This window comes from Peromyscus eremicus, chromosome 6 (genome assembly GCF_949786415.1).
Source record: "Peromyscus eremicus chromosome 6, PerEre_H2_v1, whole genome shotgun sequence".
Classification (NCBI taxonomy): Eukaryota; Metazoa; Chordata; class Mammalia; order Rodentia; family Cricetidae; genus Peromyscus; species Peromyscus eremicus.
Genome location: NC_081421.1, coordinates 35,552,309 through 35,659,898, shown reverse-complemented (window position 1 = coordinate 35,659,898; position 107,590 = coordinate 35,552,309). Strand labels below are relative to the sequence as shown.

The 107,590-nt window shown below is 43.3% G+C and overlaps 1 protein-coding gene across 1 annotated transcript; it reads left to right on the top strand.

The window, feature by feature from the left end:
• Positions 1-24,426: 24,426 nt before the first annotated feature.
• Positions 24,427-68,369, top strand: Mindy4b (MINDY family member 4B). The gene is made up of 12 exons (XM_059264696.1): positions 24,427-24,533; positions 24,759-24,792; positions 26,485-26,652; positions 34,922-35,041; positions 36,080-36,171; positions 38,118-38,283; positions 38,899-38,964; positions 42,154-42,224; positions 44,242-44,314; positions 44,985-45,146; positions 66,461-66,641; positions 68,227-68,369. Exons 1-12 carry the CDS (start codon positions 24,427-24,429, stop codon positions 68,367-68,369), a joined length of 1,383 nt encoding a protein of 460 aa, XP_059120679.1.
• Positions 68,370-107,590: the final 39,221 nt, after the last annotated feature.

The following is a 107,590-nucleotide window of genomic DNA, read 5'->3' as shown; positions in this document are numbered from 1 at the left end:
GTTGTCACGGATCCCAGGAAGCAGAGGTGAAACTGATGTCCTAAAGTGACAATGCACTGGATCTTTGAAAGGACTCTCTGTCAGTTTGGTTAAGGCATGGCATAGTTACTATGATAGTTAAAACTAGAAAAACTTTATAAGCGATCAAGAGAGAGAAAGAGAGAAGGGGGGGGATCAAAGTTTTTCCCCCTTCTGCATCTGAGTGCTTACAGTGGATAGCATTGCTGCAGCCACACAGGCATGGTCGAAAATGATCCCTACTAGACAACTTGGTGAAAGCGCCCCGCAGAGACTCTTTCCAGCCTACTTGTCTTCAGCACTAATGAAGTCCAAATTATGAAAAGCATATAACCCCAGAATTGAGGTGGTTTTGCACTGTTTCAGGGCCATCATGAAGTATGATCCAAGTGAATTCTTTCCCCTTAATTACCCACCAAATTAATCTGTTGGTGACCAAAGGCTACAAGTGAACTTGAAACTGACCGTTCTTAACTCTCAGTGGGTTATCCCGAGGAAAGCACTCAGCAATGAGCCAAGACCAGAGAAATGTCTGTGTCCTGGCCACAAACCCTAGAGCCCATAAAGGGTTTGGCAATGCTCAGCAAAACAAACCTGCGAACTAGGAAGACAGCTCAGTTGATAGCTTACTGGCCTCAGAAGCATGGGTACCTGAGTTCAGATCCCCAGCACCCGCACAAAAAGCCTCGTGGCACATGCCTGTAATCCCAACACTGGGAAGGTAGAGATCTTGGAACTCACTGGCTAGCCAGTCAAACCTACTCAGTGAGCTTCAAGGTCAGTGAGAGACCCCAAAATAAGGTGGGAGTGATTGAGAAAGACACCCAAGTCCACCTCCAGCCTCCACGAACCTCTCCATACACACGCAGGCACACACACACACACACACACACACACACACACACACACTTTCCTTTTTAAATAATTTACAAGGAAGGAGCTACTGTACACCTGAAATAATTAGCTTTGGTAGTGGAGTCCTGTTTATACCCAGACATCAGGACACACTCTACATTTTCAGGATGGAGTCCTTGCACCTTAAATCACGATACTTGAAAGTTTCTAGAAGCCCACCAGCTAGACTGTCAAGGAGCAGACACTTGCTTTGGTGATGGGCTAGTAATGCCCAGGCATGGAAGTCATCAGCTGAAATCCTCAAGCACAAAGCTGTGTTAGGAGGGGAAGGGAGGGGACCTGAGGGCCAGAGGATGGAGTGAATCCCCTCCTCCACCCCCACCCCAGGGCTCTCTTTCCACCTCTTTCCTCTGCTCAGGCCTGGAAAACTTCCTGTAGCACCAAGCTCCTTTCTTTCTTTCTTTCTTTCTTTCTTTCTTTCTTTCTTTCTTTCTTTCTTTTTTTTTTCCTTTCTTTTTAGAAAACAAGTGTTTGGCTGCTCTCTGTTCTGTAAAAAGGAAGGCTTCAGACAGACACTGAAATCTAATGAGATCCTCACAGACAGATTAACAGTAGTCCCTCTGCCTGGACAGGAGCAGGAACCAGGCTCCTTAAAGACACCAGAACGTCCATGAAAATCCTGTCACACACACGAACAATAACTCTGAACACACAGTTCACACTCTCTGTCCCTCTTCCAACAGATGAAATGCCTGGGGTTGCCCTGAGGGGGGCCTCTGGTGTGATGCTCTTCTGTCTGCTTCTTTATAAGGATCAAAGGCCTTGAAATTGCCATTCTATTTTGCTGAGCTAGGCCTCCCTCGCTGTTGGTGGCTATCATTCTCATGAGGACTCAGGGCCCCCTGCTGGCCCTGGGCTGGCAAGCACCCTGCCAAGGTTAGGACCCACTTCACAGGTTACCAGACACCAGAATATCAAGGCTGTGACACTGCCTGGAGGGAGTTGCCATAAGTGTCTAGGGAAGAGTCCTGGGGTGTTCCTTCTAGTAGAAGAAAGGTCCAACACTCATAGATTATTACCAGGATTAGTTCTTCCCAATAACTGCTTTTAGTGCCACTGCTTGTTTTAACGGATGAGTGCCACTGTAGCTTAGTAACTGGAAATGTAAAGCCAGGGTTGAGGATCGCAAGGGCACATCTTGTATACAAAGGACTAACTTCACTCCCAACTCCACTTGGAGCTCTTGTCCTGCTTATTATTGATCATGGTGTGGTCGTTGCCTTGGTTTCTTGAATCAGGATCACAGGCTGAACCACCATGTCTACTCCTTCCTCTATCCTTTTTGACTGCTGACTTACAGTATTTCTGTGAACCACACCTTTGTAAGTTGCTTTAGCTTTTTTTTTTTTTTTTACTTTGCTTTGTTTTTAGAAAAAGGTGTGATGTACCTTTAACAAATCCAAACCTTGTCACTATACAATGCCTACATAGAACACTAAGGTCAACGTAAACATAAAATGTAACCAGGTGCTCAAATGTATCAACTTGTAGCCAGTTCAGAATCCCAGGCCCTGTGTGAGGCATCTGGTAATTATTTCTTGAATGGCTCTCTGTCAGTCTTAGTCCTTTCTATTCCAGAGAACTGACTGCTTCTCACCATGGCTAGACGACCCTAAAACGGGTCACTTTCCTACCATCTGACCCTTTCAGTGTCCTCGATTTCCATCTCATTCCACCTCTAACCAGGCCTTGGAATTTTGAAGGAGTGGAACTATTTTGAGACTGCATTTCAACACTACCAGACCTTCCCAGGGCTGTAGCTGCATACAGCACTCAGAGGAACATGCTGATGCTGGTTCTAATGAATGAATCAAACAGCTCTTAAGATATTGGTGGTGGAGCTTCAGCTACATGTCCTGCATAACAGGGGAGTGCAGGCCTCCCACCTGCTCTTAAATCAGTTCCAAAGGTCACAGAGACTACATTCCCTCTGAAACTGCAGATCTTCCTCTCAGGAACTAAATTAAAAATGAACCAGCTTGATAAAGCGAGAAGGGAACTAGGTTTATGCCCAGATTCTTCCTCCACACTGGCTGTCACCTGACTTCTCCTCAACTTCCTTTGCTTATTTGAAACTAGTTCACAGGACACCTGGTTTATTAGTCAAGGTTCTCTACAGTAACAGAATTTATAGAACTAATATCTCTCTCATTCACACACACATACAGAGAGAGAGAGAGAGAGAGAGAGAGAGAGAGGAGATTCGTTAGAATGACTTATAGGCTGTAGGATGTGGTCCAGCTAATCCAATATGGCTGCCTATGTATAGTAGGTCCAAGAATCCAGTAATTGTTCAGTTTGTGAGGCTGGATGTCTCAGCTCATCTTCTGTATACATAGACATCATAAAGAAGTAGGCTCAATACCAGTGAAGGAATGGACTTGCTAGCGAGGCAAGAACAAGCATTTTGGGGTTTTAATTAGTTCAAGATATAGTCAAGTTGACAACCAAGAATAGCAATCACAAACTCAGCCCTTGCCAACTTGACATACAATCATATCTCCTCATTTCATGATTAATTTCTAAATAAAAACAGTAATCAGGTCATAATTATGCCTACACATGGTATAACTATCCCATGGGAAAACTGCAGATACACTACATATTTAACCAGAGTATAATTATACCTAACATAATATAACTATCCCACATACAACTTCAAATACATTATAAATTTAGAATAGGTGGGGCATTCTTTTAGTATTTCAAACTTAAATATGGCAACCATTGATATTCTCTTAATTGATGTTATATCACACAGTAAAGAAAGTGAGGAAAGAAAATACAAATATCTGTACAAATGCATTCTTAACAAAATATGACAGATATAGGTCAATTATAATCCTTGTTTCTGCAACTGGTCACATGGTCTTAGCTGGCATTTGTAACTACCTTCCTCTACTACCCATTTAGTATTTTCTCCACCTTCAGTAAGCACCTCAACAGATCTTAGCTCATTTCCTGGAGAAGTGACCCATACCTTCATTCCTGATGGGTCTGTGCCCTTTGTCATCCTGCCTGGATTGGCTGTTGTAGTTTCTCATTGACCTTAATCATGCTACAGGACATGGTAGCACCAAGAGAAGCCCTAAAGGATCTCTTGAACTCCAGACATAATATTTTTTGCCACCTTTGTGGAGAAGCAATCCAATCTCCCCGTGGTAATCTGGATCAATCACCCCTCCTAACACTGTTATTCCTTTCTTAGCCTGTTGGTTTAAGGGCATCACAAGCCCAAAGTGGCCAAGAGGAAATCTGAACTTCCAGTTCAATGGAATGTTTACTGTGGCTCCTGGCAAAAGTGCCTCCCCAATAGAATCAAAACTTCTAGGTCAGCAGAATGTAAGGTCATGGAAACAGGAAGCAAAAATTTTTGTAGTGTGTCACTAGGGGTGATAGTTAAATGGAATTATTCTTTTTTCCACCCCTTGATTCCTGAACCCATGGATCCTGGCTATAACAGAAAACATGCCATATATTGGAACTAGTTTAAAGTATATACCACCTTCTGGAGAACCCTGCCCCAGCCCTCCAGGCTGCCACCACCTAACTGGTGCTCTAACTGTGTCTTCAAGAAGCCATTCCACCTTCCTATCAGCCCAACTGCTTTTGAATGGCAGGGAACATGGTAAGACCAGTGGATTCCATGATCATGGGCCCACTGTTATACTTCTCTGAGTTATTTGGTCAGAAGCAATACTATGTAGAATATCATGATGATGGATAAGGCATTCTATAAGCCCATGGATGGTGGTTTTGGCAGAAGCATTATGTACAGGAAAGATAACTCTACAAACAGAGTAAGTATCTACTCCAGTAAGGACAAAGCTTTGTCCTTACTATGGAGGAAGTGGTCCAATGTAGTCAACCTGCCACCAGGTTGTTTGCTGGTCACCCATAGGGAATAGTGCCATATCTGCTGTTGTCTCTGCTGTTGGCATATCTGGGACTCTGCAGTAACTGTAGCTAGATCAGCCTCGGTGAATGCAGTCCATGTTGTTAAATCCATGCATAACATTCATCTCTGCCACCATGGCCACTTTGTTTATGGGCCCATTGGGCAATGATAGGAATGGGTGGTGGGGAAAGAGGCTGGCTATCTACAGAACTCCACCTCAGCTGAAGTCATCTTTTGATGAGCCTTTACATGGGACACAAATATCTTCACATAATTCACTCATTTGGAGATATTTGTCCACATGCTTCTTCCCCAGATGTGGAGGTTTGAAAGAAAATTGCCTCCATAAGCCCATAGGGAGTGGTGCTATTAGGAGGTGTGGCCTTGTTGGAGTAGGTGTGACCTTGTTGGAGAAAATGTGTCACTGGGTGTGGGCTTTGGGGTTTCAAGTACTCAAGCCAGACCCCAGTGTTACTCTTTCTTCCTGCTGCCTGCCAATCTAGATGTAGAACTCTCAGCTATCCCTTCAATTTCTTCATTACACATGTCTGCCTGTGTACCTCCATGCTTCCTGCCATGACGATGATGGACTAAGCCTCTGAACTGTAAGCTAGTCCCAATTAAACGTTTTCTTTTATAAGAGTTGGTATGGTCATAGTGTCTCTTCACAGCAATAGAAACCCTAACTAAGGCAGAAGTTGGTACTAGGGACAGGGATACTGCTGTGATAGGCCAGATCATGCTTTTGTTTGGAGGAATATGGAACATTTTGGAACTTTTGACTAGAAAAGCAGTTGAATGCTTTAAGTGGGGCTTAATGGGCTATACCAGTAGGAACATGGAAGACAGTGGTGCTGACAGTGATTTGAACTGGGGGGGGGGGGGCATGCTGGCTCAAGTGGTTTCTGAGCAGAATAATATTATTATGGGGCCTAGAGTCCAATCTTGTGATATTTTAGCTAAGAATGTGGATGCTTTATGCCCTTATCCAGAAAATCTACCCAAGGCTAAAATGAAGAGCTATGGATTAACAGTTTGTCAGAGGAGATTTCCAGACAGCCTCGTATTGACTGGGTTGTGTGGTTATTAGTGGCCACACTTGGGCAGATTTATAATAAAAAGGAGCATGCTGAGGATAAAGAGGGCACCAGAGAGTATAAAGGAGCTAAGTCCTGTGTTCAAGGAGATAAACAGATTAAAGAAAAACTGGGGTGTTAAATGGGACCTCAGGGCAAGACCCCATCCAGCTAAGATTCCAACTTGTAAAAACAAAGTAAAGGAAAGTTTAGGTCCAAGTGTGGTGGTGACTGCCTTTGATCCTAGCACTCAGGTAGAGACAGGTGAATTTCAGAGTTCATGGCCAGCCTGGTCTACACAGTGAGTTCAAGGACAGCCAAACTTAGGCAGTAAAGGAAGCAATCAAAAACCAAAAGCTGATGAAAATGTATTTGAATGAAGGGGCCATGTTCTATCCCCAGAAAGCAGCAGAACTTGGCAGCTTTGGCCACATGGTTTGGGCTTTAGAGTCAAGGATACAGGAAAAGAGTTATGAATTCTCCCTCCATGACTAAAGATAGTGACTAAGGCTAGGCATGCGTCAGGAGTGTCTCTGCATGGAGGCCTAGAGAGGCCATTCTGTGAAGCTGTGAAGGTGAAGCCTGGGTTGCATTGGAAACCCCAAGATGTTGGAGATGCCAGAGTCATGAGATACCTGCCAAAGAAAGCTGCTAACAAGGAGTGGAACCAGCCCAAGAGAAAGAAGTGTGTTGCGGTCAACAAGCTAAAAGGAGTTAGAGATCTGAGCAGTATTTTGACATCAAACATGGAGATACAGAGTTTGGAGTTTTCCCTGCTGGTTTTCAGTCTTGCTTTGGTCTAGTATTTTCTCACTATGCTCCCTCTCCTCCCTTTTAGAATGACACTGTATTTTAGAGGTATATAATCTGCTTTTTTATTTTGATTTTTACAGGTAATTAGTTAAGAGATTGGATGGATCTCAGAAGAAACTTTGAACTTTGGACTTTTAACAGTGGTGATACTATGGTAGACTATGAGGACTTTTAAAAAAAATTTATTTTATGCTAATTGATGTTTTGACTGCATGTATGTCTGTACAAGAGTGCCAGGTTCCCTAGAACTGGTGTTACAGACAGGTGTGAGCAGCCACATGGGTGCTGGGAATTGAACCCAGGTCCTCTGGAAGAGCAGTCAGTGTTCTCAACCACTGAGCCATCTCTCCAGCCCCCAACTATAAGGACTTTTGAAGTCAGACTGAATGTCTTTTTGTGTTATGATATGTCTACAAGCCTATAAGTACCAGGGAGTGGAATGTAGTGGTTTTAATGAAAATTACCCCCCAGGCACATAGGGAATGGCACTATTAGGAGGTGTGGCCTTGTTGGAGTAGGTGTGATCTTGTTGGAGGAAGTGTGTCACTGAGGAGTGGGTCTTGGGGTTTCAAAAACCCAATCCATACCCAGTGTCCCTCTCTCTTCCTGCTGCCTGCTGATCTGGATGTAGAACTCTCAGCTACCTCTCTAGCACCATGCTTCCCTGTGTGCCTTCGTGCTTCCTATCATGGTGATCACGGACTAAACCTCAGAACTGCAAGCTAGCCCCAATTAAACATTTTCCTTTATAAGAGTTGATGTGGTAATGGTGTCTCTTCACAGCAATAGAAACTCTAAGACACCAGATGTCTTTCTCACCAATTTTTCAATCATGCTCTAGCCAAGTCAATGACTATCCAATCAATACTTGGCTGCAGCCAATGAATTCGTAAACAATCACACATCTGGCCACTTCTTCCAAGCAAAATGTATGAGCATGTGCACTGCCTGAAGTTTTGCCCACTGTGAAGATTTCCCTTCACTGGGTTGTCCCAGAAAGGGGTGGTAATGCTGCAGTGGTCCATTTGGTGTTGCGTGTTTAATGCACAGAACCATCAGTAAACTAGACCCTATTCTTTTCTTCCTTAGTGAACTGATCATGGGGCACACTCCAAGAGGCTATAGTGGCATGCTTGGTAGTATTGTAATGGGAAATAAAAACATAGGCATTTGGATACCTTCTTCATGTAACTTCCTTGTGCCTTTGGGATCTGCTCAATTGGCCCATTATACAGCACTTCCATTTGAAAATGTATTGCTGCTGTGCATCATGATTCAGTGAGTCAGATAACACCCAGGTCATGGCGGATAGCTCAGGTCTTTTGATAACTTGGTGGCCAATTGTCAAATGTTCAGTTCCCACTACATCCCAATAGCAGAACAAGAGCTATCTTTCAAATGGAGAATAGCAGTCTGCAGATGATAGTAGAGCCTTGCTCCAAAATCCCAAATATCTCCCCTGTGATTTACTTATAGAGTCCTACCAAAGGCTCCATACAGCATTCCTGTCTGCGACTGACACCTCAAGTACCATCAGGTCTCCTAGATCATAAGGCCATAGAGCAGCCTACACAGCAGCCTGGACCTATTGAAGTCTTCTCCTGTTCCAGGCCCCACACAGAACTAGCAGTTTTCCGAGTCACTTGGTATATAGACTGGAGTAACATACTCAAGCCAGGAATGTGCTGTCTCCAGAATCCCACTAAATCCAGGCCCACTAAAGACTGTGTTTCTTTCTTAGTGGTGGGAGGGGTCAGGTGAAATAACTTATCCTTCATGTTAGAAGAAATTTCTTTGCATGCCCCATACCACTGGACTCCTAAGAATTTCGCTGAGGTAGAAGTTCCTTGAATTTTGCTTAGATTTATTTCCCATCCTCTGATGTGCATAGGTGCTACCAATGAGTCCAAAGTGATTGCTACATCCTACTCACTTGATCCAATCAACATAGTATCATCCATATAGTGGAACAACGAAATATTCTGTGGAAGAGACAGACAACCAAGATCTCTTCTAACTAACTTATGACACGGGGCTGGAGAGGTAAATCTGTAAAGGTATTGCTCACCTTGCCACCTGAAAGCAAACTGTTTCTGGTGGTACTTATGGATAGGTACCAAGAAAAAGGGATTTACTAGATCAATAGCTGTACATCATTTACTGGGAGATGTGTTAATATGCTCACATCTGGTACAGCAGCTGCAGTCACAGTCACTACTTGAATGAGTTTTCAATAGTCAACTGTCATTCTCCACGATCCATCTGTCTTCTACACTGGCCCAATTGAAGAGTTAAAGGGAGATAGGGTGGGAAACACCACTCCTGCATCTTTCAAGTTCTTGATGGTGGCAACAGTTTCTGCAGTTCCTCCAGGGAAGCAATACTGTTTTTGATTCACTTTTTTCTTTGGCAGACATAACTCTAAAGGTTTCCATTTGACCTTTTCAATCAAAATAGCCCTCGCTTCACAGGGCAGGGAACCAATGTGAGAGAATTCTGCCAACTTCTAAGTATATCTATTGATAGATAAACATTCTGAGACTGGGAAAATAACCACAAGATGAGTTCAGGAATCCACTGGACCTACTGTGAGTCATACTTCAGACAAAACTCCATAATCACCTGACCTCCATAAGCCCCTGCTTTAACTGGAGAGCCACAATGTTTCTTGGGACCTCCCAGAATCAGCATCAATTCAGAACCAGTATCCAACACACTCTGGAAAGTGTGATTGTTTCCTTTCCCCCCAATGCACAGTTACCGTTGTAAAATGCTGTAGGGCTCTGTGGGGAAGGACTGGAGAAAGGCTAACAGTAAAACTCTTAGGTATTTTATCAAGGTCCTTACTCAGAGTAACCTGGCCACCCTTTCATTCTGGGTTTGCAGACTGGCTCAAGTATGGAAATTGGTTCATGAGCTGAAATTTTATTTTGTTACAATCCAGTGTAGCCTTTTCTACCATTAGTTTGAGAATTTTTCTGCTCATACAGATAAAAAAAAAAATTCAGTAGGCTTCTTATCTACTTTGTACATGGAAACACTATGACTGATTAGCTAGTACCACAGGTCCATATGAGTCATGCCACCATAAAATCACTTTGCCTGTGCTGACCATTATTGGTCAGGCCATTATGGACACTGCTTTGTCTATGCTGCCCACTATATTAACTACAATCACCTTGCTTTTGATGATTCAGTGATGCCACCTGGGCCCTGCTATGTTGGGACCTAATTAAACCTATTACATGTAATTAATCAAATTGAGCTGCAGCATCTCCAACCCTAAGGACTGGGATAAGCAAAAGGGTGACAACAAAGATCTTCAAGTATGCTGGTGCCCCTTTCACAGTTTTGTGTTTTATAGGATTAGTGAAGGGCATGTCTTTTGCTCCTTCACATTGTGAAAGATTAGGTTTTACACAGCATACCCATTCCAGCACTGAGATTTCACTGAGCCCTAAAATCCCTTCATCAACACTAAGCCAAGGGATATCAAGCATCTCCAACTACCTTTCAGTAGACCATCTTTTGACAAATGCTTCAGCCAACTACTCAGACCTTTGACACCTTTTTTTAAGCTGCGTGAACTTCCATATTATATCTAATATCTCCATTCAGTGGGCCCATATCAATAAACTCAGCCTGCAGGTTTATGTTCCTGCCACCATTGTTTTACACCTTAAAATCCATTCCCACACATATTCCCCAGACTTCTGCTTGAATGAACCAGCAAATGCATTAAGTTCTTTAGTAGTGTAGCACACCTCCTCATGGACTACACTCTCTACTTCTCCTCTAGGAGCTTATTTTGCCCAAAGCCTAGGAGTTTGTCTGTCTTATTCTGCCTAAAGCCTGGATGTAGGTCTAGAGGCAACGATTGGTGGCTTGGAGGGACATCAGTATGGCCTTGCCCGTCATCTCCTTCAGATAAAATCACTGCTGGTTTAGTAGAGAAAGAAGGATTAATTTCCTCAGTCAAAGGTGCAAAAGGCAATATTTCAGGGGGTGGGGTTGGGAGAGTACCTCTTCTGCTGGGGAGGGAGCAACTACTTCCTCAGGTGAGATAAACCCTTGAGAACCTGAGGGTTCAAAGTTCTCAGCTTCAATAGGGACTTCCCACACATCCCCATCCCACATTGCAGGATCCCATTCTTCACCAATTAATGCCCTTACTTTAACTGCCAACACTCTCTGAGACTGGGACTTGAATTTTTGCTGTAATTCAGCCAACCTTATAACAAAAGTTTCAGTTTGACTTCCCACAAGTTGAGCTTATGGCTGCTAGAGAGATGATTCTCTTCCAGAGATACTTAGAAACATTTACACTGTTTCTAGGCATCTGAGTCCTGTCAATTTCATCACTAGATTCTTTTGTTGTCCTTTATCATATTCTGAGATGGTAAAAGTTGATTAATTTTATCACAGAACTCATTCTTTTTCTTTGTCAATTTATCCAGAGATGCTAGGATCAACCAACCAGCATCATAATTTTCCCACAAATTGTCAAAAGTTTTATATACACAATCATCAAATCCAACAATTGTTGAATAAGGATAAGCAAATGCATTTATTTCCTTAAGTTTGTAAAATAGCTCACACCATGGTTTTTCAGTACTCTCTGAGCTGTAAGGAGAGGCTTCAGTAACTGGAGAGTCTCGGGTAACTGCAAATGTTGGCAAATTGGACAGCATATTCCAGATACTTAAAAGATCCATCCTTATATTTCTGTTACTCTAGATCTTTATTAGTTATGGTTCTTTACAGTATCAGGACTTAAAAGAATTAATTTCTAGGTAAGTAGGTAGGAAGGTAGGTAGGTAGGTAGATATATACACACATACATACATACGTATATACATACATACATACATACATACATACATAGGGGATTTATGAAAATGATATATAGGCCACGGTCCAGCTAACCCAATAATGGTTGCCTATCTATAGAAGTTCAAAGAATCCAGTAATTATTCAGTTCATGAGGTTGGATGTCTCAGTTGATCTTCCATATACACTGGAATCCTAAAGAAGTAGGCTCTAATACCAATGAAAGTAATGGACTTGTTAGCAAGGCAAGAACAAGCAGGCAAAGAGCAAAATCTTCCTTCTTCCATGTCCTTATATAGGCTTCCAGCAGAAGGCATGGCCCAGAGCTAGGTCCTCTTACCTCAAAAGATCTGGATTAAAGCCATGTCTTCTAAACTCAAAGATCTGGATTAGAGGTGTGTCTTCACACCCCAAAGATCCAGGTTAGAAGTGGATCTTTCCACTTCAAATTAAGTCCCAAATCCCTCACATCTGTTCTCCTCCATTTTGGAGTTTTAGTTCATTCCATATGCAGTCAAGTTGCCAACCAAGAATAGCCATCACACCTGGCTTCTGTAGGATGTGAACACAGATAACAATCATAGTAGTCTTTCATGGCTCTAAATAACCTCTCCCAACAGAGAATGGACTCATTGCTCCTCACCCATTCCCTCTCCCTCAAGCCCCTCACATTTCATTCTGCAAGTTTTTAAGTCCTTCTGGGTCCTGAGAAATAAGTCTGTTACTCCAGTTTCTACATCAGCACAGCTCACAGCCAACCTTAGACCTCTGTGAAAAAAACCTACACAACCACAACAAAGGAACTGTTCCCAGAGAATGCTGTGCTACCTCCCCATTCTGAAAGTGCTGAGACCTGTGATGGAGTGGAGTCAGGCAGAAGAGCCCTCCTGACACTGAGGTACTTTCTGACCAGTGTCCTAACCTGCCTTGCTAGCCTCTGGGATGCCGTATGTCTTCTTACAGCCTCTCCTGACAAGTCCATTTTCTCTTCTCCAAATGCAGGTGCAAACATTTCTTTTCTGACAAGAAGGAGAAGCCTCAAACTCATCAGTTTTCATTTACATCTGGTTAATGAGTCTAGAAGGTTCTTCAGCCCATATTCTGTATAGTTAGGAGTCAGTCCATGACTGAATTATCCACAACATACAAGATGATCCACTGTCAGAGTTGACATGGCTAATGATGCCTCAAGAAGCTGTACTATGATGGTGTATGCTTCCCGGGGAGCATTTATTTCTGCCACACAGAGGTATGAGGTGCCAGGCCTGCCTTACCCAGGCAATCTCAGGTCAGTGATATTTGGGCTCTGAACATAGTCCCCCAAGATGAACAAAGAGACATGAAGACACACCTCAAACCACTGTTCCCTATCCCTCTCTAATCTTTTGCCCTCATCCTCTGCTTTCCTTTATTTTTATAAATGCCACATCTCATTTTTGTTAAAAATCAGTGTAAGGTTTATCTGAAATTTTTTAAAACTACTTTGAACTCGGAAGTTTCAGTGTGGAACGTGTTGGGGCTTTCCAAATCACCACATACCCAACATGGTATTGGAAGGTATGTGCTCACACATAGGCACACAGACATACAAGCGAAGGATTATGATAGAGATGAGGACATCTCAAATGTTGTAAAGAGGAGAAGCAGAGGGTAGACCCTTGTGGTGGTATTGTGTTCCCCAAAATATTGTGCACGCTAATAAACTTATCTGGGGTCAGAGAACAGAACAGCCACAATATTAAACATAGAGGATAGGCAGTGGTAGCACATGTCTTTAATCCTAGCATTCCAGAGGCCGAGATCTACCTGGATCTCTCTGTGTTCAAGGATACAGCCAAGCATAGTGACTCATGCCTTTAATCCCAGAAAGTGAGCCTTTAATCCCAGGGAGTGATGGCAGAAAGCAGAAAGGTATATAAGGCGTGAAGACCAGAAACTAGAAGCTTTTAGCTGGTTAAGGTTTTAGGCTTCTAGAAGCAGTTCAGCTGAGATTCATTCTGGATGAGGATACAGAGGCTTCCAGTCTGAGGAAACAGAATCAGCTGAGGAACTGGTGAGGTGAGGTAGCTGTGGCTTGTTCTGCTTCTCTGCTCTTCCAGCATTCACCCCAATAACTGGCCATGGGTTTGCCTTTATTAATAAGAACTTTTAAGATTCCTGCTACAGACCCTCTTCAGAAAGCCTACCTGCTCATCTCGATCATAACACACAAAATTCCTTTATCAAGGCAAAATACATTTCATTACATAATCAGAACTAGTTATGGAATAATTACTCCATAGTCAGTCTGGTAAACACACACATCTATAAACTCACATTTCCCCATCATTGCCAGCGATTGCTGTCAGGGCCTTTTGTTCTTCCTGTTTTATTTTCCTTTGTGTGCATATGTATGTGTGTGTGCATGCCTGGAGCTGCAGCTGCCCGTGGTTGTAAGCTACTGGTAACTGAACTCTGGGCCTTTATAGTAACAGCAAATGCTCCAAACCTCTGAGCCAACTCTCCAGCTTCCTGGTGGGGCCTTTTCTAATGGCTAGCTCTGACTGCTGCCAGAACACGGAATGTAAGAAATCACAATTTCCGTTTAACCTTGAGCATGTGAAAAGGGCACAAATGTGTATGTCTAAGCTACTGTTTCAGCTGTTCTCTTCTTCTCCTTCTCCTTCTTCTGTCAATAAAACAGTTGCTTAGTTAAGGTTCATATATATATAATTTATTTTTATTTTATGTTCATTGGTGTTTTGTCTGCATGTATGTCTGTGTGAGGGTGTTAGAAGCCCTGGAACTGGAGTTACAGACAGGTGCAAGCTGCCATATGGGTACTGGGAATTGAACCAGGGACTTCTGGAAGAGCAAAGAGTGCTCTCAACTGCTGAACCACCTCTCAGGCCCCTCTTAGTGAAGGTTCTTATCAGAAAGATTGCGTCTTCAGGTTGGAGAGGCTATGACAAGAAGACCCCAAGTTAAGGATCAAATGGGGCTACATAGTAAGTTTCACAGCATCCATACCCTTTCTCAAGGAGGGGATGGAAGGGAGGAGGAGGATAAAACAGAAGAATGGAGAGAGGGAGAGAGGAGAGAGAGAGAGAGAGAGAGAGAGAGAGAGAGAGAGAGAGAGAGAGAGAGAGAGAGAAATTGAGAGAGAAAGAGAGAGAGAGAGAGAGAGAGAGAGAGAGAGAGAGAGAGAGAGTAGAGAATACTCTAACAGATATAAGCAAAGGCAGGTTTGAGGTGATCCCGCAGACCTCAGGCAGGACCATCATCACCATCACCATCACCACCACCATCACCATCATCATCACCATCACCATCACCATCACCATCATCGTCATCTGACACTGGGGTCAAAATACTGCATTCCCTAAAGAAACATCTAGCATGTTCAGAACAGGCTTGTACATCTGAATCAGGTAGCTATGGCTGGATGAAGGTGTGAGGTGGCATGCACCAGCTGCTGGAGAATCCCTCAGTGCAAAGGGCAGTGTGACCACATGCTGGGCACTTGCAGTACACCACACCTCCTCCACACTCCCATCACTTCCACTACTCGGTTCTTTACCCTTCTTCTCCATGGCTCGGGCAGGATCTCCACAACTGTGTTTTAAGATAGGTAAAGCAGTCTACTCTGTGAGGCAATAAAGCCTTCTTCAAGGAGAGGAAGATGAGGCTTACAATGGCCACAGCTGTACTAAAGATGGCCGGACGTAAGCCAGGGCTATGAAGTTATTGTGACTGTCAGACTGTGGTTGAGAAGACAGTAGAGGAATGAGTAGAGTACAGGAACAGTCAATGAGAGGACAACTCCCAGGACTGGATGAGCTGTGAACCAAGTCATTGCCAACAAGGCATGAAGAAGGGGACAGGAAACAGGGCACAGAACAGCAGGAGAAGAAAAGGCAAGAAACAGGCTCAGTCTGTAGAAAACACTTAAGAATTCATGGAAGGACCTGTTCAGGGTCCCTCAACGTCTACCCTCCCCTTTCTGGATAGTAATAACATTCTGACTGAAATGGATCGCTGCTCTACTAGGCTGCTCTACCAACCTCCCCTGACACTAGTGGTGGCAGGATTCTGGTCTACAGAATGAGCAAAACTGCCATATGCAAATTCCATGTCGTGCTCTTAAGGTGCATACCCTTCCTCCTTTTCCCTTTTCTCTGCTCTGGAAAACAGAGCTAACGGCAGGAGACAAGCAGGATTGTTTGTGGCAAGTTCTAGACATCATATATTTTATTCATAACTACTCTAAAAATCCAGAACTCTTTTTAAAAGTATTATCACGATACCAACATCACACATAAAAAATAATACTTTTTTATTGTCAAACATGCAGTGCTTAATTTTTGCTAATTGTCTTTTTGTTTTTAGACTTCAAATATACTCAGTTCATTATAATTAGCTGCCACATGTCTTTTGACATGCAGTGACTTGAGCTTTTATGGGAAGGATTCTTGAGTCTCTAATGTGTTTCAGTTGCATATTTGGGGATCTCTCTGCCACACCAGGGTACCCTAATTCCAGAACCACTGCAGCCTCTGACTCTCAGGTAAAATTTGGGTACCCTTAGCCTGTCTGAGGTCTGGACTGATAGCAAGCAAGGCAGCCTGAGTTCAGCATCCAGTCTTTCCCTGGGCAACACATGTCCTAGTCCTTTACAGGACCTGCCAAAGTAATAGACACCCTCCACCACTGTCCCAGGCCTGAGTCACCAAGAGCCTACCATTTCTTTCAAGGTAGACGATGAGTTGCGGTGAGAATTAGGCAACGTGTAAAGTGGAACTGCAAGAATTTAAGAGCCTGTCTAGCTCTGGGGTCACCAAAGTCTCTGGATGGTGTTAAATAGAAGACATGTTAGGCTTTCCAGACCTTACCGTCTCTGTTGCCGTTCTTCATTCTTGGTATTGTGTGCAAAAGTGCTCATTGACAGTACAGAAACCCAGAGTGTGTCTGTGTTCCAATAAAACTTTATTTATAGACACAGATTTTCAGTTATAAAGTTTTATGTTGTCATACAGTATGTACTTATGTTATCATACCACCTATTATTATATCCTGTATAGTATACTATAAAATAGTGTAATATTCTATGTCATAAGTGTTCTTATTTCAGTTCTTTAATCATATAAACACATAAAAATCATGCAGGCATGATGGCCTGTGCCTGTCATCTCAGCACGCAGGAGGCTGAGGAAGGTGACCACCCTGGGCAACACAGGGAAACCTTGTCTCAAGAAATCAAAATAGTAATAACAAGTTAAGACACAAAAATCATTCTTAAATTACAAGACGTATCAAAACTGATAGACGAATGAACTTGGACTGTGGGTTATAGTTTGCCACTCATTAATGTAACCCAGCCATCTCATATCTTTAATTAGCATTAAACGGAGGACCAGAGAGGTGAATCGATTCATCCAAAGTTTTGCAGCAGTTCAGATTAGAGCCCGTCTTCATTCCTTAAAAGCCACACAAGAGTCATTCACTATGCAAGAATGTCTATTTAAGAACTGCTCGAAAGGCCAAGGGCAAGAACCAAGCTCACACTGCAACAGGATGTTCAATGACAACAGAGGACCTGACTGCAGTGCCTGTCTCCTAGTAACCACAGCCTCTGATGAAAGAGCGCTCTGATTTGTTATTTATAACTTATTTCCCAGTAGAGAAGGCGAGTGATCTGATTACATTTAGTTACAAGAGCCAGGAGAATCCTGATCTACCATCTTAGGAGAGGCACAACCTTACAGTCACAGCTACCAGGGGATGGGGGGAAGCTACGTGCAGTGTTGTCCCCATCGCTAACAAGGGTCACCTAAGTGGTCATTGTGGGCTGGACACATGTAGCAGATGGTGTAAGAGGTGGGAGAGGTGGCCTCCCCCCACCTGCATGGAGGCTTGAGGAGCCTTGATACATGTTATTTCTTAGTGGGCACATCAGCTATCCTGCCCTCCCCCCTTTCTGATTGTTAGCAGTACCTGAGGCATCCAGCTCTCAGAATTACAATTCTGTTGCTGCCAAAGGAGCTTTCTGTTTCCAAAGAAAATAGAATGCTTTTATGTCCATGAAAGAAGTACAGAGTGCTACAAAACCTAACCACAAACAGATCAGGACCAGAAGAGGCCTTGGGCCCCAAGTCAAGGGACTTTGGAAGAGCTAGGCTCTACTGGGAAATTTGGTAGAATTCAGAGTCTGTATGCTAGGAGCATATTACATAGGGATTGTCTTGTCTTGCTTCCTCACCACCTCTGAGATGCTGGAGTGGCCCCTAAAACCAGACAGAGAATAGCTCAGAGCTGAAAAATGAGTAGACAGGAACCACCAACCTGATGAGTTGGGCAGAGCCTTTGTGTCTCCAGTCTATCAGTGCAAACACCCACATGTCTGTTACTGCAGGTCAAAAAACAGAACAGACATTTGTTAACACAATAAGGAACAAAAAGAACAGGGTGTGCCACACTGTTGGAGCCATCCAGTGATAAATTCAATGCCATCATGTGGTTCTTAGGTTTGATGGCTTAGTATTCAGAAGTGGAGAAAGGTGAGCAATCTCTCAGAAATGTGATGTGCTTTGAAATGACAGGTGTCTATTCGCCTATCATTCATTCAAGAAGTAATGTGGTTTGAGGGGAGGGTTGTCCCTGTTGGTTTTTGTTTGACTATTCCTTGTTTTATTTATTTATTTTATTTTTAAAGCAGGGTGTTACTATATAGCTGAGGCTAGCTTGGAACTTCACCACAGCCTCCCAGGTAGTAAGACCACAAATCCATGCCTACGCATCCTTGATACGTGCATAACTTCTCCCTGGGGTCAGAGGCTTTAGACACAAATTCCTTTCTCTTGCCGTAGTCTTGAAGCAACCAATTCTATCACTACAAAGAAATAAGTTCTGGGCCAGGTTTGGTGGTGTTTAATCCTGACACTCAGGAAGCATAAGCAGGCAGATCTCTTATGAGTTTGAGACTAGCCTGTTCTACATAGCAAGGTCCAGGCCAGCCAAGGCTATATAGTGAGAGCTTCTTTCAAAACCAAAAAGAAAGAAAGTTCTGATATCAACTATGTAAGACTCAGAATTAGTCTACCAAGTCTAAACAAGGATGGAGACCCAGCCTGGCCCACTGGCTTGTGAGACTCTTAGCAGGGTTCCTGCTAAGCCATGCCCAGATTCCTGACCCACAGGCACTGTAGATAATAAATGTGTGCCATTTGAAGCTGCCGTGTCTGTGGTAATTTGTACTTCACTAACACAGACAGAAGTAAGGGTTCCCAATGAGAAAGTCAGGCTTTAGGACTTGTGCTGTAAGTGTCGATTGCTGGATCCTCTGTGATAATATGTGGGGCACCAAAGGAAAGCTTATCCGTATGGCCATTCTGGTATTCAATAAACTGTAGGAGATATTCGACACTGATGTAAGACGGGCTTTGGATTGGGTGATTTTGGCTTCACTGTCTGGTGATTAAGTGCCCTGAGCACGTCTAAGACAGGCGAGACTGACCTGTGATGATAGGCTAAGCGTATTAGATTCATTTTTCGTTTGCAGTGGTTGCATTGAATCCAGGGTTGAAAGTGAACTATCCTGGACAGGGGCGTATGTCTGAGCACTTGGTCCCCAGCTGGTGGCGCTGCTTTATAAATGGTGGAACCCTTTTGACATTGGGTCTAGCTGGCAGGCAGACATTAGAGCACTGTGAGTGTGGGCGGGTTTGTAGCCTGGCTCATTCCTGGTCTTGAGCACTGTATTGTTGGGTGATATTTTGACTGTGCCTGACAAATAAAGCTTGCCTGGAGTCAGAGGGCGGAGCTAGCCACTAGCTGACCATAGAGATTTGGAGGACTGAGGACAGATAGCATACAGGAAGTAGTAAGGTGGGACTGAGAGAGGATCTCGGCCCTTTTGGATGGAGGAATGGAAGAGTAGGAAGCAACTGGTGGCAGCTCCCGGTTCTCTGATCTTTCAGGCTCTTACCCCAATATCTGACTCCTGACTTTTTATTGATAAAGATTAATTAGGTTAGCGCTTCACTGTATCCCGTCTACCAAGATGTGAACAATCTGCTCCATAAGCTTCTGCTGTAGAAGATCTAACCAGGTTAGCCACTGTGCCTTCTCTACGATGAAACTGTGATCCAAAATAAATGTCCTATTTGAGTCACTTCTGACTGGTATGCGATTACAGTGAAAAGGACCTGACACACAAGGAAACTCCTCAACGTTGAGCTACCATCCCCCTCTCCATTTTTACCTTCCAACATTTTCAACCTATCTGTAATGGTTCCTCCTACGTTTGACCCACTAAGTCTAAAACAGTGATCCCCAAGACACCTTGGTAATTTGACAGAATGGATCACAGAACTCACAAAGCCTATTTACTTATATTTATCATAAAAGATGCAAATAAGGAACAAGATGAAGACATTCATAAGGGGGAGATCTGGTTAGGTTCCCAAGGGCAGAAGCTTCTGTCCCCAGGGGAGGAGGCACACCTCCCTTCTGGTGCTTGGGCACGATTATCAGCTGAGAAGTTCCCTAGATCCTATTTCTTAGGGATGTTCTTACATTGGTATTACTGACAAATTGAGCCATTAGCCGTGGTGATAAACACTTTTCACTCCCCAGAGGTCAGAGGTTTCAGCTAAAAGTTCCAAACTTCTAATCCAGGCTTAGTCTTCCCAGTGATAAGTCTCTGTTCTAAAACTGCCAGCTTGTGGGAAGGATCATCACTCTCCTTGTTATTCAGGAATTTCCAAGCTTTTAGGAATCAAGTGCAAAACCCAACATGTATCTTCCAAAACTACCCTAGTTTTAAAAGCCTTTTAGATAATGACTGAGACCCACAGCCATTATTGAGTGGTCAAAGGTTAATAGCCGATGGACTGAGTTAGGACCAATGTCCATTTACTCTCTCAGGACTTTGGAGTTCTGCCTGCCCAAGGCTCTCGCTGCCACTTGGAAAATGAAATTAAATAAATAAATAAAACACAAATAGCAAAAAAATTAAAGGGGAATTTTAACATTGAAAAGACGAGAAAACAGATTAAAAGTTAGTTTTCTGGTGAGTCATAATTATTAGGGTTCTATTTTCTGAGACAAAGGGAGTATGGGAAAGGAAGTAAGAGTCTAAGTAACTTTCCTCTGGTTACATTGTTACAAGAGCAGAAATCTGACCCTGGACCTAACCCTATCCTCCCCCTCCCCACAATACCTCCAAAGAACAAAAGGAGACTACATCAGCCATCTACTAGAAAATGCAGATTAGTAAAGTTGTTTTAGGAAGGAATAGATCTAGAATATTCCATGTCAGAAAGCAGACCCAATGAAAATGAATAACAACACCAATAGTCTTTAACCTGCTCGCTAACTGTCACAACACTAACAAGACTTTCAAAATAAAATCCAAAGCCTCTAAAATCTTGCTTCCATCTTTCTGTTTGTGAAATGTTATATGAAAACAGCAAAAGAAAAAGTTTGGGGCTAGTTTTGCAAGCCAGTGACAATGCTTGTGCAAGTCCAAGGCTTACAGATTTGACCTGAAGGCTGATTATTAAGATTAGTCATTGTTTTCCAAAGGAGTAAAGCAAATCTTGATGCCGTTACAATGTGGTGATATCTTATTTGTGCTTTGATAAACAAAGCTTGCCTGGAGAATCCCAGGAAAAAGAAAGCCACTATAAGTAAACAAAGAAGTCAGGCAGTGATAGCACACTTAGCAGGCAGAATCTCTGTGTGTTCAAGGCCACACTAGGTAACAGAGCCAAGTGTGGTGACACACACCTTTAATTCCAGTTCCAACCATAGAGACCTGGAGGTCTGTACAGACAGACAGAAAGTAACAGAGCTGTGTAGGAAGAGGAGGTGAGGTAGCGGGGCTAAGAGAGCCAATGAGAAGGCAGAAAAGCAAGGCATATAAAGTCTAGGTAGACAGGAAGTCGCACCATTTGGAAGCTGCAGAGTCGGTAACGTAAGGTTGGCTTGTGGCTTTCCCTATTTCCTTGATCTCTCTAAGGCTTTAACCCAAATTTCTGGCTCCATGTTTTTTATTTAATAAGACCATTGAGAAATTCATCTACATTATAATCTCATGCACTCCCACCTCTACACTTGGAATCCACACTGGCTTTTCTCATGGTTGAAATTCTATATTTCATACTCAAATTACTCATATTTCTTCATTGCATCAAAAGCAATCTTGGGGCAGGAACACTGGGTGACTGTCTGCTGTGGGTAGGGAAAAGGTGTATATATATAAAAGAAAGAACCGTAGTCCTGTGCCTTCCATTGCCCTAGCCCTCCAGCCCCGGTCCAGGACCCCACAGTCACATCTCTTTTCACTCCACTTTTTATATCCAGTCCTTCCACTCTATGGATTTTGACCAAATGTACTAAAGACTGGTGGTTTCTGCTGATGTGGCTGTCTCATTTCTAACTCTTGGCATCCAGAATCAGCCCTTTCCACCTGTGGAATCCTTGCCAGCTCCTAACTATAGTTTTTTTTCCCCCACTCTTTACACCCAGCTCCCAAATAGATATATGGAGATTTATTCTTTCTTATGAATGCCCAGCTTTAGCTTGGCTTGTTTCTAGCCAGATTTTCTTAAATTATCCCCTCTACCTTTTGCCTCTGGGCTTTCACCTTTTTCTATTTCTGTATATCTTTTCTTTACTTCTTACTCCATGTCTGGCTCTGTGGCTGGGTGGCTGGCCCCAGGCATCCTCCACTCCGTCTCCTTTCCTCGCTCCTCCTTCTTCTCTTTTTCTTCTTCTATTTATTCTCTCTGTTTGGCAGCCCCGCCTATCTCTTTCCTGCCTAGCTATTGGCCATTCAGCTCTTTATTCGACCAACCAGGAGTTTTAGACTGGCAAAGTAACACAACTTCACAGAGTTAAACAAATGCAATACATCTTTGCATCATTAAACAAATGTTCCACAGTATAAATGAATGTAACACATCTTCAACTAATATTCCATATTACCTAACTGAAAAGGAAAAAGAAGGATTGGGAAAGCATAAGAGTATGAACTATCCAGCTATCTCCAAGTAACCATCTTGGGCATAGAAGTAGTAAAAGAGGCTAAGCAAGAGATGATCATAAATGATGAGTCTTCTTAAATGACCATCATCATTTGATTTAACCAATTCTTAGAATAAGTCTATAGAGCATTTGAAAGATAAATACGCTCTAAACAAGAGGCTATACCATGTTCATAGATTAGACATCTCAATAGACAAAGATAGCAAACCATTTGTATTTCCAAGATGAAAAACTAATGTGCAAAAAAAAGATTAAATAATTTGTCCAAGATAGCTTTTGGTAGGTAAACCTATGACCCACATATAAGTAGCCTAGCCCAGAGGCTGTGCAACTAGCCTTCATTTTCTCTGGCTCATGCTCTGTGCTACCTCACAGCCTTTCTTCTGTGTGTGTGTCTCCTCCATGATAGAGAAAGAGAGCATCTTATTCACCTTGGTGTCTGCAAGTGTCCCTCAGGTTTCCTGGTAACTTGTCCAATCACTGGGATTTATGTGTCTATCTTCAAAGCGTTCTATTCAAGTTAGAACAAAAACATAGCCCCAGACACACAGATTTAATAATGATTCTTAAGAAAAATGGCCTTCTGATTTATTCTCCTTTCCTGGTTTTTGAGTCTTTAAATAATTTAAATGGCAGATCTAGAATTTATTTTTTTAATATGGTTTTCTAAATAGGAATTTTGAGAACATTTCTCATTATTATATTAGTTGAGAACAAGAATTATGCAATTTATTTCTTTTTTTGTGTTAGAGGTGCCTAATAAATATTAAACACTAATGCCATCATTGAAACTGTAAAATTATAAAGAGGAAAGCACAAAGGCCTTTTATTTTTTGGAATAAAATTTATGGTTAAAGAGGGGCAATAAGAGAAGATTTATTTATACCTCTTAGGTTTACAACAGAATACTAAATCTGGTAGACATTTACGGGGCATGTGAATATGAAATGGTTAGCATCACCCAAAATTAGTCTAAGAAACAGTGCTGGAGTGCTCCTAAGTTGGATTGTGGAAGTCTAAATTTCCTGTGCATTTAGTGCCTTGCTATGCTTCAAGGTCTTTGCAATCTTCTCAGGCCTGACCACTTTGGTTACAATAAATCTAAGTGACCTCTTTGGATGCCTAGGATTTTATGGAACTGATGTCCAGAAAAGTCTACAGAGAAAATGATCTCCTAAAGACATTCAGTTTTAACACTCAGTAGTCAAAAGAGGGAATAAAACTTGCTGGTCCCTTATCCCTGTCTTTGCATCAGCAGCCAAACTGCATGGTCATGACCACTAATATTTTTTATTATGCCAGTTATTATAAGGACAATGCATCCAACCAACAGGGAGAGACAGGTCTTTTAGATTTCTCCTTTATATAGCCCTTCTGCATTTGCGCCTGATTTCTGTCCACTAAATTCTACACCAGATATCTGTTTGTTAGCTAATGTTGTCCTTGGACTATGCAAACATTTCTTTATGTGATTATGGTGGTTTTCAATTCTAGTGTCTGTATATTTCTGCTCCACAAACTCTTTTCAGGAGATACCCTAGCACAAGGAACAATGACATTACACCTGCATACTATCTCATCAATTACATTATCTCCAATGATTTGATACAGGTAATTGAAATCCCTTTGTTTATAAACCTATCTTGGATTAAACATTCATGGCACCTATACAGTGGACAAAAATACGAACACGGACTCCACCTCTAATGAAAGTTTAATGGAATCTGCTCAGAGCCGCAATTGTGTGGCCTGAGCTCTGGGCTGTGTTCCAGACACCTCTCCTCTCCACTGTCAGGCTGTTTTTCCCATCTGAACAGCCTCCTTATTCCAAGTCCTCACTTTATCTAAATGGATACAGAGACCTCAGTCCAGGAACAAAGTCTTCTAGAGTTGGATTTAAATGAAATTACTAGGAAAATTATATTTCTTGACAAATGGAGAGGCATCTTCAGGTAAGAATCATAGGTAAGGTGTTGTCTTAAATCTCCAAAATAAGGATTCTAGGTGTTTAAGTCACCTGTGCTTGCTGTATGACACATTTTCATTATAGACTTACATTTAAAATGCTTCCCACAAATGTATTTGTTGACAGAGACTCCCTAGCAAGGCAGGGTCTGGGGAGGTGTGAGGATGTGAGGTTTGAATGGACTGAGTAATTTACCTGATGTTTTCTCTTTCACTTATAGGTTGGGAACCAATAACACAAATCCTCAGGTAATGACTTTCTCAAAGCCAATGTGTGGTTTCTCTAGTTGCTTCTTCAAACAGTCACATTAAACAGCATGATTTGCATTTATTTCATGCACATAATGTCACTCAGGCACTGCCATTTAATGTGGGAAGACATTTTCTTCATAAATTTCTCTCCCTACTTCTTTTTCCTTTTTGCTTGTTTGTTTGTTTGTTTGTTTTGTGAGACAAGGCTTCACTGTGTAGCTATGGCTGTCCTGGAACTCACGCTGTAGACCAGGCTGGCCTCGAACTCACAGAGATCTGCCTGCCTCTGCCTCCCAAGTGCTGGGATTAAAGAGGTGCGCGGCCACTGCCAGGCCTCTTCCTACTTTTAAGAGCCATTGTTCATCAGTAAGCACACTATATTGCTATTATTTTAGGAAATGTGATATTAGAATAGAAAGTTCCTACACTTGTAAAAATAAAGCTACATTGTGAAAACTGAGTGTGGTCATGTGCCTAAAGAAAAGTAGCTTTAAAAATAATTATCTTTATTGGCTTCTTGTTTTCCCTTGCCATTTTTAAATAATGGAAATTTAAAATTTTAAATGAAAGATGTTTATAATCTGTATAGCCTAAAAACGTAAGAAGGTAAATGACTTTGAATTTCAGGATGTATTTCAATCTCTGAACCAACACAGCACAAACCATTAAGGTGATTTTTCCTGGTACTAACACATGTGATCAAGCAATTGAATTGTCAATATTTTAACTACATGGCTAAAGCACTTTCCTTCTTGTGAGTAACTTGTGAGCAAAAGCCTTATTTTTTTTCTAAAGCCCCCTTAGCCATAGTCTAAATTAGAATCAGGGAGATAATGATTCTACTTTAGTTCTGGAAATATTAAATTTTGATAGTTACCACTGGGGAGATAGGACACTCCAAAGATAAGATGATTTTTGAAAGGACGGAGAAAATAAATCTGGAGGTACGGTTTTACAGAGGATGGGTAAGCCCATTGGTATGAATGTGACGATTTTCCATTTGGGTTACAAAATTCATCTCGGCCCATCAGTGTCTGTGATTCAGATGCTGTGTTCATGAGATAAGAAAGCATCCTCACCTCGAGGAGTACAGAAACACTAAGAAGGCATGCCCTTCGTGGTCAGAAAGCTGTTTTCGTAACACTGGTACAGGAATGAGTACATTGAAAGAGTTGATGTTAACTAACACAGAAAGGCCACAAGCATCAATCAGCAAGTGTAAAAATAGATTTTTTTTTTACAGAGATAGGGGTGTTTCGAGTATCACAGTCCCTTGAGGGGGAATAAAAATCAGAAAGAATTAAAGGGGGGTGGTAACCCAATTCTTTGACTGTCCAGTTAACAAGATAACAAGGATAACCTGGCCTAGATTGATGACTTATCAGCACTTACAGAATGCTGTCCTCCCCAAATGAGACATGGTGACATTTGTTTTCTTCTCTAAACATAATTTCAAGTCAAGGTCTTGATAGCATTAATTATGTTTCCATAGTTACATTTCACCTTCCCAGTCCCATGAAGCTCAGGAGAAACCCCCTTGACACGGACATTGGACCTTCCCAGCCCTTCTGCTACTGTTTATCACCGTTTTAGACATCTTTAAAAGGGAGACAACCTTTTCTGAGCACTGGGAGACTTAAAGCGGGCTCTTCACCAGCTGTTTGTACTTGTGGGTGTCATTTCATACAGAATCTCGATGGCAACCATGCATGTGCTGAGGAAACTGGAGACGGATCTGGAATGCTTCGGCCCAAAGGACAAGGACAGTTGCCATCCAGTAGTTCTTGTTCTCTCCCCAAACTCTCCACCATCTCTTCAGAACTGAATGGTTTCCCCATCTCCCCAGCCATGGCCACAGTAAGTATAGCTTGTCAATTAAACATGAAATGAAACGCGATCTTCCCCCGGCCACCAACCCTGGGGAATTGGATCTCCTGTCGCGTAAGGGCATTACTGAGATGAGGCCACAGATGGCTGCTATTGGTAAAAGGAGTATATAATTAAAATGACTTACTTAGGGTATCTGTCAAGGACACTGGTGGTGACTGTCTTTTCCTCACAGACTCTGTCTCTTTACTTCCTCTGTCTGACAGTTCTATCTGAGGGCGGGCAAGAGCTACATTCTAATGGTTTGTTATTTAGCATACACTAGGACAGGCCCTCTAAGTGACAGATGAGTGCTACAGATGTGTGAAAAGGACAGGCGGGAGAGAGAGAGGGAGAAGTTTGCTAGGTCTGGTCTTAGAACAAGGCATTGATCTCAGAAGGAAAGAGTTTGGGGAGCTATCAATTAATATATAGACTTAAAAAGAACTCGACAGACCAGGCATGGCAGCCCACATCTTTAATCCCAGCACTCAGGAGGCAGAGGCAGGAGGACCTCTGTGAGTCTGAGGCCAGCCTGGTCTACATAGTGAGTTCAGGACAGCCAGCACTACACAGAGGATCCATGTCTCAAAACAAACAAAAAAGAAACTGACATTCGAGGCTCTCAGGTGACCTGGAAGCTTCTGGCCTCAGAGACCGTTTATTTATTGAATTCAAGTCTTGACCCTCGTGAAAGTGAGGGTTTTGGCAGAAGCTTAGCCAGGGAATAAAAACAGAGTCCCTCTACAGGGCCAAACAAGCCAGGGTTGGAGGCAAGGTCCTGGCAAGTGTCCGAAGGAGCTTCTATCATGGTCAAAAGACATAACTGAAAGCTGGTAAGTGAGGTGAGGTTAAGTTGGAAAAAGTGCCAGCTGGGGTGAGAGCTCTCTCTGATTAGGTTGTCCTCCAACAGGGTCCTTTAAATCATATTGACGCTGGGGCCTCCAAGACAACGTCCTACACTCTCCCCATCCTCTGAATGTCTGTGCCACACTGTAGAACCTCAAAGGGTAAGGATTAGCGTTAGCAGAAGCACTTCCTTCAAAGGCATGGGCACCTGGACAGTTGCAAAGACAACCAAAAACAGCCTAAGCATTTTGGCAAAGAGCAGGAGCACGTGCTGTGTGGTCGGACCCACCATATACATGAAGCTGCAGCTTACGCACTCTGGCAGGGCCCACTAAGAGCAACGAGCAGGGAACTAAAACTTCTTCTGGAAATGCCACAAAGAACATCATAGAAAGTCTTCACTGCAGTTTTTGGGCACTAAGGTTGGGTGTGCTTTCTCACAGGCAGATCTGTCTCCCTCACACCCTCGTTTCTCTCCCTGGCTCACAGGAGAACAGGCAGGGAGCAGAGTTTTCATAAGACCCAAGATGCTCTACTTCATGGCTGGCTGTGAAGCCTGAAATGGAGTCTCAACTTGCGCCTTACATCTCCAGGAAGCTGTTCTCTTTCTAAGGAATGGACCGTAGTGGGTAACCCTGGGAGTGCTGTAGGCCTCAGAGGTTATGAAGCCCATACTGTGATATAGTTCAGAAGTTACAGCGAATTTGCCTGGTGCCTAAAATGTTCCAAAGCCCAAAACTGTTTTGAGCACTCACGTGACAGGAGGAAAGTCCCATACCTGACCTCATGTTGCAGTAAAAAAAACAGGCACACTAAATGTTATATCAAATGCCTTTGTGTGATGGGCTTAAGATTTATATAAACTGTAACTAGCTTCGAATTCATAACTGAGCCCTGTTCCCAAGGTATCCTACCAACACACACACACACACACACACACACACACACACACACACACACACACACGCACATGTGAGTATACACACATAATATTCCAAAATCTGAAACCCATGACATCCCAAGCATTCTGGATGACGGTCACCCAGCTTGTACATGCATTTTACTTGATGCAATAAAGATAATGTTCTTGACATCTATAAGAAATTTCGATGTAGATTATCATTTTAAAATTTATGTGTCTGAAAAATAGACCATCTCTGTTATGTGAAAAAGAGAGAAAATTGTGATTTTATATTGGTATTTGCCTGTAAATAAAGAAGTAAATTCTGCAAGGCTTCCTAGGCCACAAAGGCAGGGGTGGGGTGGGGAGACAAATGGGAGGAATCCTTTTATTTTCACAGTACACATTTTGTACTCTGGTTTTCGAGCCGCACAATGTACTGTCTATTTTTAAAAACACACACACACATATTTTAAAAATAAAAAAAGCACTCACAGATGTTTAGAAGCCTTGCATTGGGGAGGCAGGAGAGCGCAGATCTAGAAGTTCCTCTCACTAGCAAAAACAAACAGAGGCCGAGGGAGCTCTCCCCACCTTCCCCAAGGCAGTTCTTTCCCTTTGGAAAAGGCTGTAAAACAAAAGATTCAGCCCAGTGCAGTGGAAACACAGTTGATGGAGTGTTAAGGAAGTCCCAGAAGTAGAGAGAATTGATTTTTCTTTAAAAAATGAATTTGGATTTATTCCCATTATGTGGCCCAGATGCTAGTGTGTCCTCTGAATAAGGGCAGCATTCATTAAACACACCTTGGGACTTGGCCACAGTTGGGATTCTGAATGCGCCTGTTCCAGGGAGGAGTCTTGGAAGCTTGACCAGTTCTAATCAGCATTTCAGGAGTGCAGCCGCCTGGCAAATTATCAGAGCCTCTGAGTCAAAACACTCTCTGAATGTCTTTTGTGTGGCTCTGCTGCTCTTGATGCATGATGCTTTCTGACAGGGCACAGGCTGTCTCTTGGCTGGGAATCCCCTAGGAAATGGGGGCTGGTTACAGCAACCTGCCCACCCGCTCTGCTTCACCTCTCCTGTTTCTCACCCTTCTGTCTCAGACTAGAGGGTTTTTTTTCCTTCCTGACTTCTACGGCAGGCTTGGTGGATGAGATGAGTTAACAACCCCTGACAAGACAGAAAGAGTTGTGATTACCGGGCTCTTACCCAGTCCTGTCCAATAGTCTTCCATCCCTGCGGTCCCAGATCCCCATCCTCTTCCTTGGCCAGACCCTTCTCCCACACCCAGCTTGGAACACATTCTGGTGACCTCTTATTGACAACGATAAACAAACCCCTGATACAGCTGCAAAACTCTCTATAAATCTCATGGTAAAAAAGTGATAACAAGAGATCAGCACTGGGCTCTGCTAGAGGGGTAGCAGGTGTGTCCTTTGGTGTAAGAAGGCAGAGCCCGGTGCACCAGCATGAGGTCTGCTTCACAGACAGGGGGTTCTTGATTTTCTGCCTCTGCATATCCCTCTGATGCATTTTAGGACCCATTAGTGAAATCTGCTATGAACCTTCCGTCATGCTCTCTGCCCGTAAACCTGAACTGTAGGGTTTCTATAAATGGGGCACGCCCTATCAATAGTGAAACCTTTACTCTGGCTTCTTCTGGGTTTGAGCAATGGGGATCCCTATGCTGAGACTAGTGGGAGGGAAAGAAGAAAGTCAAGCAAGTTGAGAATGCTCCTTTTCCTAGCTCAAGACCCCACTGCCTCCCACCTAGAGGTCATACATTATGACTCCCACTCTGTGTTATGAGGAGCCCACCAGAAACGACCACTTAAGACACAGTTTACAGCCAACTGAAAGTCTTATTCGAGCCAACTGAGATCACACCCAGGTATTCCGGGATCTAGTTAGGTGTGATCCTGAGTGTCCAGAGCACAGGGTTTTGAAGGCAAAACCTACATCCTGGCATCTTGCTTGGCAGCTGCGGAGGTGGGGTAAGGAGCTTTGCAGGAGCTAAGAGTGGTTATCTGTAGGAAGTTCTGCACTAAAAAAAGGCTAAGTTAACTAGGATATCCTGACCTTGGACTCCTAGACTAGAATGGGTAATTTCCCATGGGACTCTCCAGCAAGGAGGTCAGATTCTAGTTAAACTTGAAAGGGCTTCAGCAAGAAGACAAGATGGAGGAATTTTTGCACTGTCTTGCCCTGTTACAGTCACTTGCCCTGAGACCTCATGCAAGTACAAACCACTGTGGTTGACCCCATGCCTACATGTTTGTAAATAGTCTTGTATTTGTAACAAAGTCCTCTCGCTCCTGGCTCTGTGTGCCATACGACGGATGATGGTTGTGACAATGATAGTGATCATCATTCACACAAGTGCCACACAGACACATTCAAACAGGAAAGGATATTGATTGATTGAATCAGATATTGGATATTGGGAGAACGATTGAGCACCTGTTTGAATGTGTATGTTACAAACACTAGAAAACTAGCAAGTGAAGATGGAGACACTCTAAACTGTGCTTTAGTGTGTTGAGTATTAATAACCATTAGCGTCATCTTTTACAGCCATTTATCTAGTTCCCAGGCAGTGCAGCATACGCATATCCTTAAGGGTGTGTCAGAGTAATTTTATCAGAAGTTATATCTGATATGAAAATGAATATTATGCGAGAAAGACAGGTCATCTTTGTCACACTGACTAGGAGGGCCTCCAGCTCCCTGCTCCTGGGTACCCCAGAGGTGCAACTGAAAGGTGATGCCAAGTTGAGGGTGGCAGCCAGCAACAGCAACAGGAGATCTGGCTGAGCTCACGGACAGTTTGAAATTGAATGTGACTCTTGAGCCCTTTTAGTCCCAACCTTTCCTATTCATTCCTCCCTCTTCTTGCCAGCCCCTGGCATCTTCCCATCTGTGTTGGGACTTTCTTCCACACTGCATAGACAACTGCACACTGGAGGGCGGTGTTTCCATGTGGATGGCGACATGCTGCATCTACGTATCACTCATGGTACCCAGTGCCCCTTCCCATCCTCTCCTTCTACAAGTGGCATGGCATGGGATGACAGCAGCTGTCCCACTTCTCAGTACGGAAATAAGAATGTTTCCATGGTCAGTGAGGTCGGAGTCAGTTGGAGCTTCTCAGTCCTTGGGTTGGAAACTGTTAATCCCACGGATTCGAGGAGAAAGACCTCTGCCCCAAGTCATGGCCAAATTAATTAAAGCAAATGATTAGTTAAAGCAAGCTTTTTTAAAATTTGTATACACAGGCTCTTTTTCTCTGTCTAAAGGCAGATTCAAGAGATCAGCATTGGACATGGATGAGATAAGGGTTTTTATAGTTCAGGATTAGGGGGTTTCCAAATGGGAGGGTTGGCAGGCAAATAAGCGGGGGTCACAGGAGTAGAACACAAGCATGACAAGTTGATGATAACAACCCCCTGAAACAAAGACATGGTTGCAAGGTGGTCATAACGAGGTATTCATGACAACGTGGTTATAACAACAGGTGGTCATAACAAGGCAGTCTTAACAACAGGTGGTCATAACAACCTTTTGAAACAAAGACATGCTTGACATTCCTGGAACAGGCAGAACAGAGCAATTTGTAGTTAAGGTTACAGGTGGGTCATAGCTCAATCTTTGAGAAATAGAGATTTAATCACAAACAGGAATGAGCCTAGTTTGTCTTTACTCTAAGATGGCTTTCCCGTCTAAGATGGAGGCAGGCTTATCAAAGTTTTTCTTCTGGTCTATTTAAGCTCTGTGTCTGGGGGAAAGACTTCTTATTGGTTTGTGATGCTTCTCCTGCATACACTGTGGGCCACAGTATGCACCCTGTCCTGTATCTCCAAGAGCAGCTGCTGGGCATGTTCACTACTTTTTCCTTGCCAGATCCTTGCCCTGAGAACCAGCTCAGAGAGTTTTTCTTTAAGACACTACTCGGCTCTGGCTCCCAAGGAAAAGTACACACTTCTAGTCTTTATAAAGATAATCTTTCCTTGAAGGTAGGCACATAGATGGACAGAAATCAACTCCAGCTGTGAAACCAGCCCATGGGCTGGCATGGGGAAGAGCATGTCAGATTCATGCTTCTCCTGATTCTTCTGCAAACCCAAGGGACCTGCTCTGTGCAAAGCTAGGAAAAGGTACCATGGCTCTGGACCAGCCTGTTTGTTCATATTCTGTAACTGGCTCCAAACACCTCAGTATGAAATTTAAAGCCCTCTGGGATCCGGCCACAGGTGCTTTCCATTCTCAGTGCCCACCCCCTCCCCCTCCCTGTGTCTCACCCCTCCATCCAGGACGCCTTTGACATGAGCCTATCTTCCTCTCTGTTCAGACTCTATCTTTGAGTGTGGATGAGTACCTCTGCTCCTAGGAATGTGCATCAATAATATACTACAAAGCTGTTGTCCTGGAGGAAGTTATCCCCTTCCCTACTCTGCAGGCCAGGGGGACAGACTTTGCAAAGGACAGTATATGTCACTCCTCTTTGAAACCTCCCCCCTCTCTAATGATGCAGAGCCAAGACACAGTAGCACACTCCAGGTACAGTCCTTAACACTGTTCAACTTCCATTTTATTTCTTTGATGGTATATCGATTTTGCTTTTCACTAGAGGAAATGGTAAAAGCATCCTTTTACAACAAGCCTTCACTGAATTACCAAAAGCAGCCTAATCTAATGAAAATATTAGTTGAGCAGTGATCTTCACACAAAAACAAAAGAAAACATGAAGATGGAACATGCAGAATCAAAGAGGGGGACATATTAGAGGAACGGGTACAACCCCATTGTTTCTGCTAGCTTGGTGACTGCAAGTGCCCTCCTTCTCTTCCTCCAGCTCCCCAATCTAGATAAAAGGAGGATGCTAAGTGTCTTGGTTTCTTTGATTAAGTTTGGTTCATAGCATCAGAGTTTTATTCTAGCATGGTAGAGACATCATGACAGAGCAAAACAGCCAGGAAGCATGGACTGTGATTTAAAAACAAACAAACAAACAAACCCTGACAGAAGCCACTCAAGGAGAAAGAGTTGGTTTGTCTCCACTCACCAGGGCAGCACATTATGGTGCAGAAGTCAAAACATCAGGAGCTTGAAACCACTGGCCATAACCTGCCCCAAACTGGGAAGCAGAAGCATGACTGCTCATAGTCAGCTCACTTTCTCCTCTTTACACAGCCCAGGATCCCAGCCACTTGTAGTGGGCATTCTTGCCTCGGTTTACACAATCGATATGGTCTCTCACAGGCTTGCCTCCCAGGTATTTACAGATCTTGCCAAGTAACAGTACCTACACCCAGAATTAAATTAGTATAGTCATTCTAACTTGCTCCAAACTTAGTCCTGTGCTTGGAACACATAAAATTCTCAACACATGCATCTATCAGCCCAGTTCAAATCCGGCCTCTGCCACAAAGCCTTTCTGAGTAATGTAACTTCAATATTCTTTCCTCCCTTTTTTACTTCATGGCACTTTTACCATCCTGTGGAATGTCACATATTGTAGCCTATGCATAGTTTTGGAGTGTTAGGCTCCTAATGTAATTAAATTTCATGCCATATTAAGTACATGCTGTGACTGTTAAGCTTTTGAATATGAATAGTGAGATAGTTAATTTTCATAATCAATATGACTCAATTTAGAATCACCTAAGAGACTGAGGTAGACCTTGCAATATGCCTGTGAGGGCTTCCTCCGAGAATATATTGTGATAAAAGACCTTTCCTGAATGTGAATGACACTATCTCATGTGCTGGAGGCCCTGACAGAGTAAGAGGGTAAATAGGAAAGAGCCAACCTCCAACATTCCCCTGTCCACACTTCCTGTTCTGCTCTGTCATGTCTCTCCCCCACAAATATGGGATTAAACAGATAAACAGATATGATCAAACCTCCTGGACCCATGAGTCAAAATGATAGTTTGTCACAGTGACTACAAAATGGACCCCTCCCCTTTTGCTTCATGGGTTTTAATAGCAGCTTGTTTTTTGTTTTCTGGAAAGTCCCTCACAGATCTCAGTGTACTATAAAGTATCCAGGAAAATAGCCAAGATTTCTTGGTGAATATCATTGAAACCACTTACTATTGTACTAAGGACAGGAATATGGGGTCCTGCCTGTTTCATATCCTCCTCTGGATGAAGAGAGGAGATCTCAGTGATGGGAGAAATAGACATTACAGAGTCAGATAATGGGGCAAGAGGCATAGAACACAGCAGTGGCCTGTGTTGGACCACACGCTAGAGCTGGCTGACAGAGGAAATGAGATACAGAGACACAACCAGACATACTAAATTTCCAGGACAGTGGCCTAGGGAAACCTGATGTGAAAGTTCTGCCCGGGACTTTACCCAATGAAAACTGGACCTCGAGTCTGAGGCGAATCTGCACATGGATGAGAACAAGGCTGGATGACTTCACCAACAGGGCTGTTTCCAGGACGAATTATCTCTGGCTGAATCATTTACTTCGCTGTTCTTTCTACCCCCTTTCTCAGATGTTGCAAAGAAGTCTCTTTGGAAATACCGTCGATGTTCTGGGCAGAGACTGGAGGAAGGCACATTTCAAGTTTCACCGTCCCTTCTCTGATCTGGCTTTTGCTTTACAAGTAGAAAAGGTGACAGCTGGCGACAGCTGACTCAGTCATTTCCGGTTCCTAATCCCATTTTGCTGGTCTATGCTTCTTTATGGGTGCATGTGTCATTATAATCAAATGTAGAAATGAATGTGTAACTATAAAGGATAAAAGACTTTTTAATGTTACCAAATATTTCTTAGGCTCAAACCAAGTCAGCGTCTCTTTATTCCTCCAACCCTTCCCTGTTAGCATTCAGACCTCCCCTTGGGGACCTGGCCAATATACAGGCAGTGCCTTGGCTGGCTCAGGGTCCTGACAATCTCAAGCACTCATTGCTACGTGGTCTCTCTGCACATGCGTGAAGTCCCCTCATAAAAGTTGGGGACCTACCACCTTCTCTCTTCTTCTCTTCTTCTCTCCTCAGGCCCACCCTCTTCCTCCCTCCCTCCCCCCCCCCCCATGAGGCAGCTGCGCTCCATGTGAGTGCTGTCTGCGTGGCGTGTCTCCGTCTCTTACCTGCCATGGGGCACCTTGGCTCCAACCCACCAAGGCCTCTCGCCTGCTGTTTTTAAAATATAACATTCTCATTCTCATTATGCTGCTTTTCTCCAAATTTCAAGCCCCCAGAAAAGATTTGCAAGGCAGCAGGAAATCTAGAAACTTTCCAACTTGCTCGAAATACAGTAATCCATGTCAGAAGTCACTAGTCACACCTACATTTCAGTAGCCAGCCAACTGGTTTCTTGCCTCCTTCCCATGTCAAAGTGTGGTATGAAGCCAGGCACAGTGATGGCAGGAAGGAGAGAACTTTGATCCCCAGGCATCAGGCTGAGGGCGGGAAGCTCGTCACTGTAGATTCTAGCTTGGTGACAGCATCCAGCCATAGCCCACGGAGAAGGGGACACGGAGGAGCGGGTCCCTTTGCTAAGCCCCAGGAGACATCAGGAAGGGAAGGTACAGAGAGGCACAGGCAAGGACAGCGTCCAGTTCTAAGATTTCCTTCTTGTAAGGATGCCTCTAGAGTGGTAGCGCCCAGCTCCAGCCTTCCTGCTTCCCCGCTCTTTTTACCCACTTCAGGGAGGCGCCCAGAGCATTCAGATGGCTGTACAAGGATCCATCATCAAACACTTACTGTTTTCTAGAGAGCGAAAAGACTGCACCCTGCACAGGTAAGAGGACTGTGGTTAGCACATAAAAGGTGGCCTAACGACCTAGAATCTTCATATGCTAAACAGTCGCAATGAAATTCTCAGGTTGCTTCAGGAAGGATGTCCGTCCCTGAAGAGAGAAATGGCTCAGGTTTTCCTAGAGGGGCGGGGTTCCCCCGGGAGGGCTCTCCTGAGGTCACATTCAGTGTTCACCTACAGAATAAACCTGGCAGATTCCATGTTCCACTGCAGACCACCTGCCAAGTAAGGTGAAACGCCAGGTTTCAGGTGTGCTTACGTTTCCACATGAGATGGGAAGGGCCAACCTCCCATCCCTACGGAGACTCAAGCCGTGATGTAAGAAACTGGCAAACGAGGGGCCATCTTCCTACTCAACCGGCGGAAATGGAACAATGTTGTGTACTTGCCCCTTTCTTACAGAATCAGCTGACACTTAGAAACTAGCAAACCTCTCTCGTGATCCCTATGTTAGATATTAGATATAAATCAAAAAGGCATCATCCTCCAGCAAGATAAGTTATCACCTAAAACAGGAGTTCAAGGTGCAATACATTCTAAGACCAGGAATAGCCACGAGCAGTAGAAACAGAGCCCAGGATGTAAATTCTTTGTGCAAGCGATTTATGAAGGGGGTGCCCTCAGGAGACCTCTATAAGAGGGCAAGGAAAGAGCATAAGAAGGGAGAAGCTCCGAAGGGGGGCGGTGGTCCCCAGACATTTCAGTGAGATGGGGGGCAGAGCTGGGGAACACACATTGCTCTTCGGTCTGCCCACCTTCAGTGGAGAGGCAGGGCTTCTCTTCTTCCCACGCCAGCCAGTCATTGGCCAGGGCCCCCTCAAGGGAAACTACATCATTTAGTCATTTCTGGGCAAAGTGACTCCAAGCCATTAGAAAAGTTGAAAAGTAGGAGTGACAAGGAGCAGGACCCAAAGAAGATGAGGGCGTGTGAGAGTATAAGAGATCTGAGCTAAAACACACAGCCGTTCACTGCATAAGCACACAGCCTAGCAGTTGGCTGGGCTAGAACACTGAATACATGTAAATAAGTCACTGCTCTGGGAGCCCTGCTCCATGTAGCCTTCCCGAACCTTCCCTGTCACAAGTCCCCTCTCCTCCCTGTGAGCACATTGTCTTTCTGTCATTCTGTCTGTGTGAGCTTTGCAGTTATTCTGTCCCGTCAAAGAGCTAGACAAACATTACCAAGACTGCTAGCCTTTGTCTGTGAGCCAAATGTTAAAATTTGAAAAAAAAAAAAAAAAAAGCAGAATAAAGATTGTTCCCTCTTCCCTGAGAAGCTGGAGGTCCTCAGGACACATAGTGCCCTGAGTTGTGTGGTAAAGAGCAGAGACTCGGGACCCAGGTGGCCTGAATTACTCAGCCTCTGTTTGTCACTCCCTCACCTCTAAAACAGGAACAAATCTAGTATTGTGACAGAGCACTTTCGTGGGTTAAATGAGGTAATATGTGCAAAGTACTGAGTGAAGTGAGCGATGGCTAAGGGTGAGCTGACATGGACCTCTTTAAGACACGAGGAGGTGGAAAGGGGGCATTGGGAAAACTGAATGTGCACGTGCCTGAGGGAAAGGCACGGGAAGGAAATGTGCAGGGGGTCCTTGGGGTTCCATCTGGGAACAGGTTTTGCAAAGTGGACATGTGGGAGGCGAAACTGCAAGGATCGTTCAGGGTGAGCCATTTTGGAGTTCAGAGACACAACAGGACAGTGTATAGGATGAGACAGGCTGGTGTCGCTGAGAGAATTAATGTGCTGCCGTGAAGACTGAAGTTGTAGCCCAAGCAGGAAGACCATACTGTCCTGCAACACCCTCACATTGCAGGCCGAGAGGGAAGCCCGTAGGCTGTCCCCCATACTCAGAAAGGGACATAAACATCGGAGGCCAGGTTGCTCATTCCATTGTTGAATTCCCTCGCCCCTGCCCGCATTGCAGCTTATGCAACCTGAGCCAGCGTGAGCAGGAGCAAGCTCTCGCTGCCGTGCTGGCCGACATCCTGTGGACTGCAGGAGCAGCTCAGAAGGCCGTCATCTGTTTTGTCACCAGAGACATCCGTAGCACTCCAATTCTTGACCACTCCAGCAACAATTTCCTTGAGAGGGTAAGTGCACACCAGCCATTGTGTTAGCTAAAGAGCCAGTGGAGCTTGAGTGTGCACATGGTCGTGGAAGCCCAGCCCCACTGAGGACCTGAACGAGACAAAGACACCTTCAGAGGATGCAGTCACCAAGGGCTGTAAGTGACTGGTGGCCAAAATGGCGAGTTTCTCCTAAAGTTCACTTGAATCAAGAATCTACTGCAGTTGGCCTGGTGGACTTTAGAATATCTCAGTGGTAAAATGTACTGCTAAGCCCTGGGTTTGAGGCATACCAACAAAAAGAAAAGAAAAATCCACCTCTGAAATCAGCATTAGCTGCATTTCTCTATCTTATCATAAAGACAGTTAAACTCTATCAGGGAAAAAAAAACCTGCTCATAGTTTTTTTATTTGAGATATCATAGTGACTCAAAATTGAGGGATATAACAGGGATGCTGTCACCACCCAGCTTTACCATGTATGTTTTATGTGGCCTTGTGTTTGATGTCAGTTTTTCGCAATGTGATTTTATAATGAAACAAAAACCTCCCTTTAGGTAATAACAGTGAAATGAGATCTCTTAGAGAGAGATGCCTTTCATCTTCCTTTTCATTTTATCTTCAATTCCCGATCTATAGCTCCGGCTGTTTGAATTTTCAGAGAAAGAAGCCGCTGAGAAATTCATCTATGATCATTTACAATGTGTAAGTGTTTAAATGTTGAGGTAATCCCTTTATGTGGAACTGATCTTACCGCGATCTTCATTCTTTTAAAAAGCTTATTTCTAGTGGTGCTTGTTAAGAAAACCAGGTCATTTTGAGGGCTAAGGAAGGGCAGAACAAGAGACAGACAAGCCTGCCTTTCCCTCCTCACAGCCTGGACAGAGGCCAGATCACACAGAAGCCACTCATGGACGCCTCCTTTCTTCAGCTAATCAATCCTAGAAAACAGCACCTTTCAGGCCAGATACCAGGATTTCTTTGGAGGGGAGGAAAATGTTAAAGCAGGCTTACCTCATCTCGTGAATAACAAACTAAAGTGGAGACAAACTAATCTGTGTCAAAGACGGGTCACACTGACTTCAAGTGAGTGACTTAGGGCCTTGCAAGGCAGCTTCCGTTCACCTCTTCTGAGGGCACCTTCACAACATCCTCCACTGCACTGCCTCTTCTGCAGCCTGCGTAAAGAGGGGACAAAGTAGTGGATAAGAATGGCAGAAAAGAGGAAGGTGTTTTTTAAAGGCTCTTCTATAGAGGAGAAGAAAATGAAACAGGATTTTCTAAAGAATTAAAGACCTCTGGTGTAAGCAGAGGATAATTAGCAGGCTAACCATGAAGCCATGTGCTGCAGAGTACATGGGCAGAACTGAGATTTATAAAACCCCTTGCAAAGGCAATAGAGGCAGAGAACTTAGGCATGGGTACTTACATCCACACTATAGATTATCTTGGTTAAAGTAATGGGAGACAGGGTTTCGGTCAGAGATCTGAGCTGAGGCTACAAATAGGTTCCCCCATCCAAAACTAAGAATTGGGCAGGCATGATTAGAAAATGTCTCAAGTCCATGAGGACTAAGCAGTACTGGTGAGGAGGCATGAGGGCCACCGAGTCAGCTAACCCAAGCTGGCTATTACTACAGCCCCACTAAGGAGGAGCAGGCATGATTTCCTGAGTGAGGGGAGCATCCCTTCCGGGCGGGACCAGAGAAACCTTCCGGCTACAACACTGTAATCAACAGACCTTAATCAAACTCTACCTACTGTCAATTGCATCTGTCCTGCACCCCGTTTTATTTAGACAGAGGTTTCAACGTAGAGCTCTGAGGGCTGCTTGTGGGCAGGAGGACTACTGCTGTGAGCTGACACCCCCCACCCCACCTCCTCAATCAAGTGAAATGCTGAGGTCCTAGGCCCCTTCCTCCTGCCCTGCAAAAACACAGATTGAAGTTCCCAGGAATGCGACCTCGATTGAAAATGTAGTCATTTAAAGATGTGGTTGAGTTCAGAAGAGGTCAGACTGGATCGGGTGAGCTGGAATTCAACAGCTGATAGTTTGTATAGGGGAAATCTGCAGGCTGCTTCATGGGAAGCGTGCCGTGAGACACAGCTAAGATCGAGAGAGGTCTGGGTACTAGGCCTGTGAGCTGATGAGTGCCAATGGCTTCGGCAAGCGACGTGTGAAGATTCAGGAAGGACCCTGTCCCAGGGCCTTCAGAGAAAGCACTGCCCGACTCTGAACCTTGGTTTCAAACTTCCAGGTCCCGGCATTGTTAGGATATGGATTCCTATTATTTCAGGACATTCAATTTTCTGATAAAGTGTGAGAGCCACCCTAGGAAATCAAATACATCATCTCATATGAGCGGAGCGCCAGCCTGCATAGTGGTACAGCTCTTCACATCTTAATCTGTACTTGTCAAAAAAACAATCGGGAAATTTCACAATGGAATTGTGGAATCAGAATTTGTCCCAGAAAAGATGGCAACCCTGAACTTACGTTCTTTTATGTCTTCATTTAACTGACAGGCTGCTAATCCCAACAGATGAACTGACGGGGTGATGGAGAGTCATAGCTGGTAAAGGGACTTGGGCAGGTGTGACTCGGGATCTTGAGATGGGGGAGGACTCTGGATTGCACTGTGTGCCTAATTAACCACAGTGTCATTACCAATGGGAAGAAGGAGGTGGGAAAGCTAGGGAGGTGTAAGGATAGAGAAAAGACTAGGTGGTGGCCATGAAGAAGAGACGAGGGCAGGTCCTTCAAGTTGGAAAAAGCCACACTCCATGGGTTAGGCTAGGAACTCCGTTAGAACCCAGGTGAGTAGCTGTCACTTCCGCTGTGCCCATGCCGGGTTTGGAGCCTTAGATGATCATTCAGGGTTGTTTTCAGCCACCAAGTCTGTGGTATTGTTGTAGCAGCAATGAGGTAACTAATACACAACAGCTTTCCAGCTAGCCTCAGGCCCCACACTTCCTACATTTCTTATACCCCGAAGAACACTCATTTGAAGTCCTGTCTTCTGCCTATGTCTCTGGAACCTGTTCTCAGGCCTGAGGGTTCTGTGCTCTACCAGGATACAGATATACATGTAGACATGCTAATCCATGAAGAAAATGAAATGTGTCTTGTCAAAAGCCTTCCTGTTGCTGTGCCTTCAAAGGAGGCTTTAGCCCTGGACACCTGGAAGGCCAGCAAAGGGGCTGCTTTGCAGTGAGGAGAAAGCTGACAGAAAGCTAAGGTAAAGCTAGCCCCAGAGAGGATTGGATTTGATCAGACAATTTGGATATGATCCACCCAGTCACAAATTGCCTTTTGAAAGTTCTAGGTAGGACAGCCTTAAAGAGGGACAGATTCTATGGATCCAGAATGTTCCAAGAACCAAGATGTGTACCGTACATTATTCCATTTAATCTTTGCAACAAATCCCAGGGGTTGGGGGAAGAGAATGTAGTAGTTGTGAAAGTTGCAGATAAAACTAAAGAAGCTGATGAAGAAAACTATCTTTGTACACCTGTCAATGCCAAAGCTCTTTCTGTGAGTCCCCTGCTTCTTCTGAACCCAGTGGGGTAACTAGAAAAGACATGTTCAGCAAAGCAGGTCAGCTCAGTATGGCACCAAGGGTCCTGCTAAGGAACAGACTCCAACTTAGCTGTGATTTAAATAGAATCACTAAATAGAAGGAGAAGAAAGAAAGGCTAAGTTGAAGACCGAGAGAATGTTGGCCCATGGGTGGCCTTCAAGTGAAGAAGACGGGAGTGACTAGGAAAAAGAGCCTCCATTCTTCCAGTAACTAGGAAGGGGGCGGGCTTTTCTTAGACCTTGAAGTCATACCCACATGTGTGCCCTCTGTCCACAGTGCTTTTAAGCAAAGGTGTCGGTCTTGGTTTTCACAGTTCCAAGGGGAAAGAAGCCACGGTGTCATCCTGTTCCTCTACAGCCTGGTCTTCTCCAGAACGTTTGAGAGGTAAATTTCACAAATGTCCACGCGGGCATTGCCAACAGGATTGGGATCACATAGATGTGAACTTGGTAGGAAACTATTCTCATTCCCTGTTTTATCCAATGGTTAGTCTTCTGCCCACATGTCTTTTTCTTTAGTTGATTCATCCATATGAGTAGGCAAGGTGTCTTTTGTGAATACTTGTTATCCACAAAAACCCCTCAGATGTCTGATTTTGTCTGTGCTATGCAAAGTTCTGTTCTTGGCACCATGGAAAGTATAAGAGACGATGAGGGGCTCATCTTCTGTGGGTTCCACTCTGAAGAAGACAGCAGGTATACCCAGAAATAGTGGACGAAACCCAGGCAGCACCTGACATCCCAAAGTGGCATAGAGATAATGAGTCCTGGTGGATTCCAGAGGAGGAAGGGTCCTCCAGAATGCACAATAGTTTCATGGAAGAGGTAGGCTTTTTTCCAGACTCTCAAAGAAACACAGGATTTTAAGAGTCAGACAAGGCATAGGGGCTCCTGGGAAGGAAGAATTACAAGACCTGCAGCAGTATTTCTGTCTTTTGTGATAATCATGTTTGTATGGGCTGTGTCATTATTTGATTAGTGAGTTCATTTAAATCAACACGTATTTAAGTGTAAACCTGTTTCTAAACATTAATATTCTTCCCATTAGTATCTTCAACATTAATAAATAAGCAAATTCTTTAAGTCATTTACTGTGATAAAGATGTAGTAGACATGCCTTCACAGGCCTGTAAACCCAGTCACTCAGGAGGCTGTGTCAAGGGAATCACACGTTCAAGGTCTGCCTGGATTACAGGATGAGTTTAAGGCTAGAATGGACAACTTAGTGTGATTTTAATTCAAAATAAGGAGTGAAAGGGGGCTAGGGAGCTGGCAAAATGGGTCAGTAGGTAAGAGACGCTTGTCACCAAGCCTTGAGATCTGAATGTGAGCCACAGAACTCAGAGTATGAGAGAGAATGGATCCTCACAAGTTGTCCTCTGACTCCATAGGTGTGTCATGGTTTTATCAAAAGGGGACTAAGGATCTAACTCAGTGCTAGAGCACTTGACCCACATGTATGAGGCCTAAGGTTTAACCCCAAGATTAACAACTAAAACCATGTATTTAAATAAATGCATCACCATAAACTGTGTGTGTGTGCACACACACGTGTGTGCATGCTGAAATTAGAACACAGGGCATCACAAACACTAGGCAAACTCTACTACTGAGCTACAATGCCCAGCCACTTAAAAATGTTTCATTTTATTTTTTGAGGCATGTTCTTGTAAAATTATCCAGGTTGAACTCTGATTTGCCCTCATCCTTCTGCCTTAGTCTCCCAGATAGGTGGGATTATAGCACTGTGCCACCGTGCTTAGCTACTACCAAAATGTAAATGCTCAAATCTATACCACCTTCTCTCATGCTGTACTTTGAATAGCAATATCCTCAGTTACATGTCATTTACAGAGGACATGCCCTCCAATCTCTGAATAAGTAAACTCAAGAACACAAACTGTTTCCATCTCAGCCTGTATTTCTCTTGGTTGTCAAGAACCACAGACCAATGGTCAAGGGTAGGACCAACCCCTGGTCTCTGATCTTTAAGCCAAGAAACGAAGTTGTAGCCACTCTGGTTTCCACTTGATGAGTCTGTTCAGCCCTGCTTTAAGCCAACACTCTATGGTGTGGTCATGTGTCACACTGTCAGGAAACATCGGTCGTATAGGACAAGCCTCTTCTCTAGTGAGCCTGGAATCCATCTAGAGCATACACAGGAATTCTATTGTAGGACATGTATGTGTCTGTATGTGTCTTCTTCTTCCTTCCTTACCACTTATTCCTTACTTCACCATCCAAACCATAGCTTCTCCATCACTCCTGCAACCCTGGTCCTAGTCCTTGGACATGTAAAAACATGAAGGACATGAGCAAGGGACAGTGGCCTTGTTCCTGCTGTATTCCCTGATATGATCACTGTTTCAGGCCAGATGCTGACAGCTCCCCTCATCTTGCAGGCTTCAGAAGGACCTGGATGTCACCACCACTCATCTCCTGCAGTCCCGTGCTGGAAGCATCCTGTGCAGGCAGGTAGGTGGAAGACTGTGTTTCTTTTGTAGACTCTGAATCAGGCTTGCTTTCTAAGTAAGTCCATTTTCTTCTTGAGCAAAACCTGGTCACACTGTCTTTGAAAGATGAAATACTGCTATCCCTTTGCCTTCTGGTTTCCACAGTCCTTCCCAGATTACCCACAAAAGCCAGAGATCTCAGAAACAGAGATGCCTTGACAAGACTCACCAGGTATCCCTAAGATCTGACGAAACAAAAGGCATTTTAAAACAAAACAAAACAACATTTTAGCTCCATGTTCCTAAGTCACAACAATGGAAACATTTAAAACAAATATAAAGGAAGAAAACCTGACTAGTAAGTAGGTGGGAGGGATGAGTTCTAGGTTAAGACTCAGGAAAAAATGTTTTTAAAAAAAAATGTGGTTTTAATTCTACCAATTTCATATCACACATATGCTTTTCCAGAACTGTACTTACATAGCTGCATTTCTTTTAGTAAAACATGGGCATTTAAAATGATTTTTTTTTATCTTTTTTGTGCTGAGGGTTGAATCTAGGCCCTTAGGCCTGACAGGCAAGCACTCTGTCACTGAGCTGCATCCCAGACCATTTCTGTAATACTTTTTAAAGAAAATGGTCTTCATTTCATTGCTACTAAAGTATAAATATTAACAAAACATTTGATCTAGGCAGTTATAAACATGATTTTGACTGGGAGAGCAAGTCCAAATGTCTTCAATGGCGATGAGAAAGGAAGGTCTGAGGAGACATTACACGGAGTCCTGACCCGCAGTGATGTCGGCTACTTGCAGTGGGGTAAGGACACTTCTGAGGGTGACCGACTCCTGCAGGTTAGTGTGTTTTTGACTCTTAACTCTATAACCAGAATGCAAGTATTTTGCCATGTTTAAAAGTGTCTATGATAATTCAAATCTGAACCTCTTTTCCTTTTTGGTACCTTTGGTATAACTCCCTCCCAACACACACACACTCAGCCCATTTCTGTTAATCTATATGTCGCCACGTATTCTGTGGCTTTACCTGTTGTCTTTACATGACGCTCCCTGGACGGCAGGCTGGCCTCTCCTCTCTGTCTTCCTGTTCTCTCAATTTTCCTGTCTGCTAGTCCCGCCTATACAGATATCTTATCTGTCTTATATTTGTGAGTCTAAGGTTTTATATCTAACTTATCTTTTATCATAACTGAGGAAATTATAACTATTTAGTCTTCAACTACATCAAAGACCCCAGAAGGATATACTATTACCTGAGAAACGGAAGAAGGATGTAAGTAACTTTCGGGAGTCTTGTAGGGTAGACAGAGACAGCTGGCAGCCTGGACAGTCACCTAATGTTCCTTTGTAAAGTTGGGGCATCTGTCTTCAGCCCACAGGTCTAGAGTCTCTCAATCATTTCTTTCTGTGTCCTGTAGAATATCTGGCAGTTTCCTCTGTGAAGCAGGAACCTGAAGGACCATTTCACCAAGCAAAGTTCAGTGGTCACCTTTCTATGGGTCCTGCATGTCCAGTTGATCAAGCAGTCTAGGCAAGAACAGTTTCTTACCCAAATGGCTATTTTTATCAAGGTGAAGATAAACTCCATATGGAGTGTCTTCAATGCCCATCCTCCTTTCTGAAGTAAATCTGGTGCTGCCAGGAGCAGACACGTCTCATTGTCCAGAAAGACTAAATTTTTAAAACATTTTAAATGCCATATTCTGTAGGTCTTTGAAGTGTTTGAAGATTACATACCTAATTGAATTATATCTATGTATACCTAGAAAACAACATGACTATAAGTTTGACTATCATAAAAGACTAATTATTAATCTGTATTTCTTAATTATCCATTACAATTTAAATGAGTTACATAAATGTAATACCTCAAACAAGAATAGAAATATATATACAGTATAACAAAATTAAGTTTAAACTTGTATCAATAAACTAAAATCTATAGCAATGTAAAACATTTTAAACAGAAAGCCAGCTTGGTATATTTGGGAATTTGAGCATAGCTTCTATTACTACTTCCTGCTGGAGGGGGGCGCTGTATCTTACGGGGACACAAACAAAATTTTAGGATTATGGAGTAGTCCATGAGGGTGTATCGTCTGAGCCAATTGCCTTGAAACCATTCTGGATGTTGGATCATCTGGGCCATGGTGTCATCAAAGACCTTTCCAGGGGTCTTGGCTGGTCAAACCTAATGTATCTTAATCTGGAACAAATCCATAGCCTCTGGCTTTCTGTGGAAACAAAAGCAGAGCCTCCTTTCCAAAGCAACATATCCTTACATCCAAATTTTAAAGTCAAGGTACCTTTAAAATATACATATTTGTTTAACTCAACAGCTTTTATGATCAAATGTTTTTCTGCAGTTAAAAATCACAGAGACAACACAATCCAGATTCTCTGTGTAATATCCATCTTTATGTGGCTTATTTTTTATACTACCTTTACTGTCTCTTTAAAGACTTTATTTGTAAAAACTATCTATTTCTTTATATAACTGTATATATTTCTTTTTTTTCTCTTTCAAGCCTACGCACATTTTTACACACATTGTAAAGCATTTAAAGTCTTGTTCCATCTGAATCTGTCTTATTGTGAATCTATTGTTTTAAACTGCAGCATTACTAGGGCTAAAATAGCAGCTTTGGCTGCTGGCTCTGCCCACCTCAGCTTTCCAACATGGCAGTGGTACATTTACCACCAGCTCTAGGCCACCGCCAGCTCTGGGAGCCATCAACTCTTAGAAACAGGGCCGGGCGGTGGTGGCACACGCCTTTAATCCCAACACTCAGGAGGCAGAGCCAGGCGGATCTCTGTGAGTTCGAGGCCGGCCTGGGCTACCAAGTGAGTTCCAGGAAAGGTGCAAAGCTACACAGAGAAACCCTGTTTCAAAAAACCAAAAAAAAAAAAAAAAAAAAAAAAAGAAAGAAACAGTAGTTCTGTGCTTCTATCAAAGCAGCATGTAGCCCAGAAACTGTTTTATTTTGTTGTTGTTGTTGTTGTTTGTACTGGCAAAGACTAAATCTACCACACAGCGTAATGTGTCATTTGTAGATGCCTCATTCCTGCCATACTGCCAGTCAAACGCACACACCAGGAACCCACCAATTTGAGAGAGACAACTAGGAAGCTGTTTTTAGCTCCGTTTTAGAATCTTTTTTCTCAGGTTTTAGGTGGAAACTCTTGCCCCACATTGGGTGCCATTTGTAACTAGAGTTTTTCTCTCCAGGTCCCGCCAATCCCGGCAGTCCCTAGCCCACTTATAAAATAAACATACAGATGCTTATATTATTTAAACTGCTCAGCCATTAGCTCAGGCCTACCATTGTCTACCTCTTACTCTTATACTCAGCCCATTTCTGTTAATCTATATGTCACCACGTGTTCCGTGGCTTTACCTGCTGCCTTTACATGATGCTCTCTAGATGGCAGGCTGGCCTCTCCTCCTCTCTACCATCCTGTTCTCTCAATTTTCCTCTCTGCTAGTCCAGCCTATACTTCCTGCTTGGCTACTGGCCAGTCGGTGTTTTATTTATCAATCAATCATCCACAACATAGTAAGAATCCAGCTTTTAGTGCATTTAATGGCTGCAAAGAATACCACTACATGAATGGTAAAGACTAAACTTTGGTACATCCTGGATGAGAACAGATGGATTATAGTCATAAAGTCCCTAATCACATTTTCTAGAAAAGCTGGGGGTTCACTTTAGACTTCAATAAATATAATGAAGAAAACTCAGGCGGAAGTGAGGGTTCATTTTATGTATTTTGCCTTTCTGTTAGCTATACATAATCACTGCATGTCTATGGGCTAACATTCTGTATGTCTCAGATCTCAGCAATGTGCTAAGATTCTGTTTTGCAAAACATGGAGAAATTTTGCTAGATCAAGTTCGAAGGGTGGAACACAAAAATGACAATTTTTGTGCTTCATCTTTTATGACAAAGCTCTTTCACAGTATTGTAGTTTATAACTTGCATCATGCCCCTACATCGCTTGTGCTACTATTGCTGTTTTTCCTTAAATCAACCCGGTTTTAAGATCGTTTTTAACCTTTACTGCTGTGGTGATACAAACGAAACAATTGCTTGACCCTGTATACATTTAAATAAATAAAGGTTTGTTTTAAAAGTTTCCTCTCATGTCACTGGCTTCTATGTCACATGCCAGCAATGGACATCCCCTCCCATGTTTAGAAGCCTTGGCACAAAGGCAAGGTAGTTCCTACAGAGGTAGAAAAATAACAGATATTGGAGCCTTCAGCAGGGGCAAGACCTGCCCAGTCTTATCCTTCTGAGCTGATGACTGATGACTCTCTCCCAATCTCTGAGCTCTAAGATGGTGGGAAGCAAACAGAATTGTGAATCTTAATCCCTATGGAAAGCCAAAATGTTCTGTGCACATATGAGATTTTTGGCAGATAACAATGAATAGCATTCTAATGCTTCCGTCAGCTAGGCTCACTCAGCATCACTTAGTTGGGAGGATCTGTGTCCCGATACAAAAATGAGTCCTGTGTGTAGCTAGAGTTTTCCTGCCTGGCCCACAGTCAGGACAAATCTCTCTCACCTGCCAGTCCCACAGCCACTCAGACCCAACCAAGTAAACACAGAGACTTATATTGGTTACAAACTATATGGCCGTGGCAGGCTTCTTGCTAACTGTTCTTACAGCTTAAATTAATCCATTTCTATAAATCTATACCTTGCCACATGGCTCGTGGCTTACCAGCATCTTCACATGCTGTTTGTCATGGTGGCGACTGGCAGTGTCTCTCTGACTCAGCCTTCCACTTCCCACCTTTATTCTTCTCCTTGTCCCGCCTACACTTCCTGCCTAGCCAATGGCCAATCAGTGTTTTATTTATTGACTAATCAGCAACACATTTGCCATACAGAACATCCCACAGCACCTGTGTGGGCCACAGGAAGCATATGCTGATTATTCTAGAGCAGTGCTTCTCAACCTTCTTGATGCTGTGACCCTTTAGTACAGTTCCTCGTGTTGTGATCCCAACCATAAAATTATTTTCATTGCTAATTCATAACTGTAATTTTGCTACTGTTATGAATCATAATGTAAATATCTGTTTTTTGATGGTCTTAGGTGACCCCTGTGAAAGGGTTGTTTGACCTCCAGAGGGGTGTTGACTCACAGGTTGAGAACTGCTGTTTTAGAACAAACAATACAAGTGATAAATACTAGTTAGCAATGATATCAACCTGACTGCATACTAAGCCCATTCAGAAAGCTCTGGAAACTATTGATGCCTGGGACATCCTCAAACTTCTTCATGAGCACTAACTTCATAAGTAAGGCACTTCTCCTGTCACACAGAGCTCTACATTGCTAAGTTTTTAACAAGAGTACCTGCCTTTTCATTTTGCATGGAGTTCTATAAGTGAAAAGCCATTTTGACCCCAAATAGTGTTCTTCATCTGAGGGACACTGGACACGTGAAGTCAAATCTCAGAGGTGATCCTAACAGTCAGTGAGGGCTAGAAACCTCTGTCCCAGGTAGCACTTCTCATCTTTGGGTACTGTGAATATTTGTCTATGGTTGTAGAGCTGTGCTATACATTGCAAGTTCTTGTGTGGCACCCACTAGATGCCAGTTGTTCTACCCCCATTATGACACCCCAAAACATTTGCAGATGTCCCCCGGGGGTGGTGGGGGCAGAATTGTCCCTAGATGAGAATTACTATTCTAAAGGAAGGAGGAAATTAAATAAAATCTTCTGGCTTTGTGATTAAATCCATGGTGTGAGGAGAACTGGGAAGCCAGCTATTTTAACAGAACCGACAAGAAACAGCACATCCTCGCCTCGTCAGTGCTGGCGAAGTGGGCAGCCTTTTGTTCCCTTTTAACATTTACAAGGCTTTGGGAACAAGCTGCTGGCTTTATCTGAGGCTAAAATTGAACAGGTGTTTGCAAAGCAGCTGCTAAGCTGGTCTGAGGAACAGGACCACATCAGAGAAAATGCCACCACGAAGAGGTAGAGTGCATCTGAGTCAAGAATTTGCAGGGATCCAGCACCAAACTATGCTCTAAAGAAAATTACCTGCAGAGCCTAAAATATCCTCTAATAAGAAGGGGATGTTTTCAAGGACCTTAAAGGTAGTTGAGCTCACACAGCACATAGGGAAAAAAAAATAAGAGCTTTCCTGCTGGGGAGAGGGCACGATGTAGGAGACCACAGGGCGCCATCCAAAGGCTTGCTTGCCAATTCCAAGTAGGGCAGAGGCTGGAGGCTGCCTGGGGTCACTTTAAGATCTACATTGAAATCAAATCTAAAATGCTTCCAGCTTTGGGGAAAGTGACTAATGTGACTTTTCATCCTTCGTTTTTGGACTCAGTGTTCTCTCCCCAGGGAGATGCCTGCAAATGTGCCCTCAGTGAAAATTGCCTCAAATTGTACACTAATGGCTTGAAACCCTGAGGACGTTTATGATGATGTTGCTGTCATGCACTTGGAGTTTGGTTTTTTTAAAAATGTATTATAGAGCAGCTACAGGCTAACAGTCATCTTACTTAAGCTTCTGAAACATGGATATACAAAACACGCACATTACACAGTTGATTTTCCATGAAGTGGGTTTTTTTTTCCATTCTTTCCATAGCATCTCCCTGTATCAGGACAAAAAACAATTCCCAGCTCATGAAGCATTGATGTAATTTTGCACACATACTCATGTATATTTCTCACTACCCCTGGTGGATAGTAGTTAGGGGGTGTATTATGGAGTGGCTTCATTCTCTGTAGTGCTGAGAGCCATGGGCAGAGAGCTCCTAGTTTTGCCAGACTTTCTCTTAGCAATGACATCTTGTTCCACTTATAACTCAAAACTATAATCCTAACTCCAGTTGGTTGCACGGGATTAGAAAGGCCAGAGGGAGGTAGAGGACCTTGGCCCAAAGCCTTGATTAGTTACATGTCAGAGCAGGGCTGTGAGTCCTGTTCTATCTACACTCAAAGCTCACGGTCTCTGCTGTTTCATACCAGTCATTTTCCAATAAATTTTAAATATAGAAATACTAGTTCTTGGAACTGTATGCTATAATTAGCACTTTCAAATCAACTAGAAATGCAGATTGATCTTACACAACCTTGAGTATTTGCTACAGATGCACTGTGGTGGGCTCTAACATTTTGACAGCGGCAGGGGGTTTAAAATGTATGACAGTTGAGTAGTTTAAAGCTAAAGCTGTTATGAGTTTATGAATCACAGGTTATGAGTTTATGAATCACATGCCTTCTACAGTGTTTGCCCCCATCCAACTTCTGGACAGGTAGATCACAGCTATCAGGTATCAACACTTTTCCCCCTCATTAGGACAAGCTCAGTGGTGCTTAGACGTGTGCTTACCAAGTACCCATCTGCGCTGACTTCAGTCAACCCTGAAGTCAAATATTTCACAACATCCTAGCCTGGAATGGAAACACCTTGCGAAGCAGGCATTTGCTTGAGAAAGGAAATGAAAAGGTTTCAGGATAATGTTACACATGCTGCTAGCTCAAAGACCCTTCACGGCCAGGGCCCTTCCTTTCTGCTCCAAGGCATGATGGCACTGCATGAGACCCATATTTGTGCAACTGAGTGTGTATTGCTTTCAGGGCATCTGGTGGGTCCTGTCCAGGGTGGATGCAATAGATCTGAATAGTATGTGTACGCACCGATGAGGAGAACCTAGTAGAAAAAAGGCTTCTAAGTTCAGAAGGCAACCTGCATGCTGCCTGACAGCTGGGTTCTGTGGCTGAGGAGAAACCCATTCTGTAGCTCTGCCTTTGTCTTCCCAAGTCAGTCTTTTCTTCCTCTGTGATAAAATTGCAGAGATTGCAAAAACACACACATCTTTCTGTCCCAGTGTCACAGCTCAGTGGGTGAGATTTAAAAAGAAAAAGGGATGGTGCTCTCATCAGCCGACACAGCAAGCCCCCTAGAGCCCACCAGACTGACAGTTCCTGCAGGAAGCAGCCAGCTACCCACGAGCTGGCGAGGCACTATTTTGAAGCCTCCCTGTTACTTTTCTATTTGAAGGTACAAGTTTTAGTGTGAGGCTCCAATACCTAAGTGAGAACATAAAGCAGTTTGAGTTTAACACCATCTGGAAAGCCTTAGGAGGCTCACGTGATCATTACACCTGCCAGTGGGAAGAGAAATCAACTCTGAGTTTTAGAAGGGACTAAAGTCATTTAGGTCTTGCCAGAATCATTCCCACAGCAGCCCTGGCAGTGCCTGCTTCCATCCCAATGGTACCCTTTTCTCTCTTTACATCTTCCCTTTGGAGAGCCTGATGGGAAGAAATCCAACCTTGAAAATAACCAATGAAGCGATGCTCACTACGCTCTGCCACTAAGTCACCAAGGTTACACCCTGCAAGCATGATCTAATTTGTTTTTACAACATACCTGCAAACCCTGCCAGAGAAGTTAGATCAACTGTGGGTTCCAGGTGGCAGAGAGGAAAGCCAGGCCATTAACAGTTATACACGGGCTCAATGAAGTCACCAGGGCTCAATGAAGAACACACAACATTTCTGACACTGTGTTCCTACTCATATTACCAACCTGGGGCCTTGGGATTTGCAATGTTAAGCTCCTTATGCAAAGGCACTTCCTAAGTACCACTGTACCAGTGGCACAAAAAGAAAACCTACATGGACTCAATTCTTGCTCTCTGGTGTCAGAATGTGTCCATCTTCCCTGTCCTTATCATTTTTCACAGGATTAAAGAAAGGGTTGAGTTACAGAGGGTTTGGTTGCCGAAGATAGTACTCAAGCGACTGGGCTTCTTACACAATGAGTGAACCTAAGAAGAAAGGTATTTTATTTATAGTACCACTGTATCAAATGTAATTTCCTTCTTACCATGGTGACGTGCACAAATTCAGAACTGGTGGGATCTCACCAATAAAATATATTTAGAATCCTGTGAAGGGGGAGGGGCGACTGGTAAACCATGTCTATTCAAAAACAATTAAAATGCTTGAACTGAAAAATGTCAGTCAAATGGGCATGTGGAGTGCCAAGAACCGGGCAGGGGTTGGGGTGAGGGCTGACTAGATTCAACCAGAAGGTGCTTTGTTTTGATTTTTGCAGGCCTTGATGTTTTCAGACTTGGGGGTCACAGACAGCTGTGGCTCAAGCCAGGTTCAGCCACAGTAAGCCCATTAAAAGAGCCAAGTGGGCAGGGAGATTTATTCAGTGTGGCTTACACCTTCACATCACAGTTCCAAAGGAAGTCAAGACAAGAACTCAAGCAGGGCAGGAACCTGGAGGCAGGAGCTGATGCAGAGGCCATGGAGGGAAGCTGCTTACTAGCTTGCTTCCCATGGCTTGCTCAGGCTGCTTTCTTGTAGAACCCAGGACTACCAGCCCAAGGGTGGCCCCATCCACAATGAGCTGGATCTTTCCACATCAATCACTAATTAAGAGAATGCCTACAGACCTGCCTATGGCCAATCTTATGGGGGCATTTTCTTAGCTTGACCTTATGGAGGCATTTCCCTCCTCTCAGATGACTTTAGCTTGTGTCAAGTTGATATAAAACTAGCCAGCACCTTCAGGTCACCCTTAGATTAGAGGCACCAATTCTCATGCTGATAGAAGAGTGTCTGCAGTGAGTGTGTCCTGGCTGGGTTAGGGATGTGTCCTTCTTAACCTATTAACTGGAAGGAACCTCACTTTAAGAACAATAATAAAATTTTTCTAGGTAACCAAAAGTGAAACACAAAGACAAAATCAACTCCAGTTTGCTCACAACTGAAGAATTTAAAGAAAATGAAGCAATTTGAATAGAACTATTGAGGGGAGAAAGGTGTCGAGCCTGTAATACTTGGGTCTATAACACATGTAATTATCTTTCAAAGCTTGCTTTTCCATAAAATAGAGTTGGTTCCTGAACAAACAGCACTGAAGGATTGAAGGGAAGGGTAATGCGGGACTGTTCCACTCCAGGAACACAAGCTCTGAGACCAGTTGCTCTTCTCAACTTCACGTAGAAATCATGGTGTTTTCTTAGTAGCTCATGTTTATCTCTTTAAATAGGAAAAAAAAGATGCTTTGGTGCTTTGTTGTTGTTTCCTTGTTCTTATTTTAAGAACAAGGTTCTGTGGTTCAGGTTAGTCTAGGATTTACTGTGCAGCCCAGGCTGATCTTGAACTTGTGATCCTCCAGTCTCTGCCTCCTGAGTACTACAATTATAACTTGATGAGCCACCACCTCAAGTTACAAAAAAAATCCTTAATATTTAAATCTTAAAGATGGAAAAATTTCTTTTGAAAAATATGCTTCCCTGTCTTTAAAAAATGACAGACATCATTGATGAAATGCACTATAATGACACCCAGGGGCTGTTGAAGGTGCAGGGTCACCACCAGCAGGTTATGTAATTTGAAGGCCTGACTCAGATGCAGCCAGGTTCTTAAACACAACTATGCATCTCTGCAGAAGCTGTGTATGTCATTGTGAGGCCATGAAGTTACCTAATCTACAACTAAGTTTGGATAGTGGGAAAACATGTGAGGGTATACTTATATAGGTGGAGTTTTCCTGTGCCAGCAGCCACTCCGAAATAATCACTCAGAAATTTTATATTAATTGTAAATGCTCAGGCGATAGCTCAGACTTGTTACTAGCTAATGCTTACATTTTAAATTAACTCATATTTCTTATCTACCCTCTGCCACATGGCTCATGACTTGTTACCTCATTTTTTACATGTCCTGCTTCCTCTGCATGTGGTGGCGTCTCCTCTGACTCCATCTTCTTCATCTCAGCATCCTTAGTTTGGTTGTCCCACCTATACTTCCTGCCTGGCTACTGGCCAGTCAGCTTTTTATTAAACCAATTCCAGTGACAAATCTTTACAGTATACAGAAGAATTATTCCACAGCATACTTACTTTTACTTTCCAAAAATTATGCCCTTGGAAACATATTTTTTGGATATTGTTTTTGATTAATCCCACTGAAGTATGGCCAACCTACTAGGGGCCAAACCCTTAAAGAAAATTGACTGTCCCTCCCCCAGAAGCCATCAACTATCAATAGCTTCTCAGTCGGGGGCAGGGGCTTGTGAGCTCCTCCCTGCTATAATGTTGACTGGCTTGATCTTCAGCAGATCTTTTCCAGGCAACTACTGCTGCTGTCAGTTCATAAGTGCAGAAGTCCTGTCGAGCCCTCCCTGACCTCTGGCTCTTACAATCTTTCCACCCCTTCCTCAAAGAAGGTTCCTGAGCCTTGGCTGGGGAGGGGTGATACAAACATCCCATTGGTGGCTGAGCACTCCAGTGACATTTATTTTCTATACTTTGGTAAGTTGTGAGTTTTTGCATTAACCACCAACCACAGCGCAAAGAAATTTTCAGATGATGTCTGAGATCTGCGCTCGTCTATGAGTATAGAGTTACGAATTTAGAAGACAGTTTGATACTATGACCATTTAGCAAAATAATAGCAGTTGGGTCACTCCATGGCCTTTGAGCTTCCAACCATGGGTTCTTGGTGATATTTAAAGTACCAGGCATGTGTTTCCTCCTGTGGAGCAGACCTTAAATCCTATCAGAACGTGGTTAGTTAGCCCTATAACACTTATGCCACTATTATACCCATGAGATATCTTGCCACCTGAGTCATTACTGAAACCCACAGGTTCACATCTAGATAAAACTGTTAATGACCACCCCTATCCCACTGGAAGCCTCCATAACACCTTCCAATACTATAAAAGCTAGTCATCAGGGAGGAAGCTTTATTGTCAGTTCTAACTTAATTTTTTTCATGTCCTGTGATCAAAGTATGTGGTGTCTTCAAGCAATAGGCTCTCACTATTAAGTTATGGTGGGTATCCAACAGCAATTTTTAATAGCGTACATATATATCGGCATATATTATAAAATAGTTTCCATATGGACCTTTTCAAATATCCCTAATTATCCCCCTTCACCCCCTCTTCTACCACATCCTTCCATCCCTCTCTCCACCTAAACCTGCGTCCCCATTATTCCCCTTTTCAGCTTCACTCCCCTGCACCAGTGACCCCTTTCTAGTTTCCTGGATTCTACAAGTACTCCAAGTTACTTTAATAATCTTGAATGTGAAGTTTCTCAGAAACAGCAATACAGTTGTTTTCAAAAGCTTCCCCTGAGGTCTGGGATACCATTATGCCTGGATGATGCTGTCTGAAACCCCTGAAAGTTTTTCTCAAAGTTCTTAATTCCTTTCCTAGGTGCTCCCAATACCCCATCAAGCCTGAGGCCCAGTGATGGCTACAGCCTCTTTTCATAACTTTTGGCTACCACTGCCACTGTAAATCCTGGAAACACCCATAGACAAAGGCCTGGTGATATTCAACCAACTTGGACAAGATGTAGAGCTATCATGGCTGCTCCATATCTTGTTGAACCAAATCTTATACTCTCTCAGGACAATTACCCAGGAACTTCCTGGTTTAGTCCCAGACTTAATGGATGCCTTCTTCTTTATCCAAGTACATCTTGATTCTCAGTTCTGTGACACTTGTCCAACTACCTCAAGGAATCAACCTCGGACATGGGCATAAATAACAACTGTGTTCCTTTCTGGTAATGGCAGGTACTGACTGCTAGATCTGTATTTCTGTTTGGACTTGTGGCTAAACCTCTTTTTGAGACCCTACATGGTCCAGAAGAGCAATCTCTAAATCAGGCCTCAGTATGGATAAGGCTCACAGTCTCACAAACAGGCCTTAGCCACTGCCCTTGGCCCTAAGAAAACCCTTCTCCTTACAGGTCATGAAAGAAGGGGAGCTGCCCAGTGCTGGGGCTAGCCACCTGCCCTGTAACCTATCTGTCCAGAACCTTAGACCTAGTAACTGTTTTTGTGGTCCCTGTCTCTGGCCTTTGGCTTCAGTTGACCTCTAGACTACATCTCAAATGTCCTTCAATCATACAGGACTGAGTTGGTCCATCCTCCCCCTAAACTACTATGGTAATTATTTAATAATGGCTGCTCAAGGAAGCATCTGTCTGGCTCTAGACTGTACACACAAGTTAAAAATGGTTTAAGACGTAGTGAAAAAGACTCAAAAGCCAAGCCATCAAAATCTGAAAGAGAGCCTCCCAGGGCTGGCTGTCTTGGGAAAAAACACTTTGAATGGCTCCTCTGGCTACTCCTTCTGAAACCACTGACTGCCGTCTACCTGATCCCTGCGTCTGGTGCCCAAAGTTTTAACTGAACTGTCAAATTTGTCTTCTATAGAATCAAACAAATCTAGGTTTTGATGATGCTTTGGCATGGATTCCAGCCAATACCAGCAGACAATCCATTGTCAACAGGGCCTTTAGAACAGGCCAGCAGGCATTTATTTGTGGACCAGTCCCCTTCATGGCTGCCTCCCACAGTGCCCTGACAGAACAGCTACAGTAGGTAGAACAGTGATAATACAAACCTGTTCAGCCTTAAGAAAAGACCCTCAGTCCCAACACCCAAGATTGGCCTTCCTGCTCAATCAAGCACAAATGTGGGGAACAAACAAGTGTGGGACACTATAGGAGTCCCTTGAGTTCACAAAATACAACTGAAAACTTTCTAGGCCATCAACAGTGCAACATATTACAGTGTCATGGTCTACTGAACTGTATATTACAACGGGTATCAACCTCTGGAGGATCCATCTTACCACTTTAAAAAACCAATCAAAATCAACCATTTCCTTATAACAGAGTTGCTATCCTGTAAATCCTAGAATCAAGAATTGACCAATAAGAACTGCCATGCCACTCCGGGGAAGACCTGCCCAACTTGGGCCCAGGTTCTGGACCCCGGGCAGGTGCCCTTCTACCCCAACCGGGAAGGATCCCCTTCTCCAAGACCCCTGGCAGACCCTGCAGTCTCCACGCCCTGCCCCCACGCCCATCTGCCTGAGCCCCTAGCCTCTTCCTGAGACTTAGAGGCCGGCCCCCAGCTCCCATCTTGCCCAGGACTTCCCTTCTGAAGCACAGGTGAGTGCCCTAGCTTGCCCCCGACCCCATCCCTGGGCACCAGCCACTCCGGGGAAGACCTGCCCAACTTGGGCCCAGGTTCTGGACCCCGGGCAGGTGCCCTTCTACCCCAACCGGGAAGGATCCCCTTCTCCAAGACCCCTGGCAGACCCTGCAGTCTCCACGCCCTGCCCCCACGCCCATCTGCCTGAGCCCCAAGCCTCTTCCTGAGACTTAGAGGCCGGCCCCCAGCTCCCATCTTGCCCAGGACTTCCCTTCTGAAGCACAGGTGAGTGCCCTAGCTTGCCCCCGACCCCATCCCTGGGCACCAGCCACTCCGGGGAAGACCTGCCCAACTTGGGCCCAGGTTCTGGACCCCGGGCAGGTGCCCTTCTACCCCAACCGGGAAGGATCCCCTTCTCCAAGACCCCTGGCAGACCCTGCAGTCTCCACGCCCTGCCCCCACGCCCATCTGCCTGAGCCCCAAGCCTCTTCCTGAGACTTAGAGGCCGGCCCCCAGCTCCCATCTTGCCCAGGACTTCCCTTCTGAAGCACAGGTGAGTGCCCTAGCTTGCCCCCGACCCCATCCCTGGGCACCAGCCACTCCGGGGAAGACCTGCCCAACTTGGGCCCAGGTTCTGCTCCCCGGGCAGGTGCCCTTCTAGCCCCACTGGGAAGGATCCCCCTCTCCAAGACCCCTGGCAGACCCTGCAGTCTCCACGCCCTGCCCCCACGCCCATCCGCCTGAGCCCCAAGCCTCTTCCTGAGACTTAGAGGCCAGGCCCCCCAGCTCCCATCTTGCCCAGGACTTCCCTTCTGAAGCACAGGTGAGTGCCCTAGCTTGCCCCCGACCCCATCCCTGGGCACCAGCCACTCCGGGGAAGACCTGCCCAACTTGGGCCCAGGTTCTGGTCCCCGGACAGGTGCCCTTCTAGCCCCACCGGGAAGGATCTCCTTCTCCAAGACCCCTGGCAGACCCCGCAGTCTCCACGCCCTGCCCCCACACCCATCTGCCTGAGCCCCAAGCCTCTTCTTGAGACTTAGAGGCTGGCCCCAGCTCCCATCTTGCCGTGGATTTCCCATCTGGAGGAGAGAGAGAGAGAGAGAGAGAGAGAGAGAGAGAGAGAGAGAGGAGCACCCATCCTCCCCCGGACTTCCCTTCTGAACAAGAGCTTCCATCCTGCCCCGGACTTCCAATTTGGACAAGAGAGCTCCCATCTGGACAAGAGAGAGAGACTTCCTGAATCTGTCAGCTCTGAACCAAGTGTGCGGATAAGGCCAGGAACGAACCACAAGGAGATGGGCAGACGTCAAGGCAGAAACACATACAACAAAATGAATAGTAATACACCATCACCAGGCCCTAGCCCTCCTCCAACACCTAGACCTGAACATCAGAAATTGGAAGAAGCAGAAGAAAATAGCCTTATGAATGTCATCATGAAGAAGCTAGAGGCTCGTGTAGAGGAAAAGACAAAAAAATGTGAAGAACGCTGTAAACAACTAGAGGAAAGGGCAAACAAATTAGAAGAAATCAATAAAGTCCTGGAAGAGAACAATAAAATACTGAAAGAAAATCAAGAAAAATCAATGAAACAAATGAAGGAAACAGTCCAAGACCTGAAAAAGGAAATAGAAAAAATGAAGAAGACACAAACAGAGGGAATGCTGGAAATAGAAAACCTGAGAAAACGATTGGGAACTTCAGATGCAAGTATAATCAACAGAATGCAAGAGATGGAAGAGAGGATCTCTAGCGTTGAAGATACAATAGAAGAAATAGATTCATCAGTCAAAGAAAACACTAAAGTCAACAAAGTCATGAACCAAAATGTCCAAGAAATTTGGGACACCATGAAAAGACCAAACCTACGAATAATAGGGGTAGAAGAAGGAGAAGAATACCAACTCAAGGGCACAGAAAATATATTCAACAAGATCATAGAAGAAAACTTTCCCAACTTAAAGAAGGAAATGCCTATGAAGATACAGGAAGCCTATAGAACACCAAACAGACTAGACCCCCAAAAAAAGTCCCCTCGCCACATAATAATTAAACAATTAAACGTACAGAATAAAGAAAGAATATTAAGAGCAGCAAAGGAAAAAGGCCAAGTGACATATAAAGGCAAACCTATCAGAATAACACCCGATTTCTCAATGGAGACTTTGAAAGCCAGAAGGTCCTGGACAGATGTAATGCAGACATTAAGAGACCATGGATGTCAGCCTAGACTAATATACCCAGCAAAACTTTCAATCGTCATAGATGGAGTGAACAAGACATTCCATGACAAAGCCAGATTTAAACAATATTTATCCACAAACCCAGCCCTACAGAAAGCACTAGAAGGAAAATTCCAACCTAAGGAAGTCAGATACAACCTCGAAAACACAGGCAATAGATAAAGCCACAGCAGTAGACCCCAACGAAGAAAAGTACACACACATCACCACCAAAAAATAACAGGAATGAACAATCACTGGACATTAATATCCCTCAATATCAATGGACTTAATTCACCTATAAAAAGACATAGGCTTACAGAATGGATACGAAAGCAGGACCCATCTTTCTGCTGCATACAAGAAACACATCTCAAATTCAAAGATAGACACTACCTAAAAATAAAAGGCTGGGAAAAGACTTTCCAATCAAACGGTCTTAAGAAACAAGCGGGTGTAGCCATCCTGATATCCAGCAAAATAGACTTCAAACTAAAATCAATCAAAAGAGATCAAGAAGGGCATTACATACTCATCACAGGAAAGATCCACCAAGATGAAGTCTCAATTCTGAACATTTATGCCCCAAACACAAGGGCACCCACATATGTAAAAGAAACATTATTAAAGCTTAAATCACATATAAAACCCCACACATTAATAGTGGGAGACCTCAACACCCCACTTTCACCACTGGACAGATCCCCCAAATCGAAACTTAACAGAGAAATAAAGGACTTAATTGATGTCATGACTCAAATGGACTTAATCGACATCTACAGAACATTCCATCCTAACAAAAAAGAATATACCTTCTTCTCAGCACCCCATGGAACCTTCTCTAAAATTGACCACATACTTGGTCACAAAGCAAATCTAAACAGATACAAAACAATTAGAATAACCTCCTGTGTTCTATCAGACCACCATGGTCTAAAGTTGGATTTCAACAACAACAAAAACTACAGAAAACCTACAATCTCATGGAAACTGAACAATACCCACCTGAATCACCAATGGGTTAAGGAAGAAATAAAGAAAGAAATTAAAGACTTCCTAGAGATCAACGAAAATGAAGACACCACATATCCAAACCTATGGGACACTATGAAAGCAGTACTAAGAGGGAAATTCATAGCACTAAACGCCCACATAAATAAGCTGGAGAAATCTCACACTAGTGACTTAACAGCACACCTGAAAGTTCTAGAACAGGAAGAAGCAAAGTCTCCCAGGAAAAATAGATGCCAGGAAATTATCAAAGTGAGAGCTGAAATCAATAAAATAGAAACAAAGAGAACAATACAAAAAATTAATGAAACAAAGAGTTGGTTCTTTGAGAAAATCAACAAGATAGACAAGCCCTTATCCAAACTAACCAAAAGACAGAGAGAGAGCATCCAAATCAACAAAATCAGAAATGAAAAGGGGGACATAACAACAGACATTGAGGAAATCCAGAGAATCATCAGGTCATACTTCAAAAACCTCTATTCCACAAAACTGGAAAACCTAAAAGAAATGGATAATTTTCTGGATAGGTACCACATACCTAAATTAAATCAAGACCAGATAAACTATTTAAATAGTCCAATAACCCCTAACGAAATAGAAACAGTCATTAAAAGTCTCCCAACCAAAAAAAGCCCAGGACCAGATGGTTTCAGTGCAGAATTCTACCAGATCTTCAAAGAAGAGTTAATACCAATACTCTCTAAATTGTTCCATACAATAGAAACAGAAGGAACATTACCAAACTCCTTCTATGAGGCTACAATTACCCTGATTCCCAAACCAAACAAGGATACAACAAAGAAAGAGAACTACAGACCGATCTCCCTCATGAACATTGATGCAAAAATACTCAATAAAATACTGGCAAACAGACTCCAAGACCACATCAAAACAATTATCCACCATGATCAAGTAGGATTCATTCCAGGGATGCAAGGATGGTTCAACATACGAAAGTCTGTCAATGTGATACACCATATAAACAAACTCAAAGAAAAAAACCACATGATCATCTCACTAGATGCTGAAAAGGCATTTGACAAAATCCAACACCCCTTCATGATAAAGGCCTTGGAGCGATCAGGAATACAGGGAACATACCTAAACATAATAAAGGCAATTTACAGCAAGCCAACAGCCAACATCAAATTAAATGGAGAGAAACTCAAAGCAATTCCACTAAAATCAGGAACGAGGCAAGGCTGTCCGCTCTCCCCATACTTATTCAATATAGTACTTGAAGTTCTAGCCAGAGCAATAAGACAACATAAGGAGATTAAGGGGATACAAATTGGAAAGGAAGAAGTCAAGCTTTCCCTATTTGCAGATGACATGATAGTATACTTGAGCAACCCCAAAGATTCCACCAAGGAACTGATACAGCTTATAAACACCTTCAGCAACATAGCAGGATACAAGATCAACTCCAAAAAATCAGTAGCCCTCCTATATACAATGGACAAAAAAGCGGAGAAGGAAATCAGAGATACATCACCCTTTACTATAGCCACAAATGACATAAAATACCTTGGGGTAATACTAACCAAGCAAGTGAAGGACCTATATGACAAGAACTTTAAGTCCCTGAAAAAAGAAATTGAAGAAGATGTCAGAAAATGGAAAGATCTCCCATGCTCATGGATAGGCAGAACTAACATAGTAAAAATGGCAATCTTACCAAAAGCAATCTACAGATTCAATGCAATCCCCATCAAAATACCAACACAATTCTTCACAGACCTGGAAAGAATAATACTCAACTTCATATGGAAAAACAAAAAACCCAGGATAGCCAAAAGAATCCTGTACAATAAAACAACCTCTGGAGGCATCACGATCCCTGACTTCAAGCTGTACTATAGAGCTACAGTAATAAAAACAGCTTGGTACTGGCATAAAAACCGACATGTGGACCAATGGAATCGAATTGAAGACCCTGATATTAATCCGCACACCTATGAACAAATAATTTTTGACAAAGAAGCCAAAAGTGCACAATGGAAAAAAGAAAGCATCTTCAACAAATGGTGCTGGCAAAACTGGATATCAACATGTAGAAGGCTGCAAATAGATCCATATCTATCACCGTGCACAAAACTTAAGTCCAAGTGGATCAAGGACCTCAACATAAATCCAGCTACTCTGAACCTGCTAGAAGAGAAAGTAGGAAGTAGTCTTGAACACATTGGCATAGGAGACCACTTTCTAAATAGAACACCAGTAGCACAGACACTGAGAGAAACAATCAATCAATGGGACCTCTTGAAACTGAGAAGCTTTTGTAGGGCAAAGGATACGGTCAACAAAGCAAAGCGACAGCCTACAGAATGGGAAAAGATCTTCACCAATCCCACATCTGACAGAGGACTGATATCCAGAATATATAAGGAACTCAAGAAATTAGACATCAAAATGCCCAACAGTCCAATTAAGAAATGGGCTATAGAACTAAACAGAGAATTCTCAACAGAGGAAACTCAAATGGCTGAAAGACATATAAGGAATTGCTCAACATCCCTAATCATCAGGGAAATGCAAATCAAAACAACTCTGAGATACCACCTTACGCCTGTCAGAATGGCTAAGATCAAAAACACTGAAGACACCTTATGCTGGAGAGGATGTGGAGCTAGGGGAACTCTCCTCCACTGCTGGTGGGAATGCAAGCTTGTACAACCACTTTGGAAATCAATATGGCGATTTCTTAGAAAATTGGGAATCCATCTCCCCCAAGATCCAGCTATACCACTCTTGGGCATATACCCAAGGAATGCTCAACCACACCACAAGAGCACTTGTTCAGCTATGTTCATATCAGCGTTGTTTGTAATAGCCAGAACATGGAAACAACCTAGATGCCCTTCAACTGAAGAATGGATAAACAAAATGTGGCACATATACACAATGGAATACTACTCAGCAGAGAAAAACAATGACATCATGAGGTTTGCAGACAAATGGATGGATCTAGAAAAAATCATCCTGAGTGAGGTATCCCAGACTCAGAAAGACAAACATGGTATGTACTCACTCATAACAGGATACTAGATGTGGAACAAGGATGACTGGACTGCTACTCACATCACCAGGCAGGCTACCTGGAAAACAGGACCCCAAGAAAGACACAGGGATCGCCCAACGACAGAGAAATGGAATGAGATCTACATGAACAGCCTGGACAGGATTGGGGGTAGTGAAGGGCGAGGGTCGAGGGAAAGAGAGCTTGGGTGAGTGGGAGATCCCAGCTGGATCAAAAACAGAGAGGGAGAACAAGGAATAGGAGACCATGGTAAATGAAGACCACATGAGAATAGGAAGAAACAAAGTGCTAGAGAGGCCCACAGAAATCCACAAAGATACCCCCACAACAGACTGCTGGCAATGATCGAGCGACAATCCGAACTGACCTACTCTGGTGATGGGATGGCCAAACACCCTAATTGTCGTGCTAGAAACCTCATCCAACTACTGATGGACCTGGAGGCAGAGATCCATGACTAGGCCCCAGGTGGATCTCTGGGAGTCCAATTAGCGAGAATGAGGAGGGTTTATATGAGAGAGAATTGTTGAGACCAAGGTCGGATAAAGCACAGAGACAAATAGCCAAACAAACGGAAACACATGAAATATGAACCAATGGCTGAGGGGTCACCAACTGGATCAGCCCCTCTGAGTGGGTGAGACAGTTGATTGGCCTGATCTGTTTGGGAGGCATCCAGGCAGTGACACAGGGCCCTGTGCTCACTGCATGAGTCGGCTGTTTGAAACCTGGGGCCTATGCAAGGTCCCTTGGCTCGGCCTGGGAGGAGGGGACTGGACCTACCTGGACTGAGTCCACCAGGTTGATCTCAGTCTGTGGGGAAGGCTTTGCCCTGAAGGAGATTGGAATGGGGGGCGGGCTGGGGGGAAGGTGAGGGGGGCGGGAGGGGGGAGAACAAGGGAATCTGTGGCTGATATGTAGAACTGAATTGTATTGCAAAATAAAAATTAAAAAAAAAAAAAAAAAAAAAGAACTGCCATGCCTGGGTGGTGGTGGCGCATGCCTTTAATGCCAGCACTCAGGAGGCAGAGGCAGGCGGATCTCCGTGAGTTTGAGGCCAGCCTGGTCTACAGAGCGAGATCCAGGAAAGGCGCAAAGCTACACAGAGAAACCTTGTCTTGGAAAAAAAAAATGAACTCCCATGCTTGGTCCCTCATTTGCATAGCAGGAAGCTGGAGGAAACCAAAAAGAGAGCAGCTCCCACATACAAACAGGACCAGTCCACTATCCTATGTCAGGCCACTCTGTCGCTGCTCTGCCCACCGCCACTGCACTACGCTTGCCTTTTTCTACTTTCACCTAACTTGGATGAATTCTTCACTGTTCTCCATTCCAATCCACCAACAATATACTCTACTGTATCTATGTCTTCACCAGTAATCTACATGCCAACTCGTAGGTCTACGTGTGCACAAGTGTGTCTTTCTTACATTTCCTAGAAGATTTTTCCTCCAATATAAATGGTTAGTGTTACCAGAAAGTTGACGTCTGCTGCATGGAACATCACTCAGTCTTGGGAATTACACTGGGAGCAGTTACACTAGCCAATGACACAGACAGAATTGGCATTCTCGTTTTCCACATCTATATTTATAGTTCACTTTACATTACCTCACCTTAAAGCCAAACTAGAAAAGCTTGGCCTCCTCCCTGAGGCCACTGCATTTTAAAAAGTACAGTCCGTTCAGAGCAAAGTGAGGCATTGCTACTCTTCCAAACCATTTGTAGGTGTAAATTCATTCTCCATAAAGCCTTGGTTTTAAATTTTAGACCACATACAATGCCCTGCAAGCTACATGTGCCACAAGAAGCTCCGAACTTCTTTTTAACCAGGAGAAGGTGTCAGCATCTTTCGTTATTCAGAAAGATCTAGACGCTCATCTGCATTCTCCTCTCCTGTTCCAGGTGGGCAGCATGCTGAAGACTCCCACATTTCCTATTTGGCTGTGCAACATCAGTGGAAATTACAGCATCCTTTTCTGCACAAACAGGCAGCTCTTATCTGACTGGAAAATGGAGCGTGTCTTTGATCTGCACTTTTACAGTGGGCAGCCCTCACAGAAAAAGCCTGTGCGTCTTACAATAGGTGAGCACTTGAGACTCCAAGTGTGTGCTTTAGTGCACTCAGAGATGTGGCTGTCGTTGTTTAACAGCTGTGTGGTTATTTGTACTACCACTGCAAGACATACTTAGACTCAGTTTCCAGAATGAAGCCCCAGCCTAGGCCTAAATCCATTGTCACGGGGGGGGGGGGGGGGGGAGCTTAAAAATGTGTGTGTGTGTGTGTGTGTGTGTGTGTGTATGTGTTAGCCTTAGAAGGAACACAGAAAAATAAATTCTAAATAAGATAATAAAGGTTGAGGAGTCAAATTTCCAGAAATCTTTCTCCAGGGCCCTGTCTTTAAGTTTGAGGTGTCCAACGCCCCAGGAAAGGTGTACCAAGGCAAAGGAGACACAGTTCCAGCTGGCCGATCCTGTACACAAGCAAACACAAGGCGATCATCCAGTGACATGAGCAGCTGAAGTAAGAATGCATTTCTGCTCATATTAATTCAAAAGACATTTCTGAGGGCAAACGATGAGCCAGATGCAAGGAATCGCCTGCGCATACGTTCTAGCAAACCTTTATCAGGTCCTGGGAGAAACACAGACAGGCAGGCTGGTTTTTTTGTTTGTTTGTTTGTTGTTTGTTTGTTTGTTTGTTTGCTTTTGGTTTTTTTTTGTCTCAATTACAAGTCCCGTTCCTTAAATTCATGAGGAAAAATGATTAACATTAAGGTGTCTTTAAACATTGGCACCTCTGACAAGATTGGAACAGTGGACAAACCTGACTTCTGCCCAGCAACCTTGGCTCCATTTGTGGGATTTGGTCCATGACTGACTTCGCACTTAGCATCAGAAGCCTGGGGTCAACTCACTTTCTGCTGTTCTCACTGCATCTAGAAATGGTGCTGAGAACATGTCTGTGCAGCTCCTGTGTTTTTCTTTAATTATGGGAAATGCATATTAACTCATGTACTTGAGTGTGACATTGGCCACATAATATCTACTATCGTTTTTACTTTATCTGACCTATGAAGTAAGCTCCATTTTTTCAGCTTACAAAATCCCCCATGTTCTATTCTGAGTACTGTGTTGAGGGCGTATGTAATACAAGCATTAAATAGCCATATGAAGCGGGTACTCTAATATCTATTTTTAGTTGTTCAGTTGCTATGTTTAGCCACTAAATGAATGAATGAAGCACGGCGATGGTATTTTAAGTACTTCTCAAATGTCACTTGGCTCACATGAGACAAACCTAGGCCTTGAAAACAACTTCCAGGTTCCCTTCCTAGACTCTACCCCCAAGTGAACATCTCTTCTTAAAAAGCAAGAAGCTTTCCTTTCACCTGTTTTCCTGGTAATATCAGTGACAAATGCCTGATCTTATGTGTCACATCATGCTGCATTAAATGGCATGAATATTCACATCCCAACACACAACAAGCCTGGCTCCTACAGATGAATTCTGAATAGGTATTTCGACACACCAGCTGCAAGAATCCCCTCCATTTAGTCCTAAGGCTTCCTGGGCCGGCTCCACCCACCTGGTCTCTTTTCCTTGTGTGCTGGTGTCTTTGGGAATAGACCAATGGGCCTGGATGTCAATGCTGCCATTCTATCCTCAGATACTCACTCCCATCACTGGGAAGGAGAGCACCGTGAGGATAAACATGGATCAGGAAGATGGTTTTCTCCAGTGGAAATGGCTGTCAGAACTAAATGGAGAGAGGCTACTGTCAACTGGAACGGAACGATTCCCTTTTTCTAAAAAGAAAACTAGAAACTTGTCTGAAGGGTCAGAACAAATGGAATGACAGGGTCCAGTGCAGGGGTGAGCATTTAATTCCTACATTCCCCTTTCAGGAGCCCCACTGAAAAATACCACTGGCAGTTTCTCATTTTTCTCTTGGCTGTCCTTTACAGTCATTGAGTGCTGCTGAGAATGTTTTTATCCCAGGGTCTGAATAGTGGTTCCCTCATTTAATTCAGAAGAGAAAACATGGTCTCTCCTCTTCATGTTTTCCAAACTGCTCTTTTTCTGAGACTTCACTAAGACCGAAGCTGGGAGCTCACTTTCATTTGGGGATGAAGTCATCAGGAATACATCATCAGCTTTTAGCAATGGCAAGAGCTCAAGTCTCCTCAAGGCTTCCCGGTAAGGGTGGTGTTCCTTTCCAAGGACATACCTCACATAGCCACATTAGCTGATTCTTCTCAGGAAAGTGGAAATGAGCTTCCTCCTGCTTGGAGAGGGGCTAATCCCTGTGGGCTGGAGCTCGGGGGGAGGGGGGGGACGACACACTGAAGACTCAAGTGGTCAAGTCATCAGGCAGAGAGACACATTCTTCCTACCAGCATTCTGCTTGTTTCTTTCTCCTGAACTAGATATAAATTATAACAATAAACATAGGTTGAGACAGTCTTGCTCCTACACAAAATAAGATTCTACAAAAATAAAATCTCATCTCAGCATTCAGGGAGGAAAAGACTTCCTTAAAGAATGTGATCTTTCTCCCTTATGCTAAATGCCTGCACATTTCTGAAGAGATACATAGACTAGCCATATATATTCTTTCTAGAAGATGTACAGGAGAAGCCTCTAGACATTTTCCCAACCCCATACCCTATCTGCTGACTCACAGATTTAGGGCTTTGGATATGGAAACCAAAGGTCAGATTCCAAGGAACAATGTCTCTGCACTCAGTGTCCACATTAATTTATTAAATGCCCTTTCATTTGGCTCAAGAATAGTATATACTCTGAGATGAATGTGGAGAAGAAAGCTTCAGAGTGAGCAATAAATTGTGTCTAAAGAGGAAGCCTATGGCTCAGATTGCTGATCATGGTATCTTCATCATTGGTGCTTTCATCCAGAATTTTAAATACATCAGACAAGTGAGTGGAGCCCTACAGACCCTAGTCTCGTTTGGTATTAGCAACATTGTATTTTGGGGGGAAGTTGGGGTCTAAAACACATTTGAGTTTGTTCTAGGAGTATTAAGTTGTCTCTTTGGAAGTTGATGACTAGAAAGCTTGAAGGCATGTTAGAAAGTATTCTGCCAGGAAGCAGCCAGTCCAAGAGATACCACTAAGTCCCAAGCAGTAAGGACATTCTTTTGTCCCAGGAACAGTCTAGGTCCTCGAGGGGCTCATGACTCTCTGAGATCAACTGTGGTCCCTCCTGTGTGGCTGAGCACAGGTACACTTGCTACACAAACAGATGCAGGGTTCTGCAGAAGGAAAAAGTGGTGATGACGACTGAGAAAATACAGCAACTCTCGTCCGAAGCGCTCCTTACAACAGCGTGCTGGAAATAGCCCAATTCCTTTACTTTCTACTCCTGCCTTTATTTATCCTTTGATTTTTTTTTCCCCCGTGGTCTTTGAATTTTTACTTTTTTATAGCTATATTAGCTTGCCATGTCTCATATGTTATAATGTATGTTAAATTATCTCTGGAACAAAATTCTCTTAATAAATAAACAAAGGAAAGATTAAGTTCCTATGTTTATACATAAAGGTAACAATTGTTATACATAAAGGTATTCTTCACTTTGTATGCCATGTCAATATTCTGTGTAAATGAGTTTTTATTTCATCTTGAAGTGAAGCACCCACTCATATTTGCATTTGTTTTTAAGATGGAGAATTAGCTATTGCTGTACCCAGCATGGCTCCAGGGATGAACTTGACTGTGGTAGTGAGGGAATGAAGAAAAGACAGACACACAGAAAAGCTGGGATGGGTGGACTGGGCTCTTGGATGGAGGAACCCCAATAGCATGGAAGTTCAGCATGTTTGCTACATACAGCGAAATAGCAAGGTGGGGCTATTACACACAGCTGAGTAAGGAGGCAGGGTTATTGTGCCCTGATAAATGAAAAGGTGGGGTGTATGGTATATGGCTGGTCAAGGGGACAGGTTTAGCCTATCTTGGTAGGAGCAGTCTCTGTAGGGGAGCAGTCTCAGGCCATAAGTATCTGGGGAGAAAAACGATGTTGGACCTTTTCTACACTATTGACATCCACACACCAACCACAGAAAGACGTTGCCATCTCTCTGAGCCTCACCCTAAGGGGGCGGGAGGATCTGCCATTTTCTTCTGGTCTAAAGCTGTGGTCCTTGACATGACCATGCCTATGTCAACAACACACACTGACTCAGGACTCCATTCCCTCAGGGCTTCTAACACTCCCCACAAGCTCTACATTTGCTGAGCTATCAGTTTACTTTTAAACATCTTGTGTTTTGAAAGAAATGACTTTATTGTTTTCCCATGAGCTTCTCAAACAGGGGAAAGGCTGTTTCCATGAAGATGAATATATTAACTTTTCTGAATAGTGACCTAAACTGACCATGCCTTTAAGTGGGAATGAAATGATGAGGAGATGGAGATATTTTCTTTTGGACATATCAACCTTGTTCTGGCGAGTTTTATGTCAGTGTGACACAAGCTGGAGTCTTTTGAGCAGAGGGTCCTTTAATTGAGAAAATATCTCTTTAAGCTTTGCTTAAAGGCCTGTGTTTCCTGTACCTTATCCTGCAGAAATAACCCACATTATTAGTGGCTTCTTTTCATTACTGATTGATGTGGGAGGGCCCCGCCCATTGTGGGTGGAGCCATCCCTGAACAGGGAGTATTGAGTGCTCTGTGAAAGCAGGCTGAGCAAGCCATGGGATACAAGCCAATAAGCATCACTCCTCCATGGCCTCTGCATCAGCTCCTGCCTCCAGATTCCTACTTGAGTTCCTGCCCAGACTTCTTGGTGATGGATTACAAGCTGTAAATGAAAATAAATCCTTTCATACTCAAGTTGTTTATGCTCATGATTTTATCACAACTATATAAACCCTAACTAAGAGAAACCTAGCCTAGTATATTCCTCAGCACAATAGTTTATTATCAGAGGAGAAATACCAGTTTTTTTTTCAAGTATAAGTTTACTGATGTCACTAGACCAGCTAGGACTAGGCAAGGGGTGGGCAGGCCTGGGTTTCCTGTACCTTATTTTGCAGAAATAACCCAAAGCAACTGGATCAGAATTGTGTTGAGCTGTCCCAACCACATGCAACCTTCAGTCACACCTGGACCTGACCTTACTTACACAGGAATGACAAACAATATTATTACCTGTCATAATTGACTTTGAGACATCATCTTTTATTCATCCATCCATTCATTCATTCACTCACTCATTCATTCAACTTTTCTAGTATCCCTGTCACTTTGACCAAAATATCTGATAACAACTTAAAGGAATTCTTTCTATTGGCTCATTGGCTCATAGGTTTCAATCCTGGTGGGGGGGGGGGGGTGGACCAGAGCACAGCAGTTCATATCATGGTGAACAGGACACCAGAAGGGGGGATAGGACAACGTGTAGCTTCAAGGATACATCCTCAGTGACCCAGTCCATCTACCTAGACTTCAATTCCCAAAGTTTCTAGAACATCCCCAAATAGCATCAGCAGCTGGGGACCAGGCACTGTGCTGCAGCTCCAAACACACAGCAGGATCAGCAAGCTTCCTCCCTCCTCCCACCTCTCAAGGACTGAGGAGGTGGAGTGAGTCGAAAACCCACCAAGTTGAGAACTGAGGCCAGTGTTTACAGGAAGAGAGTCTGGTATGCCAGTCTTACAAAAAGCTGGGGGAAAGGTATCTCTGAGGAAGAGTCAGCTAGGCTGAGGTGGCAAGGCTGAGCTGAGGTAACTGGGTGTGTGGAAGATGAACACGTGGGTATGAAGCTCCGTGGTGGGGTTGCCAGGAGAACAGAGAAGCCAGCAGGGCTGAAGGGCAGAGAACAAGGTGAAGAGTGGGTGAGAAACAGCTGGACTGGTAGGCGAGGGCCCACCAGACGGCAGTCTACACTAGGGGGCATTAGAATCCTGAAGGATTTTTTAATAGGCCTGGCAGCGTTTACATTTCGAACAAATGCCTTGGTGTGAACACAGACTGGCAAGAGCCCAGAGTGCGTGCCGAGACTGGCTGGAGGGCTGTTGGCTAGGGCTTCGTGGGTGAGGATGATTAGAGCCGGCTGAGGGCAGTCACGGGAGACTGAAGTGGGTCCCTTGAGGAATGCACAGAGAAGGAGTGAGTGAGGTAGGCTGCATGGGGAGGGAAGGAGTGAAAGCTGGAAGAGTGGTGACTTATGAGTTTCTGGTTTGGTAACTGGTGAAAGGTTGCTCCCTCCCCAAAGAGGGGGAGGTGCGTGTAGGCAAGGAGAGAAGGAGAGGGAGAGAGAGAGAAGCTCTCCCCACTGGCTAGAATTGGTTTGGACTGCACAGGGCCTGGACCAACACTGGGGGACATGATTAAGTCATAGGGACCTGCAATGATGTAAGGAATCCAAGGGACCTCTCAGAGGAAGACAGACCTCAAGTAGAATATGGGTGTTTCCTGCATGGTAATTGCGTTGTGTTTAAATTTAAATTTTTAGATATTCTGGTCTGCTGTTCTTTGGGGAAGGAGAGAGGGAGGAAGAGAGAGAAGGAGGGGAGAAGGGAGGTTGACCAATTTCACCTGGGGAAAACACTTCCCAAATACCCACAGAAGCCAGTCTGAAGAACAGAGCGTGAGTGACCACCTAGAGGACATGAACAAGGGACACACATGACACCAGTCAAAGAGAAAACGAGATGGAGAAAAGCAACCCAGACCCAAGATGAGGTCAGCAAAGCCTGAGTGAGCAGCCACGCTCTTCCAGGTGTTTCCCATCTGGCTTGCTATTAACAAACGTGTTGAGCTGGGTCTGGGGTGTAGGTCAGTGGTGGAGCACTCGCCTCACATGAACTCAGCCTGGAGTTCAGTCCCCAGCACTCAGGGGAAACTAAAAGAGCCTGATCTCATGAAAATAAATGAAAAACTGGACTGCAGAAATGCATCTTGTCACAAAACCCTAAGGCGTTAGTAGTGGTCACCAGAAAGAATCTAAATAAGTGGTATTTTAGTAAATGGTTGTGTTGAAAATCAGAGAGAACCAAATTTGAGTGGATTCAACCAGTATTTTCATAGCATCTAGTTTCACTCAATTAATTTACTAATTTATTTATTGATGAGGCATGGGTCTTACAGATCCCAGGCTGGCCTTGATCTTTTTGTAGCTGAGGATAGCCTTGAGCTTCTGATCCTACAGTGGAGCATCACCATCTGACCCAGGGCTTCATGCATGCTAGGCAAGCAGTCTACCAATGAGGTACACCCACACCTTAATCGTAGTTAAAGTATTCATCTCAAATCTCTGTCCGAGAAGGACTTGGGGTGGACAGTAAATGATAAATGTCTGCAAAACTTCATATCGTTTTCTTTCCTTCAATGACTGAACCAAACAATAAAGAAAGTATTTTCACTACTGTCCACAAGGTGGAGCTGTAAGAGTGACATTTTCAATTGTGTTAACAAATCCAAGTAAAGGTGGGAAAGTCACACACACACACACACACACACACACACACACACACACACACACATACACACACAGGATAAATACATTTTAAAAATGCAATATACCCATACAATGGAATATGCAATGGAAATAAAAAGGACTAACATACATAGATGACCACATCATAGTTGGATATCCCATAGCTGCACTTGAAAAAGTTACGCCAAGCGAAAGATCACACATTACACAAGCTAGTGTGTAGCGAATCACTGTAACAGACAAAAGTGGATGATAAAAGTTGATTGGCTGTTCCCTAGGTCTGGAGGGGGGTCAGAGATGTGAAAGGCGGGAAGATGGGGACAGGTAGTGCCTCTTTTGGGAGATGACCATGATGTTCTAAAATTGGGATGCAACCCAAATCCAGCAGGCTCTCCCAGCTAACCCAAAAGCCACCCCTGCCAGGAAACCAGGTAGACAGACTGCAGACCTTCATCTCTCCCTCTGTTCCTCCAGACCCAATCTCTCAATCTTATCCCAAGCTCTACAACAAAGCACCCACTCCAGGCTTCCTTTCCCCTTACTCCCACATCATGTAGATCTCACAGATCTACCCCTCCTAACTTCCTTCCCCAACTCCAGCAGCCCCACCCCCCCACCCCAACCCCACCCCCCACACCACTGACACAAAAGCCAACCCTGCCAGGGACACAGGTAAGCCACTTGCAATCTTCACCTCTCCTTCTGCTCCTCAGTCCCAATCCCCACTGTTTCATCTCTGTAGGGAACACCTGCTGTGGTCTCCTTTTCCCCTCTGATCCCATCCACAATGGATCACAAAAATCTTCTCCACTAACCTTCCCTCCACCCGACTCATCCCATTACTCCAGTCTTCAACACCAGCAGGGGGACAAATCCAATGCTCCAGTCTCGTCACCAGCATGTAGCTGACCTGGGGTGACCTCTTCACTGTCTACCCCCTTTCCTAGGAGACTAAAGAAGCAGATCCTGGTTAAACACTCCACCCTCCTCCTTCCGATGACCCTCTTCAGGAAGTTTGTCCAGCCTATCTCCATTCCTAAGTGTCATCCCACGATATCCAGAAACCCATTTTACCTGATAGCTATCAGATTCACAGAAAATTTCCTACCAGGCAACACACAAGCATCACATTCTCCTAAAATCCAGAGAGGAAACAGAAACCAAGGAACAAAACCCCCACCCAACAAAGACAAGACCAGGAATCAGCACCTAGACCTATAATCACCCCAATCGCAGATACCTTGACACCAGCATAAAAACACAATCAATAACACTCAGAGCAGTATGTCTCCTCTAGAGTTCAACAACACTACCACAGCAGGCCCTGAGTATTCCAACATAACTGAAGCACAAGAAAAATACTTTAAAACAGCCTGTCTGAAGATGATAGAGGTCCTTAAAGAAGAAATGGATATATCCCTTAAAGCAATCCAGGAAAATACAAACAGTGGGAAAAAATGAATGAATCCTTTAAATAAATCCAGGAAAACACAAACAGTTGAAGGAAACAAAATTAAACTGTTCAAGACCTGAAAATACAGACAGAATCAATAAAGAAAACCCAAATTGAGGGAATTCTGCAAATGAAAAGCTTAGGAATTCGAACAGTAACTACAGAGGCAAGCTTCATCAACAGAATACTAGAGATGGAAGAGAGAATCTCAGGCATTGAAGATACAAAAGGAGAAATGAGTACATTGATCTAAGAAAATGTTAAATCTAAAAAGTTCCTAACACAAAACATCTAGGACACTACAAAAGGACCAAAATCTAAGAATAATAGGAATAGGAGGAAAATAAATACAGGTCAAAGGCATACCTAAATGTAAGAAAGGCAGTTTATAGCAAGCACATAGCCAACATCAACTTAAATGGAGAGAAACTCAAAGCAATTTATTGGTGAAATTATTAAGGCCACTCCACGTAGTTAAAAGGGAGTTTTATTAGTTGCGTAACTTACAAATAAAGGGATAGGTAGGTCGTAGGGTCTGGGAAAAATGTAGCGAAGTCCAGCAGTGTTCTCTGGAGAACTCTGCTCGGTCTACCTCTAGTGTCCAGGGTCCAGGAACTAAGAGAGGCAGCACATCCGGATCTTGGGTCTTCAGGGCCCTCTCTTGGCCCCACCTTGTAGGCGTGATAGTTACCGAAGCCTCAATGGGGGTTGGAACTTCCAGACCAAAGCTGGATGGCTACCCACTACAGCAATTCCACTAAAATCAGGAACAAGACAAGGTTGCCCACTCTCTCCATATCTATTCAATATAGTACTTGAAGTTTTAGCTAGAATAATAAGACAACTTAAAAAAAAATGAAGGGGATACAGATTGGAAAGGAAGAGTTTAAAGTATTTTTATTTGCAGATGATATAACATAAGTTACTCTAAAAAGTCCATCAGGAAACTCTTACAGCTGATAAACTTTCAGCCAAGTAGCTGGATACAAAATTAACTCACAAAAATTAGTACTTCTCATAGATACAAACAACAAACAGAGAAAGAAATCATGGAAACAACACCTTCACAATAGCATCAACTATTATAAAATATCTTGGGGCAACTATAACCAAGCAACTGAAAGACTTATATGGTAAAACTTTCAAGTCTTTGAAGAAAGAAATTGAAGAAGATATCAAAGATCACAAGATAGGAAATCATGAGATCTCCCATGCTCATGCAAGGAGATTAACATAGCAAAAATGTAGGATTTCTGCTCAGAAACTCCCCCTGGAGTTGAGTTAATAGTAGGATTAACATAGTAAAAATGGCCATCCTACTAAAAGCAATCTACAGATTCAGTGAAATACCATCAGAATTCCAACACAATTCTTCACTGTTCTTAAAAAGACAATTTTCAGCCTCAAATGGAAAAACAAACAAACAAACAAAGAAAAAAAAAAAAAAGAAACCTAGGCTAGCTAAAACAATCCTGAACAACAAAAGAACACTGGAGATATCACCATCCCTGACTTCAAGTTGTACTACAGAGCTATAGTAATAAAAAACAGCATGTTATTGGGATAAGAACAGATATGCTGATCAATGGAATAAAATTGAAGACTCAGATATAAATCCACACACCTATGGATACCTGATTTTTTTCTAAAGAATTTAGAAATACACACTGGAAAAAAGACAGCATTTTCAGCAAATGGTGCTGGTCAAACTGAATGTTTGTACATAGGACAACGTAAATAGACCCACACTTACCACCCTGCACCAATCTCAACTCCATATGGATCAAAGATCTCCACATAAAACTGCATACACTGAACCTGACAGAAAATAAAGTGGGGAATAGCCTTGAACTCATTGGCACAGGGGACTTTCTGAGCAGAACACTGTTAGTGAAGGGGCTAAGATCAACAATTATTAAATGAGACCTCATAAACTGAGAGACTTCTACATATCAAAGGATACCATCATTCAGACAAATCAGCAGCCTACAGAATGAGTTTTTTTTTTTTTTTACCAACTCCACATCTGATAGAGGGCTAATATCCAAAATATATAAAGAACTCAAAGAACTAGACATCAAAAAACAAATAATCCAATTTAAAAAATGGGGTATAGATTAAGCAGAATTCTCAATAGAGGAAACGCAGTTGGCTGAGAAGCACTTAAAGAAATGGTCAACATCCTTAATAGCAGGGAACTGAGAGTCAAAATTACTTTGAGATTTCATCTTATACCTGTCAGAATGGCTAAGATCAATAACACGTGACAGACAGCTCATGCTGGCAAGGATGTGGAATAAGAGAAACACTCATCCATTGCTGGTGGGAGTGCAAACTCATACATCCACTATGGAAATTAGTGTGGTGGTTCTTCAGAGAGATGGGAATCATCTACCTCAAGATCTAGCTTTATCACTCTTGGGCATATTCCCAAAGAATGCTTCATCCTATCTCAAGGACACTTGTTCAACGATGTTCATAACAGCCAGAAACTGGATAATAACCTAGATGTTACTCCACAGAAGCTTGCATTTAAAACAATGTTGTACATTTACACAATGGAGTATTACTCAACTGTTAAAAAAATAACATCATGAAGTTTGCAGGCAAATGGATGGAACTAGAAAAAAAGCAATCCTAAGTAAGGTAACCTAGACCCAAAAAGATAAATATGATGTATATTCACTTATACATAGATATTAGCTCTTAAATAAATGATAACCAAACTACAATCCATAGTCCCAGAGAGGTCAGGTATAGAGGAAGGAACTAGGGGGACACCTGAATCTCCCTGAGAGGGGGAATTAGAATAGATTTTATGGGTAGATTATGGACAGGGGTAAGGGGAACAGAAGGCAGGGAGGGGAGATGAAGTTGAGGGAGATTTCCGGAATGTGGGGAAAGACAGTTGGAATTGAGAGGCATTTAAGGAGTGGTAATGGAATCCTAGTGCAGTAGAAACCTCCTAAAATCTATGAAGACAATTGTAATGAAGTCTCCAAATAATGAAGGAGATAGAGTCCCAGCTGGCCATCCCTTGTCACCAAATGGAGTTTCCAGTACCATAACTGGGTTACATCCAGTTGAGTTGTTTGCCAAGGAGGTCTCATGAAATTCCTGTAAACAACCCAGGTCATTGCCAACATTATAGCATTTTCTCCACAAATGGACAGCAAGGCCCCATTGCTGAAGACAATACCCACACAATCCATCAAACGTGAAGAGGTTGAGCTGCTGCCTATATAGAACCTTCACCCCATCTTTTAATATCTTTGGCATGGGAAGGTACTCTGAAGGTTGCCAAAAGAGAAATGTAAATACCAACCCAGCCACAAAACCTTTCATCCATAAGCTGTCCTTTCTGCAAATATATGCTAGAGCAATGGTGGCACAAAACTTGTGGGAGTAACCAACCAATCACTTAAAACCTACTCCACAATATAGAACCCATATCTGACACCGCATGAACCACAAGATAGAACCCATACCCGACACCAAGAACCAGAGACCAGGTAGCCCAGAGGGTTAGGGTAAAACCAAATACCTTTGAATGCACAGCTCTAGACGGGATGTTTCCATCAAATCCTTTCCCTCAGAGCTCAGGGAACCCCTCAGAAGAGAAGGAGGGAAGAGTGTTAGAGCCAGAGGGGAGGAGAACACCAAGAGAGCAAATCTCTATTTAAAAAAAAAAACTGAGCAAGACTCATGTGAACTCATAGAGACTGAAGCAGCAAGCACAGGGCTGACATGGGTCTGCACCAGTTTGTTTGAAGAGAAGAAAGAAGCTGGCATATGCCATCAGACTGCATAGGAGAGAAAGGAAGGAAGAAGAATCACAGGGCAGCATTCCATGCCAATGTCTAGGGCTATATTCCCCTTTGTACACTGGTTATAATTATTGACCTCTGAGAACAGTGGCTGGCTACTTTTGGGAAAACATGATTAAAGTATATGTAACAAGAAAAAAAATAAAATCAGGTTATGATAATGATTTCAGGACTCCAAATGTCAGGCAGTATATTTTAAACAGGTGATTTTATAAGAATGCAAATTATTGTATCTCAATAAATCTTTTTAAAATTACGTTATTTATGAGAGGTGCTGATAGAAACATCCTGGCAGGAGTGAAAATATTCTAAAGGGAGACACTTATGCCCCTACCTTTGGCTATCAGACTATTGAAACAATAGACTCCACAAACTAGATTTTCTCTAGGAATCTCACTACTGCGAGAAGAAAAATGCCAGTGCCAGCCAGAATAGGAAATTGTCTCCTAGGAAGAGATTTTCCACAGTCCTGACAACTTTTAAGAACACTGTGACTGAGAGACTGGAGCAGGGACAATGATGAATCAGTCACTGGTGATACCATATGCTGATCAGGACTGCTTGATTATATACATCTTGCCCTTTATTCCAACCTAAAATCCATGTCAGGACCCCAAAGATAATCTTAGAGGGTCACTGGACTTCTTTGTTCCTCTTCCCAGTGTGACCACAGTGTATAGATCTCTCTTCTATGCTTTTCCCTATTAGTTGTCTCTTTAATTGGCCTCTTAAGGATGGTGAGCAATTGGAGGGTTCACAGGAAAGTGTGTGTATGTGTGCATGTTCATGTCCACATTGACTGTCCTGTTTAGAATAGCATGACGTACTCTAGGAGTTAGGGTCAGTCCATGCCCTTGGAATCCCTATGACCCAGGCTTGGTCACACTCATCTTTGCTATGCCAATAAAAAGAGTCAATCAATAGTAAACAGTAGGGGAAAAAGGGGAGATTTATTCAATCCACATTAGAGAAATGTATACATTTCTGGTTGCCTCCCAAGTCCATCTTCTGAGTCCTGACATAAGGATATGGTGAGTGTTTAAGTAGAAGGCTAGAATTATGCATAGTTAAGAAGTCTCAGTCAAAGCACGGTGCTGCCTCCCATGACCACACAACACACATCATTATCTAGACTTGAGTTTCATACTCCAAGATGGTCTGGCAGGTTGTGGCACCATGAAATTTCTTTTTGGGAGGTAAGTTTTTCCTCTGGCTGGAGCCAGGCTTCAATGTATTCCTTCTCCCAACATGAGTTGTTGGGGGAAATTCCAATTCCCTGGACTTGTTTCACTGTCTGACAGTCAAAGGGAGGGGCACAGGAATGCCTTTAGAATACTCTTATTCCTTATGTTGCTCACAGATGTGCCATACTCCAAAGCCAGAACATATGTAATAGAAAGAATGTGTTATGTACCCAAGACCACAATACCTGTCCAGCAGTGTTTGTAGCGGCCCTAGTTATAGTCATATAAATTAAAAGCCAACCTGGCATCTCTTCCATAGAATGAGATTTTCTTTTTCAAAAAAGCAGTAATGCTTCATGAACAAACAACCTTTTGCTACTGGCAGTGATTGGCCTTCTACCCTGTGCTCTCGGGTATAGGCTGATGGAAGAAGTGAAGAAACAGACTTAGTTATACACAAATTTAACAGACCCAGAAAATAAAATATGTGCCAAGGACAAAAGAACAGCATTCTGTTCTTCCTCTGCTTTCATACCACAGTCAACAGAAGACTCCTGACACCAACTAAGTGAGGACTTCTCCCCACCAGCAGGTAAGTAATCCTTCTTAAAGCAACATAGAGATCAGGTGTCCTGCATTGATGAAAAGTACTGATCTCACTTCAAAAGTGTGGTAGTTTGAATGAAAATGATCCACCCTCCATAAGCTCACAGGGAGTGGTACTATTAAAAAGTGTGGCCTTGTTGGAGGAAGTGTGTCACTGGGTGTGGGCTTTGAGGTTTCAAATGCTCAAGCCAGGCCCGGTCTCACTCTTTCTTCCTGCATCTTGAGGATCCAGATATGGAACTCTCAGCTACTTCTCCAGCACCATGTCTACCTGCATGCCACCATGCTTCCCACCATGATGACAATGGACTAAACTGAACTGTAAGCCAGCCCCAGTTAAATGTTTTCCTTCATAAGAGTTGCTGTGGTCATGGTGTCTTTTCACAGCAATAGAAATCACAACTAGAACAAAAGAGAATATAATTTTCTGTAGTGCCAAATATGAGTGACTATGGACTAGAGACATGGGTTCAGGTTTTCCAAATACCATGTTGCAACATGGTAACAGAACAAAAGAAAGTCATAAGTAAAGGCATCTCTCAAAAACAATGGTGGGAATATCAAGTAGGTCAGTTCTGGCAAAGCAGGAAAATCTCTACTGGTGGCCTCAAATGCTATATGATGACATTCTCAACCATTGGGTTGGTGGAGGCTAATGGTCCATTTGTATATTCTGAAAGAATTTTATCTTATACTCACAAGAATGGATATTAGGTCAAACATAGAGGTGGGCAATGAATTTGGCTCTGAACTACTGACATTCTAACTCTCCATAGTCATGGAAATTCAAACCAGTTAAATTTCCTGATAGAATCTTCAATACAAGTACAGCTTTTTTTCTGTGTCTCAATTCTCTGATCCCAATTAATTCTGGAACTATTGCAAAAAAAATGTTTTATTTTTTTTCTATCAAAGTTAGGTAGCCTGCCAAAGACCAATATTCCATAAACCTTCCCCATCTTGTGATGTTCCTTCTTGCCTAGCCCTTAGACATTCCTGGGACTTCATTCTCTATCACATCCTTCCCTTTTGCACTGATTTGAGGATGGATTTTTCCTTGTGTGGCCAGCTCATAAGAAATAATAAGACACAGAGACTTATTATTAATTATAAAAGCTTGGCCTTAACTTAAGCTTGTTTCTAACTAGTTCTTATAACTTAAATTAACTCATATTTCTTAATCTACATTCTTTTATGTGGCTCAGTTACCTTTACTCTGTACCCTCCATCTTGCTTCCTCTCTGGCTGACTGACAACTCCACCTTTCTTCTTCCCAGAGCTCTCTCTGTCCAGAAGTCACACCTATACTTCCTGCATACCTATTGGGCATTTAGCTTTTATTAAACCAATCACAGTGACACATCTTCACATAGTGTAAAGAAATATTCCACAACATTTTCCCCTTTTTGTCTAAATAAAAAAAGAAAGGTTGTAACTCCAACACAGTAAAACTATATACAAAAAGAACAATGATCAGGTAAGAATCACATTTACAGGTCCAGTCCATTTGTACTTGGAAAATTTAGAGAAAATACTTCATTTATCTATCCTATCTTAGTCTAAAGTTTTATACCTAAACCATTTTTGTCATAACTTGTATTACCATCCTAAAAATATCTTTTTAGACCTTAAAACATCCTTTTAGATAAACAACTTAAGCTTTTATGTTTCTCAATTTTATAAACTTACATCTCTTATGAACGTTTCCTTTTTGAATTTGGTAACAAGGAAAACTGTACACCTATAACTATCTAGTCTTCAATCCCCATCAGAGACACAAGAAGGATAAAATATTATTTGAGTAAACAGGAAGTGCAGAGCAAACAACTTCCAAAACTAAGAAACAACAGAAACAGCTGGCTACCTGGACAGTTATCCCAAGGTCCCTCTATAATGTTGGGGCATCCGTCTTCAACCTACAAGCCTAGAATATCTGACAGACTTTTCTGTGAAGCAGGAATTTTTGAAGAACTGTCCTACTCTGTCTTGGCAAAGTTTGGCAGTTGCTTTCTTTTGTATCTTGCTTGTCCAATTTGGATAGCATATTTTTGGCAGTAGAGGCAAGGGTAGTTTATTTCCCAAATAGTTAGCTTTTGCTACAAAGAAAGTAAACTCCATATGGAGGTTTTTCCATGCCCATTATCCTTTAATGCAGTAAATTTGTACTGCCAGGAGCAGGCATGTCTCACTGTCGTGAAAAGCATTATGTTATTAAGACATTTTAAAGGCCATATTCTGTAGGTCTCTGAAGTGTTTGAAGATCACCTATCTATCAAAAATATATCTATAGGCCAGGCAGTGGTGGCGCACGCCTTTAATCCCAGCACTCAAGAGGCAGAGCCAGGCAGATCTCTGTGAGTTCGAGGCCAGCATGGGCTACCAAGTGAGTCCCAGGAAAGGCGCAAAGCTACACAGAGAAACCCTGTCTCGAAAAACCAAAAAAAAAATATATATATAACCTTGAAAACATACCTAACATGACTAATAGTTTAATTATTACAGACAACTATTAATCTGTATTTTTCTATTATCCCAAATAGTTTTCAAGGACTAAAACTTTACATTATATTTTTAAATGAGCTGCATAGGTACAATACCTTAAACAAGAGTATAAATATATATACAGTGTGTTCTAACAAAAATAACCTTTAATTTGTGTCAATACACAAAATTCCATACCAATGTAAAATACTTGAGACTAGTGGTTATTCGAAAGTAGACTCAACAATCCACCCTTTTATCCCATCATTTCTATATTATATCCCCCATCTTTTGCTTCAGAAAGAGATCCCTGAATTTATTCTCCTTTGTTTAGTTTTGTTTTTGTTTTTGTTTTTTGTTTTTGTTTTATTTTTTGTTTGTTTTTTGCTAACCATTACCAATAACAACTTGTAACCAAACCAAACTCCCTAAACAGTGACAAACACCCATAACCCACTGAATGACCAAAAACTATCCACCCCACCTCTCAGGAATATGGGCATAATGTTTTCTAGTCTTTGTAGGCTGAGCCTACCCGAGAGACTGTGGTCATCAGGAAGCATTTGACTCTGCCTTCTGTACTTTTTTTAAAGCTTTCTCAGGCCTTACATGGATATACATGGGTGCCATTGTAGTCTGATTTTTCTTTGGGCCACCAGCTCATTAAAACAAAACAGAGACTTATTATTAATTATAAAAGGTTGTCCTTAGCATAGGCTTGTTTCTAATTCTTATAACTTAAATTAACCCATACTTTTTTTTTTCTTGTTCTGCCTCACCATTGGCCAAACAGCTTTATTTATCAACCAATCAGAGCAACACATATTCACAGCATGCCTCTGCCCAATGCTCTTTCCAGCATGGTCCTGGCTACTGCCTTCAGCAAAGTCTTTGCTCACCTGAATGACTCCTGTGCCCTCTTGGTGGCTCTTCCTTCTTTCTAATAGTTCCCACCACAGTCAAGATTTTAAAAATGTCAGCCATTATCTTTTCTCTAATTGAAACCATCCCAGCCACAAACCCTCACAACATTGCATTCAAATCCCATAGTCCTTTCAGAGTGACCTTAGGGCTCCTGTGACAGTGGCCTCTGCAATTTCTTCTTCTTTTGTCAGTTGGGACCCTGTTCTTTGTACTGTTGCAGCCCATGTACTCAGACGTCGGCCTCTCTGGTGGCTTCTGATTGATCCTTTTGTTTTGTTTTGTTTGACTTGTTTGGCAATCAGTTCTTCTTTTTTTTTTTTTTTTTTTTGAATGCCAAATGCCATTTATTGAAGGAGGAAGGAGATCTTAAATACAGGCTTACAGCACAATGGGAGAACTCTGGAAGGCAGAAGTTCGCTACCAATGTTTTACAATCTTGCATCTAAGCTGTTAACGCCCAATATGCAGGATATACAAACAAGGAACTTCCCTTAAGCATTCAGGAGGGTGGAACCCGGCAGGGAATTAGCATGGGGAGGATATCAAGGTCAAGGTCAGCAAGCAAAGCAACAGTTACCTAAAACGGGGGCCAGGGACCTACAGGTCCCTCCTTTTACTGAAAAATGAGCTTCTGACTTAGGTTGTGTGGGACATCAGCAGGTTACCTTACCCATCATGGAGACACCTGCCCAGGCCACACAGGCGCTCTGTCTTAGGTTGATGAGTGCCCCCCAAGCATTACCTGTCTCTGAATACTCATTATCATACAGGCTCAACCGTGTGTGAGCTGCAGAGTTAACTGCTGCCAAAGATCTCAAAGTGGTGCTGGGCTTGCAATCTGTGTGTTCAACACAGAAAAGACCAACAGAAGTCCTAACCCACCCATAGTCAGTAGGCTAAAGGCAACTGAGCCATTCCCTTCCTTAACGAGCCTTACTGTAAATTGGAGTACTTGTAAGATGGTATCCCAAAAGCAAATGGAACTTGAGTTTATAAGTTTATAACTTTCAAAGCCAATCGAAATGTATATAACTATTGAATTAAATTTATCATGCCCAATAGAGTGAAAGATTAACTAACTGTGGTAGCTACTTTTGCTGCCAGGGTCTCCACTGTGCTAGCTGTAGTAACCAATTATGAAATGGTAATCCCAGAAACAGTAGCAGTGGTGGCTGCCACTGCTATAACAGCAACAATGGCAGCAGCGATGTCAAATTCTCTTCTGGAGTGTGTGGGCATCCACTGGCACAGATACAACTCCAGGAACACAAACCGCCAAGGCCCATTTTTCTTGATCCTAGAACAATGTAAGCTGGCAGCTCTGCAAAAGAACAACTAAGAACCATAAAGAAAAAACAGGCAGCTCACAAGGAGCAGAACTAATGGTCTCATAATGGCTACATTCAGGCTCACAAATTTTAAGGTATCTTCAAAGGGGGCTAAATGAATTTCGGGAGGCCAATAAATGTTGCACAGAGCCACTCCTGAAAAGTAGGTACTACACCAGCTTGAAGAGGATTGTAAAAATGAAAAGGCTTAGCTGGCATGCTACTATTAACAAATGGAAGTCAATGACCTTCAGGGTTATCCTTAATCTCCAAGGTGTCTGGGTGACATGTTCTCAAACATACTTGAAAAAGCAGTTACCATACATTACCTTCTGGAGAATCCAACCGCATGGCTACAGTTCCTAGGCTTACGTTAATGCTTGCCAAAGCTGGCCATATTGGGCTCTCAATCCTCATTGGCATCAGAAGGGGAGAGTTTTTCATGAAGACCCAATAGGTCTCTGCCATGTTGGAATTCAGCAGCAGCCACAGGGCACACACAGTGCTCAGGAACCCAAAGAGGAACCTCATTGTCCTGAGGAAAGACAGAAACAGAACCCTGGGCCCACACCAACACCAGATCGGGTCCCCTCCAAGTGCCAGTAGAAAGATTCTTCCATCACTCCAGAGGGTGATTTGCAACAGGAGCCCTCCAGTGCTTATCTGCAGCGGATACTCCAGCAGAATCCACCGATAAAAAATTTAAAATATATAAAACAAGGGAAAGAATAGAATGTGGTTAACCCATACTTTTTAATCTACATTCTTTAATGTGGCTTGGTTATCTTTTATCTATACGCCCCATCCTGCTTCCTCTCCATCTGGCTAGCTACTCTCCATTTCTTCTTCCCAGAGTTCTCTCTGTCCAGAAATCGCACCTATACCTCCTGCCTAGCTATTGGCTGTTTAACTTTTTATTGAATCAATCACAGTGACACATCTTCACACAGTGTAAAGGAATATTCCACAACACTGATTAGCCAATCACATCAGACCGTAAAGTCAAGCTCCCATCAGTGGAAGAAGACATAGTGTCTGCCTGCATTAGAACAAAAACTAAGGGAACTGCCTCAGGGTGCAAGCTAGCCTGGTTTGGGTCATGCCATACTCTTTTTAAAAAAATGCCTTGCCTGGTTACTTTCATTTTGTTCATGTCTGTCTTTGTGCAACACTAACAATAGTCTTTTCCAACAGGACCGTCCTGGATCTGGTATCAGATTCCACAGGTTGACAGCTCAGTATACAAGACCGAAAATGCCAGTTGCAATGCTCAGATTTTTCTACATGTGCTTATGACCAACTGGCTATAAATCATTAGTCCTACAATCTGCTCTATGGGCTCAATTAATTTGAAAAAAAATCATCTCATAGAACCTAGGGGAATAATTACTGCCATCTACCAATTTATTATAAAGGACACTACAAATGAAAATTTGTCAGAGTAAGGCATGAGAGGAGAGGCATAGAACATCCATGTTTAGCTATCTGAAAATTCACCAGACACTGTTCCTTCTGGATTTTATGGGCACTTAATTGCATAGGCTTGATTGATAATAGATTGGATGAGAAGCCCAGTAAGGCCTTTCTGTGCAGCAGAGCATGGCATGAACGTATGGCATGAAGGTCTTACCACTTATGCAGGAGACAACTCTCTGTAGATAAAGGGAAGACAGCCCATGTGAAACTGCAAGTCACTCATGCTTCCATGAGAACAGGGGCTGGAGTTAAAAGGAAGATGAAGGGTTGATTTGTCAAACTCTGGAACACTGAGGATGACAAAAGAGGACTTGTATCTGGGTGTAAGATAACCAAGCTAATCATAAAAGAGGGGTAACAGGGCTCTGGGCCAATGATGGCAGGCCAGATGGGGCCCCCAAAAGCCTTTGAGAAACAAGTATACTGCACTACTGCCTATTCATATACCCTTGCTTCTAAAGCAACTAGTTGTAAGAATGGCTTCCAACAAGAAGCTTCTACCTAGGACCACCCCACAGACAAGAAGCTAAGTATGAGGTAACCAAGAAAGCCTGCAGTTATGTCTTGGTGGCTATGACAGAGTTAACTCTGTGCCGTGACAAAGCTACGAGCTGATCATGGTAGATGTGAGGACAAAGACTAACAGGAAAATACCAGGAAGGCTGAAGGGTAGTTACACTGGCCAGGGGTGACAACCACTAGATAGTCAATGTTAGCATCTGACAAAGCAGAAACCAGGGTGGATACAGGGAGGTCCAACCATCACTAACTAAGTGGGCAGTACTTCAACATTACTAGCTGAGTGCACAACATGTGAACAGCACGTAATCACCACCTGGTTGGGCCAAGAGAACATGCATACAGTAGGCACACCCTCCATTGGCTCATACCTGGATATCCCAGATAATTAACCAATCTCATAACAACTACCTCAGTCTTGGTCCAGTTTCTGATATGGCCCAATAAAAGCAGGTAGATGAAAAAGTTGAACAACATTTTCCCTCTCTTGCAAACCTTCCTGCTCTTGGGAATTTTTTCTCATGTTCTCCCAATGCTTTAGTTACTGTTCTATTGCTGTGAAGAGATGCCATGATGAGGCAACTTCCCCCAGCCCGGTTTGCCTTTCTTCCTTCCCAGTGGCAGGCCACCCAAGTCAACTCTCCCCGGCACCCACTTTCAGCCCACCAGCAGGCCTTAGTCTCCCCACTATTTGTTCCTGCTCTGCTACGGGGTGTAGATAAACAGTCTTATGAAATAAACACAGAGCCAATTGCAGAGTTAAAATCCCAAGAGGTCAGAGCAATAGCTAAGAGCTAAAAACCCTTTCTTACCCTTCCCTGCTGCTGCAGTCCTGCCCCTCAGAAAGAGACCTACTTCCTATGTGTCTGTCTTTTTATTGACTTTCTGTTCTGCCTTCTCATTGGTTGCAAACCCAACTGCATTACCTCCTCATCACTCCCTGTCTATACAGACCTCCAGGTCTTCTAAGGTTGGTATTGAGATTAAAGGCGTGTGTCTCCATGGTGGCTGTATCCTTGAACACACAGAGATCCTCCTAGCTCTGCCTCCCAAGAGCTGGGATTAAAGTTGTGTACCACCACGACCGGCTCCTGCCTCCGCCTCCTTCAGCAAATCCTACAGGCGTTCACCACCACAACCGGCTTCTGCTATGGCTTGCTATTAGCTCTGACCCCCAGGCAACTTTATTTATTAACATACAAATAAAATCACATTTCAGTACAAATAAAATATCACCATAATGGGACCCCCTCTATCCCCCCCTACCCGGCCTAACCTGGCCATGGGTCTCCCTTTGCAGGAGGTTGCCAGGGTGATCAGCTTGGTCAGGATACATGTCCCTTTTTCAGTAAGTGAACTCTCTCAAGTAGAAAAAAGATTGGGGGTCCTAGACCGCTAACTTCTCCACCTTTATTAAAGAATTCCAACATATCACCCAATCTTACAACCTCACCTTTCATGACATTTACATGATTCTCACCAAAAAATTTCTCCCTGAGGAACATAAGTGAATCTGGGAACAGGCTAGGGTACATGAAGATGAAACTCACGAAAGTAACACTTCCCACCTAGTCAGGGCTGAGGCAATAAGACAGGATCTACAATACCTGGGGGACATTCTAGATAGATTTATATCTAGCTTCCTGGCTGGTCTCTGTAAGGCTACCCTTAAAGCTGTAAATTATGAAAAAATCCAAGAGGTCATCCAGGAAAACACAGAAATGATCTCAATTCCTAGACTACCTTACAAAGGCTCTCTTACACTATACCAATCTGGATCCTGAAACCCCAGATGAGAAACAACTTCTTATGACCTACTTCTTCTCCCAGAGTTTCCCTGACATTGGGGCCAAACTTAGGTGCCTAGAGAGGGGGCTCCTGAACCCACAGATAGTCTTAGTGGTAGCCTTCAAAGTGTACCAGGGGAGAGAGGAAAAACCCTGAGAACAAAAATACCTGATGTTGTTTAAGGTCATTCAGCTAGCCATAGCAACTTCCCAGGCTCCCTTGCCTCCTAAGGCCCAAGAACCTCTTGGTCCCTGCTTCAAATGTAGTCAGGAGTGTCCCTACACCTCAGAAACCATCAGAAACCATCTAGACCATGTCCATGGTGCCATCAAAAGGGACATTGGGCTATTGACTACCCCCATGTCCCTCATGGCATAGGGACATCAGGCCCAGATCACCCTCCTAGGTCTGGCCATGGACAACTGAGGAGGCCCAGATTCCCTTGGCCTGACCACTGCCATCTCTGACAGAGAGCCACAGGTAGTCATTGTGGTATCAGGGTGACCCATCCCTTTCTTTCTGGACACTGGGGTCACTTTCTCAGTCCTGATGGAGTTTGGGGGGCCCACCTCTCCTTCTCATTCCCCTAATGTTGGGGAAAGGGACAGCCATACCAACCTCACCAAAGCCCATCATTTAACTGTACCTGTAGGGATATCCCCCTTACCCAGTCTTTCCAACTGGCACCAACCAGTCTCATCCCCTTGCTGGAAAGGGACCTCCTAGCCAAAGTGGGAACTTCTATTTCCTTAACTCCCCATCCTCTTGACCACAGGCTCGCCAACTGTTACCTTCCTTGTTCTCCTTCAAATCACATAATCCAATATACCTTTTTCCTTGCTGGCCTCCCAGATGCATTGCTGAGTATGGGACACCCAAAAGTCCTCTGTAGCCAAACAATATCCCCCTCTCATCATCCAACTACAAAACCCTTTCACTCCCATCCAGGGCAGAAAGTGAGACATTGCTCACCTGCCTGGTTCTGGTTATCTGGAAAGTTTTGTCTGTCTGTTTTGAGTGTGCAGATGGGTCTGTGTTCTCTGGTGTGTCCATAAGTTTAATGGCAAATATGGGAGACAAGATAGGCCTGGGTCAGGCTCAGGTGAATGTATGAATGGTGGTGGTCACTACGTGGTTTGTTTCTGATTGGTCTCCTTTCAGTGCGTGAGCTTTCCGTGTTCTGTGTTTATTGGTTGTGTTTTTGCTTTTTCTGCTGCTACCAGCTTCCAGCCACCACTTTCCATGGCTGCTTTGAGGGCCAGGGCTGAGAATTTATCTCTGGGCTTTCTGGTCACTGGGTTCAGTTTAGCAGGGATTCAAATGTCTTTTGAGCGTGAATAATATTAAAGTTCTACCTTATTGGAAAGCTGGTTCTAGAGTTAGGTTATGGCTCCCCCTCCTCTAGACCCAAGCATGTTTGTGTAAAGGTTTCTTCCAGAAGCTCTGTTCCATGTCAGGCAGGTCACCTTCCTGTAACACAGAAAGGAGAGCAAAACAAGACAAAAGGATTTAAAGTTCTGCAATGACTGATCCTACCAATAACTACGCCTATCTCTGGTAAACGGTTAGATGGAGGATATAAAAGCTTAAGTAAGCTGAGGGTCTAGGAACGTGTCTGAGGCTGTGAAAGCTAGTGTTTTAAGGTATGTAAATGCAAGTTGTATATGTATAAGAAAGTAATTTGAGGTAATAAAAATTTTTCAGATTTCTTTCCCCCTCTATTTTGAAGGGTTGGAGATTTAATGCTGATCAATGGAGTTCTGATAATAAGCTGATAAAGCATTGACTACGATTGTCAGTCACAGCTTAAGATTTTTAATTTCCTTTGGTTGTTTTCTAAGTATAGACTTGAAGGTGCTTCTCATCATGCTTAAAACATCCCTATCAAATCTACATGTCCAGCTCTCTGGACAGGGGAAATGTTCATGCTTTTTAACCCAAAGCTTCTCCTATGACTCAAAGGCATGACACCTGTTAGCTGCTTTTCTACAGTTTGGATTTCAGTATGGATTACAAAGAGTGGTAATGCTAACATATCTAAATCTCTCCTTTAAATGAAAAATTCATGTAAGAGGATGTCAAGGGAGTCATAAAATTTGGATCTACCTCTTACAAGTCAAATAGACTCCAGATTAGTACAGCCTAAGTTTCCCCACCTGCCTATCCCTGAGGGTGTGATCTCACTCCCTGGGTCTTGAGACTCCTCTCCTTCCCCAACTACCAGGACTGTGGACCTAAAATTTCCAAATGTATGATTTTTCTTTAACTTCCTAATTTTAACTTCTGTCCCTAGTCTATACTGTTTCAGCAGATTTCCACTTGACTGACGGACACCATCCAGGAATCAGCTGCAGACTACAAACTACTCCAAATGGATGTGAACCCATCTTGCCAATGTGATTGCTCCCTGTCTCTTCAGCTGAGTCAGCGAACCAGATGCTTCTGGTGAATGCCTCAATGCCTGAATGAATTCTCTCCCAGCCTTTGACTAGCATTCCGGCCTTCCTGAGCCTAACAACAATGTCCTAATTTCAGCAGGAACTAGTTAAGGAGAGTATGTCACCTCATATTCTCAACAGGCTGTAATATTAGGTCAAAAGGAAACTTCCTGGCACAGAGGATGAAGTGACTACCTATAGTGTCTATTGGCATGCCAGGAAAAGTACCTGTAAAAACCAAATCAGCCCAGATCTATCAAAAGGTAGATTCCTTAGCTGAAATAGTTCTATAATACGATGGGGCATTTGACCTGCCCTGTGTCGAACAGGAGATATTATATGGCTCTATGAGAAAGTTGTTTCTATGCAAATCACTTAAGAATCATTAAAGATAATTTGGCTGTTTTCAAAAACAACGTTGCAGAAAAACAGGGACCCAAGATGAAAAATGACTAGTTCCCACTCTCATAGTGTGGGAACCCAGAAAGATTCCAACTTGTGGTTTGATTCAAGGTCAGAGAGTCAGAGTTTATGTTGCTCTCCAAGGCTGCATAATAGGGTGCAAAGGCATGGTTACCAGGTGTCTTATACTTCAAGGCCTAATCACAAAATGCTTTGCCTTGGGGTGTGATTACCAGGTGCTTTAAAAGTTTTACACTTGGTTGTACGCTGTGCTTTGATCTTGAAAGGAGGAGGTCTTTTGCCTCTCTACTTGCTAGTACATAAAAATCCCACTAGAAATTAACTCAAGGCTGCTGGGTATTGACCCAGGGCTCTCCCAAAGCTATCCTGTGTCTCTGTCTTTCTCTTCATCTATGTCTATATTTCTTCTTAGCATTTCTCAGCTCCTCACTCCCCCATTCAAGAGACCCTTTGATAAGTCAGGACTGGGCCCCAACATCATAATATGATGGTTTAAAAGAAAATGGCCCCCAAAGGGAGTGGCACTGTTAGAAGGTATGGTCTTGGTAGGTGTGGTCTTGTTGGAGAAAGTGTGTCACTATGGAGGCAGGCTTTGGAGTCTCATATATGCTCAAGATACTGCCCAGAGTCTCAGACCACTTCCTGTTGCCTGTGAGTCAAGATGTAAGAATTCTTAACACCTTCTCCAGCACCATGTCTGCCTGCATGCTGCCATACTCCCAGCTGCCATGTCCCCCACTATGATGATAAAGGACTGAACCTCTGACACTATAAGCTTATACCTCAATTAAATGTTTTCCTTTCTAAGAGTTGGCATGGTCATGGTGTCTCTTCACAGCAATAGAAACCCAATTAAGACACATAGTAACTCTGATGTCAGCCATCACAGGGCCTTTGGCCCTTCTGTTTTTACTCATTACTTGGCCCTTGCATCATTAAAGCCTTAAGTAGATACATAAATTCCCATTTGGGTGCCATTAAACTGATGGTTATTAGATCCAAATATAAACAGGTACTCACTAAAACAACTCAAGGCGGGGGATGTAAGGGCAAAAGTTGACCTGTAAGCCCCACTTGCTCAAGGACAGATAACTTCCTGGAATGCTAGGGGTTGTGGTTCTTGTGAAATAAAAAGTCATGTGTATTCACTTCACTAAACAAGGTTGGTTTCCCCAACTGCACAGGATGTGCTTGATCACACATAGGTGGAAGATATGTAGGCAGGAAGTATGTCAGGATGTATCCTTACCCCTGATTGGATAAAAGGCAGGAAGTACCACATCCTTGTGGGGGTTTTCCTTTATGATCACCTGACTGACTTAAATCCGGGGTCATTCTCTGGAAATACTGGGTATGGACCTTACCAGTGTCCATCTTCCTGGCCAGTACTAAATGAAGCTTGCTTTAATTGGATAATTGTGGAACCGGTCTGTTTCCTCACAGTTTTTAGGTTTAATGCTAGAAAGAGCAGGAAAAAATGCAGACACACCAAAACAAAACCCATAAAACTCGAAATCAGAAATCATAATATACAAGCAGAAGACCAATAAGTTTAAAAAGTAAATAAATAGCTCAAACAAAGCAATATGAGACAGGAAAAAAATAAAAACAACCCTCCAAAAACAGCTTTGAGTTTGTCTTGTGTTGGCCGTCTACTGCTGCGCTTGGGGCCTGTCCTTAAGTGTGGTTTATATACCCAGTGAAACTCCAGTGGAGAAACTAAGTTTTCCTTGGTGAGCAGTTGTCAATTGGAGACTGCTTCTTGGCTGGGATGGAAGCTTGTGTCTACTTCCCCATTTTAGCACTGGGACCTGGTCTGGTTTGGATCTGTGCAGACTGCCACAGTTTTTATGAATTCATATGTGTGTGAGTCCTGTTGTGTCTGGAAGACACTATTTCTTTGGTATCATTCATCCCCTCAGTCTTTTACAATCTTTCTGCCTCCTTTTCCTCACAGTTTCCTGAGCCCTGAAGGAAAGGATTTAATGAAGGCATCCCACTTAAGAGAGACCCTTTTATTTGTAGAGAATCACTTCCAACCTCTGGGCTATGAGGAATGAGGAAATTCAGACTGTTCCTCGTTGTGCAATGTGACTCACAACAGGCACAAAAGAGAAAGGCAGGAAGAGGCTCAGTGTGCACACACCTACCCGGGGCTTAGGAAGGTACATTGTGAAAACCACCAATGGAAATGGCGCAGAGAAGAACAGCACAGCCACAAAGAGGACCCTCAAACTTTTAGATGCAGAGAGCACCATGCTTGCTTCCCTAGCTACACCCGCAAAGTCCCTGCAACCGTATTAGGTGTACGTGACTACAGCTGATCTTTTATCTTTTTCTTAAAATCTGGTCACATGTGTTTTTGAATTAAAAGAAGACTAGTCAGCAGGTAATAAATGGCATTTCAGCTGAGTATTCTTTAAAGTGGGAGCTCTACAGTCCCCGTGATGCTTGAGCCTGTTTTCTTTGTTGACTGAAGGGGAATGTCTGTGGAATGAGGCAGGAGAGGGAATTTCTCTCCTGACACTAACCTGATGCCAAGAGATTTGTCTCCAACTCCTGAAAGTCACCAGGAGTGCTTGATATCTGTGTCTACCTGGCTGTCCACTGCCCCACACAAAAGGTCCTCTGTGACAGAGGCAAGGGCGGGAAGCACTGAGCCATAGACTCTAATAACTCTCCCTGCTTGCTAACATGGGATCAATGAGATCTAAATTGAAATGTGTGCTTGAATGGCTTCCTGAAATGCTCTGCTCCTCTGTCTTTACAGAACTTAAGGTTTCCTCTGGAAAAAGAGAAAGAAGTACTCATGTGGTTCCTTATTTGCCACTGTGCCTTTTTCATGGAGAGAACGTGGAAGAGAATGGAGTCCTGTTGCTGACAGGATGGCCATGAGATTTGAGGAAGTGGTGTTCTCCAAAGGAGAGTCTACAAGGCAAAGGCCTAGCAGATGCCCCTCTACATTCATCCTAATAACCCCTGGCAAGCTGAAGACATTGTAAGTCACAAATGCACTGAATAAACATCATGACATGTTATACTGTGGAGTCGCAGGACACTAATGACTGTGGTTTCCTGGGAGCTGCCAAATACTGACATCACCCAGCATCAGAAGAACTCAGCGTGCCTTAAAATGCTAGGACAGGAAAATATTGGAATTTGCAAAATATGGCTTCTACTGAATGAGCATTGCTATAAGTCATTAAATCATTAAGTCAAATACTCATAGCAAATGATCACAGATAGAACACTACACATTTTTTCTTTTATGAGGGAGTATAACTCCACGAATCAGAAACAAGGGACAAGGGGAGCTCACAAGGAAGGAAGGAGAGCCAAGGATAGGGTGCAGTTGTGGAGTACACCTGCCACTTGACGTCACTGCACTCCATGCCAAGTTCCTTAAAATCTGGGGCGGATTTATCCATGGGGAAATGGAGAAGAGTATTCATCAGCTCAAGATGAAGAGCCTGTCCATGGCATGTCTACTCTTTACTCCTGGCTGTGTATATGTTGGTGCCAAGCAAGGCTCCGTGGTTTCCTGTGCCTTCCCATTAACAAGGAAGCCTCAGGGTGTAAGCCAAGAAGAATGAATGGTAAGCATGACACTGGACACTGTCAGATTGTCCCTCCTTGAAGGTGGCTGGGAGCTCCACAGCTGTTCCCACCACAGGGCTACAACTGAAGTTAGAAACTGAAGCAGTGCACACAGGTATCCTCTAGAGGGAGATGTTAAAGGCAGAGCAGGATTAAGACACCATAAAGAGAACACATCCCCAAGGCAAGCTTGGTCCAGAAACTATCCCCAAACACAAAACTGCAGCTGATTCCAGTCAAAATGTAAGCATAACAGCAATGATGGTGGGTGAACACCCACCTGCCCGCACTGTAAACCTAGCTTCTGTCAGAACCAGACATCAGTCAATCATTCCCTCCCTCATTTTCATGTCAGAATTTCATCATGGGACATTGTTAGGCTTACTGTATGAATGAAGACCACCCGTAAGTGAAGGCTGCCTCATCCCATCATCTTGTACTAGTGATTCTTTTGTTTGCTATGTTGTCTGAGATATTTGCCATAGTGATGGTTGATATCTTTGATAGTACTAAAAATCACCTAGGAGACACACTTCCCAATTGAGATGGGAATACCCACCCTAAATGTAGATGGGGAAAGTCTGTCCCTTCTAGTCTGCCCTCCTAAGACTGACTTGTTTTATCTCAGTGCTCTGTAAACCAGATTAGTGAGTTTTCCCCTTTTCAAACTCAGGCTTCATACTTCATATTCTTGTCCTGTAACCTTTGGCTCGGCACCAGGATGTCTTGTGGTAAGGGAGGGGCACCCCTCCTAAAATTTTCACATCAAGACCCTTGAGAATGCTTTATCAGGAAGTCCTTCCAAAAAGGTAAAACACCTGCCCCCCTTTGAAGGTTGCACCTGTAAGTGTGTTACAGCTCTGAAGGGAAAGGTATCCTGGCAGTCAGGAGCTGAGGAATACCACAAAGTGATACCACACAACAAACCTCACACAGAACACAGAAAGCTCACACAAGAGATTTACTAGGAAAGACACAAGAGGGTGATTGTCTCTGCTCAGGAGAGAAGCAGCTAAGAACTGAGCAGGAGGTAGGCTTTATATAGTGTGTGGGGGGGGAGACTAGACAAGAACAAACAGGGCTTGAGAAAAGAGAAAGCTTGGACATAGAAAATGGGGAATCTCTTTTCATTTCCCTGATCACTCACGGTATTTGTAAAGGTCCAGAATAATATTGGGATCTAGAGTGCCATTAGGTGGCCATTATTGGGTGTGTGGGGTATTGCAGCTAAATCTGATTGCAATTTTGAACAAGTTTAGAGCCCTTCAGGTTGAGGGCCAAGTGTAGAGGCTGGAGGTTTTCTAAAAGGCATCCCAAGGGGAAATGAGATGCTATGAAAGACACCGTTCCCATGGATGAGAAGTGGGGGGAATTAAGTTGTCACTGCAGTCTGTAGTCACAGGCATCCCCAGGACTCAGGAAGGATGGAATGAGGATTAAGCCATTTAGTGGATGGTTACCACAATCAACAGGGGTCAGGGCTAATAGCCCAACAGGTGTCAGTGCTTTTGGGGAGGCACATGGGCTTGCCTGGAGGGACAAGGGCTTACCTAGAGGCAACAAAAAAGCCAAGCTCTGGAATGAGTTCTCATCAACTCGAAAGGTTCAGGAATGAAGTCACAAAACCTACAAGGGCCTGGAGGGGCTCTGGGATTATGGGTAGCTCCAAAAGGAAGGCAGGAAAAGAGGGCAGGAAGAGGTACAATAGCTGGGTTGGGCCTAAGGAAACTACAGGATTGCAGTTCAAGGGTGAATGGATGGGGTCAGGTGAAGAGGGCCAGTCATACCCTTAAAGACTGTTGGCTGGGTGTACCTCCACCTCAAAGGGTACCAGAGGGGTGTCAGATGCTCAGTGGTCACTTCCTGGGGTTCAAGGAAGCATTCACACTGACCGAAGGGGAAACATAGCTAATTGCTGCTGGTTGATGGTATAAGTCCCTCAAGGTGCACCAGTGGCTGGGCCCTGCCCCCAGACTACTCTAATGACCAGAAGGGTCATTTCTAGCCCCTCAAGATGCAATTGGTCAAGCCCATCCTACAAAGGAAAAAACCCAAAATCAAGCCACAAAATCCTACCAATCCCTGAGCTTGCCACAAGAAAACAGAATCTCACCAAGCCCTGAGCTTGCCCCAAGATTAGGCCATAAAATCCTACCAATCGTAGGCCACCATGGAAAGTTCTGCCCCCCCCCGAACCCCCCCCAAGAAACCCTATATAAAGCCTGTCTCCAGCTCAGTTCCCTGCTGTTTCTCCAGCAGAGGCAGCCACCCTGTTGTGACTTTCCCAATAAATCTCTTGTGTGAGGTTTGTTGTGCAGTGTGACTTTATGGTATTCCTTGTCTCCCAACTGCCAGGATACCTTTCCCTTCAGAACTGCAACACTGCCATTGGAAGTTCTGCTCACAGCTGTAACACCTACAGATGGGATGCTGAGTAATCAGTGAACCAGAAGGTGAGACCATTGCAGGTGGACTAAAGTGTAGAAGTAACCGTCTTATTCAATAAGAAACACAGAACCAATGCAAAGAAGAAAGCCAAGAGGTCAGAGCTAAGAGCTAAAAACCTTACCCTTCCTCTTGAGGTGGTCCTACCTCTCTGAAAGACACCTACTTCCTGTGTGTCTGTCTTTATAAAGACTTTCTGTTCTGCCTTCTCATTGGTTGTAAACCCAACCACATGACCGCCTCGTCACTGCCTGTCTGTACAGACCTCCAGGTCTTCTATGGTTGGTATTGAGATTAAAGGTGTGTGTCTCCAATGCTGGATGTATTCTTGAACACACAGAGATCTACCTAGCTCTGCCTACCAAGTCCTGGGATTAAAGGCCTGCACCACCACCGCCCAGCTTTTGCTATGGCTCTAATAGCTCTGACCCCGGGCAACTTTATTTATTAACATACAAATAATATCACATTTCAATACAAATAAAATATCACTATACTAAAGATGAGGAATAGGGTTCCAGTGCAGTTCAGCCCCTGACAGGGAGTGCAGGCACCAGGAGAGCCTATCAGAGCAATGGAACCAATGTAAGTGTTATAGCTAAGAGGGGAGAGGTATCCCGGCAGTGGGAAGACCAACTTCTAATCCAGGTCTTTGAGGTGAGAAGATGCACCTTTAATATGGACCACCTTTAATATGGAAGCCTTTAGAGTTGTATCTGCCAAAGAAAATAGTGAATCAAATACAGTATTGCTTCCCTGGAGGAATTGTAGAAATTAGGGCCAATATCAAGAACTTGAAAAATGCAGGGGTGGTAGTTCCCACCACATCTCTCTTCAGAAGCCTTGCCAGAGTAGCCAATGACAACTAGGACAACAGGCCACTGAAGAAGAGATATCCAGCCAACTTCCCAAGGTTAGGTTTGTCATTGTGTCCAAGAAAAATATGGAGGGAAGGTAAGGATAGAAAGATCAGAAAGGAAACAGGTCCCCAGTGAAATCTGTGTTCCAAAAGACTCTCCAAGCAGAAATTGCAGCTGTATTCTAACTGTAAGCAGCAGTGTGATATGACTGAGCACAGCCAAAGAGGACTAACACACACCTTGATTCCCAGAGCTCCTGGTAGATGAGATTCCACAGCTCACCTTCACTGAAGGAGGATTGCTCCAAAATGAAGACCATCACAGCCCACTGTCTTACACAGGCAGTTCTGTCACTGTGTTATGCCCAGATCATGACCCCAAAGAGACCGCTGAAGACCGAGGATGTCCAGAATGCAACAGCAAGGTTTATTTCCATTACAAGTCGAGACAGGGAACTCATCTCAAGCACTCACTGGCCACAGGGCAGAGAGGCAAGGAGGAGTTACTCTTTCTTTGTGAGGCTAGCTATTTAAAGGCAAAAACCACAAGCCCTTCAGGGTGGTTGTGGGGGGGGGCATTGGGGGTCTTGCACGGGTGCAACTCGGATTGGTTTATTTTTATTTTTGAAGATCTCTGTTCTCTTTTAATTGGGTGAGGGTATGTAACCTTTGAATTTACTGGTTGGGGTTTACAATTATCATTTGGGGATGTCCGGGACAAGTCCCAGGCTTTGTCATTGAGCTGCCATAAGGGCTGGCTGGCCTAACACGTACTGACTGTGGGGGCTGGCTCAGTGGCCCAGGCTCTGTCCCTGACTCATGCACATAGCTCTAAGTTGGTGAGGGGTCCCAGACAGTAAACTGGCTGAACTTTGAGCAGTCAGAGTTCGTGCAGAAAGGGAGCTACTGCAAGGACTATGTCTTTTGTTCATGGCCCTCCCAGAGACTCCTTGCTCAAGTCTCAGGAAACTGAAATTGAGGCCTGATCTCTGAGAGAAGACTGAGCAGCCTGTTATGGCATCTGCTAGGTCTTTTCAGCTGCTCTGACAGCTAGTTAGTGCTTTGATCCAGTATTTTCTCATTCTTTTCCCTTTCCTCACTTTTGAAACAGCAATATATATCCTGTGCCATTGTATATTGGAAATATGTGATATGCTTTTTGATTTTGATTTTATAGGGGATTACAGTTAAGAAATTGACATGAGTCTCAGAAGAGACTTTGGATTTTGGACTTTTACAGACTATGGGGACTTTTAAGTTGGACTTAATGTATTTCTTCATTATTATATGGCTATAAGCCTATGGGGGCCTGAGAGTGGGATGGGGTGGTTTGAAAAAAATGGCCCTCATAGGCCCACAGAGAATGGCACTATTAGGAGGTATGGCCTTGCTGGAGTAGGTGTGGTGTTATTGATGGAAGTATGTTACTGGAGGCAGGCTTTGAGGTTTCAGACACTCAAGCCAGAACAGTGTGGTTCACTGTCTTTTCCTGCTGCCTATGGATCCAAATGTAGAACTCTCAGCTACCTCTCCAGCAGTATGTCTTCCTTCCTGCTACCATGCTTCCCACCATGACCATAATGGACTAAGCCTCTGGACTGCAAGCAAGCCCCAATTAATTGTTTCCCTTTATAAATTTCCATGGTAGTGGTGTCTCTTCACAGCAATAAAACCCTAACTAAGACAGTAGACTTCTTATGTACTTTGTATATAGCCCATACTAAATAAACTTGCCCTGTTGTACTCTGGTCTAATGGGTGAATGCTTTCATCATCTTGTCAATATCACAATGATTTATGAAGTAAGGTATAAAAACAAGAAATTCAGAATTAGTAGAAGAATAACATCCATTTTCACAAGAGAATAGCAAGTTAGCATCATTTAGTCAAGTAATAGTAATGTATATATTAAAATATCTTCCACATCGAGAGGATTCAAGGATGAGTCTGCCAAAATGTACATGTCAAGACTCTGATCTTACTGATTGGATTCATTTTAAAATTCTGCCTAGGGCTGGAGAGATGCCTCAGAGGTTAAGAGCACCGACTGCTCTTCCAGAGGTCCTGAGTTCAATTCCCAGCAACCACATGGTGGCTCACAACCATTTGTAATGAGATCTGGTGCCCTCTTCTGTGTACATAATAAATAAATAAACCTTAAAAAAAATTTAAAAAAAAATTCTGCCTAAAGCACTAGCATTGTGCCCTCAAAGGAAACCTAACCTTCCACAGATATGCAAAGCCACACTACTAATGTGGCCCAGATCTGCTCTTTTCCAGCTTGTCACATTTTCCCCTGGCCTGAATGTTGGATGTTATCATGTTCAAAAGAGAGGAGTCAGAGAAAAGAAAGAAAAGCTGCAGTTCTTGGCCTAAGGAAATTTACTACTCTCCAGCTGTGGCAATGAAAAAGCACACATAAAACATTTAAGGCACGAGAAACAAGTTTGAATCGATGCTCATTAACACATCAGGAAAGGGACAAATGAAAATACCACCACATAGGCTAAATCTAGGAGGATTCCCAGGAAGCTGTTTCAGCAACATTTGTGTAAGAAAAAACAGGCTGGGGATACGAGGCTCAGAGCACACCTGAAGCATTTCCACTACTCAAAAGGTGACTTTTATGGATAAAGGGGTCTGAGTTAGGTTTCCTATTGCTGTGAAGAGACACCATGACAACAGCAATTCTTATAAAGAAAAACATTAATTGGGGTGACTTTCATTTTCAGAGGTTTAGTCCATTATCACCATGGTGGAACATGGAGGCATGCAGGCAGACATGGTGCTGGAGAAGGAGCTAAGAGTCCTACATCTTGACCCACAGGCAGCAGGAAGAGAACTGTCTGCCACACTGGGTGGAGCTTGAGCATAAGAGACCTCAAAGCCGACCCCCACAGTGACACACTTCCTCCAACAAGGCCACACCTCCTAACAGTGCCACTCCCTGTGAGCTTATGGGGGCCAATTAAATTCAAACTACCACACTGGGTTCGTCCACCTCACAGTTTCAGAACGGCTCCACTTACTGCTTTTCCTTGTTGTACTTGCACATCTTGGCTCCCACCTTGCAGCTTGTCCATTGTCCCCAACAATGAAACAGCAGAAGGATAGCTTGATTAAAATTAAAATACGAAAAGAAAACCCGAAAGTGGTGAAAGAAATAAACATTGAAGATCTGTGTCTTACTAGAGGAGCTTGTAGTAGCTGCTAAAGGTCTGAGATGTTTCCTGCCTGAGATAGCCCATAATAAACACAATGAATTGACAGGAGACAACATGGGCCACTCACACTGAAGAAGAAAGAAGTACAAGAGCAGTCATGTAAGACTGAAACTCTTACGATATTATTTTTCTCAGTTGTTGTTGTGTACAGGAAAATCTTGGGTGGTTTTAACTCTCAGTACTGGCTAAATAATGACTTCTGCTAGTTATTTTCTTGCTGTAGTACTACTTATATTTGACACTCTATATAGTCAGTCACTTATATAGAAATCAAGTTGTGAAGTCTCACCCTGGCATCAAGAATTAATGTATCTTTCAGCAATAAAGTCAAGACTTCCAATTTTAATTAATTGGGGATTTAAAGTTTGGCCATGGGTCAAAAGTTATTTATTTGCCTAACAACTCCAAATAGATCAAATACCTTAATATAAAGCCTGATACTCTGAAGCTGCAGGGGGGAAATGGGGAAAGACTTCAATATACAGGTATAAGTAAGAACTTTCTGATTAGGACTTCCTTTACTTAGGAAATGAGGCCAGTTTGGACAAATGGGGCCTTATGAAGTTAAAAAGAGTGTGTACAGTAAAGGAAAGTAAAGAGGCAGCCTAAAGAATGGGAGAAAACCTTTGCCAGGTATGGACAATGGTGGGTTAGCAGCTAAGGAGTTGAATAGAGAGTTCAAAAGAAAAGATACAAATGGCCAACAAATACATTTTTTAATGTTTAACATCCTTAGCAACCAGGGAAATGCAAACTAAAAGTCCTTTGAGGCTTCATGTCACTTCGCTCAGAATGGCAATAATCAAGAAAACAAAGGACATCAAATGCTGGTGAGGGCGTGGGGAAAGAAGAAAGTTATCAGCTGTTGGTTAGACTGTAAACAAGTTCAGTCGCTATGGAAGTCCATGTAGTGGTTTCTCAAAAAGCTAAAAATAGAACTACCATATGATCTATAACAATCCTGCGCATATACCCAAATGACTCTACATCCCACTTCAGATATACTTGCTCATCCATCTTAGTTGATGCTCCATTCACCCAGCAAGGACAGTAAGTCAGCCAGGACATTCAAAAACAGATGAATTGATAATAAAAATGTGATTCATATATGCAATAGAATTTTATTCAGCCATAAAGAAAAAATAAAATTTGCAGGAAAATGGATAGAACTAGAAAATACTAAGTGGGGTAACCCAGACTTTGAAGGCAGACAAACACCATGTTCTATCACATACGGATCTTCACCTCTAATTTTTATATGTGCATATCTACGTGGGAGTGAGGGAATAGATGTCAGGAAACTAGAAAGGGCTTATGAAAGGAGAACCAGAGGCTTTAATGGGGAGTTGGGGGGGGGGAGGTGTTTCTGCAGCACCTGTGACATGAGAGTGAAAGGGGGAATGCTTGGGGTAGAAGTGTTGAGGGTGTTAGAGAGCAAGTCCGGGAAGGTTCAGCCAGACATACTAAGTGTAAAACAAGGAAACTTCTCACTGTGCTAAGACAATAAGAAATAAAACAGCAAGACACAGAGAAATGGATACACAAAACCCTCCTGTATAAGTGAAACAAACGATATGCAGCACAGACATGTTTTCAGTTTTTGCTTATTAAAAGATATACCCAAAACTGGAAAAAAATAATAAGTTAAATAAATTTAAAAGTTATCATTCAAAGCATAAAACTTTGGGAAGAGAAGTTAACTTAATATTTTTTAAATAATTGGACTGTTCTTTAAATGCCAAATTCTTAAAGTTTTGTTTTAAAAAGAATTTTATACACTAGTGGATTTTATTTACTGTACAGGAATCTTATAATCAGGGCTGGAGAGATGGCTCAGAGGGTAAGAGCACTGGCTGCTGTTCCAGAGGTCTTGAGTTCAATTCCCAGCAATCACATGGTGGCTCACAACCATCTATAATGAGATCTGATGCCCTCTTCTGGCCTGCAGGCAGAACACTGTATACATAATAAAGAAATATAGCTTTAAAAGAATCTTACAATCAAAACCAATACTTCACTACAGACCCCCAAATAGACTTTCTGTTATGTCACAGAGCACATGTGCACAAGAACTGTTATAAAGCAATTCCTCTTTGCTCCTAACATTTGCTGAAAAATATACTTAAATCAACTAGAGGGGAAAGACTGGTTTTATGTAATCAAAACGGCCTCCAAACCCATGGCATTCCGGGAATGGCAGACTCTCGGGAGACTGTTCTACCTGAAACTTTCCTGTTCATCAAGCTTTTCTCATGGGCTTAGCCGAACACTCAGAGCCACCTTGACCCTCTTGGCTCTTCCCTCTGTCAACTCCTGTCATTGCCTGATCTCCTAGTCTCTAGGAATTTCCTCACGGCAGAACCATGATTCCAAAACCACTTCTTTTTTTCTCCGTCAGTTGAAGAAATGGAAGCACTCCTGGTGTGGTTTTGCTCATCGCGATTGGCTCACTCCTGCATGTGCTTCAGGACTCCAGCAAGATGTCTCTTTCAGGGAGCCTTCTTTGCCAAACCACATCCCCATTGTTCCCCCATACTGATTTACTTAATAATACAAATTATTATACAGACGTCTCGAACCAGGTAAATTGTAGCATAAAGGCAAAGCAAATGGTACTTTTTTAACTTTCATTTGTTGATTTTATGTATGTGGATGTTTTGTATGCATGTATGTCTATACACGCCTGGCCAGAAGAGGGTGTCAGATGCCCTGGGACTGGAGTTATGAATGGCTTGAGCCACCATGTGGGTACTGGAAATTGAACTTGGGTTTTCTGGAAGAACAGCCAGTACTATTAGCCAATGAGCCATCTCTCCAGCCTTAAATTAATATTTAATAAAATAAATATCTATCAACTAAATACCTAACACTCTGTATTTGATTTTGATTAATGTTGAGTAAATATATGTCCAAGAGAGACGTCTGTGATAGCTTCCGCACGCGTGGAAGAGTGACTCTGTAAGGGCAGGTGGGAGCTACTCTAGACCTTTCTGCCTTTCTGTCCCTTCTGCCATGGGAGGACATTTGGATGATGCCATCTATGAAGTACAAGGCTTTAAAAGACATTAAAATATCCCAGTTTCTCTTTCTTGGACTTTCTAGCCTCCAGAATTGAGGAACAGCTTTATATTAATTAATAATTACCTCGTCTGGTGGGGGTGCATTGTTTGGTTTTTGTTTATTGTTGTTCTATTTCATTTTTGCAGTACTGAGGATTGAACCTCGGCTCTCTATTGCTAAGGTGCACCCCCAGTCCATCATTGCTTTTGAGACAAGGTCTAGCTAAGTTACCAAGACTTCTCTTGAACTCGCTCTGTAGCTCAGCCTTCTCTTGAACTTAGGATTGTTCTGTCTCTATACCACCAGAATCTGCTCAGGTGTTTGGTTATGGCATACGAATGGACTAAGGCATATAGTCTAAATGACTTTATCCTGGCACATGGTCTACCAAAATGTATTCCCTGGGCTCCTGTGCAGCAAGATAGAACCATGTAACTCAGTTCCTGTGGGTAGGAGTGGGTAGTTCAGATACTAAATTGGGTCCTTAAAGGGAAACGGTACATGTTCTTCTAGTTCTTTTGCAGTTCCCCACCCCCACGGCCTTAAATGTGAGTGGGCATCGTGGTGATAGCCCTTCAAGCACTACCTGAACAACAGCAGCACCTTCCAACAGTGAGGCAAGGGACAGAAGGTGGCTGGGGGCTTTCCTACGCAGACGGCTATTTGAGAAAAGGGTATGGGTCATGCACCCATTACCTATTGGAGAAATATCATATTGTCTACTTTACCAAATACTCCCTAAGTCCTGAGAACAAAGCAGAGATAATGAAATAAAAGGTATAATCACACCCCCAAGAAGCTGGTAGCTCAGTGAGGGCAGACACTCTCAAAAGCTTGCATACTTACTAGGGCATGACAAGCGCTGGGACAGAATTAACTACAAGGTGCCTCAGAGAGAGCTTCAAGGAGAAGGTAATATTGATACTGATTCTAAACAAGGAACAGAGGTTAATGAGATGTACAGAGCAAGAGGAAACATCACATCCCCTGAGAGAGCATGGTGCTTTCCAGTGAGAAAGCTGTCGGCCCAGGTGGTAAAGTAAAGAGCTCTGAGGTGCAACTAGGCAGAGGTCCAAATCCTAGCTAACACATTCACCATCTATTAAGTATCTGACTGCCTGTGCTTTACCTAGGCTTTCTGTTTCCACCATCCAGAGTTTGCATGCGAACCAAGTGCACCAGCCTGTGCAAAAGCCGCACAGTGTGCGTAAGCGCTGGAAAACATGCTTGAAATCAGTTAAGTATGACTAGAACCCAAAGGCAAAGGGAAGAGTGTTCCAAAGTGATGCTGGAGGGAATGATTTATGACCAGATCAAAAGAGTTTGGATATCATCTTAAAGCCCACTGGGCCCCTGACAGGACTCTAAATAGAAAAGTTGACACAATCAGATAGATTTCTGCCTCAAAGTGTTCACCCTGGCCGTTCAGCTAGAGGGGTCAGGACTTTAAAAAAAAAAATCTCAGTAGCTTTGCACAAGAAAAACATTCCAAACATGGCTTCCCTTAGACAAATATTTTTGGGGCCTTGTAGGTGGTGAAAGTGGGGAGGGACAAGTCTTCCAAACAGATCATCCCTCAGCTAACGTCAGCTCACAATCCCATCTGTTGAGGGTTCACTATTGTGCATCTGACAGTCTGCCATTATCTTCCTGCAGCCCAAGTGTCCAATTCCTGCTCTGCTAAGAAAAAAATATATCCTGAGTTGTATGATTAAGAATCTCGGAGACCTGATGCCCTCTCTGGCTTCCATGAGCACCTGCATACACATGACATACATTTACACGCATATACATAAATAAAAATAATTAAATAAATGTTTGCACCTTAAAATAAACCTTCAGAAGAAAAAAAGAATTCCTTTTTTTATATGTACCAAGGGTTAAGCTACCGTGGAAGGGTCCCTCACAGGCAGGTACCAGTTCTCTGAAGTTCCTTT

Coding starts and splice junctions, on each gene's coding strand:
- Mindy4b (XM_059264696.1), top strand. CDS start 24,427: ATGGATACAGAGACCTCAGTCCAGGAACAAAGTCTTCTAGAGTTGGAT. Junction 24,793..26,484: donor CCAATAACACAAATCCTCAG/GTAATGACTTTC, acceptor CATTTCATACAG/AATCTCGATGGCAACCATGC. Junction 36,172..38,117: donor AAAGACTGCACCCTGCACAG/GTAAGAGGACTG, acceptor CCCGCATTGCAG/CTTATGCAACCTGAGCCAGC.